The sequence below is a fragment of the Pelophylax lessonae genome, assembly GCF_965119305.1.
Source record: "Pelophylax lessonae genome assembly, chromosome: 5".
Classification (NCBI taxonomy): domain Eukaryota; kingdom Metazoa; phylum Chordata; class Amphibia; order Anura; family Ranidae; genus Pelophylax; species Pelophylax lessonae.
In genome coordinates, this window is record NC_138772.1 from 322,541,427 (window position 1) to 322,685,605 (window position 144,179).

The 144,179-nt window shown below is 45.7% G+C and overlaps 1 protein-coding gene across 1 annotated transcript; it reads right to left on the bottom strand.

Annotated features, from left to right (window-relative positions):
• Positions 1–15,738: 15,738 nt before the first annotated feature.
• LOC309556934 (uncharacterized protein) lies at positions 15,739–103,499 on the bottom strand. The gene is made up of 6 exons (XM_082259506.1): positions 102,353–103,499; positions 101,008–101,104; positions 93,537–93,788; positions 61,064–61,197; positions 43,669–43,792; positions 15,739–16,314 (listed from the first exon to the last, which is right to left on the bottom strand). The coding sequence occupies exons 1-6, from the start codon at positions 103,476–103,478 to the stop codon at positions 16,149–16,151; spliced, it is 1,899 nt and encodes a 632-aa protein (XP_082115632.1). The 5' UTR covers positions 103,479–103,499; the 3' UTR covers positions 15,739–16,148.
• Between the last annotated feature and the right edge of the window lie 40,680 nt (positions 103,500–144,179).

Consider the following 144,179-nt stretch of genomic DNA (forward strand, 5'->3'; position numbering starts at 1 on the left):
TTCAGAGGAGGCCTTGAAAGGCTTCGAGCCCTTGTTAGTCGACCCCGATGAATGATAAAACCTCTTATGAGTGGAAAAGGAAGGCCCACGTCTATGAAGAGGTTCCTTGCCTTTAGTAGCCTGTGGAAGAAAGGTACTCTTCCCCCCCGTGAGACCCTTTATGATTTCATCCAGGGTAGCTCCAAACAGACGACCTCCTTGAAAGGGAAGATCAGTCAAGTCCTTTTTCGAAGTCTGTTCCGCAGACCAACATTTAAGCCAAAAGACACACAGAAGGACCACTGACGACCACTGAAAAAAAAAGAGGGGAGCCACATCCAAAGAGGCATCACAGATAAACTGCAGCCCCTGGACCAGCTGGTCTGCCAGCTCAGCAAAGGCAGGGGGGAGCTGTTCTCTCTCCAGGTCACAACGTAAAAGCCTAGCCCACTCAGTCAAAGTTTGCGACAGCAGGGCAATGGTGAATACCGGCCTCAGTGCCTAACAAGCCTGAGTGTACATATTGCAGGCCAAAGCCTCCACCTTCCTGTCATCCGGATCTTTAAAGGCTAGGGACTCTTCAATCAGAATTATGGTTGCCTTTTTCAATCTGGAAACCAAAGGGTCCACCACCGGTGGAACAGTCCACTTCTTAAGAGGGGACTCCTCATAAGTGTATTGCCTAGTAAAGCACTTCGGTACCCCAAGGGGACACTTTGGTCATCCCCACTCTTTAGCGACAATTCTCTCAAAATAGGTGGAGAAAGGAAAAACCTTTGCCGATCTGGATGGCTTGTGAGTGCCAAAGGCAACCCGCGCCTCCTTCACAGCTGCATCCTCCATCTTTAAGGTCTCATGCACAGATACAGTGCTTCCACCAGCACCTTTTAGTGCTCAGTTGCAGACATGGAGGAATCATTCTCACTATCAGAGGATTCCGGGCATGTGGTTGCGGATCCAGCAGGGTGACCCACGTCCTTGGCGGCCGAATCAGATTCAGGATCTGACAAGACAAATGAGGCAAGGGAAGGCTGGGGGCACCTTTAGCTAGCCCGTCGCCCAAAGACCACCTCAACCCAGGACACAAAGGACTCCAGGACCTTCGTCAGTGCACTGATGGATGGTTGGGACCCGGAGGGCCCCGCAGCCGCAGAGAGGGGATCAGGTGGGGAGATGTGCTCCAAAGACTTCATGAGTCACCAGGGGGACCCCACAAAAAATGCAAAACACTGCAAGGGACAACCCACTGCACTGGCAGCACCACCCGGTCGCCAGGCACAAGCATCAAGCGATCCTCAGTAGAGAGGGAGAGAACCCCACCAGATTCACCACGCAGCAGAAACTGGCACCTGTAGCCACCAGGATAATCTGCATTCCACATGCAGCGATCAGGAAGTAAAAGGATCCAGGAGTTAGCACCAAGGGTAGGGGCTTCCCCCTGCCAAAATAGCTGCCCCTGCTATTTTCAATGGCAAACCACTGCAAAATGGCCACCGGACTACACAAACATGGCCGCCATGTATAGAAACACACAGACTACAAAAAATGGCAGCACCACGAGGCTTACAGGGATCCAGGAGGGAACCCAGACCTCAAGGGCAGACCCAGGCAGCATGAGGAGCCCTGGCAGGATCCCCCACCTGGTACAATCCCCCCCTGCACAGTCGATCATCCGGGCGCCGGCGGCGCAACCCCCCCTGGACCCAATTGCCAGCATAGTGCCCTGCCCCCACCCCAAGAGGTGAACCAGACCACTCAAACAGCCTCAACATGTGGAGTGGGTAGGATGGGGGACAGATAACAAGGGGGGTGCTCGACTGGAAGGAGGGGAACCCCAGGGTCCGACTGTCCCAAGGAGGGGCCCACGTCCACCCCCAAAACTCTCCAGGGGGAGAGGGGGGGACAGCTACCCACCATACCAGGAACCAGGCAGGCATTGCTCCACACAGAACCCCTCTCCATCGAAATGGAGGGGCTGTCGGCCAGGAGGAATGCTGTAACTCGGACCGAGACTCGGTCATATGCGACCTCGAGAGGCATTTAACCTCGAGAGGCAGGCCAGCGAAGCAACCTAGCGCGGAGCTGAGGTCTGCGCGAGCTCGCTGCCCAGACTGGGGTGACCATTCGATCCACATTATCCAGCCCGTCGCCCAATCCGGCAGTTGATTGTAGATCTCACAGGAAAAATCCATGAGAAAAAAAAATATATATTTCTATCTAAAAAGAAAAAATTGCCAGGACCAAAAAACCCAGCAAGGAACTAGGTCCTTACTACTAACTAGGCAGACAGCCTATAGCAGAAAGAGGGAGTATATCCCCTGGGACTACCCATGGGCGTAGCCAGACTTTTTTCTGCCTAGTGTCCTACTCCTGTAGGGGGCAGTATAACCCAACGGTTTTGAAGATCTAAAGCTGTGTCCGTCAATGAAGGAAAGCAAAACGGAATTTTTGTAAAATCTTACCTGTAAAATTCCTTTCTCTGAGTCCTCCGACAGTCGCCGCCTCTTCATATTCGTCACATATGGGGTATTAGACTTTGCTCCGAAGGAGTAGCTAGGCAACAGAATATGTTAACATTAAAGCTTTTAACATATCCCACCCTCAAGGGGTGGTCCCCTCAGTCAATACCCTCCTACTTCCTGCAACCATATCTCAGTTTTAGTGGAATAGCAGTAGAGTATACAACCAAACCCCAAAAGAGGGGCGGGGGCGGCGACTGTCGGAGGACTCAGAGAAAGGAATTTTACAGGTAAGATTTTACAAAAATTCCGTTTTCTCTTACGTCCTCCGACAGTCGCCGCCTCTTCATATTCGTCACATATGGGGACGTCCCAAAGCAGTGCAAACATGAGGGGAGGGAAACACATCCGCGCCGAAAGGCAACGCAGTCTCCGCATCAAAGAAAGGAACCTTACCAAAGGAAGGAAACCAGCTGGGCTATAGTAAAAAACAATTGCTCAACAGGAGCAACATCCCAGGAGAAGACAAATAACCAGGGGATAAAACTTTATCCCAACAGCCAGAGGTCCCCAACAAGGGACCCTAGGGAATCGCCGCACTAAGAACCTTGCGGCCAAAGGAAGCATCCGCCAATGCCTGAACATCTACTTTGTAGAACTTTGTGAAAGTGTGTACGGTCGACCAGGTCGCCGCCTTACACACCTGGGCTACAGAAGCCCCATGACGACAGGCCCAGGACGTACTCAGAGATCTAGTAGAGTGCGCCTTCACAGGCACAGGGGGAACCTTCCCCTGCAAAGCAAAGGGCTGTTCAATGGTCTGCCTGATCCATTTTGCGATGGTAGAGGCCGAAGCCGCCATGCCCTTCCGAGGACCCTCTGGAAGAACAAACAAGGAGTCCGTCTTTCGAAAAGACTCAGTCGATTTAAGGTAAACCCTTATCGCCCGAACAACATCCAGAGAATGCAATCTCACCTCCTTTGGATGTTTAGGCTTCGCGCACAGCGAAGGTAAGACAATATCCTCATTAAGATGGAAATCCGAAACTCGTTTCGGTAGAAAAGAAGGATTTGGTCGCAAGACCACCTTATCCAAATGAACAACCAGATACGGAGACTTGCAGGACAAAGCTGCTAGCTCCGACACTCTGCGAGCCGAAGTGATCGCCACCAAAAAGGCGACCTTTTTGGACAACATAGACAACGAGATCTCCCTGATCTGTTCAAAAGGAGCACGTTGCAACACAGACAGAACGAGATTCAAGTCCCAAGGGGGCAAAGGATCCCTCCTAGGAGGAACCAGATGCCGCACACCCTGAATAAAAGTGCCAACCAAGGAGTTGGAGGCCACGGGACGTTGAAACAGAACGGCCAGCGCAGATACCTGACCCTTGATCGTAGCCAGCGCCAAACGCTGATCGACACCCGTTTGAAGGAAGGACAGCACTCGGGAAACCGAGTATGTGCGGGGTGAAAACCCCCTGGACTCACACCAGGCAAAATAGGCCTTCCAAGTACGGTAATAAACCTTCCCCGAGGAGGACTTCCTCGCGTTGATCAAAGTATGAACGACCTCTGGGGAGAGACCCCTCTCCTTTAGGACCTCGGTCTCAACAGCCAGGCCGTCAAAGCCAGAGACTGTAAAGCAGGATGGTATATCGGTCCTTGAGACAGTAGATCGTCTCGAAGAGGCAGGCGCCACGGGGCGTCGACCGCCAGATTTACGAGGTCTGCGTACCAGGACCGGCGAGGCCAGTCCGGTGCCACCAGAATCACCGTGCTGCGTTCCGAGTGTAACCTGCGAAGGAACCTGGACAGCAACTGAATCGGTGGAAACGCATACATCAGCCTGTACTGATGCCACGGGGCCACTAACGCGTCCGACGCGTCTGCCCGAGGGTCGCGCGTCCTTGCCACAAACCTTTTCACCTTGTTGTTGAGACGAGACGCGAACAGGTCCACATCTGGAAGACCCCACTTCGCGCACAACATCTGGAAGACAGCCGGGTGGAGAGACCATTCCCCCTGATCCAGGGTCTGGCGACTCAGATAGTCCGCCTGCCAGTTCTCCACTCCCGGAATGTGAACCGCCGTTATCGCCGGGACAGGAGTCTCGGCCCAAGACAGAATGTCGGCCACTTCTCGGGCCGCTCGGGCACTCTTGGTGCCCCCTTGGTGGTTGATGTAGGCCACCGCCGTGGCATTGTCCGTCTGCACCCGAACCGGGCAGCCCTGCAGCCGGTCCGTCCAGCGATGAAGACAGAGACTTATTGCACGCAATTCCAGAATGTTGATCGGAAGGGAAGATTCCCCCTCCGACCAAGTTCCCTGGGCGGACAGAACGCCCAGAACACCACCCCAGCCCGACAGGCTGGCATCCGTGGTGATCACCGTCCACGAGACAGGACGAAACGACTTGCCCCCGGACACCAACGGGGACTGGAGCCACCACAGAAGGTTTCTTCTGGTGCGATGACTCAACGAGATTTGAAGATCCAGAGATTGAGGCCGCCCGTCCCACCTGGACAGGATCTCCGCCTGGAGACCCCGCGTGTGAAACTGGGCGAAGGGAATCGCCTCGAAGGCCGAGACCATCAATCCCAGACATCTCATGCACGTCCGCAGAGACGAGTGCGGAACGTCCCTGAGGGACCTGACTTCCTCCTGAAGAGTTCTGAGTTTGTCTTCCGGCAGGAAAACCTTCGCCTGCACCGAGTCCAGAATCATTCCCAGGTAGGGAATACGAACCGACGGACTCAGTGTCGACTTTGGAAAATTTATCGTCCAACCAAACTCCTGTAGAGTTTGCATCGTGACAGACAGGTCCTTCTCCAGACCCTGGCTGGTCGCAGACCGAACCAGAATGTCGTCCAGATACCCCAGGACAGAAATGCCCTGGGCCCTCAATAATGCCAGAACCGGTGCAAGCACCTTGGTGAAGACCCGCGGAGCCGAGGCGAGACCAAAAGGCAACGCCACGAACTGGTAGTGATCCTCCGCAATGGCAAATCGAAGGAACCTCTGGTGACCCTCGAAAATGGGGATGTGAAGATACGCATCCTTCAAATCGATGGAGGCCATGAATTCCCCCGGAACCAGGGCAGCCACCACCGACCGCAGGGATTCCATGCGGAACTTGCGAACCCGCACAGAGCGGTTCAAAGCCTTCAAGTCCAGAATTGGACGAACCTTGCCCTCCTTTCTGGGCACGGTGAACAGATTGGAATAAAACCCCCGAAATCTGTCCCGATGAGGCACCGGAACCACCACTCCCTGAGCCCTCAGGTCCCGCACCGCCAGGTGCAGGTCCCGCAAGCGCTCTGGAGACAGTTGAAGATTTGAGGGAAAAAATCTGCTCTCCGGCCGAGAGAGAAACTCGATCTTGTACCCAGACCGAACGATTTCCTGAACCCATCTGTCCCGCACACGGGCCAACCAGGGCTGAAGAAAACCGAGCAAGCGTCCCCCCACCCCAAAACTGGGTGAGGGCGCCCCTTCAGGCCGAACTGTTATGGGCCGCAGATCCGGATTGACCGGACTTCTGTTTCCCAGACCAGGGCTTCTTCTGAGAGCCTTGACCTTTGAACGGCTTGCCCTTGTAGTGCGGCCGGAAGGCACGAAAGGACCCCTGAGGGGGCCGAAAATTAGCATGCTTCTTCCCAGAAGCCCCCTTAGCCTTGGGGAAATGGGGCAAGAGAGTGCTCTTACCCCCGGTGATCCCCTTAATCAACACATCCAAGGACTCCCCAAAAAGGCGAGACCCATCATAAGGTAGATTGGCTAAGGTCTACGTGAGGACTGGTCCACCGACCAACATTTTAACCAGACCAGGCGGCGAGACAACACCGCCACGCTGTGCACGCGTGCAGCCAACGGAACCAGGTCCAGGTCCGCATCACACAGATACATGACACCCTGGTGGATTTGATCCACCATATCCAGGGTCGCCGGCGAGGCCGAATCGGCCACTAGAACGCGCCTAAGCATCTGCGTCCAACTTGCGATCGCCTGGGCCGCCATGAGAGAAGCAAACAGAGCTTTAAGCATAGAACCCGTAACAGAATAAGTATGACGGGCAAGAGACTCCAATCTCCTATCCGTGGCATCACGGAACACAGGGGAATCCTCTGCAGGAATCGCAGTGGCTTTGTTTAAAACCGCAATTGCGTGATCCACTGGGGGTGGCACACACCACCTTTCATCAGTGGAAGGGGAGAAAGGATAACGCAGCTTAAATCTACTTGGTACAGCAAAAGGTTTGCGCAGATTGCGCCATTGTTCCTTAACAGCGCGCTGAAAATCATCATTGCAGGGAAAAACCTGCGGCGTCCTGCGTTTTCTCTGCGTCCCATAAGCCGCCAAGGCAGCGGGGGGACACACTTCATCCTGCAAACGCAGCGTTTGCTTTATGGAAGCAATCAACTCATCCATGATTGCAAGCTCTTCAGGCGAGCCAGGGGGAGAATTATCAACCCCCTCAACCTCAGCCTCCACCTCGGACCCCACTAGATCTAGGGAGGAGCGGGACCCCGATAAGGAGGCCCCCGCCATAACAGCCCCATCACCTTCACCCTCAGAATCAGAGGAAAGAACAACTCTGGGCCTTTTAGTAGATTGAGCAGCCACCAGCATCTGCACCTGAGCAGCAAGGCCAGCCACAATAGTGGCTAAATCCCCCCCTGGGGGGGAAACAGCGGTCCCCTGGCTTTCCACCAAGGCGGTAGGAAATTTGCCCTCCTGAGAATCCATTGCCCCTGTAATGCTGTACAATAAAGGGTTAACTGCCCCTTTAAGCAAGCGCGGCAAGCGCAGCCCACCGCACCACACGCAAGCACAATGAGACCCCCACAGGGAATATGCAAACTGAACACAGGCAATGGATAGCAAGAACAGAAGGATAAAACCTGAGGAGACCCTCGCCGCTGCTGCTGCCTCGATCGGTGTTCCTGGAAAGAGGAAGTGATGCTGCTAGGGCGCTCTATGAAAGCCTATGGAGGCTACAAGAAAATGGCCGCCATGCATGTAAAACATGCGGCCGGAGCGAGGGCAGGCAAAATGGCGTCTTTTGGCGCCGAAACCGCCGCTCCACAGTGCAGTAATGCACACATGTCTGTACATAAAAAAACATGTTCGATCGCCGCAGCGATCGCTGTATAGTGCCCAAACATGCCACAAAACATGCCCCACAGCACACAGCTTTTCACACTGACCAGGCTGACACCCACAGTGTCACACAGCTCCCCCCCCCCCCTTGCAGCCCACAGCATGCAGCCGAGAGATAGGGAGACAAACAGTGTGAATAGAGACAGGTTACACAGTCCCAGACTGACACCCCTCCAGACAGACAGGTCCCCACATAAATACACTTACCTCATAGTGGCGTGGGGGACCCGCACAGGCGAACAAGCCGCTGCACATGAGGCAGGGAGAGTCGCATACAAGACGCACCGAACGTGGGTTAAGAAACCGCACAGCGTCCAGTGAGGTAGCCACCTCACCAAGCATCCCTGCACCGAACAGGGATGGGTCGTTCACTGTGCCAGGAGCGTTACCTGGCTGAACGCTCGATGGCGGACTGGAAAGCCACTGACCCACGACCTGCGACCAGGGGGATCAGCCCGAGACCCAGCCCGCATGATCCTCTTCATCCGAAGAACTAACTAATGCTGACAAAAAGAACAGCTAAGTAAAGGTAGAGAGAAAACTCAAATAAAATATCAAAAAAGAAGAAAGAGTCTGGGGCAAAAAGCCCCAGCACAGAGAGAGCCAGCCACTCCTGACAAGCTAGACATTAAAACTGAGATATGGTTGCAGGAAGTAGGAGGGTATTGACTGAGGGGACCACCCCTTGAGGGTGGGATATGTTAAAAGCTTTAATGTTAACATATTCTGTTGCCTAGCTACTCCTTCGGAGCAAAGTCTAATACCCCATATGTGACGAATATGAAGAGGCGGCGACTGTCGGAGGATGTAAGAGAAAAAATGTTTTGCTCTCAGTTCTATTTTAACCACTTGCCGGCCGCCGCACGACTATTTACTGCGGCGGTCAGCCCCGTACAGGCAAAGTGACGTAGTACTACGTCGCTAGACTGAGAGCCTCTAGGGATCTCGGGATCTCCCGGTGGAGAGGGAGAAAGGCAGGCGGCTGATGTAAACAAAGCCGCCTGTCATTCTTCCTGGTGTAACAGCAGAGATCATACGATTCTGCTATGTAGGATCATATGTCTCTGTGGTTACATCACTAGCCACACCCCTTTACAGTTACAAGCACGCCCCTAGGGACACATTTAACCCCTGCATCTCCAATAAAGTTAACCCCTTCCCTGCCAGTGTCCTTTTTACAGTAACAGTGCATATGTATAGCACTGATTACTGTAGTAATTTCACTGGTACCCCCAAAAGTGTCAAAAATGTCAGTCAAGGGTCCGATCTGTCCGTCGCAATGTCGCAGTCACGCAAAAAAAAAAAAAATCGCAGATCGCGCCAAAACAATAAAAATGACGAAAATCTTTCCCTTAGTTAGTAAACGCAATAAGTTTTGCGCAAACCAATCAAAATACGCTTATTGCGATTTTTTTTACCAAAAATATGTAGCAGAAAACAAATTGGCCTAAAATGTTAAAAAAAAAATATTTTTACATTTTTTGGGGGGAATTTCATATAAAAAAAAATGTGAAAAATATTGTTATTTTTTTTAAAATTGTTGCTTTTTTTTTTGTTTATAGCGCAAAAAGTAAAAATCGCACAGGTGATCAAATACCACCAAAAGAAAGCCCTGTTTGTGGGGAAAAAAAGACGTCAATTTAATTTAGGTAGTGTCGAAGCAAAATCCTCCGGGGCTTAAGTGGTTAAAGGAAATGTTTGAGGAGTGTTTAAAACATACATACTTAGCTCTATGCTGCAGCATTGATGTGATGCTGCAGCTCTCCCCCACCTGCTCTAAACCCAAGAACTGAGCAATCACACGAGCCACTGATTACTCAGTTCTCGGTCAGCTCTGAGAACAGACTAGTTACAATATGGTCAGGATCCGTCAAGACATCAGCCAACAGTGAACATTAGTAAGTGCACTCCTGTGACCCAGGTCTGTATGTCTTGAAAAATGTAAAAAAAAAAAAAAGAAAGCAGTAAATCTCTTCAATACATTTACTGCAATTGCAGCAAAATATCAGTTGATCTGCCAAAAACCTAGCGTGCACTTTTTTTTTATTTGAGATGACTACATGCTGCCTTTGCTGTCCTGAAATCCCAAGCAACATTTTAGACCTACGGTATATCAATAGAAACTGATTTCCTAGGAGCTGCCCCTGCAAGAACTTTTCAAGCCTAGGGATGACATCCCAGGGAGTAATACAAGCAGTTTCTAGCTTCTGGAACAAAGTTAAAAAAAAACAATAGGCTGGAATTTGATTTACAGAGGGTTAGAGGAGTTTGGGAATAAATTTAAATCATGCATTTTTTAAAAAAAAAAACCCTTTAAAGGGAACCTGTCGTGAAAAACACACAGATACTGCCACTGCTAAAATCTTTGTAAGTACTAGTTGCCTTGCTGCCTCAGGCTTTAATACTTTCTAAGCTACTGACCTGTAACAAACATGCTGATTAGAGTCAGATTAAAGTCAGAGCACTTGATCTGCATACTTGTTCCAGTTAAGTAACCTAGAAATTATAGAAGCCACTGGAACAGAATAACAGCCAGGAAATTGAAATATTCAAAAGTAACTAATAACAGCCTCCATATTCTTTTGCTACAGGCTTCCTTTAAATGAATCTGCCAAGACATTTTCTGATATTTTTCTGTCTTCTAATAAATATGAGAAAGTGCTTGCTCCATCATTCCAAGATCTTCAAACCTATATGGATTTAGGGTCTATGCTTAAAAAAATATCAGTTCTTTTAACAGAAAAAAAAAAAAAAAACACTCATATACAACGTTTTTAACATTTTTTTTTGGCCAGAAAATTCCTCTCCCAAACATAATCCAGGAGGGTTTTTTTTTCTGCCTCTAAATGTTCTAATGTGCATGGACACAGAATAGCAATGAGCTGCATCTACAAGCACAACTCCTACAGAAGCAGCGTTTTATAAGCCCAGTGTGCATGGACCCTTAATGTTCAAAAGTTAGAGCTTTGGCACTTCACACAGCAATAGGATGTAGATATTTTGCTCAATAATGAAGACCCACCAGACTATAGAATATTGTGAGGGTGCTGGAACACTGATTTGAAGTCAAAGTTTAAGTTTGCACATCAACCATACCCATTTAATAGGGATATAAGGTGCCCAGGAGATTTTAGATAGATAAATAATATAGGCAGATACTACAAGGAAGTTTTCTCAGCTTAAAACTCTCATTATAATGACAGGTCCACTTTATGTACACAGTGACTTGTTTCAGCCTTTTTCTAATAGACAGTGGATACTAATACTATGTGTGTACCATGTCCTGTGTAATAAAACAACATGGAACTCAAAACCAATTTGATATACCAGAGCAAGCACTACCAATGAAACTTTCTCTGGTTCCAAAGGGATAAATGCAGCTAAACATGAAGCCTTTAATTTTAGGCTTTAAGTGAAATGAAAAAAAAAAAAAACAATTTTAAACACGTGTATTTTCCCAAGTTTATGTGCATCATTCCAAATTGAGAATGGATTATTGTGCAGAGGAAAAATGGTGCTTTTCTAAGTAAACTGCACCTTGAGGACCTGAGTCATCTGGAAAGAATTACAAAAATATGTTGCAGTATTTCAGTGCTCAAAAGAAGTTTTACAGTGTCTTAAAGCACGTGTAAAGCAATTTTCTAACATAACATAATTCCCACTCTTCTTCTTCTCACTAGCATACGCAATATTGCATATAAAATTGAGAAAAAATTACACATTATTGACCGATCTAATAAAAAAATGTACTGAAAAACATTGTGTGCTAAAATATGAGCTCGTACCAGCCATCATGAAATGGAGGGCTGTGGTCCAGACTAGGGCCAGGTGATAGCTCTATCTGGAGCACCAGCCAGTCAGTCCCTTCTCTGCATTTATAGGTTGCTATGACTGCCAGCATCCTTACACCCGGTGATGTCCTGTGCATGCTCTGCTCCCATCATCACTGGAGGACTGATTGTGGATCTTCTTCTGTCAAGACCAGCAGTCTGCTTCACCTCACAGCTCTCACCTTCTGGAGGGTAAAATTTATTTGTCATGGGGGCACTGGTAATGGAGACACCTGTTGCAAGAGGCCACTGTGATAGAGATGTCTGGTGTAGAAGGCACTGTGATGGGGGGACACCGGATGTAAGAGAGCAATGTGATTGGGGGAGGCTATTTTTTTTGAGAGTTGGTCAATAACTACATTAGTATGTCATAGCAAAAACATGAGATGTGGACATCCGCTGGATGAAAATGTTACTGACCGGACTTCCTTGAATTTTAATACCCCCTGGTTTATACAATCAAAGAAAAGAAACATTGATGAAATAAGACTTTAAAACCAAAACATCAATACCATATTTGGCAGTCTAAAAAATGTATGCTTTTCAGTTATTGTTGTTGGGATACATATTTACCGTATTTTTCGCCGTATAAGACGCACCGGCAGATAAGACGCACCCAATTTTAAAGGAGGAAAATCTAGAAAAAAAAGATTCTGAACCAAATACTGCAGTAAAATATTTTATATCAACAGGTGATGGTATAGGCATGGGTACAGGCATGGCACAGGTGAGGGTACAGGCATGGCACAGGTGAGGGTATAGGCATGGCACAGGTGAGGGTATAGGCATGGCACAGGTGGTGGTTTAGGCATGGCACAGGTGGTGGTTTAGGCATGGCACAGGTGGTGGTTTAGGCATGGCACAGGTCAGCGGTACAGGCATGGTACAGGTTGGCTCACTTACCTGCTCTCCTGGGCTGCCTGCGAGACATCCACGGCGCTGCTCCTCCCGTCCTCTTCTTCTGACGGCGGCGGGATTCCTGGAACCGTCCACGGCGCTGCTCCTCTCGTCCTCTTCTGTCTTCGTTCTTTGACGGCGGCTCTCTCGGTCCGGCGGGAAGGAGATCGGGCGGTGACGGTGCGTGACTGACGCACGCACCGGCACCGCCCCCATTGGACGTCAGGACTCAGCACAGGCAGCAGGAAAAAAGTTTATTTGCCGTATAAGACGCACCAATTTTTCCCCCCCAGTTTTGGGGAAGAAAAAGTGCGTCTTATACGGCGAAAAATACGGTAGATTGGAATGAATTATGGACAAAAAGTTGGTAAAATTTGGTCCATCAGCCATGGACAATAATCCCATGTCATACAAAGTGAATAATACTGCAGGAAAGCAAGTGTTCATTATATAAATTACTGGACCATAGTTGAAGGTAGACAAGCAATGTTTTAACCACTTGCTGACTATCTCACGTAGGAGTATGGCTGCAGAGTGGCTCTCCGGCACTGGATTATGTATCTAATAAGTGATCCAGCTCTTCCGGGTAGGGGGCGCGCAAGCGCCCACCTCGCCGTCTGCGATTAGTCACAGCACAAGCCGATCGGCGGGTCCCGGCCAATGATTGCCAGCCAGGACCCAATATTTGGCAAAGAGGATGACAGAGCTCTGTCCTGTCAGCGGGGATGTGCCGGTTTTTGTTTCCATGCAAAGCCGGGAATAAAAGTGGCACATCCCTTAGTAAATGCACCAAGCACTGTTGGGCACACAGTTAACCCCTTGATCACCCAGATGTTAAACCCTTCTAATCCACTGTCATTAGTACAGTGACAGTGTTTATTTAAGCACTGATCACTGTATTAGTGTCACTGGTTCCCACAAAATGTCAAGTGTTAGTTGGTGTTGGACTGCCCACCATTCTATTGCAGTCCCGCTATAAGGTCGCTGATCACTGCCATTAATAGTATAAAACGAAAAGAAAAATTCAGGTATATATATATATATATATATATATATATATATATATATATATACACATATATATATATATACACATATATTATATATATATATATATACACACACACACACATATATACACACACCATAGTTTGTAAATGCTATAACTTTTGCGCAAACCAATATATTCTTATTGGGATTGTTTTTTTTCTTTTTTTACCAAAAATAAGTGACAGAATACATATTGGCCTAAATTTATGAAGAAATTCGATTTTTTTTTTGTATGTTTTTATAGCAGAAAGTAAAAAATATTGTTTCTTTTTTCAAAACTTTCGGTCTTTTTTAGTTTATAGCGCAAAAAAAAAAAGACGGTGCTGATCAAATACCACTAAAATAAAGCTCTAGTTGTGTGAACAACTATACAAATTTAGTTTGGGTACAGTGTTGCATGACCAAGTAATTGTCAGTTAAAGTAATGCAGTTTCAAAAAGCAAACAATGGCCTGGTCATGGGGGGAATATTCTAGAGGTCAAGTGGTTAAGAATGTAGTGACCAGGACATTTCATGCTTTAGAATACAATACAACCAAGGACATTTACTGTGACTGTTGAACATACTACTTTTACTGTGAGTGCGGAAAATACTACATTTAGCAATTTTTGAAAAGTACAAATAGGAAGACCAAGCAAATTGACCCCAAAGAGAAAAATCTGCAAACAAATCTCTCTCTAGCTACCTGAGATAGCAGATGGTTGCTAATCCCCATCTTCAGTTGCAAGATACAGTGCATTGCGAAAGTATTCGGCCCCCTTGAACTTTTCAACCTTTTGCCACATTTCAGGCTTCAAACATAAAGATATAAAACTATTTTTTTGTGAAGAATCAACAACAAGTGGGACAAAATCATGAAGTGGAACGAAATTTATTGGATATTTCAAACTTTTTTAACAAATAAAAAACTGAAAAATTGGGCGTGCAAAATTATTCAGCCCCCTTAAGTTAATACTTTGTAGCGCCACCTTTTTCTGCGATTACAGCTGTAAGTCGCTTGGGGTATGTCTCTATCAGTTTTGCACATCGAGAGACTGAAATTTTTGCCCATTTCTCCTTGAAAAACAGCTTGAGCTCAGTGAGGTTGGATGGAGAGCATTTGTGAACAGCAGTTTTCAGTTCTTTCCACAGATTCTCGATTGGATTCAGGTCTGGACTTTGACTTGGCCATTCTAACACCTGGATATGTTTATTTGTGAACCATTCCATTGTAGATTTTGCTTTATGTTTTGGATCATTGTCTTGTTGGAAGACAAATCTCCGTCCCAGTCTCAGGTTTTTTGCAGACTCCATCAGGTTTTCTTCTAGAATGGTCCTGTATTTGGCTCCATCCATCTTCCTATCAATTTTAACCATCTTCCCTGTCCCTGCTGAAGAAAAGCAGGCCCAAACCATGATGCTGCCACCACCATGTTTGACAGTGGGAATGGTGTGTTCAGGGTAATGAGCTGTGTTGCTTTTACGCCAAACATAACGTTTTGCATTGTTGCCAAAAAGTTTGATTTTGGTTTCATCTGACCATAGCACCTTCTTTCACATGTTTGGTGTGTCTCCCAGGTGGCTTGTGGAAAACTTTAAACAACACTTTTTATGGATATCTTTAATAAATGGCTTTCTTCTTGCCACTCTTCCATAAAGGCCAGATTTGTGCAGTATACGACTGATTGTTGTCCTATGGACAGAGTCTCCCACCTCAGTTGTAGATCTCTGCAGTTCATCCAGAGTGATTATGGGCCTCTTGGCTGCATCTCTGATCAGTCTTCTCCTTGTATGAGCTGAAAGTTTAGAGGGACGGCCAGGTCTTCGTAGATTTGCAGTGGTCTGATACTCCTTCCATTTCAATATTAATCGCTTGCACAGTGCTCCTTGGAATGTTTAAAGCTTGGGAAATCTTTTTGTATCCAAATCCGGCTTTAAATTTCTCCACAACAGTATCTCGGACCTGCCTGGTGTGTTCTTTGTTCTTCATGATGCTCTCTGCGCTTTAAACAGACCTCTGAGACTATCACAGTGCAGGTGCATTTATACGGAGACTTGATTACACACATGTGGATTCTATTTATCATCATTAGTCATTTAGGTCAACATTGGATCATTCAGAGGTCCTCACTGAACCTCTGGAGAGAGTTTGCTGCACTGAAAGTAAAGGGGCTGAATAATTTTGCACGCCCAATTTTTCAGTTTTTTATTTAACAAAGTTTGAAATATCCAATACATTTCGTTCCACTTCATGATTGTGTCCGTTGATTCTTCACAAAAAATTACAGTTTTATATCTTTAGGTTTGAAGCCTGAAATGTGGCAAAAGGTCAAAAAGTTCAAGGGGGCCGAATACTTTCGCAATGCATGTGTAACAAAAAGCACATTTTATTTCAGCATTTAACTCAATATAACAAAATAGGAAACATTTGCATGTGCTGTATGTATCTTGAGCCACATCAAAAGCATATTAAACCACTTTCTACAATTGAATGTCAAATTCTTGCATTGCTAAGAAATGTTGGAACTCTAAAGGAGTACACAAATTCATTTAATTATAAAGATTTGTTTGCTTAATTTCTAAAAACAATATGAACAGTCAGTAAGTTGTGGATATCAAGCTCAAACTGAGCAAAAGCAGCCAAAATGCATGATTTTATCCTACAGGAAAAACAAGCAGACTCATTATATAGTGCTGCTCAATCCAGAAGACATATTTATAACCCTGTTGACTATAACGTGTAGTTCAAGTAAGTTCATGTAATGATCATTTGCTGGCCATATGTCATCTTCTAGGGAACGGAGTCGGAAGGCTGTGAATTTTCATTGACATGATGTTTCTTTGTATGCTTATGAAGTAACTGCTTGTCTGGAGAAGAATACTGGCAAAAGCTACACTTGAACATCTCCCTGGTGTGATGGCGACGTATGTGTAAGTCAAGACTTTTCTTCTGAATACTGCAAAAGAAAAATAGTTGAAACTATGCAAAATCAAACATTTGAAGAACAAAACAGGCCCGCCGTGTTTAAAAGGAACAAGTCAGATCTAAACAGAAACCATGAATCCTGACTTCTTTGTCAGGTATAGGCTTAAGGTTTTTCATCCTTCTTGAATCAGTATTTAGTAAATCGCTGACCAAGAACAAGTACATGTACAGCAGATGCTAGGGTACTGGATAGAACATGCTTTTTCTCGTAACTCATTAAAGTAAAACTATAAGCAAAATATTTTATTTATTTTTTTATTCAGTAAGGCTCCGTTCACATGTTAGCGTATGGATCACGGGCAGAACCGCCGCGGTTCCGCCCGCGATCCGGAGATTATTGCAAATCGCGGGATGCCTGTGCGTTGCCCGTTGATTTGCAATAGACCCCCAAACGCTGAGCGATGTTGCTGCGATTTCCGCCTGCCGAATCGCGGTAACATTGCGCAAAAAAAATCGCGGGACGCAATACGATCCAAAGAAGCTCTTGTACTTTTTTGGTCGTAATGCGTCCCGCGATTTTTTTTTGCGCGATGTTACCGCGATTCGGCAGGCGGAAATCGCGGCAAAATCGCTCAGCGTTTGGGGGTCAATTGCAAATCAACGGGCAACGCACAGGCGTCCCACGATTTGCAATAATCTCCGGATCGCGGGCGGAACCGCGGCGGTTCTGCCCGTGATCCATACGCTAACATGTGAACGGAGCCTAAGGGAGGGATTATAACCTCTGTAAGATTTATTTTTGCCCTCTTTGTCCCAAATCGGAGATTTGCCTTCACTTCCTGTCCCATAGCCAAACAGGAAGTAAGAAGAAATCCCTGCAAATTGAGGGAATATCTTGGGGACCTCCAGGTCGCCAGAACTAGTGTCCCCATTGGAAGATTTCCCCTCTATTACTTTTCTGGGGACAACCCAAAATTTGGGATTTTCTTTTACTTTAATGTTCAATCATAATAGTAAAAAGGACATATAGAGAGGTTATGCAAAATGAGGAAATATAGAGAGCTTGAATCTCCCAAAAAGGGACACAGACTGCAATAATAACTGGCAGGTGTCCTATTCCATCTTCACTCCGTTCAAAATTAAAAAAAAAAAAAAAAAGTTTTGCCCTTAGTTATACTTTAAGTAGTCATCCCAAATAAGGGTGTCAGTCTTGGAGCCTGTTCATAGCCTTCATTTTCACATACAATATATAATTCTGACAGCTTTACCTGCCCATTTACACCAGTTTATTTCCCAATAATTATCCACACAGAAAAGCTTATTAAAAGTACAACTAAAGGCAAAACTTTTTTTTTTTTTGTTTGGATAGAGTGGAGAGGGATTATAACACATCTCAGTTGTTATTGTTGTCTGTGCTCCTGTTAGTGCCGGTTCACACTGATGCGGCTGCGGCGATCGCATGTAATGTCGGAGCGCACTGCTCCTTCATTACATGCGATCGGCTGTGCGGTGTGAGTTTAGCCATACACTTTGTATGGCTAAATTTGCACCGCACCCGCAGCAAAGACGCTCAGGACCCTTTTTTGCAGCCGCATCAGGATCGGATCGCACAGCGGTTCACACTTGTGCGATCCGATCCTGTGCGAACTGCAAGATCGCACTGCGATATGCGATCAAACTGGGGGTGTCATTAAGATTACATTGACACCCCCAGCGTATCGCATATGGCAGTGTGAACTGCCAGGGGTGCGTTTGCGATGCGGGAACAGGCTGCAAATTCGCAGCTTTCCCGCATCGCATAAGTGTGAACCGGGGCTTAAGGAGATTCACCCTCTCCGTTTGTCCTGTTTACCATTATCATTGAAAATGAAAGTAAAAGAAAATCCCAAATTTTGGGTTGTCCCCAAAAAAGAAATAGATGGGAAATTTTCCAATCTTCCAATAAGGACACTAGTTCTCGTGACCTGCCCCCCGCCCCTTTCCCCTAGGAGATTTCTTGACCTGCCCCCCCCCCCCCTTTCCCCTAGGAGATTTCTTGAATTTGCAGGGATTTCCTCTCACTTTGGCTATGGGACAGGAAGTAAAATTTCCCTAACGGGACACAGATGGCAAAAATATGGGGTTAGAACCCTCCCTTACTCTATCCAAAATGAAAAAAAAAAGAAAAGTTTTGCTTATAGTTCTTAAACATTCACCAAGATTTCAAAATAGGCACAGTAAACCCCCGCTCCATCGCGGTTCAGTTTTTGCGATCTCAGTATATTGCGTTTTTTTTTGTAATGTTATTTTACTATATAAATCATTAAAAATGAAATATTTTTGTGTTTTCCATAGCTCTTGCCATGTCTCTCAGTATCTTTTATGTGTTTAAATTAGTTTCAATTTTTTTAAAAGTGTGTTTAAAGACCTTAAAATGCTTTTACACGTACAGTGACAGTAAAATAAACATGCCTACAATGCATTTTAATAGGGTTTTTCTATTTCGCAGATTTTCACTTTTCGCGGCTGGGTTCGGAACGTAACCCCCGCAATAGAGGGGGGTTTACTGTACACCCATATTTTAGGGCATGGCGCAGTTAGAGGCATTACTCCGGTACCGTTGTTTAGAGCTGACAGTCGGCTTTCTTGTAATGAGAACAGATGTGGCTGAGCATCCGCTTGACTGTCATTACAAGGAGCGGGAGGGGACGCCCCCCCCCCCCTCCCACCACGGCTCGCCCAGGTCTCCTGTCCCACCTGCTGGCAGAGGACCCGAACAAAGCTCAATTTGGCTCTGATCGGGTCTCCAATGTAAAAACCCAGGAGCAATGTCATGACATCACTTCCGGGTACTGGAGCCTTAAAGGTGCCAGGTTTAAAAAAAAATGACAGCATTTAAAACAGCCACACTTGGCGCTTTGAATGCTTTTAAGAGCAACGGAGGGATTTGGGGTCTTTTAGACCCCAGATCCCTCCATAAAGAGCACCTGTCACTGCCTATTACTGTCACAAAGGATGTTAACATTCCTTGTGACAGCAATAAAAGTGCTAAAAAAATATTTTTAAAGTGAATATTGTAAAAATAAAAAGAAATAAAATAATTAAGAAACAAAAAAATAAAAAACGCCCCATCCCTTCCTGCTTGCACACAGAAGCGAACGCATATGCAAGTCGCGCCCGCATACGTAAACCGTGTTCAAACCACACGTGAGGTATCGCCATGCCGAGCAATGATTCTAGCACAAGTCCGACTCTTTAACTCTAAACAGGTAACCGTTAAAATTTTTTAAAGCGTCATCTATGGAAATTTTTGAATACAGAATTTTTTCGCCATTCCACAATCGTGCGCAAATTTAAAGCATGATATGTTAGGTATCTATTTACTCGGTGTAGCATCATCTTTCACATTATACAAAAATATTGGGCTAACTTTACTGTTTTTTTAATTAAAGTGTATTTCTTCCCCATAAAATTGTATTTTTGACTTACTATAAATCCATTTCTCTGATGTTCATTGACGGACACAGCTCCTGATCTTCATAACCATTGGGTTATACTGCCCCCTACAGGCGTAAGACACTAGGCAGAAAAATTATCTGGCTATGCCTATACGCAGTCCTAGGGGGTATACTCCCTCTCCCTGCTATAGGTACTATAGGTATAGTTTTGTTACAGTGTCAGAAGAATAATAACTCCACAGAGGGGTGGGTGCTGTGTCTGTCAATAAACATCAGAGAAATGGATTTGAGGGTAAGCCAAAAATCCCATTTTCTCTTTCGTTCATTGACAGACGCAGCACCTGATCTTCATAACCATTGGGATGTTCCAAAGCAGCGTTAAACATGTGGGGTGGGAACAGCAAAAAAATTCCCCAGGCTAAACAGTAGCCAACCAGGCAACAGGAGCTCAACCAAAACAACTGGAGCCCACCTGAAAAAAAACAATACACCCTCAAAGAGGATCAAGTCCTCTAAACAGCAGTCTGCAAAACCTAGCGGCCAAAAGAAGCATCCGCAGATGCCAACCCATCCACTTTATAGAACTTTGTGAAAGTGTCCACCAACGACCAGGTGGCCGCCTTGCAAACCTACGTCACTGACTCCTGATGATGGAAGGCCCAGTAGGCACTGAGCGCGGTGAAGTGCGCCTTGACAGGGAAAGGATTAACCTGACCCTTGATAGAATAGGCCTGAAACACAGTCTGTCTGATCCATCTGGAAATGGTCACAGAGTAAGTGGACAACCCTTTCCGAGGCCCATTCGTGAGCACAATTAGTAAGTCTGACTTCCTCAAAGACACTGTAGCTGCCAGGTACACCCTATATGCCCAGACCACACCCAAGGCATGCAAGGCAATTTCCTTTGGATGTTTCAGCCTGGGAAACAGGGAAGGCAACACAATGACTTCATTCAAATGAAAATCAGAGACAACCTTTGGGAGGAATGATGGACAGAGGAGAAGAACCACCTTATCTCTGAATCACCAAGTAAGGTGAACGACAGGATAACGTAGCCAATTCCGACACCCTGCATTTTGAGGTGATAGCCACCGCAAATGCCACCTCCTGAGACAGCGTAAGCAAGGGAATCTCCCGAAGGTTCTCAAAAGGAGGCTTTTGGAGGACCGAAAGCACCAAATTGAGGTTCCAAGGCGGCAACGGGGTCCGCACTAGAGGAACCAAATGTCTGACACCCTGAAGAAAGGTATGCACCAGGGAGTGTGTGGCCAAGGGCGTTGAAAGAACACCGCTAAAGCAGACACCTGGTCCTTGATGGCACTCAAGGCTATTTCTGTTCAACTTCCCGTTGAAGGAAGGTCAAAATTTGAGCCGCCGAGAAGGAGCGAGGATGAACCCCAAGAGACTCACACCACACAATGTACGTCTTCCACATACGGTGATAGATCTTCCTAGAAGTAGATTTCTTAGCTTTTAACAGCTTTGGAATCACTGACTCCATAAACCTCCATGACTCAGATATTCATCAGCACCTGGTGTTCAACAGCCAAGCCGTCAAAGCCAGCAACTATGAAGCAGGATGGAAGATTGGGCCTTGGGACAGCACATCCTCCCTGAGAGGAAGCTTCCAAGGAACGTCGGTGACCAGCCACACCAGATCGGTGTACCAAGCCCTGCGAGGCCAGTCCAGAGCCACTAAGATGATAGGAATCCCTTCTGCCTCGAACCTGCATAGAAGTCTTGGCAGAAGCTTGAGCGGAGGGAAGGTGTAAATCAGATGATACTGACCCCACGGGGCCACCAGCGCATCTGTGGCGTCTGCCAGAGGATCCCGTGACCGAGCCACAAACCTCTGCAGCTTTCTGTTGAGCAGAGACACCAACAGATCCACCTCTAAGCTGCCCCACCGGAGACACAACTGATAAAACCTCTCTGGATGAAGGGACCACTCCCCTTGGTCCAATGCCTGTCGACTGAGGTAATCCGCCTGCCAGTTTTCCACCCCGGGAATGTATACGGCGAAGAGGGCTGGAATGATCTGTTCTTCCCACCTTAGAATGCCAGCTACCTCCTGAGCCACCAGGACACTTTATGGACCCCCTGGGTGATTGACATAAGCCACGGCATTGTCCGATTGAATGCGCATTGGACATCCCTGAAGACGATCCGTCCAATGGTCCAGAGTTCCAAGACATTGATCGGTAGTCTGGACTCTTCCAGTGTCCAGATCCCATGAGCAGACATTTTGCCGAGAACGCCTCCCCAGCCAGACAAGCTGGCATCCGTGGTGACCACAGTCCAATACAAGGGGAGGAAGGATTTGCCCAGCCGAAGCGTCGGAGAATGAAGCCACCATATCAGGGACTCCTTCATTCCCCGACTCCCCGGATTGGATTGTCGAGAGACTGCAGAGTTTTGCCCCATTTGGTCAGAATCTCACTTTGCAGGGACCTCGTATAAAACTGTGCAAACTGAAGCACCTCGCAGGTAGACACCATCAGGCCCAGCACCTGCATGCATGCAATTTCTGAGAGATGACTATCTGCTGGACAGTAGGAGACGAATTGCAGCCTGCAATTTCCGGAGTTTTGTCCAGAGGAAGAAGCACTCTGGCTAAGGGTGAGTCCAGAGTCAGACCCAGATAGTCCAGCCTTGTGGATGGAACCAGAGCAGACTTCTGAAAATTGAGAATCCAGCCAAACTTCTTCAGATTTTGTATGGTGATTTCCAGGTTTTCCACCAGAGCAGTAGGGGACTCCGCTCGCAGAAGGAGGTCATCCAAGTAGCCAAGTACCACGATCACCGCTAGCACCGGGGCTAACACTTTTGTGAAGACCCGAGGAGCAGAGGCAAGACCAAAGGGTAACGCTACAAATGGATAATTCTCCTCTCCCACAGCAAAGCTGAGGAAGCGCTGGTGAGCGGCACATATTGGAATGTGAAAGTAAGCATCCTGGATGTCGATAGAAGCAGCAAGAAAATCCCCCTATACAGGGATGCCACTACCGTGCGATTGGACTCCATTCTGAACTTCTGCACCCGCACAAAGCAGTTCAGTGCCTTGAGGTCCAGGATTGGATGCACCTTGCCTTCCTTCCTGGGAACTGTAAACAGGTTTGAGTAAAAACTATGAAAATGTTCAGAAGTCGGAACCAGGACAATCACTGCTTGAAGTAACAGGTCTTGTACAGCCCCAAACAGACCCTGTAAACGGTCCGGGGACAGGTGCAAGTTGGAAGGAAAGAACCTTGTTGGGGGGACAAGAGTGAAACTCGATCTTGCAGCTGGACCAAACGCCTTTGTGGACCCACTTGTCTTGTACCAGGGAAGTCCACTGGTCCGGAAACCAACGAAGACGTCCCCCTACCCCCGATACGGGTGAGGGCGCACCTTCATGCTAAAGGAGCCTTGTCTGCGGGTCTTGGGAAGCCCGCTCTCAGCTTGCTAGACCAGGTTTGTTTGGATCCTCTAGAAGAGGCCCTGAAAGGCTTTGAGCCCTTGTCAGTCGACCCTGAGGGGCGAAAAAACTTCTTATGAGCCGAGGAGGAGGGCCCACGTCTATGACAAGGATTTCTTGCCCTTAGTAGCCTGCTGAAGAAAAGTACTCTTTCCCCCTGTGAGACCTTTTAATGATGTCATTTAGGGTAGCCCGAAACAGGCAATCCCCTTGAAAGGGGAGATCAGTCAAGGCCTTTTTAGAAGTCTGATCAGCAGACCAGCATTTAAGCCAAAAAACACGCCGAAGGACCACTGCTGAAACAGAGAGCCGAGCCACTAGGAGAGCAGCATCCAAAGATAAACTGCAGCCCTTGGACCTTCAGGTCACAGCGTAAAAGCTTGGCACACTCGGGCAGACTTTGCGACACCAGGGCAATGGTGAATACCGGCCTCAGTGCCAAATCAGCCAGAGTGTACATATTGCAGGCAATAGCCTCCGCCTTCCTGTCAGCCAGATCCTTAAAAGACCCGGGGACTCTTCAACCGGAATCATGGTTGCCTTGTTCAATCCGGAAACCGGAGGGTCCACCACCGGTGGAACAGTCAACTTCTTAAGAAGAGACTCCTCATAGTGGTAACGCCAAGTAAAACACTTTGGGACCCCAAGGGGATGCTTTGGTTGTTCCCACTCTTCAGCGACAATTCTGGCAAAATAGGTGGGGAAAGGAAACACCTTTGCCGCTCTGGATGGCTTGTGAGTGCCAAAGAGAACCTTCACCTCCATTGCAGCTGTGTCCTCTATCTTCAAAATCTCACGCACAGATACAATCAGTGCATCTCCCAGCGCCTTTTCGTGCGTGATTGCAGATATGGAGGAATTATCTTCACTATCCGAGGATTCAGGGTGTATGGTCGCAGACTCAGCAGTGTGAACCATGTTCGCGGCCGGTGAATCAGATTCAGGATCTGATGAGACAGATTTGTCTGGGGAAGGCGGAGGGTGCTTTTTGCTAGCCCGTCGCCCGAAAACCAGCCCCAGTCCTGTGGGATTATGTCGCAGCTGACCTAGTGTGGACCTGAGGTCTGCACACGCTCGCTGGCCCAACTGGGGTGACCACTGGATCTAGATTATCTAGCCCGTCGCCCAGTCTGACAGTTGATTGTAGATCTCACAGGAAAAAAACAGGAGAAAAAATTCTATCTAAAACAAATTTGCCAGGACCAGAGATCCCAGCAGGGAACTAGGTCCTTACTCCTGACTAGGCAGAAAAAAATGGATTTTTGTAAAATCTTACCGTAAAATCCTTTTCTCTTAAGCTCATTGACAGACGTAGTCCTCCTTGATTAATATCAACTCGGGTTATACTGCCCTCTACAGGAGTAGGACTAGACAGGAAAGAAAACGTTCTGGCCACACCTTAGGGGCAGTCCCAGAGGGTATATCCTCTCACTTCCTGCTACAGCAAATCACTTATGTCACAAAGCAGTGTTTAGAGAATTTAACCCAACCCAACTCAAAAACAGAGGAGCGGGTACTACGTCTGTCAATGAGCTTAAGAGAAAAGGATTTTACGGTAAGATTTTACAAAAATCCATTTTTCTCTGTCGCTCATTGACAGACGTAGTCCTCCTTGATTAATATCAACTCGGGACGTCCCAAAGCAGTGCCACAAATGAGGGGTGGGAAAATGGAAATCAAAATCCAATCTAGAAGGCCCAACCGGTGCCAACTAGAAGTTTAAAAGGCTCATCAAACAAAAGACGGAAAAAAACCCTCGAGGTAGACCACCGGTCTCCTCAAATTGTGGTCTGCAAAACCTTGCGGCCAAATGAGGCATCCACCGATGCCATCACATCAACTTTATAAAATTTTGTAAAAGTATGCACCGACTACCAGGTAGCCGCCTTGCACACCTGGACCACTGACGCCTGATGGCGGTAGGCCCCGGAAGTACTGAGCGCTCGAGTGGAGTGCGCCTTAACAAGGAACGGAGGATTCCGACCCTTAATAGAATAAGCCTGTACCACCGACTGTCTAATCCATTTGGAGATAGTCGCGGCAGATGCAGGCAACCCCTTTCTGGGGCCATCCGTGATCACAAAAGTTAATCCGTCTTACGGAACGACTCCGTAGTCTTCAGGTATACCCTGATTGCCCGCACCACATCCAAGGAATGCAACGCACATTCCTGAGGATGACTGGGCTTAGGACACAAGGAAGGTAGCACAATATCTTCATTCAGATGAAAGTCTGAAAACCACCTTAGGAAAAAAGGATGGCTTCGGATAAAGAACTACCTTCTCCCTATGAATCCCCAGATATGGGGAATGACACAATAATGCAGCCAGTTCTGACACCCTGCGTGCAGAAGTGATAGCCACCAAGAAGGCCACCTTCTGGGATAATGTAAGCAAGGGAATCTCCCTGATATTTTCAAAGGGAGGTTTCTGAAGAACCGACAAGCACCAAATTAAGATCCCAGGGTGGTAAGGGCGCGCGCACTGGCGAAGCCAAGTGCTGCACCTCCTGGATGAAATTCCGCACCAAGGAATGAGTAGCCAGAGGCTTCTGGAAGAAGATTGCTAACGCTGAAACCCGACCCTTGATAGTGCTCAAGGATAGTTTCTGCTCAACCCCCTTTTGCAGAAAAAAACAAGATTCGAGTCACCGAATAGGTACGTGGGGGAAAACTCCTACGATTCACACCACGCAATGTAAGCCTTCCATGTGCGATAATAGACTTTGCTGGAAGTCGCTTTTCTTGCTTTAATTAGAGTAGGAATAACTGAAGCTGACAATTCCATGTCCTTCAGTACCTGGGTCTCAATGGCCAGGCCGTTAAAGCCAGCGACTGTAAAGCACGATGGAAGATCGGTCCTTGAGACCGCAGATCCTCCCTGAGAAGAAGTCTCCAAGGAGCGTCCGCGACTAGTCTTGCCCAAGTCGGCGTACCCGGCTTGACGAGGCTAGACCGGAGTTACCGGGATAACTGGAGTTCCCTCCACCTCTATCCTGCGGAGAAATCTCAGCAGTAACTTGAGAAGGGGGAAGACATACAGTAGCTGATACTTCCCCTACGGGGCGCTCAACGCGTCTGCTGCGTCCGCTAGAGGATCGCAGGCGCGAGCCCTGTTGAGCCAACCTGCCAACAGATCCATCTCCGGGGTGCCCCAATGAAGGGACAGCTGGAGAAATACTTCTGGATGAAGAGACTATTCCTCTTGATCCAGAATCTGACGGCTGAAATAATCTGCCTGTCCACCCCCGTGATAACTATCGCGGAGAGAACTGGAACAACTGTTCCCCCAATAGGAATGTTGGCCACTTCTATGGCCGCCAGGGCACTCTTGGTGCCCCCTGGTGATCAACATAAGTCATGACCGAGGCATAGTCCGATTGGATCCGAACCGGGCTGCCCTGGAGCTGCTCGGTCCAGTAAATCAGACAAAGTCTGATCGCTCTCAGTTCCAACACATTTATCGGTGACCTGGAATTTATCAGAAGAAATGACTTCCCCTGGCTGAGCATCGGAGACCGAAGCCACCAGACCAGAGCCTCCCTGGTCCGCTCGCTCAATCGGATCCGATTGTCCAGGGAATCGGAAATTCCGATTCCATATGAGAAGAATCTCCTCTTTGGAGAATTCGGGTATGAGACTGGGCAAACGGCACTGCCTCTCAAGAGGCGACCATCAATCCCAGCCAGTTGACGGACAGTAATATCCGAATCATGACTGAATCTTCTGGAGTTTCTCCGCATGGAAAAACACTCTTGCCAAGGATGTATCCAAAATTAGGCCCAGATAGTTCAGTCTCCTGGTGGGAACCAGGGATGATCTTTGGGAAAAGCAACGAAAACGCTGATGTCCTGCGAAGATGGGGATATGAAGATAGGCACCCTAAATGTCTATGGACGCCAGGAAATCCCCCTGATGCAGGGAGGCCACCACTGTATGGATGGACTCCATCTCTTACAAGACCAGAATTGGACGCACCTAGCCCTTTTTCCTGGGCATTGTGAACAGGTTCGACTAGAACTCCTCCAAGGAATGGGAACTACCACTGCTTGTTGCATCAAGCTGTCCCCCGCAAAGCTTTTTAAGCGACCCGGGGATGTCGAATATTGGAAGGGAAGAATTGCACCGGTGGAAGTGATCGAAACTCGATCTTGTATCCCGACCATATGACCTTGCGAACCCCTTTATCCGGGATTCTGGAAAGCCCTGGATCCGGAAACCGGTGAAGACGTCCCCCCACCCTAGAGATGGGTGAGGTCTATTCTGTCAATCCCACGGGATAACAGTGGCTTTATTTAGTCTGGAAATCGGTGAGTCCACTATTGGTGGTACCGTCCATCTTTGTAATGAGGGATTCCTCAAAATGATAGCGCCTAGCAATGCGTTTGGAAATAGCAGAGGCTCGTTTACGGACGACCCCATTTGAGCAAGGGAAACCCTTCATAATTTTGGTAGGCTTGCTAGTACCAAAGAAGGAATATGAGTCTCCGCTACCTCTGCCCGTGTAACCTCAAGATTTAAGGTTTCCCGGACAGACACAACTGGTGCTTCCACCAACGCTTCTTGTGCTATGGCGGAGGCAGACGCGTCCTCCTCACTGTCTGAGGAGACCGTACCTGAGACAACAACCCCAGAAAAAGGGGCTGCAATGACCAGCTCAGAATCCGTATCTGAAGTATCAGATGACCTAGGGGTAGGCGGGGGTCGCTCTTCTTGACCCCCGTCCCTGACAGGCTACCTCCACCCGGGATACCAAAGACTCCAAAACTGCTGATAATGCATCATCACAAATGGGGTACTGGAGGGTCCTGCAGCCACCCCGAGGGGATCAGGTGGGGATACATGTGTGGCAGGGTTCATGTAACAAGACACTTGCCAGCAAACACAAAAAAATTAATTGCAAAAAAAAAAAAAACATTTTTTTTTTTTTTTTTAACTTAGTCCCCCAGCGCAATAGCACCCCTCAGTCTACCTGCTTGGACCCCTCAGAAAGAGAGAGAGACCCCAAGCTCACCTGATGCACAGAAGTTTCTATCAACTTGCTTCCAGCACTGTCTGTTACAGACAGGAAGTCTTTGGCTTGCTTTCCCTGGGCCAAGGAGGCGGCTCCGCCCCTTTACACGCCTTCCGGCGCCTCCCCATAGCTCCTCGAGGTGTTTGGTCACCTCAAACATGGCCGCCCCCATGCTGGAGACACGAGGCTACGCCAATATGGCGGCCTCGTGCAATCTGCAAAACAATGGCTGCGGCCTGTGTAGGATAGCGGCGGCTAGCAGCGGCCTGCGGGAAGTATGTATTCGGCCTGGTGGCCTGCGGGAGTGCCTCGGCCCCACAAACTTCACCCTGAATGGTGATAAGCCTGGCCGGTGGTATAGGACCCTGGCGGGCCGCATGCGGTCCGTGGGCCGTCGGGAAGCTTGGAAGTGACCGGTTGCTGGAGGAATGGCGATCTGGACTGCAGTAACTCAGGCACCTGTGTACACACTCTGACAGGTAGGATACCTTCTACTTCAATAGTAATACCCTTTCTACTGCCACTGACTTCAGTCACCCTTACAGTCTTACAATGACTTTAGATTGTCAGCTCCCAAACCAAGCCTCCTGGTTACTATTCACAAACAATCACACTCAAATTGGGGGGATCTGTGACCTGTTATAGGATAGAGGGGAGACCCATCCTACCATCCCAGAGAGGGGCCCGCGTCCACCACAAACCCGACAGGGGGGAGAGGGGGAACATTCTACTCACCATACCAGAACCAGGTGGGCGCCAACTCCTGACAGAACCCCTCTCCACCGGGGTGGGGGGGCTGTCGACCAATACGGACGCCGTGACTCTGTTGGTCATTGGCATCCAGGCGAGACGTTTAACTCGCAGGGTCAGTCCCCGTCCAGTGGGACTATGTCGCGGCCGACCCAGCGCGGAGCTATGGCCTGCACGCGCTCGTAGGCTGAACTGGGGTGACCACTGGATCTCAACATCCAGCCCGTCGCCCAGTTCCAGCTTTCTTGCTTGAAGATCTCACAGGAACACTGGAGAAAAAAGCTGTCTAAAAAAAATCTAAGAAAAAAATCCTGCCAGGACCGAAGATCCTAGCAAGGCATCTAGGTCCTTACTCCTAACTAGACAGAAAAAAACTGATTTGCTGTAGCAGGAAGTGAGAGGATATACCCTCTGGGACTGCCCCTAGGGTGTGGCCAGAACGTTTTCTTTCCTGTCTAGTCCTACTCCTGTAGAGGGCAGTATAACCCGAGTTGATATTAATCAAGGAGGACTACGTCTGTCAATGAGCGACAGAGAAAAACTGATTACCTATAGCAGGGAGAGGGATTATACCCCCCTGGGACTGCCCATAGATGTAGCCAGATTCTTTTTCTGCCTAGTGTCCTACTGCTGTTGGGGGCAGAATAACCCAATCATTATGAAGATCAGGAGCTGTGTCAGTCAATGAACGAAAGAGAAAAATTGGATTTTTGTACTTCGAGTTCATCGACGGACACAGCGCTCCATAAATCATAACTAGTATGACTAGGCAGAACAAAAAACACCCGGCTACGCCCATGGGCCGTCCTCAGCTGGTGTATAACCCCCCTCTCTGCTCTAGGTAATCAGTTTAGTAGCAAGCAGTATTACAAGTATCAGAACTCCATAGAGGGGTGGGTGCTGTGTCCGTCGATTAACTCAGAGAAATGGATTTTACGGTAAGTACAAAAATCCAATTTTCTCTTTCGTTCATCGACTGACACAGCGCTCCATGAATCATAACTAGTGGGACGCCCAAAAGCAGTGCCAAAAGGAAATTGAGGGGTGGGGAAAATAACCAAGGGCTAAACATAGGAGCCTTTAACCAGGACACAGGAGCCCCATCTGAAAAATAAAGGTTTAAAGAAAAAATACCCTTCAAGAGGGAACAGTCCCTCTTAAAACAGCAGCCTGCAAAACTTTGCAGCCAAAAGAAGCATTCGCAGATGCCAAAGTATCTACCTTATAGAATTTCGTGCAGGTATGCACAGACGACCAAGTGGCCGCCTTGAAAACTTGGGATATTGAAGCCTGATGAAGGAAGGCCCAAGAAGCACTCAGCGCCTGAGTAGAATGCGCCATGACAGGGAAAGGTGGAACCTGATCTTTAATGGAATAGGCCTCGGTCACCACCTGTCTTATCCAACTGGAGATAGTAGCCGAAGAAGCAACCAGCCCTTTTCCTGGTCCGTCCGTAACCACAAAAAGTGAGTCTGACCTCCGAAAATACTCAGTAGCTGCCAGATACACCCGAATCGCACGAACCACATCCAAGGTATGCAAAGCAGATTCCTTGGGATGAGCTGGCTTGGGACACAAGGAAGACAACACAATGTTCTCATTCAAATGGAAGTCAGAGACAACTTTAGGAAGGAATGAAGTACAGAGAGACCACTTTAACCACTTTATCCCTATGGACCACTAAATAGGGACTGCGACAGGATAATGCTGCCAATTCCGATACCCTGCGGGCCGAGGTAATAGCCACCAAGAATATCACCTTCTGGAATAATGTAGACAAGGGAATATCCCAAATATTCTCAAATGGAGGTTTCTAGAGAACCGAAAGTACTAAATTTAAATCCTGTGGCGGCACAAGAGATCGTACAGATAGAGCCACATGTTGAACCCCCTGAATGAAGGTACAAACTAAAGAGTGCGTGGCTAGGGGTCGCTGAAATAAGACTGCCAAGGGCAGACACCTGGCCCTTGATGGTACTCAAGGCCAACTGCTGATCAACGCCCTGTTGAAGAAAGGTTAAGATCCGAGCCACAGCAAAGGATCGAGGATGAGCTTCAATCGACTCACACCAAGAAATGTATGCTTTCTATGTACGATGGTATATCTTGCTGGAAGAAGACTTCCTCGCCTTCACCATAGTGGGGATCACTGATCCAGACAGACCTCTATCCCTGGCTTTCAATAGCCAAGCCATTAAAACCAGCATGGTAGATCAGCCCTTGGGACAACTGGTCTTCTCTAAGAGGAAGCCCCCCAAGGAACGTTTACTGCCACCAGGATGACTGGAAGATCTTCTCTCTTGATTCCCCGCAGGAACTGCGGAAGTTGCCTTAGTCGAGGATGATACTGGCCTTACCGTGGCCCTTGGATGCCTGTGGCATCTGTCAGAGGACCCCGTGACCTTCGGTATCCTCCTGTGGAGCCGAACCCGCTAAAGGAGCTGCATGTAGGACTGTGCAAACAGAACTATCTTGAAGGTGGATACCACCAAACTCAGAACCTGTATGTAAAGAGAACTGTCTGTGTGACAGCAGCCAGTGAATCACGGCCTGTGGTTCCTGAAATTTGTCCAGAGGAAGAACCACCCTGGTCAGAATTAAAATCGGATGGGGATTCCTCTACTGGAAACAGGAGGGTCCACCACTTTTTTAAAAGCGGCTCCTGACAAGGGTAATGTATAGCAAAATGTTTGGGGACCACAAAGGGTAATTTTGGTTGTTCCCATTCCTTACAGGAAAACCTGTAAAAAAAATAAGGCACATAAGGAAACACCTTTGGAGTACGATGCGACTCATGCGTACTAAACAACACAGCCACATCCATGAATACATCAGCCGCATCCTCCACACACTGCAGTGATAAATGCGTTTACCAGCGTTTTTTCATTTGCTGCTGCGATCATGGAGGAATCATCTTTACTACCAAATGGATCAGGGGGTGTGATATTAAATCCCCCTGGACAGGCTGTGTCCACGGCGGCATCAGGCTCAGAATCAGATGAGACAACCTGAGCAGGGGACACTTCCTCCTGGGCCTTTGCCCACACGCCACTTCCACAAGGGACACTAAGGGCTGCAGGACTGCCGTCAGTGCAACAATGGGAAGCTGGGGTTCTGAGAGACGTGCCGCCTCCATGAGGGGGTCTGTGGGGGAGAGGTGACCGTGAGGCTCCATAAGGAAAGGAAGACCTTGCAGTAAAAAAACAATCTTTTGGCACCACTAAAGGATCCCCTCAAGGCTCAGGGTACCTATCAGCAGAGAGAGAGAGATAACAGGGACCCCCAAAGACTCACCCTACCAACCAAAGGAGTGCTGAGAATTCGAACCCAGCATCATCATGGACGCTATCCCTGTTCATATGTCCCAGGCACAGGAAGAGGAAAATAATGAGGAAGTGGAAACTAATGAGGAAGAGGAGGAGCTTCGGCACACAAGGCTTCAATTGTCTCCAGCATCTCCCAGACTAAAAGGAAAATGGCCCCCGTGACATCATCCGACTACACAAACATGGCCACCAATCGGAGACCAGCTAGACTAAAGGTAAAATGGCCACCATCACCTACAAACACTGAAGCATGCTGCCAGGATCTTTCCTGCACCCTCTGCAATGGGACCCCCCTGAAGGTAGGACACACACATTTAGGGGAGACTCTGCTGTGCACTCTGCACCGGTCTCTGCACTATACCCACACTGTAAATAGCAGGGCATGCACCTAGGAGTCTCCTACACTGAGACCCCTCCAGACTACCAGGACGGGACACATACTATCCCAGAACCCTTACAGAGTGGGGATAGCTGGGGAGACCCAAGGGGCCTCTGCTGCATTATCTGCCCTGAGACCCCCCACCAGACTCTAGGTCCAGATAGGGGGGGAATGGGAGTGGAGGAAGCCCAGCTCAGTGAGGGATTTAAGGATGGGAGGAGGGAACCTGTGCCCAACCCAAAGAAAACCACCAAAATGGGGGGAGAGGAGACTGTACTTACCCTTCCATGGTGCGGTTATTGCTCCAGACAGAACTCCTCACCACCGAAGTAGGGGAGCTGTCGGCCAAGGGATCGATGTGACTCAGACCTAAGCCCGGTCATATGCGACCCTGCGAGATGTTTAACTCGCGGGCCAGCCTCTGTCCGTGAGGCTATGTCATGGCCAACCTAGTACGTAGCTGCCGTCTGAATGCGCTCGCTGGCTTGGCTGGGGGGGGGGGGGGGGGGGGGAAATCACTGGATCTAGATTATCCAGCCTGTTGCCCAACCCGGCAGTTGATTGTAGATCTCCCGAGAGAAAACAAAAAAGATGTAAGGAAGGAGAAAATTGCTAGGACCAGAGATCCCAGCCGGGAGCCTAAGTCCTTACTCCTTACTAGACTGGTTAAAACGGATTACCTAGAGCAGAAAGGGGGGTTAAATACCAGCAGAGGATGGCCCATCGGGGTAGCCGGGTGTTTTCGTTCTGCCTAGTCCTACTCCTGGAGGAGGCAATATATCCCACTAGTTATGGATTTATGGAGCGCTGTGCCCATCGAACTCAGAGAAATGGATTTTACGGTAAGTACAAAAATCCAATTATTCTCTTTCGTTCATTGACGGACACAGCTCTTGATCTTCATACCCATTGGGTTATACTGCCCCCTACAGGAGTAGGACACTAGGCAGAAAAAGAATCTGGCCACACCCATGGGCAGTCCCAGGAGGTATACTCCCTCTCGCAGCTATTGCCACTCGTTTTTTTTTTCTGCCTAGTCAGGAGTAAGGACCTAGTTCCTTGCTGGGATGTCTGGCCCCGGAAATTTTTTTCTCCTGGTTTTTTCCTGTGAGATCTACAATTAACTGCCCGACTGGGCGACAGGCTGGATAATCTAGATCCAGTGATCACCCCAGTTGGGCCAGCGAGCGCGTGCAGACCCCAGGTCGTGCTAGGTTGGCCGTGACATAGTCCCACTGGGCGGGGCTGGCCTGCAAGTTAACGCCTTGCGAGGTCGCATATGACCAGGTCTCGGCCTGAGTCGCGGTGTTCCTCCTGGCTGAAAGCCCCCTATTTCAATGGCGGGGGGGGGGGGTTCTGTTTGGAGCGGTGCCCATCTGGTTCCTGGTATGGTGAGTAGCTGTCCCACCTCTCCCCTGGAGGGTTTTGGGCTGGACGTGGGCCCCTCCTTGGGACGGTCGGACCCCCGGGTTCCCCTCCTTCCTGTCAGGCACTCCCCTTTCATCTGTTCCCCATCCCCTCAACTCATGAAGGGGCTGTGTGGGTGGTCTGGTCCACCTCCTGAGCTGGCAATGGAAATTGCATTTGAAAGACCGCTGCGCAAATACCATGTGACATAAAATATTGCAACAATCGCCATTTTGATCTCTAGGGTCTCTGTTAGAACCCCCAAACATTTTTATATATATATTTTTAAGTAATTTTCTAGCAAAAAAAATGGATTTTTGTAAAATCTTACCGTAAAATCCTTTTCTCTTAGCTCATTGACAGACGTAGTCCTCGGTGATACACCACCTTCGGGTTATGTTGCCTCCACAGGAGCAGGACTAGACAGGAAATTAAAAAGCTCTGGCCACACCCTAGGGGCAGTCCCAGAGGGTATATCCTCTCTCTCTCTGCCTCAGCAAATCAGTTATGTGAAAAAGCAGTCTTTAGAGATTTTAACCCAACTCAAAAAACAGAGGGGCGGGGACTACGTCTGTCAATGAGCTAAGAGAAAAGGATTTTACGGTAAGATTTTACAAAAATCCATTTTTCTCTAGCGCTCATTGACAGACGTAGTCCTCGGTGATACACCACCTTCGGGACGTCCCAGAGCAGTATCACAACTGAGGGGTGGGAAAATGAAATCAAATCCCAATCTAGAAGGCCCAACCGGTGCCAACTAGAAGTTTACAATGCTCATCCTTAATGATGAGACTCAACAAAAGAAGAGAAAAATTTTTTTTTTTTTTTTTTCAAACAGAAAAAAACCCTCGAGGTAGACCACCGGTCTCCTCAAATTGCGGCCTGCAAAACCTTGCGGCCAAATGAGGCATCCGCCGATGCCGTCACATCAATTTTATAGAATTTTGTAAAGGTATGTACCGACGACCAGGTGGCCGCCTTACATACCTGGACCACTGACGCCTGATGGCGAAAGGCCCAGGAAGTACTGAGCGCTCGAGTGGAGTGCGCCCTAACAGGGAACGGAGGACTCTGACCCTTAATAGAATAAGCCTGTACCACCGTTTGTCTAATCCATTTGGCAATGGTCGCGGCAGATGCAGGCAAACCCTTTCTGGGGCCATCCGTGATCACAAAAAGTGAATCCGTCTTACGGAAAGATTCCGTAGCTTTCAGGTATACCCTGATTGCCCGAACCACATCTAAGGAATGCAACGCATGTTCCCGATGATGCTTGGGCTGAGGACACAAGGAAGGTAGTACAATATCTTCATTCAGATGAAAATCTGAAACCACCTTAGGAAGAAAAGATGGCTTAGGATGAAGTACTACCTTATCCCTATGAATCACTAGGTATGGGGACTGGCATGATAATGCAGCCAGTTCTGACACCCTGCGAGCAAAAGTAATAGCCACCAAGAAGGCCACCTTCTGGGATAAAGTAAGCAAGGGAATCTCCCTGAGGTTTTCAAAGGGAGGTTTCTGTAGAACCGACAAAACCAAATTAAGATCCCAGGGCGGTAAGGGCGCGCGGACTGGAGGAGCCAGGTGCCGCATCCCCTGGATGAAATTCCGCACCAAGGATTTGGTAGCTAAAGGCTTCTGAAAGAAGATTGCTAATGCTGAAACTTGACCCTTGATGGTGCTCAAGGCTAGCTTCTGCTCAACCCCTTGTTGCAAAAAGGCCAATATTCGAGTCACCGAATAGGTACGTGGAGGAAATCCTAAAGATTCGCACCACGCAATATAAGTCTTCCATGTGTGATAATAGACTTTGCTGGAAGTCGCTTTCCTTGCTTTAATAAAGGTAGGAATGACTGAAGTAGACAAACCTCTGTCCTTCAGTACTTGGGTCTCAATGGCCAGGCAATTAAACCCAGCGACTGTAAAGCATGATGGTAAATTGGTCCTTGAGACCACAGACACTCCCTGAGACGAAGTTCCCACGGAACGTCTACGACTAACATGTCCAAGTCGGCCAGGCCGGCTTGAGGAGGCCAGCCTAGAATTTCTAGGACCACTGGCGCTGATAGAATCTGAACCAGGCGTCCCTAGAGGTATCTGGCCCCGACCATCCGAGAAAGTCTGGTCGTTTTCTGTTCCCACACATTTATCAGATACCTGATAGTTATCAGGAAAGGTGATCTTTTCTGGTTGAACCTCAGGGACCGAAGTCACCCGACTAGAGGCTACTTGGCCTATCTGGTCAACCAGATCCGATTCCTGTGAGGTATCGGGACTAATCTTAGGAAAAGGTAAAGGAAAAGATTTATTCAGGGAACGGTAACTACCGCTTCCTGTAGTACTTAAATGTTGGAAGGGAAGAATCGCACCGGTAGTAGTGGTTGATGCTCGATCTAATGTCCTGAATACCGGTGAAAACGTCCCCCCACCCTGAAACCGGGTGGGGGCGCACCTTCAGGCTGTGTACTCCTTTGCTTCGGGTTTGGCTGGGTTGGTCCTTTGCTTGTCCGACCAGCCCTTCTTGAACCCTCCTGGAGGAGTCTTGCCTTTCCCGCTAGTACCAGCCGGGCGCCCTTTATGGGCGGTAAAGAAAGGTCCTCGCTTGTTGCGAGGTCCCTTAGCTTTAGCAGCCTGTGGCAAAAAAGTGCTCTTGCCCCCAGTGGCATCCTTAATGATTTCATCTAGGTTGGCCCCAAATAGACGATTCCCCTGAAAAGGGAGATTAGTCAAGGTCTTTTTGGAACCTAGGTCAGCTGACCAGCATTTTAACCACAGCACACGTCTGAGGATCACCGCTGACTTAGATGCATGCCCTAATAAGGGAGTAGTGTCCAAGGCTGCGTCACAGATAAACTGTAGCCCTTGTATAATCTGTTCCATCAAATCAGATGTCTCCTGGGGAATATCTTTTCCCCTAAGATCTTGGCGTACCATTTTCGCCCATTCCGTAAGTGTCTGGGAAACTAGACCAATAACAATTACTGGTCTAAATGCTGACCCTATCAGAGAGAAGATGGTGCGGGACTCTGCTTCCATCTTTCGATCCACCGGATCCTTAAAGGACGAAGTGTCCTCCACTGGAATAACCGTGGCTTTATTCAGCCTGGAAATAGGTGGATCCACTACTGGTGGTACCGTCCATCTCTTAATGATGGATTCCTCAAACGGATAGCGTCTAGCAATACGCTTGGAAATAGTAAAGGTACGTTAGAATGCTCCCATTCTCCTTTAATCTGATTACCGAAACATTTAGGTACAGGAAAAACCTTCACCGTTTTGATGGGCTTATTAGTACCAAAAGGAATCTCTGTTTCAGTTGCCTCTGCCGGTAAAGCCTCAAGTTTTAAGGTTTCCTGCACTGCCACAACTAGTGCGTCCACCAATGCTTCTTCCTGAATTATAGCAGGAGAAGAAGCGTCCTCCTCACTGTCTGAGGGGGCTTTACCTGGGATAACAGCCCTTGCAGAGGAACCTGCAACTGCAGTGACCATCTCTGAATCAAAATCAGAGGTGTCAGATAGTATAGGGGTAGGCGGGGGTCGCTTCCTTGACCCCCGTCCCTGACAGGCCGCCTCCACCCGAGCCACCATAGACTCCAAAATTGCTGTAAATGACTCTATACTCTGTGCACCGGCGGGTCCCGTGGCCCCCTCGAGGGAAACAGGTGGGGGAATATGTGTGGCAGGGTCCATGATAATTCCAGTCACTTCCTGGATAATATAATTCAAAAATAAAAAACTTTTTTTTTTTTTTTTTTTTCAGACCCCCAGCGCCACAAAAGACCCTTAGTGTTACCTGCTAGGGATCCCTATCGATCGAGAGAGAGAGAGAGATAGACCCCCAGGCTCACCACTTGATGCTCAGAGTTTAACTGCAACAGGTTACAGCGCTGTCTTAACAAACAGGTAGTCTTTTGGCTGGCTGCCCAGGAAGAAAGGAGGCGGCTCCGCCCCTCTGCACGCCTTCCGGCGCCTCCCCCAAGCTCCACGAGGTGTTTGGATCACCTCAAACATGGCCGCCCCCATGCTGGAGACACGAGGCTACGCCAAAATGGCGGCTCGTGCAATCCAGCAAAAAAAAAAATGGCGGCGGCCTGTACTGAATAGCGGTGTGCTGCAGGGCACACAACACTCTCTCTGCATGGGGATATGGCGTGGTTGGCGGTACCGGCCCTGGCGGACCGCATGGCCATTCGGGAGGCCTGCTAATAGCTGGAGATCTGATTAGGAAGGCAGTCTACATGTCCGTGGCTTCTGACTGGTAGGTAGCTTATTCTTAACACCGTAAGATTCCCAGAATGCCACAGATTACATCTTTTTAACATGTATACAATTAGATTGTTAGCTCCCAAACCAAGCCTCCTGGCTTTTTGCACATAAAATCACACTCAAAGTAGGAGGATCTGTGTCATGTTATAGGATAGAGAGGGACTCTATCTTACCATACAGAGAGGGGCCCGCGTTCACCACAAGACCCGTCAGGGGAAAAGGGGGAACATACTACTCACCATACCGGAACCAGGCGGGCACCAACTCCTGACAGTACCCCTCTCCACCGGGGCGGGAGGGCTGTCGACCGATACGGACGCCGTGACTCATGGTCTTTGGCGTTTCAGCGAGACGTTTAACTCGCGTGGACAGTCCTTTAATGGGTCTTTGTCGCGGCCGACCCAGCGCGGAGCTATGGCTTGCACGCGCTCGTAGGCTGAACTGGGGTGACCACCGGATCTCAACATCCAGCCCGTCGCCCAGTTCAGCTTTCTTGCTTGAAGATCTCACAGGAACACTGGAGAAAAAAAGCTGTCTAAAAAATCCTTTAAGAAAAAATTCTTGCCAGGACCTAAGATCCCAGCAAGGTATCTAGGTCCTTACTCCTAACTAGACAGAAAATAACTGATTTGCTGAGGCAGAGAGAGAGAGGATATACCCTCTGGGACTGCCCCTAGGGTGTGGCCAGAGCTTTTTAATTTCCTGTCTAGTCCTGCTCCTGTGGAGGCAACATAACCCGAAGGTGGTGTATCACCGAGGACTACGTCTGTCAATGAGCGCTAGAGAAATACAGATTTTAACTTATAAGCAACATATTTAAAAAAAAGGCTTAGGCTTAATAAGCTATAGGGTATAACACTAGGCACACAGAGGTCTTTTGGCTTCTTTAAAATTGAACACTTGGGTCATTTATACCTGCAGGTTTATGCACAAAAATGACAACATTTCTCTGATGTTCATTGACTGACACAGCTCCTGATTCTTCTTAACCCTTGGGTTATACTACTCCATACAGGAGCTGCACCGGTTGTTTTTACTACAAGACCGACCGACAGCTCTAGAAAACAGTACTGGGATGATGCTAGGCATTACCCTGGTACAACCACTTCAACAAAATGACGTACAGGTACGTGATTTTGCGGGAAGTGGTTAATGTACAGAATCAGGCAACAAGTAAATGAGACTGATACGCCGCAGTTGCAAAGGGTCCTGCAGGACAGTTCCAGGATTTTGTACACTGTGGCAGCAGGGCCGATCACACTGACTGAACAGTGAATGAAGAAGCAGCACAACGATGAACTCATCTCACGGTTACTCTGCTCTCATCCTATTAGCATGTTTGCAGCCCACTTGACTGGATTATTCTTCTGCTTTCACCTCCCCTTCTCTGAGCTCTGCTGTACAAACTGTACAAAAGGCTGATACTAAGTCAAATGCAGGCACTTACACTGATTCCAATTAATATACAACTGCATTTAGTAATACAATAATAAATTTAGAGCTACATTCAGTGGTCTTTTATATCTGTCTGAAATTTACGAACAAGAGGGTTTATTTTACTCCCACTGACACCAATGATAGGGCTTATTTTACTTGCACTGACACCAATGATAAGGCTTATTTTACTTGCACTGACACCAGTGATGGGACTTATTTTACTCCCAGTGACACCAACTGTAGGACTTGCTGTATTTACACTGACACCAATGATGGGATTGTTTTGCTCACATTCTCTTCAGTGTTACTCCAATCTTTGTTTTGCCCACAACATAGCAAAGCAAAGGTGCATTACCTCCAGATACAAGCCGTAAATCACATCCATTTTATTGGCCATGCATACATCTGGTTGATGGGCACAGTACTTTTTTCTCCTCAATAACGTCAAGGTGTCTCTCCTGATTATTTTAAAATGTTGTCACAAAGCCTAGGTTTACACTGTTACAGATGTTTGGGGGGGGGGGGGGGGGAGGAGCAAGTAAATCGCACCTACAACGGCACCTGCAGCCATAACACGCTGCTCTTTGCAGAAGTGAGGGCATCCCATTCATTCTTAAAGTGGAACTATACAAAATCTGAGAAAAACAAACCAAAAATTCTATGAAATTCATTTTTAACATTCATAGTAAATTCACCCCTTCATCCATGTCACCATGCTTTATTTTGTCGCAATATTGTTTTGAAAAACACCCCTTGGCATTTCTGACAATGGCCATCTTGAAAATGATTCATGTAGCATTTACTTCCTGGAATCTATCTGCCATTAGCTCAGGCATTGGCTGAGCTGAGTACGCTCCCTCCCCTCCTGAAGACTCCTGGGTTGTATGACATAATTTGCCTAGGCATGAAAACCAGGAACTAAAAAAAAAAAAAAAAAAATTTAAAAAAATTCAAAACAAGTTGCTATAATATACTTTCCTATTTATTTACTAATGCTTCCAGCATAAGGATTAAAAAATAGTCAATGTTGATTAGGAGAGTGAAGTTTCGCTTTAATAGCACCGCCATGCATCTAAAAATGCAGCACATTTCTAGGTTCATGCTTTTGCACCATGCGATATCCCTGTGACTTTGTGTTTTGCAGGGACCTTTTTCCTGCATTTTCTGCAGTCTACAGAAGCCCATTCAAATGAAGGGGCTGCTATGTCAATGCCAACGTGAGCTGCAGCAAACACATAGGTGTGAATCTTGCATAACTGGTTTGCCTCTGTATAGCTTCCTTCTTTCAACAAAAACATCCAATGTTTTTGGGCTTCCGTTCTTTATAAACTGTTACTCACGATCAGTGGAAATTAGGCCACTAAGAGTTGCAGGGAAAGCTTTACAAACATGGACTATAGAAACATAGGTCTTAGCAATCCAGTGAATACTTTTCCGATGGAACACCTTAAGGCTAGTTTCACACTTGTGTGATGCGGGAACCACAGCGATTCCTGTACAGGTTCCCGCACCGCATCGGCATCGCAAACACTTCACACTGCGCTCTGCGAACGGCTGTGGGTGTCAATATACAATTAATAACACTCCCAAATTGGTTCGAATAACGTGATTTGTGGAATCAGATGGAATCTGATCGTATAGGTCTGAACACCCATGCAATCCGATTCCAGTGTGGACCATAAAAGGGTCCTGCACCATTATAGTGTGAATGTGATGCGATTTCAGGCATACAAACTGGCTGAATTCGCCCTGCACAGACATTGCATTTGATGTGCACAGGAATGTGGTGCGAATCACATGCGACGTCTGCAATCGCATTAGTGTGAGCCCAGCCTTTAACAACGTGAAACGTGTGGGGCATGTCCTGACTGCTGCTAAAGATGGCCGCTCGGCTGTGAAGCTCCTCCGATACTCGGCTCTCCACAACGGCTCACGGCATTCCAGCTACCAGTGACAACAATCAAACGGGAGATTCCCCACACGCAGACATACTCGGGATATGTCCCGAAAAAAAAATAAAAATAAAGCACCCAGACCTCATTGCCTAACAGACTACTTCATGCTCTCAGGAGGGCAGACCCAGCAAAGATGGCGCCAAGGAGAGCAGCCATTCTCCTCACACGCTACCCACAGACCCTGGAGAAACTCTCCAGCAAGCCTCCTCACCTCCATCAGCTGAATGGGGTAAGAGAGCAGCACTTTCCCCTGCACACTCCCCTCACAAGAGCTGCATATGGCAGCCACAGCAGATGCATAGGCAGACATGCAGACAGGACACTTAACTCCTCTAGCAGCATTCCCTGCATCTGATGCCCCTCTGCATCTGAGAACACACTTGAAAGCAATGCTACTGTCCCTACAAACAGGCCTGCAAAAGGAGCTACGCTCCTCTATATCCCACCTCCGCAGCAGAATTGATGACATTGAGGACCGCACTGAACACCTAGAAAATCAATTCACTGTAATGGTGAAAGCACATGATGAAATGGTTGACGCACATGACAAACAGGTCGAACAGATCTGTAAACTCCAATTAAAAAGGTAGCAGACCGAGGATCACTCACGGTGAAATAACCTCAAAATCAGGGGGGTCCCTGATGCGGTCAAACCAGCCGACCTTATCCCATACTTGCAGCAACTGTTCCTGAAATAAATACCAGACCTGACACCCAGACACCTACTGATGGACAGGGATCATAGGATGCCAAAACATGCCTACCCACCGGAGACAACACCCAGAGATGTCCTGACAAGGATTCATTTTTATCATATTAAAGCGGTAGTATCCCGTGTAAAAAAAACAAAAAAGAAAAACCCTGCAGGACAATGGCATAATGTGCTAGTATGCATCGCATACCCTGTTCTGGGTTAGGGTCAAAACCGCAATATGGAACATCACGGGCATCCGCAGCACGCTCACGCCCCAACAAGCATTAGTTCTAGCCCTGGACGCTTGGCCTCCCCCATTCCACTCCATCCTCACACACATCTTCATTGCAGCTAGGATCCTGAAACTGGAACAGTAATACCATACCATCACTCCTTCAACTTCACTCCACAATCAATCAACACATGCAACTGGAACTGATGTACGCAAAGGCATATCTATCAATGCCCAAATTCGAAGACCGTTGGGCCCCATGGACCAAGTACTCTGCCAGCATTACCAACCCCTGAAATATAGCAGACACTACGCAAATGTAAAACATTGGCATACCATGCAAACGTGTTTTATATAAGTTTTTATACAAGTATCACTCTTTGATTGCTACTCTCGTATATTCCCTGTCCCTACTATGCTATGAGATATCAACCTTTCCCCCTCCTCTCCCTTACCGCTATCATTAGTACCTGTACCTAATTCAATAATTCAATTACAAAGCTACTTTGACTTACTTAAGTTAAGCTGCTATATGTCTAGCATTGTTAAATAAGTAAACCGGGTCATATATATATCACTTTTTAAAGACCCAGACTTTGTTCTTTTTCTTATGTACTGTTTTGTAACTTAAAATCTTTTCAATAAAACTTAAAGTAAAAAAAAAAAAAAATGTGAACATAAAGCCTATGTGCTATCTACTTCTTATCTTGGCACTGGCAGTCATGAAAGTTTGGGAGTTGGAGATGGGACAGATCAGAATCATTTGACAAAAGGCTACACTCTCATTCAGAAACACTGTGGATAGCTTTGCTGAGTCAAGAAGTGCAATGAATTACATAGAATTAACCATACAGTAAATTAAGTGGACCTTTTGATTATATCACATATACAGTATCTCTTCGATGGCACTAGCAGTTCACTGATTGCTTTTTCTTTTGTCCAGCATTTCTCATTAAAAGGTAATGGATTTTTCATTGATCAGAGAAAGGATAGATGAAGAGAAATAAATGTAAAAAAAAATTACGCACCAGCTATAAGAACAGAGCGGGCACGTGTAAGGCTTCTCGTGTGTGTGAGTCCTGATGTGTCTACGCAGAGAACTGCAATCTATTGAGGCATAAGTACATAACTCGCATTTAAAAGGCTTTTCACCTACAAGAAAAATAAAACAGAAATTAAGCAACAGAAAAGATCACATGTGCTTTTCAAAAGCAGCCATAAATCTAATTTCGATAACATTGATTTCTTGTAACATACTATTTACCAAAGATTTCTAAAGTAAACATTCAAACCATCTGAAAATATGCTCATAATAAACAGCGGTAGGAAATGGTTACGGCATGGTGCATAGCTTACAGCTGCCAACGTTTGGAGAGAATCCCACAGACATACTTGCTGTGCAGAAAATAAAATTCAATAACACAAAAACTAAGCAGCAAACAACGTGTTGGGTTTCTAAAAACCTAAGAAGTTAAAGCGGAGCTTTAGTAGTTTTTGTGTATATTAACAACAAAAAGTGTACCTGCTTACTTTTAATAAACTGCCACTCACTTGTCCCAGGATCCAGCCACGTAGTCACCTTAACAGTTGCTTCTCTCCCTTTCCTCTCCCTGGCGCCAGCATTTCAAGCTGTGGACACCCGGCTGTGACAGCTTGCAGTTTTCACAGCTGGGTGTGCACTGCGCATGCACGAGTCGCGCTACGCATGCTGAATGGTCCGGCAGTCTTCTGGCCTAGTCTATGAATCCAAACAGAATCTAGCGAGCAGCCCTTTACCAAATATATAAAGCAGCCCTCAAATTTTCCACTCGCCTACTCGCATTTTGCGAGTGGAAAATTATGTCAGGCGAGCTACTGTCAGGGGAAGAGAGGAGAGGAAAGCCGCCGAACGATTGGATAATGTCAGCGGCGGATCATCCCGCTCAGCTTTAATTGTAATTGCCGCTCGCCGACATACACAGTCCCGCCTCCTAGCCCGGCTTCTTTGACAGACAGAACACCCGGCCAACCAGGATGTGTTCTGTCTATCAAAGAAGCCGGGCTAGGAGGCGGGACTGTGTATGTCGGCGAGCGGCAATTACAATTAAAGCTGAGCGGGATGATCCGCCGCTGACATTATCCGGCCAGCAGGACTGATGGAGGGGGTAAGCCGATCATCTCACCCAGAGCCGGTACAAGGGAGGGTGGGATGGATGGAAGGATGGCTGCCCTGGGCGTCTGTGTCATGGGAGGTGGAGGGGCGCTGCCAGGAGTGTTTGTGACAGGAGAGAGCGGGATGTGCTCTCTCTGTCTTCTCGCCGGGCTTCACACACTGCTGTCAGATCGGTACTTCTCCCCTTAAAGAGTCAGAGTGGAGGTGGAGCGGAGGAGAAGACAATTAGTTCCTAATGCTTTGCACGGACAGCTGATGGGAGAGATGCGGCTGCAGAAGGGGAAGAAGATTGCGGCTCAGGAAGGACACTGGATGTCAGATCGGGACTATACAGAGTTTGTTATCCCCTCTCCTCCGAGTCAAAGTAAGCAATGTGGAAAGGGGGCGGGTAACAAACTCTGTATAGTCCCGATCTGACATCCAGTGTCCTTCCTGAGCCGTAATATTCTTCCCCTTCTGCTTCTGCAGCCGCATCTCTTCCACCAGCTGTCCGTGCAAAGCAATAGGAATAGGAATCGGCTTCTCCTCCGCTCCTCCTCCGCTCTGACATATGAAGAAGAGGATCACAGCGATGTGCCGCGCTGTATCTGAGGTCTGCATGCTGGAGGAAAGGGAGAACTACACTGACTGGGGTACAAAGCTTATCCTGTCACCTCCCAAATTCCCATCTCAGCACAATCCCCCCACCCTCCTAGCACAATCCCTCCCATCTCAGCACAACCCCCCCCCCTCCTAGTTCAACCCCCCATCTCAGCACAGTCCCCCCCTCTTAGCACAATCCCCCCCTCCCTCCTAGCACAACCCCCCCTCCTAGCACAACCCCCCCCATCTCAGCACAATCCCCCCTCCTAGCAAAACCCCCCCATCTCAGCACAATCCCCCCTCCTAGCACAACCCCCCCCATCTCAGCACAATCCCCCCTCCTAGCAAAACCCCCCCATCTCAGCACAATCCCCCCTCCTAGCACAACCCCCCCATCTCAGCACAATCCCCCCTCCTAGCAAACCCCCCCATCTCAGCACAATCCCCCCTCCTAGCAAAACCCCCCCATCTCAGCACAATCCCCCCTCCTAGCACAACCCCCCCATCTCAGCACAATCCCCCCTCCTAGCAAAACCCCCCCATCTCAGCACAATCCCCCCTCCTAGCACAACCCCCCATCTCGGCACAATCCCCCCTCCTAGCAAAACCCCCTTATCTCAGCACAGTCCCCCATCTCAGCACAACCCCCCCTCCTAGCACAACCCCCCCATCTCAGCACAGTCCCTCCCCCTCCTAGCACAATCCCCCCATCTCAGCACAATCCCCCCATCTCAGCACAGCCCCCCCATTTCAGCACAGCCCCCCCCTCCTAGCACAATCCCCCATCTCAGCACAGTCCCTCCCCTCCTAGCACAACCCCCCCATCTCAGCACAATCCCCCCTCCTAGCAAAACCCCCTTATCTCAGCACAGTCCCCCCCATCTCAGCACAATCCCCCCCCTCCTAGCACAACCCCCCCATCTCAGCACAGTCCCTTCCCCTCCTAGCACAACTCCCCATCTCAGCACAATCCCCCCATCTCAGCACAGCCCCCCCCCTCCTAGCACAATCCCACCATCTCAGCACAGTCCCCCCCCTCCTAGCACAACCCCCCCATCTCAGCACAGTCCCCCCCCCCCTTAGCACAACCCCCCTCCCATATTGATCCCACCTAGAAGTAATCATCTTCCAGAACAGGAAGTCTTGGGGCTGTTAAAAAGGGGGTATTGGGGGGGGGGGGGTTGTGCCAGTAGGAATAATGGGGTTTTTTGTGCTAGGGGGAAGGTTTTGATGGGGGGAGGATTTGACGGGTAGGATTTGGGGGGGGTACTAGGATGGTGATTTGGGGGTTCCAGACCCTTGATGGGCACTGAAAACGTTGTTATTAATATTTATTTTTGTAACTTCTGCATTAATGCAAAAACATTTAACAGTGTAATTTTATGAGATAATTTGAGGGCGTGTTTAGGGGCGGAATTAGGGGCGGGGCAGGGTAGGAGTTGGGTGGGGCAACTGGTGGCGAGTAACCCTTAAGGCCTGGCTAGTAGCTCAGGACTTTAAATTTTGAGCCCTGATATAAAGTGTATTAAAATATCAGTTGCAGGCACTCATCACATTCCTATACAATGTGTCAAGATTATCCAAACAACCAATGATCCATGCTACTAATTGCCTCCAATCCAGCACGTGTATTCCAAACAAATACAAAGTGGTATAACAATCCAAAAAAATCCTAAACCTATTTGAAACATGGCATGTATCAATTTACAACATGCGTCTTTGTGAGAGATAGAGTTTATACGTGCAGTCTTTATAGTGGTTCAAGACAAAAAGGAAAAAGAAAAAAAGAAATGTCTCCCTGAGGAAGCTATGTGATCCCTGTGGCGTAATGCGTAGGGGAGGGGTGAGAGGACGGCATGCCAGCTGTTCCCAGAGGTAGAACTTTTACTCTGCAGACGAGTGCTGTGTCACAGAAACAAATACTGGTGGATTTTAAGCGATGTCACTTTGGTGCACTTGAAGCACCCAGCATATGCAAGTAATCATTTGACTACACTACAATAAATATCACCCAGTTTTTAAGATATAAGCACTATTGGATTTTCTTATTCTTTATATACACATGAGCATGGAGACTACGGGATAGGAGACAGCGTTAATAAGGAGGAAGCGCAAGTAGACTTGAACACCCTTATTAGAGTCCAGATGGGACTAAAAAGTGCTATCTGACCCAACATAACAGTGAGGTCACTGGTATACAGGTGAGAATACACCCAAAAAGGAGCACAAGTGGGGTGTCATTACCATTCAAGAAATATTAAGTGGAGATCACTACAATCAATAACTGGACTTTTTTTCCTTTTTATCTTGAACCACTATAAAGACTGCATGTATAAATTGTATCTCTCACAAGGACATATATTGTAAATTGATACATGCTATGTTTCAAATAGGTTTAGGATTGTTATATTACTTTGTATTTGTTTGGAATACATATGCTGGATTAGAGGCAATTAGTAGCGTGGCACATTGGTTTATTGGATAGTCTTCTAGGAGCTGTTACAAAAGACTGCTCGGAGGGAGAGGGAGAGAAGAACTTTCGCTCGGATCGCCTAGACGATCCGAGCAAAGTGGGAGCAGATGCCCGTCAAAATCTAGGTAGCAGCCAACCCACCCCCCACCCAAAAAAAAAAAAACATGCCAAATGTGGCATAGGAGGGTTGAAAACGCAACTTCCCCTTTTGGGTGGAGCTCCAACCTTAAAGATGAACTTCAGGTAGATATAACAGACTAATGAATGCAGCTATAAAATCATTGATATTTTTTTTTGTGCCCTAATTTGACCTAATCAACTGTACAGCAGAGCTCAGAGGTGGGTGAGGGAATGGGGGTGGAACCAGCAGCCAATAAACTGTGTTGCGGTGCTAGGAGCATTTTGATAGGAGGCGAGAGTAAAACAAGAGATGTGCTCATTAGTCTGCTGCTGCTTCTTTCATTTTGCAGTCACAAGCTTGGGATTGGATCAGTTTTTGCGATCAATGACTGGACTACTTACAAATCATAAAACATCTAGCAACTTAGCTTGCTTGTTTGTGGTCAGCATTTTTTATTCCTCAAGTTATGTAAATGGAGTGTATGTATGGGCCGAATATCAGGCAGAAACCGGCTGACATTCGGCCCGGTGGAATGCAGCCATTCCGACAGAAACCGCCCACTTGGCTGACTTCTGTCGAAGGGACATGACCGAAAAGGGTCTGCCAATCAGCACCCAGTCAGAGCTCTCAGCTTGACCGTTGTGTTCTGGCGGGGAGCCATCCCCCTATCAGAACACAATAGCACAGCAGGGGAGATCTCTGTAACCCGCTGAACGAAAAAGAAAAACACGCGCTCAGGAGGAGCCGCTGTACTGACAAATCCAGTGTTTCTACAGAGATCCCTCCTGCTCCCGAGTTGAAGAGCTGTAACGTGTTATGGACGGACCAGCCCCCGAACCCCCCCCCCCCCCCATCTGACAGCAGGGATCTTCTCCCCCCTTCCCAGCTAGCTGTCACAATTTAGAAAAAACATGCCTGAGAAAGGCTCCACCCACCTGGCAGTGTCACTCATTCAGTGTTCTGTGAAAGGAAAACTGCAAGGTCTAGCTGCCTTTGCGGCTGTTGGCTTGTAGTTTTCAATGAACTACCACGGCCCTGTGGAATGCTATGGTGGTTCATCCTCTCTTCCTATACAGGCACACAGATGCACTGACAGATCTGCAGGAGACCTGCATGGCACCAGTGATCTGCTGATCGCTGGTGCCATGCTTTAGAAGCTCCAGAACCAAAAAATAATGAATGCACATTTTACCTGCAAAAAAAAAATGTGCATTATTTTTTGTTAAAAGGTGAGCGTATCTTTTAATTTAACATTTTAGTAAAACATATTGTACACATTTATTGTAATTTTACAATCATTTCAAACAATAGTATAGCAAATAGTGTGTTTAACCTTCTGGGTTCGAATCTGTAACCCAAGGGCAACATGGACCTCTTTGGTGTATGTTGGGGCCCTTGTACCCCAGATTTCTGGGGTGGAAGTAGGAGTATTGCTTTGTAAAGGGGTCATAGCAGTGATCCATCTCTTCTAGCCTCGTCTAACAGCTCCCCAATTTTTTGAAGCATATCCAGCCTTCAACCACACCTATAGCATATCCTTGGTCTCTGAAATTTCTCTCTAGCAACAGAGAAAATTATAAACATTGATGTCAGGGGCTGCAGGCTCCTTATACCTTGTAATTTGACAACTACTGGTTTAATCAGGCCATTCCTTAAAAGTTTAAAAAGGTAAAACTTTTTTTTTTTCAGTTTTGGATAGAGTGGAGAGGGATTAGACCCCCTGAAAGTTTTTATTGCTCTTGTTGCAGCTATTAGGGAGATTCACCCTCTCTATTTGTCCTGTTTACTATCATTGAAAGTGAAAGAAAATCCCACTTTTTGGGTGGTCCCCAGAAAAGTAATAGAAAGGAAATCTTCCAATGGGGACACCAGTTCTGGTGACCTGGGAGTCCCCAGGGAATTCCCTTAATTTGTAGGGGTTTCCTCTCACTTCCTGTTTGGGGGAACAGGAAGTGAGGAAAAATCTCCTTAATGGGACACAGATGGCAGAAAAAAAAAAAAATCGGACAGGAGTTATAAACCCTACCTTGCTCTATCCAAAATGAAAAAAAAAAAAAAAAATGTGATTTTTGACTGCAAAATCCATTTCTCTGATGTTCATTGATGGACACTCCTGATATTCATAACCATTGGGTTATACTGCCCCCCACAGCAGTAGGACACTAGGCAGAAAAGAGTTCTGGCAACACCCAAAGGCAGTCCCAGGAAGTATACTCCCTCTCTGTTCTAGCCACTCAGTTTTGTTACAAGCAGTGTCAGGAGAATAACAACTACACAGAGGGGCGGGTACTGTGTCCGTCAATGAACCAGTGAAATGGATTTTACGGTAAGTCAAAAATCCCATTTTCTCTTTCGTTCATTGACGGACACAGCTCCTGCTACTCATAACCATTGGGACGTCCCAAAGCAGTTAAACATGAGGGCTGGGAACAACCAAAAAAATGTCAAAGGCTAAACATTAGCCAATCAGACAACAGGAGCTCAAACAACTGGAGCCCACCTGAAAAAATAATACACCCTCAAAGAGGATCAGGTCCTCTTAAACAGCAGCCTGCAAAACCTTGCGGCCAAAGGAAGCATCCGTAGATGCCAACACATCCACTTTATGAAACTTTGAAAATCACTGACGCCTGATGACGAAAGGCCCAGGAGGCACTAAGTGCCCTAGTAGAGTGCGCCTTGACAGGGAAAGGAGGAACCAGACCCCTGATGGAATAGGCCTGAACCACCATCTGTCTGAGCCATCTGGAAATGGTTGCAGAGGAAGCAGACAACCCTTTGAGGCCCGTCCGTGAGCACAAATAGAGAGTCTGACTTCCTGAAAGACTCTGTAGCTGCCAGGTACACCCTAATTGCCCGGACCACATCCAAGGCATGCAAGGCAATGTCCTTCGGATATTTAGGCCTGGGACACAGGGAAGGCAACACAATGTCTTCATTCAAATGAAAATCAGAGACAACCTTTGGAAGGAAAGACGGGCAGGGGCGAAGAACCATCTTATCCCTGTGAATCACCAGATAGGGTGAATGACAGGATAATGCCGCCAGTTCCGACACCCTGCACGCAGAGGTGATAGCCACCATAAAGGCCACCTTCTGGGACAGCGCAAGCAGGGGACTATATCGAATATTTTCAAAGGGAGGCTTCTGTAGAGCTGAAAGCACCAAATTGAGATCCCAAGGTGGCAACGCAGCCCGCACTGGAGGGACCAAATGTCGGGCACCCTGAAGAAAGGTACGCACCAGTGTGTGGCCAAACATCGTTGGAAGAAGACTGCCAAAGCCAACACCTGGCCCTTGATGGTACTAAAGGCCAAATTATGTTTAACCCTAACCCCCCCCCCCCTATTGAAGGAAGATTAAGATCCAAGCCACCGGGGAGCAAGGGTAAACCCCAAGCAACTCACACCACGCAATGTATGTCTTCCTTCCACGTACAATGGTAGATCTTCCTAGAAGTAGATTTCCTAGCCTCCAACAGTGTAGGAATCATTGATTCAGATAAACCCCTATCCTTCAGGACCTGGCGTTCAACAGCCAAGCCGTCAAAGCCAGCGACTGTAAAGCAGGATGGAAGATCAGACCTTGGAACAGCAGATCCTCTGAGAGGAAGCTTCCAAGGAACTTCGGTTACCAGCCGCACCAGATCGGCGTACCAAGCCCGACGAGGCCAGTCTGGAGCCATTAAGATGACCAGAATCCCTTCTGCCTCAGTCCTGCATAGAAATCTGGGCAGAAACTTGAAAGGCAGGAAGGTGTAAATCAGCTGATACTGACCCCATGGAGCGACGAGTGCATCTGTGGCAACCGCCAGAGGATACCTTGACTGAGCCACAAACCTCTGCACCTTTCTGTTGAGCCGAGACACCAAAAGATCCACCTCGGGGGTGCCCCACTGGAGACGCAGCCGATGAAACACCTCCGGATGAAGGGACCACTCCCCTTGGTCCAACGCCTGCTGACTGAGGTAATCCGCCTGCCGATTTTCCACCCCGTGAATGTGTACGGCGCTGAAACGAACCTTTCTGCCCACCTTAGAATGCCAGCTACCTCCAGAGCCACCAGGACACTTCTTGTGCCTCCTTGGCGATTGACATAAGCCACTGCCGTGGCATTGTCCGATTGAATGCGCACTGGACAACCCTGAAGACGATCTGCTCGATGATCAAGACAGTCCGATTGCTCGGAGTTCCAAGACATTGATTGGCAGTCTGGACTTTTCCAGCATCCAGGTCCCCTGAGCAGAATGTTTGCTGAAGACGCCACCCCAGCCAGACAGGCTGGCATCCGTGGTGACCACTGTCCAATACAAGGGGAGGAAGGATTTTCAAAGCCGAAGTGCCAGAGAATGAAGCCACTAAATCAGGGACTCACTCGCTCCCCGACTCAGCCGTATCTGATTTTCCAGAGACTGCGGAGTCTTGTCCCATTTGGCCAGAATCTACCTTTGCAGGGACCTCGTATGAAACTGTGGAATTGAAATTGCCTCAAAAAGGTAGACACCATCAAGCCCAGCACCCGCATGCAAGTCCAGAGGGACGAATATCTGTTGGACAACAGGAGGCGAATCGCAGCCTGCAATTTCTGGAGTTTGTCCAGAGGAAGGAGCACTTTGGCTAAGACAGAGTCCAGTTTCAGGCCCAGATAGTCCACCCTCATGGACCGAGCCAGAGCAGACTTCTGAAAATTCAGAATCCAGCCGAACTCCCGCAGAATTTGTATTGTGTTCTCCAGGTTTTCCACCAGAGCAGAGGGAAACTCCGCTCGCAGAAGGCGATCGTCTAAGTAGCCCAGTACCACTATCCTGCATTGGCGTAGCAAAGCTAGCACCAGGGCAAACACTTTTGTGAAGACCCGAGGAGCAGAGGCGAGACCAAAGGGTAACGCCAACTGATAATGCTCCTTTCCCATAGCAAAGCAGAGAAAATGCTGGCGATTGGCACATATTGGAATGTGAAGGTAGGCATCCTTGATATCGACAGAGGCGAGGAAATCTCCCTGACGCAGGGATGCCACCACCATTCAAATGGATTCCATTCTGAACTTCTGTACCCACACAAAGCAGTTGAGCGCCTTGAGTTCCAGGATTGGACGCACTTTGCCTTCCTTCCTGGGGACTGTGAACAGGTTTGAGTAAAAACCCTTAAAACGTTCCAAAGTCCGATTCAGGACAATCACCCCTTGAAGGAACAGATATTGTACCGCCCCAAACAGGCCCTGTAAGCGGTCTGGGGACAGGGACAAGAGTGAAACTCGATCTTGTAGCTGGACCGAATGACTTCGTGAACCCACTTGTCTTGCACCAGGGAAGTCCACTAATCAGGAAACCAGCAAAGACGCCCCCCCACCCCCGATACGGGGGAGAGCGCACCTTCATGCAGAAGGAGCCTTATCCATGGGTCTGGGAAAAGCCTGCTCTCGGCTTACCAGACCAGGTTCATTTGAATCCTCCTGAAGAGGCCCTGAAAGGCTTTGAGCCCTTGTCAGTCGATCCTAAGGGACAAAAAAAAAAAAAAACTTATGAGCTGAGAAGAAAGGCCCATGTCTACGACGAGGTTCCTTGCCCTTAGTAGCCTGTGAAAGAAACTCTTTCCCCCTGTAAGAACTTTAATGATGTAATCAAGGGTAGCTCCAAACAGGCGGTCTCCTTGCAAATCTAGGCCTTTTTTGAAGTCTGATCCACAGACCAGCACTTGAGCCAAAAAAGACACGCTGAAGGACCACTGCCAAAACAGGGAGGCAAGCCATCAGGGCAGCCACATCCAAAGAGGCATCACAGATAAACTGCAGCCCCTGGACCAGCTGGTCCGCCAGCTCGGCAAAGGCAGGGAGAAGCTGTTCCCCCTTCAGGTCACAGCATAAGAGCTTGGTAGACTTGGTCAGAGTATGCGACACTAGGGCAATGGTGAATACCGGCCTCATTGCCGAACCAGCCAGAGTACACATATTGCAGGCAACAGCCTCTGATTTCCAGTCAGCCGGATCCTTATAGACCGTGGAAACTCTTCAACCGGAATCATGTTGTTTGGCACAGTCCATTTACTAAGAAGGGACTCCTCATTGGGTTAACACCTGGTAAAGCGCTTAGGAACCCCACGGGGAGGCTTTGGTCATCCCCACCCTTTAGTGACAATTCTCTCAAAATAGGCAGGGAAAGGAAACACCTTTACCGCTCTGGATGGCTTGTGAGTGCCAGAGGGTACCTCTGTGCCTCCGTCTCAGCTTCAGCTGCATCCATCTTTAGAGTCAGAAAGCACCAAGCTATCCTCAGCAGAGAGGACCCCACCTGCAGAAACAAGCGCTTGCAGCCACCAGGATAATGCACTACACACGCGGCCATCAGGAAGCAACATCATCCAGGGGCCAGCACCAGGGGATAAGGAGATGCTCCCACCACCGAAATCCCCACCCACAGGGCTCCACTGTTATGGCCGCTGCAATTTTCAATGGCAAACCACAGCAATATGGCCGCCGGACTACACAAACCTGACCAAGTATAGAAATACACAGATTACCACGAGGCATACAGGGACCCAGGAGGGAGACCAGGTCTCAGGGAAGGATCTAGGCAGGATGGGGGGCCCTGGCAGGAGCCCCCACAAGGTACAACCCCCCCCCCCAGCACAGTTGATCGTCTGGTCGCTGGCAGTGCACCCCCCCGGCCCCCATCCCAAGTAAGTGCCCTGCCCCAGGAAAAGTGGACAGACCACCCAAACAGCCCCCGCGTATGTGGAGGGGAGGCAGGGCAAGTGAGGGACTCGGCAAGAGGGGGTGCCTGCGGGAAGGAAGGGAACCTGGGGGTCTGATCATCCCAAGGAGGGGCCCACGTCCACCCCAAAACCCTCCAACGAGAGAGGGGGGACAGCAAATCACCATACCAGGAACCAGGAGGGGACTTCTTCAGACAGAACCCCTTCTCCATCGAAATGGGGGGCTGTCGGCCAAGAGGAACGCTGGGACTCGGGCCGAGACCCAGTCGTATGCGACCTTGTGAGGCGTTTAACTCGCAGCCCCTATCCAGTGGGGCTATGTCACGGCCGACCTAGCGCGGAGGTATTCGCAAGCTCGCTGGCCAGACAGGAGTGACCACTGGATCTAGATTATCCAGTCCGTCCCCCAGTCCGACAGTTGATTGTAGACCTCACTGGAAAATTCCAGGTGAAAAAATTTCTATCTAAAAAGAAAAAAATTTGCCAGGACCAAAGATCCCAACAAGGAACTAGGTCCTGACTAGGCTGAGTGGCTATAACAGAGAGAGGGAGTATACCCCCTGCGACTGCCCATGGGTGCAGCCAGAATTATTTTCTGCCTCTCGTGTTCTGCTCCTGTAGGGGGCAGTATAACTCAATGATTATGAATACCAGGAGGTGTGTCTGTCAATGAACAGAAGAGAAAAAAAGTTTTGCCTATATTTCTACTTTAACATACAATCAATGGAATGAAAGACAAGATATTAACATAGGTTGCTTGTGTTCTGCAGGGTACAATGGTACTTTAGATAGATTTTATGGGATAACTATATTATTGTCACCTTTAAAACACATGTGTATTCTGATTCCTTGTAGTATTTATTCTAAGGATAAAATACATTTATATAAAAAATGTGCTTGTAAACCCCATGCAAAGAATACAAATCCACCAGGTTTTCCTTTGGTATCTTAAAATAGAATGCTGAACGGCCCTAGACTACAACAAAAATGATAGGTCCACAAAAAAGGCAAAACCTCATATACCACTATGAAATTGTGTAGTGCCTGCTCATGGTTATTACAAGAAACTGTGCAAAGCAGCAGTATGAAAAGTGGAATTTTTACATATGTATATTACTCAGCAAACAGAAAGAGAAGAAGCCTGTTATTAGGGGCTACAATAAGGCTAGCCATAAAGTAACCGCAGGAATCCCATCTGCAAATACACATACCGCATTAAAAGAAACCTGCCATGAGAGAAGCAAGTTTTCAGGCCATCATGATGGCTTTCTGGATATGATACTTTGCGAGTCACAAGCCCAGAACATACAGTTGAAAGAAAAAGTATGTGAACCCTTTGTAAGGATATGGATTTCTGCACAAATTGGTCATAAAATGTGATCTGATCATCATCTAAGTCACAATAGACAATCACAGTCCGCTTAAACTAATAACACACAAAGAATGAAATGTTGCCATGTTTTTATTGAACACACCATGTGAACATTCACAATGCAGGTGGAAAAAGTATGTGAACCCCTCAACAAATGACATCTCCAAGAGCTAATTGGAGTGAGATGTCAGCCAACTGGAGTCCAATCAATGAGATGAGATTGGAGGTGTTGGTTACAGCTGCCCTGCCCTATAAAACACACACACCAGTTCTGGGTTTGCTTTTCACAAGAAGCATTGCCTGATGTGAATGATGCCTCGCACAAAAGAGCTCTCAGAAGACCTACGATTAAGCATTGTTAATTTCTTTGCATAAAGCTGGAAAGGGTTATAAAAGTATCTCCAAAAGCCTTGCTGTTCATCAGTCCACGGTAAGACAAATTGTCTATAAAAATGGAGAAAGTTCAGCACTGCTGCTACTCTCCCTAGGAGTAGCCGTCCTGTAAAGAAGGTGAAGAAGAATCCTAGAGTGTCAGCTAAAGACTTACAAAAGTCACTGGCAAATGCTAACATCCCTGTTTGCGAATCTACAATACGTAAAACACTAAACAAGAATGGATTTCATGCGAGGATACCACAGAGGAAGCCACTGCTGTCCGAACAAAACATTGTTGAATGTTTACAGTTTGCACAAGAGCACCTGGATGTTCCATAGCAGTACTGGCAAAATATTCTGTGGACAGATGAAACCTAAGTTAAGTTGTTTGGAAGAAAAACACACAGAAAAAGAGGCAGAGCACACCGACATCAAAACCTCATCCCAACTGTGAAGTATGGTGGTGGGGGCATCATGGCTTGGGGCTGCTTTGCTGCGTCAGGGCCTGGACGGATTGCTATCAAAGGAAAAATGAATTCTCAAGTATATCAAGACATTTTGCAGGAAAACTTAAGGCCATCTGTCTACCAGCTGAAGCTCAACAGAAGATTGGTGTTGCCACAGGACAATGACCCAAAGCATAGAAGTAAATCAACAACAGAATGGCTTAAACAGAAGAAAATATGCCTTCTGAATTGAGATGCTGTGGCATGACCTCAAGAAAGCGATTCACACCAGACATCCCAAGAATATTGCTGAAATGAAACAGTTCTGTAAAGAGGAATGGTCAAGAATTACTCCTGACCGTTGTGCACGTCTAATCTGCAACTACAGGAAACGTTTGGTTGAAGTTATTGCTGCCAAAGGAGGTTCAACCAGTAATTAAATCCAAGGGTTCACATACTTTTTCCACCTGCACTGTGAATGTGTACATGGTGTGTTCAATAAAAACATGGCAACATTTCATTCTTTGTGTGTTATTAGTTTAGTTAAACCCTCCCTCCTCTGTACCTATAGGTAAGCCTACGATAAGGCTTACCTATAGGTACTGTAAATATCTCCTAAACATGTACCGTTTAGGAGATATTTACCTTAGATGCATCCAGTGACGTCACTGGCGCATGCGCTCTGAAGGAACGGCCGCTGGTGCCGTTCCTTCAGAGCCCCGTGCCGTGACCGTTGGCTCGCGCGCGCGTGCGTGCGTGCGTGGGAGTGATGTCACCGCAGTTCCGGCCAATCAGATGGCCGGATGCCGCGATCCCGGAAGACGGGGGACTGGACATGTCGCCCGTCATACAGCTAAGCAGGCGGCACGGCGGGGGCTCGTTCTAAGGTAAGTATTTCACAATGAGCTAGTATGCGACGCATACTAGCTCATTATGTGTTTGTCTTTCAGGGTGAAAAAGAAAGAAAAAAAAGGCTAACAACCTCTTAAGCAGACTGTGATTGTCTATCGTTGCGACTTAGATGATGATGATCAGATCACATTTTATGACCAATTTGTGCAGAAATCCATATCATTCCAAAAGGTTCACATACTTTTTCTTGCAGGGTTTCTATTCCTTTCCTAATTCTACCCAAACTAAAAAAAAAAAAAAAAAAAAAAAAAAGGTTGTGATGACAGATTAACCTTTGATAGGTAATCAGACAAACCTATTGCAGACAAAATAGATATATATGTGTGTGTTCACATGAAAATTTGTGCGTTAAAAAGGGGAAAAAAAAAAAAAAATCAACCCTCTAGGGCGGCTTTATACTGCCTCCCTGCACTTTTGCTAAAGGGCAGCTAACCCTCAGTTTTTGTGCGGGTAAGCTGTGCTTTCCCATAGACTTCTATGAGGTCCTGTGGTTTTAGAAAAGGCACCAAAATTCCTGCATGCTGCATCTTTGGTGCGCTTTCTGAAACTGCACCAAAACTGCGGAATATCATAGAAGTCTATGGGAAAGCGCAGCTTTGCCCAAAAGGGCAGTAGGAGGCAGTATGAAGTTGCAACTCCCCACAGAAGATGAAGGTTCGTTACATCTAGGGGAAAGTGAAAAAGGCTGAAAATGTTGACTTACTCCCATTCCAGGGCTCCGTGCTGTAGGCGATCCTCACGTACAATGCAGGACTATTAACCCTGCATTGTATGTGGATGAGGCACTAGTGCAACCACGCGTGGGAGTACCTTATGGCGCTTTTCCACTGCATGGAACCGAACGGTTCGGCTTGCTTTTGTGCTTTTCCACTGCTGGTACCGCATGGTATGGTGTAGGAACGGTTTGGTACGGTACGGTACGGCGGTGCTTTTCCACTGCATGGAACTGAACGGTACAGCTCTCAAAAACAGTACCACCTCGATTGTGGTTCCAAGAGGTACCATACCCGGTACCATATCCCACAATCCTTTGCATGCAGTCACTACTAGCCACTGATTGGTCAGAGAATCGTTGTTATCCCACCCACTTAACTTTAGTACTACTTTAGTGGAAAAGCAAACCATACCGTACCGTACCGAACCGTTCCAACACCGTACCATGCGGTACCAGCAGTGGAAAAGCAAACCGGGCCAAGCAGGGCCGAGTAGAGCCGAGCCGGTACTTGCAGTGGTAAAGTGCCATTAGAGAAGAGACTTTGTGTGACCAGTCGAACCACTGAGGGGGCCCTGCTGGAGTGAGAAATAAGGCAAGTATTATACCTTATTCCTCTACCCCTAGACAAAAACAAGCATTTAACCCTTGCAGTGTGAGAGTGCCTCCCTGTAAGGGTAGTTTTTCTTAATTGTGTCCTGAGTTGCGCTTTAAGTTGTAGGAAGACACAGTAAAATTGTAGTCCTCTGGTGTATAATATGCTGACAGTAACATATTTCAGTACAGTGGTGGGCTAAAGTTGGGATGGGGATGTCAGTCCAGGCTACTGGCCCTTAGTCATAAAGGGGTAAGAGAAGGTTGGTGGGGTTCAGATTGGTGTCCAGGTGAAGTTAGATATCTATTCTATAAATAATCTGCTGCTCAACACCACCCAAAACAAAATGTAGAAAATGATAATGGTGATTATACTGAAGTATTTTTATCTTACGAGTGCATTCACACTTGCAAATAATATATGAGAACCCGAGCGGGGGTTCCTGCGATTAGCTGTAATATTTCATGCAGCAATCACATACGAGAGATAGACCCAGGGCACAGGCAGTCTGGGCTCAGGGCCACTCGCATGTGGTCACTGCATGAGTGAATACTTGCGAGTGGGTGCAATTAGCTCTGGAAGTCAGCAACCTCTAATGGCTTTCAATGCGGCTGCCTCTCACAGCTAATCACAGGAATCTCTGTGAATGCTCCATGTGAATGCACCGTTAAAGCAGTATTAAAGTGATACTAAACAGAGAAGTGTTCATTGCCAAAATGTATTCACATAAATCATATCCATCATGCCACTGTATTTTGTTTTTTGAATTCCTCCAAGTACCTTATTCCTGCAGCGCTGTTGTGTTATCACATGATCACTCCCTGTTCTTTGGCATCTACAGGGAAAGATCTTTGGGAGTTTCTATTACTTTCACAGATAAGAGCTGAAGATCCCAGGAGCCGTATATCAAAACATCCCCATGTGTAAGCTCCATTGGACAGAGTGAAACGCGTTGGCGGCATAGCTTGGCCGGGGTCCATGTTGAGACTGTCACCTGTCAATACACAGCAGGACTTGTTCTGATGTGCTGCTCCCGGGATCTTCTTGTCTGGAGCCTGGATAGGCTCCTTCGTAGCAAGCACAGGACTACCCTCTCTGGGCCCCGCAGCCTCAGGGAGGGGATAATTTCCCCCTTCGCATCACAGAATCGGTTTACAGCAGTGTCCTCAATCCCTCTTCACATCAGAGTTCCACCACCCCCTTTGCATGACAGTGCTCCCTTCACATCACACCACCCCCCCCCCCTTTCCTCCTCACCTTATATTATCACAGTCCTCTTCACATCATAGCCTGATCCCTTCGCATCACAGTCCCATCCTTACAGCACAGTCCACTTCACACAACCCCACCCTACCCAAGTACATCACAGTCCCTCTTCCCATCAAAATCTTCCTCCTTCACTATCCTACCTTGCACAGCATAGTTTTTTGGGGGGGGGAGGTGCAGCAGCTCTGAATAGACAGTGAGAGCTGCCGTACTTTTCAGATTAACAGGTGAGTACCTGGCTGCTAGGAAGCCCCCTCGTGTCCTAACAACCAATCACTCGCTTGTTAACCTGAAATATTCGGCAGCTCCTGCCCTCTGTCCAAACCTGCCGCGGCTCCTGCCCTCTGCCCTGCTGTGATGTTGACAGCTGCTGCAGGAAGCGGGGACAACCAAGTTATGAAGTGGTGGGGCTGCTGTCCAGGTAGGACTAGGTAGAATAACAAAACTATCATCTCATCAAGAAATAAGATGGATACATGAATGCCCAATATTGCAATTATACTTGTACTATGACTGCAGTAGTGATAACAGAATATAGACAGTAGAATGACTAACACTACAAGCATCCAGTTCCAATGTTGTTTATCGTGTACAGCACTGGATAACATTTTATTGTATAAGCTTTACCATATTTGCAGCATGCTGTGAATAGTAAAACGTGTATTGTTAATTGCATAGTTATACAGCTATGTGTTTACTAGTCTCACCCGTGTGAATTCTCATGTGCTGCGTCAGGGAAGCTTTCAGCCTGGTTTTATATTCACAGTGTTGGCATTGAAATGGTTTTTCTCCAGCATGCACTCCCATGTGTCGTTGCAGAGCCAATTTAGATGAACACATCCTGCAGAGAGGAGAAAAACTTTGTCACAACTCAAACACAATAAGCTCATTTAACTGAACCAAATGAAATCATGCAGCATTGCATCAGCTGAGGGTGGCAACAAAAATACATTACAGAAAAGCACAGAGTGAAATAAAAAGTAATTTTAACTCTAGCTGTTTTTTTTTTCCAGTGGCCAATCCCATCCCAAATCAATTTACTATACAAGTTCATCCAGAACAAAAAAATCAATAATGGGTGGCAGCACATTGAGGCTGCTTATGAATTTGTAGTAAAAACCTCTATAGCTCACAAGCGCACATAAATTGCTTACAGGTCTGCCCCAGCAATCTTTGTCATTGGTGTCACAGCAGTGGTGCGTGATTGAGCCCTGTCTACAATGTGTAAACCAGCTAAATGTTGTACGTGTTAAGATCCTATCTTTCTCATTGTTACTTACAGCCCCGAAAACCCTTAAAATCCCTGGTATTTCTGTTTATGGTACACACACCTGCCTGCATCCCACAACGTAATGATTGATGCCTGAACATCCAATGGCCAGGCTTGAGTGCTGCAAGGTGCAACAAATGGCAAGCCCTATGCAAAAAGGCATTTAGGAATTCAACATTTCTAAAGAACTTTTGAAGAACTAACGCAATACATTTGGATTGTGGGTAGTGCTAAAAAATACAGGAACAAGAATCTTATGGTATCTTCTAGGCCTACTGCTTCACAGATGTCTATTCAGACGAAACGTACGTCAGGCAAGGCAAGGAAATAGCGTTGACGTTGTGCCGCCCATGGAGGGTGTGGCATGATTGTATGTTTTTCCAATGCCTTGATGAAGACGTCAATCGACGAAACGTACGTAGAGCGTCATCACGCCACATCCGCCCAAGTGGAACGCACATCCGGACCGTGGCTCGCACGGCGTCCCGGAAGTCCGCAACAATTATTGTTTTTACCTGCCTATTCACTCATCACGTTTGTAAGTACCCATTTTTGATTTAATAAAAATGGATTTTTGTAAGATCTTACCGTAAAATCCTTTTCTCTTAAGCTCATTGACAGACGTAGTCTTCTTGATTCTCAAGAGCTGGGTTATGTTGTCTCCGCAGGAGTAGGACTAGGCAGAAAGACAAAACGTTCTGGCTCCACCTTAGGGGCAGTCCCTGAGGGTATATCCTCCCTCTCTCTGCTACAGGGAATCAGTTCTGTTTTAAAGCAGTACAGAGAATTTAACCCAACCCAACTCAATGATAGAGGGGCGGGTACTACGTCTGTCAATGAGCTTAAGAGAAAAGGATTTTACGGTAAGATCTTACAAAAATCCATTTTTCTCTATCGCTCATTGACAGACGTAGTCTTCTTGATTCTCAAGAGCTGGGACATCCAGAAGCAGTGCCACAAAATGAGGGGTGGGATTGACAGAATCAAAATCCAATCTAGAAGGCCCAACCGGAGCCAACCAGAAGTATCAAAGGACTCATCGAGTAAACAGATGAGACCTACCCCACAAATCCTCGAGGTAGACCAACAGTCTCCTCAAACAGTGGCCTGCAGGAACCTTGCAGCCAGAAGAGGCATCTGACGATGCCATCACATAAACCTTATACAATATTGTAAAGGTATGAACCGACTACTAAACAGTCGCCTTGAAAACCTGAACCACTGACGCCTGATGGCGGAAGGTCCAGGAAACTCTAAGCGCCCGAGTAGAATGCGCCTTAACAGGGAACGGGGGATCCTGACCCTTAGATAAAATAAGCCTATACCACCGTCTGTCTGATCCATCTAAAGATGGTCGCAGCAGAACAGGCAACCCCTTCTTAGGGCCATCCGTGATCACAAACAGTGAATCCGTCTTACAAATTGAATCCGTAGTATTCAAGTATATCCTGATCGCCCGAACTACATCCAAGGAATGCCATGCAAATTCTCGAGGATGATTGGGCTAAGGACATAGGAAGGACAATACACTGTCCTTATTCAATGAAACTTTGAAACCACCTTAGAAGGAAGGATGGATTCGGATGAAGAACAACCTTATCCCTATGAACCACCAGATCTGGGGAACAACAGGATAATGCGGCCAGTTCTGACACCCTGCGTGCAGAAGTGATAGCCACCAAGAAGACCACCTTCTGGGATAAAGTAGGCAAGGGAATCTCCCTGATATTTTCAAAGGGAGGTGTCTGAAGAACCGACAGCACCAAATTAAGATCCCAGGATGGTAACGGCGCGTGCACTGGCAGAGCCAGGTGTCGCACCCCCTGGATGAAATTCCGCACCAAGGAATGAGTAGACAAAAGCTTCTGAAAGAAGATAGCAAATGCTGAAACCAGACCCTTGATAACACTCAAGGCCAGCTTCTGCTCAACTCCCTGTTGCAGAAAGCCAATATTCGGACTACCGAATAAAGATGTAGATGGAACCCAAGGGATTCACATCACACAATATAAGACTTCCATGTACGATGATAATCTTTCTGGAAGTCGCTTTCCTTGTTTTAACTAGAGTAGGAATAACTGAAGCGGACAATCCCTTGTCCTTCAGCACCTGGGTCTCAATAACAAGGCCGTTTAAAACCAGCGATCGTAAAGCAGGATGGAAGATCGGTCCCTGAGACAGTAGATCCTCCCTGAGAGGAAGTCTCCACGGGACGTCCGCCATCAGTCTGACCAAGTCGGCGTAACAAGCTCGACGAGGCCAGTCCGGAGCTGCCAGGATTACTGGAATTCCTTCCTCCTCTATCTTGCGAAGAAGTCTTGGCAGTAACCCAAGAGGAGGGAAGGCATACATTAGCTGGTATTGCCCCCACGGGGCGATCAGTGCGTCTGCGGTTTCTGCTAGAGGATCGCGGGAGCGAGCCACGAATCTCTGAACTTTCCTGTTGAATCGAGATGCCAACAGATCCATATCCGGGGTGCCCCATCGTAGGCACAACTGGTGGAAAACGTCTGGATGGAGGGACCATTCCCCCTGATCCAGAGTCTGACGGCTGAGATAATCTGCCTGCCAATTCTCCACCCCCGGAATGAACACCGCAGAGATTGCTGGAACAAATCGTTCCGCCCAGCGAAGAATGCAAGCCACTTCTTTGGCCGCTCGGACACTCTTGGTGCCCCCCTGGTGATTGACATAAGCCACGGCCGTGGCGTTGTCCGACTGGATCCGAACCGGGCTGCCCTGGAGCTGCTCGGTCCAGTGAATCAGACAAAGTCTGATCGCTCTCAGTTCCAATACATTTATCGGTAACCTGGATTCTTCCGGGGACCAAAGTCCCTGGACAGATAACTGACCGAGAATTCCTCCCCATCCGGATAGACTGGCATCCGTGGTCACTGTCGTCCAATATATTGGCAGAAATGACTTTCCCTGGCTGAGCATCGGAGACCGAAGCCACCAGACCAGAGACTCTCTGGTCTGTTTGCTCAATCGGATCTGATTGTCCAGGGATTCCGGATTCCGATTCCATCTGAGAGGAATCTCTTGCTGAAGAATTCGGGTATGGGACTGGGCAAATGGGACTGCTTCGAAGGAAGCCACCATCAACCCCAGACCCCTCATGCAAGTCCGAAGGGAAGACCAGCTGTTGGTGGACTGCTGATTGAATCTTTCGGAGTTTCCCTACCGGAAGAAAAAACTCTTGTCCTGACTGTGTCTAGAATTAGACCCAGATATTCGAGCCTCTGGGTGGGAACCAGAAATGACTTTTGCTGGTTCACCAGCCACCCGAATTCCTGTAAAGAAATCATAGTAATTTCTATGTTTTGTAGCAAGGTCTGAGGAGACTCTGCATGAAGCAGAAGATCGTCTAGGTAACCTAGAATCGATATGCCTCTTTGGCGCAGAAGTGCCAACATTGGGGCCAACACCTTCGTGAAGACCCGCGGAGCCGTGGCGAGACCGAGAGGTAACGCCACAAACTGATAGTGGTTCTCTTCTACGGAAAACGTAGAAACCGCTGATGTCCTGCGAAAATGGGAATGTGAAGATATGCGTCCTAGATGTCTATGGACGCTAGGACATCCCCTGGATGCAGAAAGGCTGCTACTGTGCGAATGGACTCCATTCTGAATCTTCTTATGTAGACAAAAGAATTGAGTGCCCTTAAGTCCAGAATTGGACGCACTTTGCCCTCTTTCCTGAGTATTGTAAATAGGTTTGAATAAAAACCCCTGAAAGCGTTCTGTCCAAGGAACGTGGACTACCACTCCTTGTTGTAGTAAATCTGTGACTGCTCTCCACAGATCGTCTAAACGATCCAGGGATAGTCGGCTATTGGAAGGGAAGAATCGCGCCGGTGGGAGAGATCGAAGCTCGATCTTGTACCCTGACCTTATGACTTCGCAAACCCATCTGTCCGGGATTCTGGAAAGCCATGGATCCGGGAACCGGCGAAGACGTCCCCCCACCCCAGTTATGGGTGGGGGGCACACCTTCAGGCTTTGGACGGTTTATCTTCAGGTCTAGAGGGGGCGGGCTTTTGCTTGCCCGACCAACGACCCCTGACGCCTCCTGCAGGAGCTTTGGAGGACTTAATTTTTTCACCCGCGGGACGAAAAAAACCTCTTGTGAGCAGAAAAAGAAGGCCCTCGTCTTTGACGAGTTCCTTTACCTTTAAAATTTTGCGGTAAAAAGGTGCTCTTTCCACCCGTGAGATCCTTAATGATCTCATCTAAGTTGGCTCCAAATAGACGCTCTCCTAAAAAGGGGAAATTAGCCAATGCTTTTTTGGAACCTTGGTCGGCTAACCAACCTTTTAGCCACAGTGTACGCTTGAGAACCACCGCTGAGACAGATGCTCGCGCCAATAATGAAGTGGCGTCTAACGCCGCATCACACACAAACTGTAACCCCTGTATCATCTGTTCCAACGAATCTGATACCGCCTGAGGGACCTCTTCTAGGTCCCGGCGTAACCACTTGGTCCATACAGTTACAGCCTGCGAAACCAGACCAATAGCAATTATTGGTCTGAAAGCTGATCCAATCAAGGTAAACATGGTGCGAGACATAGCTTCTATCTTGCGATCCACTGGATCTTTAAAAGACGGAGCGTCTTCTAGAGGAATAACCGTGGCTTTATTCAATCTAGCAATTGGTGAATCCACCACAGGTGGTTCTGTCCATTTCTTAATGAGGGTTTCCTCAAACGGATAACGCCTGTTAATGCGTTTAGAAATAGTAGAAATGCGTTTTGGCAGACTCCATTCTTCTTTGATTGGATTGCCAAAACATTTGGGCAATGGAAAAAACCTTCGCCACTAGATGCGTTTTTAGTCCCAAAAGGGATTTCAGTTTCAGCTATTTCTGACGGAATACCCTGTAATCTTAAGGTCTCTTGAACAGATACCATGAGTGCGTTTACCAACGCTTCCTCTCTGGCTATGGCTGATGCCGAAACATCCTCCTCACTGTCTGAAAAGACAGTACACGAGACACCAATACCAGATGAAGTACCTGCAACTGCAGAAATAGGCTCAGAGTCTGAATCCGAGGTTTCAGATAATAAGGGGTTAGGCGGGGGTCGCTTACTTGCGCCCTGTCCCTGACAAGCCACTTCCACCCGGGACACAAGCTTCCATAATAGCGGACAATGATTTAATCGTCAGTGGGGTGCTGGAGGATCCCGCAGACCCCTCGAGGGGATCTGGAGGAGATACATGAGTGGCAGGGTCCATGATAATTCAGGACACCTTTGCCAGAAAACACAAAAAAACTTTTTTTTTTTTTTTTTTAAATAAAAAATACCTCTTTTTTTTTTTTTTTAATTTTTTTTTTTTTTATGTGTCTCCCCCTAGCGCAATAGCGCCCCTCAGAGTACCTGCTTCTCGATCCCACAGAGAGAGAGAGGGACCCCCAAGGCTCACCAACCGATGCAGTGAAGTTTCCAACCAACTGCAGTCAGCGTCTGTCTTTACAGACTGGAAGGAGCTGTTGCTTTTTCCCGGGTAGAAGGACGTGGCTCCGCCCCCTGTGTACGCCTTCCGGCGTTCCCAGCTCTCCACGAGGTAGCTGGGCTCATGAAACATGGCCGCCCCCATATAGGAGACATTAGACTCCAAAAACATGGCGGCCGGCGTGACCTGAGGACATGCATGCACCTGGTCTACGGCAAAATGGCGGCGGACCGCCGAACACGTTTTTCCCAGCACATCCACCTGCATCTCTGCTGAGTGGCGATTGATAGATCTACAGGAGATACACTACAAATAAGGTAGGATTATACCTCCTATGTCTGCTGTAATGCTACAGTCTGCTGGGTAGAGTGTTAGCTCTCAAACCAAGTCCACTTCCCACAAACACATACTGTATTTACAAGAGGGACTTTTAGTGTCAGATATATACTGACCATGTATGGAGGGGCCCATAATTCATACTGCCTCATAACGAGGAAAGAAAAAAGGGAACGTTTACTCACCATACCGAACCGACAGGCACCCTCTCTTCACAATACCCTCTCCACCGGGGTGGGGGTTTGTGGACCACTCCGGACGCCTCGACTCTCTGGTTCCTGGCGTCCAAGCGAGACTTTTAACTCGCAAGGTCAGTCCCTCCACTGGGACTCCGTCGCGGCCGACCCAGCGCGGAGCTCTGGTCTGCACGCGCTCGTAGGCAGAAACCGGGGTGACCACTGGATCTCAACATCCAGCCCGTCGCCCGGCCCCGCATACTTACTTGAATGTGTCGCGGCCGACCAAGCGCAATGCAATGGTCTGCGCGCGCTCGTAGGCCGGCTGGGGTGACCACTAGTGTCGCCCAGTCCGGCGTTTTTTGCTTGAAGATCTCACAGGAAAAACACTGGAGAAAAAACTACCTAAAAAATATTTCTTCTAAAGAAAAAATCTTGCCAGGACCAAAAAGATCCCAGCAAGGAGCTTAGGTCCTTACTCCTGACTAGACAGAAAAAAACTGATTCCCTGTAGCAGAGAGAGGGAGGATATACCCTCAGGGACTGCCCCTAAGGTGGAGCCAGAACGTTTTGTCTTTCTGCCTAGTCCTACTCCTGCGGAGACAACATAACCCAGCTCTTGAGAATCAAGAAGACTACGTCTGTCAATGAGCGATAGAGAAAGCCTTTTTACAAAAACGGTACTACTCTATGTGAAGCCTTCTTCCCCCACATATATACCCGTGGATCCTAATTGCAAGGACCCCGATACGTAGGACTCGGGCAGGACATTGGACCATACTAGCGATACAGTAATAAGGGGACCCCCAGGATTATTTATCCAAGGCTTGATACCCCTGCAGGGGTGATCAAATCTGGTGAGTGCGGTCCAAGGGGTGCAGGGAGCACTGAATGGTCACCGGCATTCGAGCATCACCATAATTGCTGCCAGAGCACCTGCACCAGTCACTTTTTGCACCCCTAATCTAGGGAGTGTTTCACCATAGTGGGACTCACCTTTCCTCTAGGACTTTTAGCCATTACGGACTTACCAGTACCTGTAGTTCTGAGGTTACATCTTTAGCGTCTTATTTATATACCTGCGTTTTAACATTTGATGCTTCCTATTGTAGAGCTTGCACTTTTTAAGGATTTCACTTTTTAAAAATTTCACAGTTCACGTATGTAATAATATATGATTTTAGGTTGATTCAATATATTTTTACCAATCCTTTCTAGGTTGGCTTACTTATTTTTAAGGTTCACTCACCTAGGAACTAATTTATTTATTTATACTTGGAGCTTGCACCAGTAAAATTGTACATTTTTCACAGAATTGTATCACCTATTTCTTGCACTTAACCCCAGATTTTTTTCATTAGTATGAAGCACCTGACACTTTATTTCATATTCAATATTTATTTATGAAGCACAAGACACTTTATTAATTCTATATTTAACATTTATTTTAGCATCATTAGAAAGCAAACGGATTAGCAGGTATATACTGGCAGCGCCATCAACCTGTTCTTGCATTTTTTAATCCCTTTGTGCCTGATAATAAAACTTTTAAAATACTGCACTTAGGAGGTGCCTTTCTTTCCTTTTATGATCATCTAGAGCAGGTATGGGGAACCTTTTTTCTGTCAAGGGCCATATAGGTATTTATAAAAGCATTCGGGGGCCGTACAAAATTATCAACTTAAAAATGTGGCTGTTATATTTGGTTTAAACATTTAATTAACTCACCCCTAATGTGATTGCTGCAACTGCTTCTTTGGTGAGGTGTGTGATGTTAGCTGGTATTGATGATGTTGCTACTGGCAACTGGTTTTCCAGGTTTGCGTCGGTCAGTCTGGAGCGCAGTCGACTCTTTGTGGTGGTAAGTTTTGAAAAGAACTGCTAGCGGGTACTGCTGGTGGGTATAGCTGGCTGGTACTGCTGGTGGGTATAGCTGGCTGGTACTGCTGGTGGATATAGCTGGCTGGTACTGCTGGTGGGTACAGCTGGCTGAGGCTGGTTCTGCTGGCTTGTACTGTGCTGTGGGTACTGCTGGCTGGTACTGCTGTGGGTACTGCTGGCTGGTACTGCTGTGGGTACTGCTGGCTGGTACTGCTGTGGGTACTGCTGGCTCAGGCTGGTACTGTGCTTTAGGTATTGCTGGCTGGTACTGCTGTGGGTACTGCTGGCTCAGGCTGGTACTGCTGGCTGGTAGTGTGCTGTGGGTACTGCTGGTTCTGGCTGGTACTGCTGGTTCTGACTGGTACTGCTGTGAGTACTGCTGGTTCTGGCTGGTACTGCTGGCTCTGGCTGGTACTGCTGGCTCTGGCTTGTACTGCTGGTTCTAGCTGGTACTGCTGTGTGTGCTGCTGGCGCAAAATGCTGGTTAGCAGCGATGCTGCGCTGGAGGAAGAGGTGATGTTTCCTGTATTGGTCACAGGCAGAGTGCATTTAATATCACTCCGCCTGTGACTCACTCAGACTGTCAGAATGGAGCCGGAACTATACAGGAAGCATCGGCTCAGTTCTGACAGATCAGCTGAGAGACACAGACTCAGCTGCATGGGGGGCCGGACCAAATTACTTTGAGGGCCGCATACGGCCCCCGGGCCATAGGTTCCCCACCCCTGATCTAGAGCAAGAGTATTTAAACTATGGCCCTCCGGCTGTTCAGGAACTACAATTCCCATCATGCCTAGTCATGTCTGTGAATGTCAGAGTTTTACAATGCCTCATGGGATGTGTACTTCTGCAACAGCTGGAGGGCTGTAGTTGTAGTCAACGTACATCGCTTCACGAGACCACTAGTGGGGTCGCACGCACGTCGATTGGCCACAGGGGGAGATAATCAGCAGTTTCAGCCGCCGCGATTGCCGCCGGGCACCCGCAAACGTTTCCTGTGGAAAAAGAATGGCGGTCTGCCATTGTAAACACGGCAGACAGCTGTTCTGTCAGTAATGAACACCGGGATCCTGTGGTTCCTCTTATTTAGGAACACAGGTCTCTGTGATCATTCAGCAAGCCCACCCTCTACACAGTTAAAAAGCACCCCCTAGGGACACATTAAACCCTTTGATCACCCCTGGTGTTAACCCCTTCCCTGCCAGTTTTATTAGTACTGTAACAGTGCATATTATTAGCACTGATTACTATAGTAATGTCACTGGTCTCCCGAAAAGTGTCCGATTTGTCTGCAGCAAAGTCGCAATCATGCTAAAAATCGCTGATTGCCGCCAACACTAGTAAAAAAAAAAAAAAAAAATTATATATATTACATAAATCTTTCCCCTCGTTTGTAGATGCGATAACTTTTGCGCAAATCAATTAATATACACTTATGGGGATTTTTTTTTTTTCTTTTACCAAAAATATGTAGCAGAATACATATTGGCCTAAAATGATGAAAACATTTTATGATTTTAATTTTTTTTATTAGGAATGTTATAACGGAAAGTAAAAAATATTGTTTTTTTTTTTCAGAATTGTCGTTTTTTTATCTGTTTATATCATTTTTGGCCCATTTGTATTTTGCCACATATTTTTGGTTAAAAAAAATCCCAATAAGTGTATTTTAATTGGTTGCAAAAGTTATCACGTCCACAAACTAGGGGAAAGATTTTTGTCATTTTTTCTTTTTTTCTTTTCACTAGTAATGGCGGCGATCTGCGATTTTTAGCGGGACTGCGACATTGCGGTGGACAGATCGGACCCCTAACTTACATTTTTGACACTTTTGGGGGGACCAGTGAAATTACTACAGTAATCAGTGCTATAAATATGCACTGTTACTGTAATAATGACACTGGTAGGGCAGGGGTTAACACTGTTAGTGATCAAGGGGTTAAATGTATGCCTCATACTTACTGACGTGTGTGGGGGAGGGGGGTTTTGTGACACAGACAGAGATTTCAGGTTCAGCTATGCTGAATCCTGTGATCTCTCCCTGTCTGTCACAGAGAAGATCTGCCTGCTTTGTGTACACAAGCGGGTGGATCTTCTCACACTTTCCCCGACAATCGGGGAAGAGAGGCAGCAATCGCCGCCTCTCCTCCTCCGGCCCGCCTCCCGCTGTGTCTAAACACAGCGGGAGCGAGCCTTCGGCGGCGCGACCGCGCCACCGAGACCACTAGGAGACATAGCAGAGCCGCAGTAACAGCACAGAGATAATAGCAGAGACATAGCAGAGCCGCAGTAGCAGCACAGTGAGCGGTCTTAAAGTGGTTAAAAAGCAATTTGTAAACAAACCATTGCACTCCCCCAACCCGTGTGCATTGAAATGCGTTGAGTTGAAGTTTGGAGTGCTAACGTCAGGCCGCCACATGGCCTCTGTGTAGCGGCCACATTGGTAAGTGCTACTGATTTTTTGTTTGTTTTTACTGTATGCAGATATTTTAAATAAATACTACACTATGAAAGTTATATCTGGCTTAGTTTAGTAAGCACCTTTCCCATACAGCCACACTATATTCATGCACCCTGAACCGTGAAGATCTGGTCATAGGGTCCATTTGGGATCGCTTCCATGGGAGAACTGTTGTCTGCATGATTACAAAGAGTGCTGTTGCTGCTTTTGACTTTTAGCAGCCCCATGTTCTGGTGAGTGCTGAGTGTTGGTGGTAGTTTTGGCACAGTGGATCTTCACTGTTATTCACGCACCTTGAATGGAGTTCAGGAGGAATTTATGCACCATATGTTCAGGAATTGGTGGACCTATTATATACATTGGTATATGTACTATTGATTTGTCTCTTATTTGTGTAATATTTTTTCACATTTATGTCTCTTCTTGTGAATTTTATTCTTATTTTTATTTTCCATTAAAGTCTTTTCACAGAAAAATTGTATACATTTTTAGATGTTAAAAATTGTTTAGCGCTGCACCCATATACAGTATCTTTACATACACCGAGGGTAATTTGGTTTATTATTCTCTGGTGTTAGCTGCTCCCTTTGTCCACTACGTGCTGACTTACCATTTTTATTTATTTTTTTCCAAGAAAGCATTTTTATTGAATGCTGGCTGGTTTTCCATAGAAGCTTTGCTTTAATCAGTTTTACCTATTCTGTATTTGTTTTACTGCTCAAGCCTGTATGGCTATATTTGAAATGTGTACTTCTAGTTCTGCAATCAGTTCTACTGTATGCCGTATGCTGGGGGACAATCGACAGAAGGGAGGGGCCAGGAGTGCCGGCGGGGGACCTGAGAAGACAAGGATCCAGGCTGCTCTGTGCAAAACAATTGCACAAAGCAGGTAAGTAAACCATGTTTGTTATTTAAAAAGGAAAATAAAACCAAGCCTTTAATATCACTTTAGGCTTCTTTCACACAGTCCGCCTCCGCAGGCGGATCCGTGTTGCTCAGCGGGGATCGATCCGCGATCCCCGCTGAGCCGGGCGGATGACAGCTCCGTCTCCGCTTGCAGAGCGGAGAGGGAGGTGTCTCAGCACCCGCTGCCCTCTATGGGGGATCGGATGAGAGCGGACCGCTTGTCCGCTCTCATCAGATCCGCTCCGCTTCGATTACTGAACGGATGGAAAAATAGGGTTTCCATCCGTCCAGATTTCAGCACAGGATCGGATGCGGATGGCAGCGGGTGTCAGCGGAGGTGACCTCCGCTGACACCCGCTGCCCCATAGAGCTGCATGGAGGATCCGATCAGATCCGCCTAAAAAACTGACAGGCGGATCTGATCGGACCGCCCGTGTGAAAGAGCCCTTAAGTGGGGAAAGAATGATTACAGAGATCAACTTAAGAATTGACATGTACAGAAATGTGCTTCTAATATCCAATCATGTACTACCATTCGAATGGACATGTAGAGCACTGGCTCGAGAGCGAGCCTGGTTGGTTGCCCCCACAGCAAGCTGCTTGCTGTGGGGGCAGAAGAAGGAAGAAACTTGGCAGAAGAAAGAGGCCTAAGCGCTAGCGGGGGACCCAAGAAGAGGAGGATCCAGGCTGCTCTGTGCAAGACAATTGCACAGAGGAGGTAAGTATACTGTAACAGGTTTGATATTTAAAAAAAAGAAATAAATAAAACCAAGCATTTAATATCACTTTAAATGGGGAAAGAATGATTACAGATATCAACATAAGCATTGACATATACAGAAATGTGCTTCTAATATCCAATCCTGAGTCAAATAACATCTGTACTCAAAATATGAAAATACAATCATTTCCTTCACCATTTCCCTTTTTTAAAAAAATATTCACATTCCTTATAAAGAAAATTGCAGCCTTTATATTTCTATCCTAACAGGTTCAGTTTAATTACCAGATTTTGACCTCCTGTTCTGTCAAATGTAACTGGTTTAATATACTTTCATCAAAATTTAAAGTTCAATTTTATCTTTATTGCGATTTCTGCTGTTAACATATATCTGTGGGTTTTGTATTTTGTCAATAATGTTTAATTGCTTTGTGATTGATCACATATTACCAAGCTCACATCAGCCCCAGGAGAGAAGCGGAGAGGTCTGAAGACCTTTATTTATCCATGTGCATTACCCAAGAATTCAGATACAGGTCATAAGAAACTCAAAATGACAAATGTCTGATGTCGAAAGTATACACAAATTTGTTTAACTCCGCTTTCACAAAAGTACAAAACCAATCCAGTTCAAAGTAAACAAAGAATCATTTTTGTGTTGCCGAGTCCAGCTTTGTCCCCAATTCCAATTCTTACATCATCTTGGTTCTTTAAGCCATTCACTATGGTTTTGTTTTTGCTTCGCTTCACCACTTAAACTACTCTTGAAAAGCAGCACACCCTGGGGCTTTAGTTTTCCTTGAAAAAGAAACTAATAAACCTCTGTAATTTTACAGATGTTAACCCATACTTCCTCTCTATGCCAAATGCATTAGATAAAAGCAACCAATGTATTGCTAGCTTGTGTTATAGCCCAGGTTCACACTGCTCCGACATCAAAGTCACAAGACTTCCGATCTGACTTTGCCCTGCAATTTGAGTCCGACTTCATGTGACTTTTTACACATACACAAAAGATATAAATTGTGCTCAAATCCCAATAGCTTGTACACGTAATTAAACTATCAGGTGCTAAAGCGGTGTGACCACATATTATCACTACAAATTCTGGATGGTGCCTCTGGACATTGCTATATGCACACAGTTTCCAGCAAACTATTCAATGAAAAACCGGGATCTTTAGTTTACACATAGTGCAATACATGCTTAAGCTGTCCAACTGCATCAAAGTAATCCCTCTTATGGCCAATCCTACACTGCTTTGCCACTGCAAATGCTACGATGGACACCATGCCAACCTGAACAACATGTAACATATTCCAGCTATTTAATTTTGATTGTATATTCCAGCTCCTGTCGCCTTTCCCCCGATCCCCCCTCAGTGTGACAACAGGCAGGGGATCTTCTACCCACAGCCGCTGTCACAATTCAAAAACAATAGGACCGTGAGGGACTGCGCCTATGTCATTCATTCATTTAGTTTGTGAATGAATTAACTGCAAGTACCGTCAGCCACTGTTGCAGAAAGCTTGTCTGCCAGAAGTTGATGATCACACTTGTAGTTCATTCACAAGCCCTGCAGCTTTCAAAAGACAACCAGTATACAAGTAAAGGCAGAATGCTGCAGAGCTTGTCTGCAGAAGCCTAACATTGCACCTCTAATCCACTGATCATGGGTGCATTGCTTTGCTGGCTCCTAGAGGAAAAAAAAAAAACAAATGCATATTTTATTCAGCAAAATATGTGCATTTATTATTTTTCTAAAAAGGTGAAATTATCCTTTAAAGTGGAAACCCAGTCAAATCCTATCTAACCTTAAACATGCTCCCAACCCCATTCTAAGGCCTATTCTAACTGTCCTGTAAAGGAAAGATGTGTATACTTACCTATTTTGAGGGCACTCCAGTCACACGATCCCCCCAGTGGCCGGCTTCAGTGAAAAGGAGAGATCACCGACTTACTATAGGGCATCCGTTGTCACCAATCTCTCCTCTTCATTGAGGCCGGCGCTGGAAGATGATCATGTGACCAGACTGGAGGGTCCTCAGAAAAGGTAAGTATACACATCTATTCCTCTAGTCTACAGGGTAGTTAGTATAGGGCTTGGCAGACATGGGAGTAAGTCACACATGTGCAAGTCACAAGCAAGTCTCAAGCCTTGACCTTCAAGTCTCAAGCAAGTCCCCCTCCCCCCTTCATCAGAGCCCTGATGAATCAGAGGATGCCCAGTGGAGACCCTTGGTGGTCCCTTATTGCTTACACTTGCCCGTGTATCACAATTGTCTTGTGAGTATAATTTGTATGTATGTTCACAATAAATTGTTTTAAAGATAATGCGCTAGGCTGGTGCACCCTCAGTCTATTCCTTTTCTAGAATCGGTTTGGGTTACCACGGCCCGTTGAGAGTGGCAGCACAGCCGGAACAACTTCAATTAAACCTGAATCGCATTTTTAGGATACTAGCCGCAAGGCCACCCCCAAGCGCAGGAGTCATTTGCTTTTTGTAGCCTGGATTTACACTTGACTAGATTTATGCAACGTTTGAATGTTTGTTCTTGTGCATTTTTTTTGCCAATGGTAAGCTAGTTACTAGGAAAAGAAGACAATTGTTAGACAGGAAATTGTGAGTTTTCAAGCACTCCCAATTAGGTCTATTGGGACTAAAAATGCATGATCATGCCCCAAAGAAGCTTCTGTACTTTTCTGAGCATTAACCCCTTAATGACCAGGCCATTTTTTGTGATACGGCACTGTGTTACTTTAACTGACAATTGCGCAGTCGTGCAACGCTGTTCCGAAATAAAATTGATGTCCTTTTTCCCCACAAATAGAGCTTTCTTTTTGGTGGTATTTGATCACATCAACAGTTTTTATTTTTTGCACTATAAACAAAAAAACCTTCCGGAAAAAAAAATAACAATATTTTTTACTTTCAGCTATAAAACATTACCAAGAAAAAAATAAAAAAATCTATTTTTTTTCATCATTTTAGGCCAATATGTATTCTGTTACAAATTTTTGGTAAAAAAAAATCCTAATAAGTGTATATTGATTGGTTTGCCAAAAAGTTATTGTGTCTACAAAGTAGGGGATATATTTATTCCGCGATTTTTAGGGGAACTGCGACATTGTGGCAGACAGATCGGACACCTCACTGAAATTTTCTGAGGGGACCAGTGACACTAATATAGTAATCAGTGCTAAAAATATGCACTGTTACTGTACTGACACTGGCAGGGAAGGGGTTAACACCAGGGACGATCAAAGGGTTAAGTGTGCTCCTAGGGAGTGCTTTCTAACTGTACGGGGTTGTACTCACTGGATGAACACAGAGATCTGTGTTCCTAAATAGGAGGAACAAAGGATCCCTGTGTTCATCTCTGATAGAACAGTTTACATAGGCAGACCGCTGTTCTGTCTCCATGGGGAGTGATTGTGGGTGGCCGGCAGAGATCGCGTCTGCCAGACCTGCTGATTGGCTCTCCCCATAGCCAATTGCCACGTGTGTGCTCCTCCAGTGGCGTGCGCACGCCCCCACTGTCTTTTACACTAAGCGATGTTTCGCTTAATAAAGCCAACCTGCCACAGTAAAACTACGGCGGCTGGTCGGCAAGTGGTTAACCGCTTGCCGACCGCCGCACGACTATTTACTGCGGCGGTCAGCCCCTCACAGGCAGAGCGACGTAGTACTACGTCGCTAGCCTGTGAGGGTCTAGGGAGCGAGCGAGCGCTCGCCCCCGCGCGGTCACGTGACCCCCCCGCGCATGTGACCGGCGGACCCGATGTCCGCCGGTCACTCGGCAATCGTCGTTGCAGAGGGAGAAAGGCAGGCGGCTGATGTAAACAAGCCGCCTGTCATTCTCCCCTGTGTAGGAATAGTGATTATACGGTTCTACTATGTAGGACCGTTGATCACTGTTCCTACACCTCAAGCCACAGCCAATCACAGTTAGAATCACGCCCCTAGGGACACACATAACCCCTCCCTCTCAAAAAGAAAAAAAAAAAAAAAAAAGTTAACCCCTTCACTGCCAGTGTAATTTTACAGTAACAGTCCATATGTATAGCACTGATTACTGCAGAAATGTCACTGGTAACCCCAAAAGTGTCAAAAATGTCAGTCAATGGTCTGATCTGTCCGCTGCAATGTCGCAGTACCGCAAAAAAAAAAAAAAAAAAAAAAAAAAAAAAAAAAAAAAAAAAATCGCAGATTGCCGCCATTACGCATTAAAAAAAAAAAAACAACAAAAATGACAAAACTCTTTCCCTTTGTTAGTAAACGCGATAACTTTTGCGCAAACCAATCAAAATACGCTTTTTGCGATTTTTTCTACCGAATATATGTAGCATAAAACAAATTGGCCGAAAATGTTAAAAAATTTTGATTTTTACATTTTTGGGGGGAATTTCATATATAAAAAATGTGAAAAATATTGTTATTTTTGTAAAATTGACGCTCTTTTTTTGTTTATAACGCATGATCAAAAAATCACACAGGTGATCAAATGCCACCAAAAGAAAGCTCTGATTGTGGGAAAAAAAAAAGGACATCAAATTTGTTTGGGTACAGCGCCGCACGACCGCGCAATTGTCCGTTAAAGTCACGCAGTGCCGAATCGCAAAATAGGCCCTGGTCAGGAAGGGGGTAAAATCTTCCGGGGCTTAAGTGGTAAGCAACAGCATATTTCCCAGATATGGACAGGCACAATAGAATGACATGGAAATCTGGTGTCAAGCCTTGAAGAGCTTCTGGAAACGTGCTTCAAATTCCTCAGGAGTGATTTAGGGTATACTATTTACTCAAAACGTATGACAGATGTCTGCACATCCAGCGAGTAAATAGGCACAATATAATTACATCTGCGTTCATTTACAGAAAAAACTCTCACAAAATGTCAGCAAAACAGCTACATTCACAATTTAATGGCTTATTATTAGGGAGGCTCACAGCTTCACGCTGAAATGCCAGATGTGTTTTTATTAATATACAGTCTTACATTTCAAGAAAATGATGGGAAAATATTAAATGAAACCCATACATATACATAAAAACTAGAACATAAAACATACAAGACAATGAAATAAATAAAAAAATGTGACCAAAAGAACCAAAAAAACTAGAGCAAAAACAGACATGGATTGCTGAAGCTGTTTTGTGTACCAATAAATCCCATTTTCTCTTTCAGATACATCATGTATTCTTTGACTAATACACGGTTGCGTTAGGTTTAGACGGAATAAGAGAATACTCTCAGCACTTCCCCCTGCTGGCACCTTCCTTTCTAATACAGCTTAGCTGTACTCGTGGCTACACAAGAGGGATGGTAGGAGAAGGAGCCAAATATGATCTCATTAGGGGTGGCCAACCATGTAATCTGACTCAATGCATGATAACAATATTCTCAGACAGGAGTTAAAGCTGCAGCCTAATTTATTAGCAAAAGGGGTGTGGATTTTACTTTTTCTGCAACCATATTTTAATAAAAGCTAAATAATGCCAGAACCGAAGAACATGTAAGATGTAGGTACACTATTCAGGTTGGTTGTGAATAACCAATATATTAATAACAAATACCCATCCTGAACAACCTAAACTAGCATTGAGTCCATAGCAGAACTATAAGCAAAATGTTTTCTTTCATTTTGTATAGAGCAAAGTTAGGTTATAAGCCCTGTCTATATATATATATATATATATATATATATATATATATATATATATATATATATATATATATATATATATATATATATATATATATATATATATATATATATATATATATATATATATATATATATATATATATATATATATATATATATATATATATTTTTTTTTCACCATCTGTGTCCCAATTTGGAGATTTGCCTTCACTTCCTGTCCCATAGCCAAACAGGAAGTGAAAGGAAATCCCTGCAAATTAAGTAAATCCCTTGGGGACCCCCAGGCAACCAGAACTAGTGTCCCTATTGGAAGATGTCCCCTCTATTACTTTTCTGGGGACAACACAAAATTTAGGATTTTCTTTACTTTCACTTTCAATGGAAAACAGGTCAAACAGAGAGGATTAATCTCCTTAATGGGAGCACAAACCGTAATAAAAACTGACAAGGTTTCTTATACCTCTCCTTTCTTTTCAAAACAAAAAAGGGGTTTTGCCTTTAGTTACACTTTAACTCACTGAATACAATAAAAAAAAAAAAAATTTTTACACTAAACAATGTTAAAATTCTTACCCCAGTGCTTGCAGTTTACAACTTTCAATGCTGCGGGCTCCTGCTATCTCAGTGCTGCTTCCCTGAACTTCCAATGTTCACAGTAAAGAGTTAACAGAGGACAGTGCAGTCTCCAGCCAGTCCAGTAGCTTAGAGAAGGGAGGGGGAGAAGTAGGAGGAGGAAGGAAGGAAGGAGCATGGGAGTGCCCTACTATCCTAGGCTACTGGGCTGTGTATTTCTGTTGATGCACACAGTGACAAAACTGTAGTCCCGTCGGGGGTGGTTTTTTAGAGATATAAAAACTGAGATGGATTTGTTGCCATCATCCCTGTGATAATTCGAAAAAGAAGTTTGGTTCCTCAGGCCAAAAAGGAGAAAGTGGGATTTTATAGGCAAGTTTAAATATTATTCATTTTATTAAGAAAGGATTACATATCAAGGTAAAAAAACAGTCTGGGGGAGACTGGTACAAAATCCTATTACAACGAGAAATGCGGTGGATCCAACGTCTGCATGCCACCTCCTTCCCAGGATTAAATGAGAATGAGAGCTACCGGGCATTCCTGGAAGGCTTCTCATCAGGAAAAACCGACTAAAAACCTCCATTATTCCATATATACCATATATATTTTTTTTCATCTTTATCATTTTTTATTCATCTTTATATCATTATTTCTCATATTTTCTATTTTTATTTTTATTTTCATTTTTTTACTTATTTTTTTACTTATTTTATTTATTTTATTTTTTCTACTTTCATCCTCTATTTTTGATTGATCTTTTTCCCGCATTTTACACATTGCGGGGAACCATAACCCATTCCTTTCATTTGGGTCAAATCCATCCCCATGCTGCCCCGAACCTATATTTTCTTCCCCCACTGCCTCTCGGTACATGATTGCCCCTTACTATTCAGGAGTTATTCTCCTGCACTCTTGCCTAAATTGCTTTGTTGACCTTATAATAAAGAATTTAATGCTTTTTAAATACATGTATATATGCTCAAATGTTATTGTGTCCTAGATCCTCGATAATTCTTAGACCCATGTTTGTGGGGGGAGGATCGGGTCCTCACTGCCCATCCAACCCCTTGTACCCGGCACGGTAAGCCCCCCCTGGTTCCCTCCAGGGGGGGCACACTCTGGGAGCCAAAACAAGATCTGATGCTTTCGCATCCACCCAGCACATGCTGGGACAGCTCGGCTCCAACCCCCGTGTCGGCGGCCTCTTAATATGCATCTACCGCGTCATTTCACTGACAGGCTGCGCGCGCAGCCTGTGGCACGCACACAGTACGTGCGGCCGCAGTCAATGACTCAACATCGGCGTCGCCCGGCGCTTCATTGCGCATGCGCGACTCACATATAAAGACGGCCGGGGATCCACAGGACTTCACTCCGCTCCAACCAGCGAGGAGTGAACGTCAGAAGCCAGCGGTCTGCACCTGCCTAGACTCTTCAGCCTCCCACTGCTCCCTCAGGATACCAAGTAAGCTACATCACAGCGCCATCTGTTGGCCACTCTTAAATATATTTTTTTACATACCAAAACTAGTTATCCCTTTCTTTCCCTCTGTCAGACAGAGTTCCATATATCTGTGGCAGAGGACAAGCATCTACAAAGTAAGTTGCCAAACTGTGGCACAGCGCCACCTGCTGGCCAATCCCAAATACTACCCATATTATATTAAAATGATGTATTCTTTCTGCCAGACAGAAATTCAGTGACCCTGCATCCTCGGTAAGAGGGTCAGTTCCTTCTACTGATCTCGGAATCTGTCAAACCCAAGGACCTCTCCTTCAAAACTTCCAGTAAGCCTTATTACATCATTATTTCGGCAATCCCCTTTCCCCTTTCCCTTATTATATATTATTATTTTTCACATAGGATCATATGCTTACACCTCTGGGACCAATCGGAGGACACCAGTGTCTTTTATCCCCTTTTTCTAAACGTAAGTGTTGCTTCATACCCACTGTACCTCTAGGCCTCTTTTATGTACACGCCTTATATACCGAAATTTTATCCACTCTCCCAGGGAAACCAGGAGTACCCGTGGTTACACATAGAAGCCTGGGTTTTCCCACATACCCCAGGACCCTACTCATCCCCAAGAGGAATTAATCGTGTACTTGAGGTAATTTTGGATATCCAAATTTATTAGCTTAAACATGGCACTAAATGACTCATGCCTGTATAAAACCAACCTACCCCCCTTTTTCAGACCAATAGGCTCAAGGATCCAGTAACAAGCTTGGGGGGCATAGGACCTGAACCTCTCTTTCCCCCCCACTTCCCCATGGGCACAGATGTTCCTGAAGTCTAGGTACACAAAAAGAAAAGACGATGTTTATTTGTTTTGCTTTGATATATTTCTCACAACAAGTCACTAATTTTCTGTATTTTTCACTTTTTCACTTTATAGCAAATGGTGATGTTTTTTCCTTGACAAAGGCAATATATGCCGAAACGCGTCGGAACCCTAGTTCTACAACCAGGAATCACCATTTAATAAGTAAAATGGTTCATAAATTACCTACTGTGTAATACCTATTACCTATGCAACCAATGTTATTCTTTTGTTGTTTTTTACCTTTATATGTAATCCTTTCTTAATAAAATGAATAATATTTAAACTTGCCTATAAAATCCCACTTTCTCCTTTTTGGCCTGAGGAACCAAACTTCTTTTTCGAAAACTGTAGTCCCTGCATGCAAGAATGACTTCATAAAATGCTTCAGGAAAAAGGAGCCACCCTGAAACAGGAGACCTGGGGAAACTGTCATGGCACCAGCTTTAACTGGAACATAGTAAAGGATTAAAAGATAAAGTAGCTGCACGCCCAGTAGGTGATTAACCACTTAAGCCCCGGAAGATTTTACCCCCTTACTGACCAGGGCCTATTTTGCAATTCGGCACTGCGTGACTTTAACAGACAATTGCGCGGTTGTGCGATGCTGTACCTAAACTAATTTGACAATCTTTTTTTCCCCACAAACAGAGCTTTCTTTTGGTGGTATTTGATCACCTGTGCGATTTTTTGATCATGCGCTATAAACAAAAAAAGAGCGTCGATTTTGCAAAAATAACAATATTTTTCTCATTTTTTTATATGAAATTCCCCCAAAAAAATGTAAAAATCTAAATTTTTTAACATTTTAGGCCAATTTGTTTTATGCTACATATGTTTGGTAAAAAAAAGAAAAATCGCAAAAAGCGTATTTCGATTGGTTTGCCCAAAGGTTATTGCGTTTACTAACTAAGGGAAAGATTTTTGTCATTTTTGTTGTTTTTTTTTTTTTAACGAGTAATGTCGGCGATCTGCGATATTTTTTGCGGGAATGCGACATTGGGGCGGACAGATCGGACACTTGACTGACATTTTTGACACTTTTGGGGTTATCAGTGACATTACTAAAGTAATCAGTGCTATACATATGCACTGTTTAGGGATGCACCGAAATTTCGGCCACCAAAATTTTCGGCTGAAAATGGGCCTATCCACACATATCTTCAAGAGGTGCTGAGCTGCACCCGGCGAGAATTTGTCAAGCTGTACTTTTTTTTTTCCCCATCAGCTAAGCAGATTTTTTTTTTTCCCCCCTTTGTCAGGGACATGCCTACTTCTCCATGTAACTCACCTCATACCTACCCCAATGAGCACTGACCCCCACTACTGGCTCAGCTGCCAGCACCAGCCTTTCCAAAAAATACATTTTTGCAAAAGCGCAGGAAATTGAAGCAATCTTAAACACAATCAACAATCTGCTTTGTTGTCAAAGCTCTCTTTAGAGACTATAATGAGCGTTTCATCAGAACTGGGCTGCAAAGCCAGTAAAGCAAAAAGGAATCCTAGCAGTCATGTTTCCAAGCTTAAACAGGCATGGGACTTATTATGGCACAGATCGACGAATAGGGGGCGCTGAGGTGAGGTTAATTACCAATTGTATTTGTATTATGCAGCATGAGGGGGTTAATGTATTGCCACTGGTCCCTGATGCATTAGTGACTGACCGGTGGCAGTTAATTAACCCCTTTGTGCTGCATTAGTGCAACCAGTATCAGTGCAGCCAGTGTCGATTAACACTGACACTGGTGCCACTAATGCAGCACAAAGGGGTTAATTAACTGCCACCGGTCGGTCACTAATGCATCAGTGACAATACATTAACCCCCTCATGCTGCTTAATACAAATACCATTGGCAATTAAATTAACCAGGAAGTCTTTTTCGGTTTTCGGCCAAGGGCATCCTGAATTTTCGTTTTCGGTCCAGAATTTTCATTTCGGTGCATCCCTAGCACTGTTACTGTAAAAATGACACTGGCAGGGAAGGAGTTAACTTTATTTGAGAAGGAGGGGTTAAATGTGTCCTTAGGGGCGTGCTTCTAACTGTGATTGGATGTGGCTTGTTGAGGTGTAAGAACGGAGATCAACGGTCCTACATAATGGGAATTTGATATTCGCGCGGAATTCTCTCTTTATTAACGGTCCTACATAGCAGAACCGTATGATCTCAATTCTTACACAGGGGAGAATAGCCTTTCTCCCGCTGTAACGGATAATCGCGAGTGCCCGGCGGACATCGGGTCCGCCGGGCGCAAGCGCGGGGGGGGGGGGTCCGTGAGCGAGCAGCGCGCTCGCTCCCTAGAGCCTCACAGGCTAGCGATGTAGACTCTTTTGCCTGTGAGGGGCTGACTGCCGACGTAAATCGTCGTTAGGCAGTCGGCTAATGGTTAAATCAGGTGCCTAAAAACTAACGTTTAAATGTCCCTTTAATGGAAATGGTCATATAAACGGGTGCTAATGTTTTAAAGACACTTGATTGTATGACTAGTATGTTATGAGAAATAGTTTTGGCTTGATAAGTTAAACATCAGATTATATATTTAATTCAGATATGTATTAATTCATACTTAAATATATTTAAAACAAGGAGTAAATACCTATTCTTTTTACCTGATATCAGCATTTTGCAATCTATACAGCAGAGCTCGGAAAGAGAGAGGGAGAAGTATCACAAGCAGCCAATCAGTTGTGTTTTCAGTGCTCATGTGCAAGCAAAAAACATGCTGCAGCAATTATTTTTTTTTTTTTTAAAGCGGAGTTTCACCCCAGAAATTTTTTTCTAGATAAAAATCCCCCCCGGGACAGTCAGGGCTAGTGCATTTAGGCAACGATAGCCTCGGAACTGTATCCTGTTTTACTTACCTTTTAGAAGAAATATTTACCTTGAAAATGTCTTGTCCAGCACTGCCATCTCAGGTGTGGGCAGCTGATGCCAGAGCGTCCTCTTCGGGGTCCTCTTCGGTGATGTCGGGAGTCCCAAAATGCCCTGCTCGTCACTTCCGGTGCAGGCACGTCATCCAGAAGCTGTTCAGCAGGGAATGACGCGTCTAAACCGGAAGTGACGAGCAGGGCCAGTGCAGGCACAATGACTCCTGCGATCAATGTCGCTCATCTCCCTGGAGTCAATGCAAGGAGGAAGTGACAGCACGGGCCGCGGCCACAGAGGGAGGAAGAGGAAGGAAGGCAAGTATATTTTCATTAAAAAGAAGGTAAGTGAAACAAAAAAAAAATGTAAATTATCCAATTCTTTTTCAGGTAAATTAAAGCAAGCGGAAGGTGAAAAAATAATTTTTTAGGGCGGAACTCCGCTTTAAGTGGTTGTAAACCTCAGACATGAAATCTGAACAAAGCATCCCTCTATAGCAGGCTTCGTCAACCTTTTAAACCAAGAAAAGCCCCAAAAATAATTATTTGGAGACTTAAAATGTTTTACAGAAACCAGGGCTATATGATAATGTTCAACCCTCTCCATGACTGATTATCCCAAAAGGGCTATTTCAAGGCAAGTGTTCAAGTGATTCAATTACTTTGGGACAGAAGGAGCTTCTAGCCCCTGTGCCTCCAATCGGGGGCTTTGGTGTGCCAGAACGCACAGGTACAATGTCCAGCCCCACTACCCGCAGCCTGATAAAGTCTTTGGCTGGCTTAAATGGGCTGCAGCAGGACAGGGCTGAACGCTGTACTTGCGTTTAGGGCACTATGTGTTCAGGCACAAATGACTGGAAAGCAGAACACCTGCCCTGTGATTTGAGGCACAGAGCCTAGAAACAAAATTATGAAATTCTGAGAAAAAATTGCGTGCAGCAGCTCACTTTCAAGCTAGGTTCACACGTCTGGTGTGAATTTCACTGCAATTTTCACAGCAAATTTCCAAAGCAGCTGTTTAGCGGTTGAGATGCAATTTAGATGAGCTTCAGATCAAAATTTTTGGAGCCGGCGGCCACCAGCCTCTGACATTAGCTGGTTGTTAAGGAACAGGCCAGGAAGCCGGCCACCTTGTCCTTAACAACAGATGATGACTCCTCAGCTGTCAGTGGGGTTCAGCTGAATGTAAAAAAAACACTGCGGGCAATAAAAGATTGTGAAAAAAAAAAAAAAGACGTGGGGTCCCCCCCCAATCCTTACCAGGCCCTTTTGGATCTGGTATGGATTTTATGTGGAACCCCACGCCCCCCTTTCCTGGCGTGCCACGCTGCATGCTTGGATAAGGGCCTGGTATGAATTTTGGGAGGGGGACGACATTTTATTTTTCATTTTGGCGTGGAGTTCCTCTTAAAATCTTTACCAGACCTCTAAGGGCCTGGTAAGGTTTTGGGGGGGGGCACTTTTTTTTAGATCAAACTTGTGTTCAAAACTGATCAGGTGTGCGATTCAGATGTGTTCCCATAGAAGGCAATGAGCCTGGAATTCGTATCTGAACCAACCACACCACAGTGCTCAGAATATGCACAGGACTCTTTTTATATTCGTAGTGAATACGCACTGCCGCTGCACTGCATTTATGTGAACCGGCTCCATAGAAACCATAGCATGTTGCTATAACATAGCATGCCATGCTAATTGGATGCAGTTCAAAACGCATCCAATTCGCATATATGTGAACGGAGCCTTACACATTATCCCGTTAGATAAATTATAGTAGTGGTTTTCTTTAAAAATAACTTGGGAATCCTGTAAAATATGCTGTTGGAGTCTTTCAAGGGCTAGCAGTGCTTTTGCACTGAATGCTGTCAGAATGACAGCTTGTGCAAGCAAATTAGATTACTCACAACAAAGCTGTTGAACTGAAACCCACACATATTCATTAACGATTATGTTCAACAAATGAATTGCAGTATCTAAAAAGCAAGCTTATTCATTGACAGGAAAGGGGCTTGTGCATTTGTATAGTTAGATAAAAAAAATAACTGCAAAGAATAGTATCCCTTGGCAGCCCAAACCACCTTCTATCAGTCATTATACACTAGACCGTTCCAAGCTAAAGTCATTTATTATCGTGATTATTTAAATGTGATTAAAAAACACTTGTTTTGAACAATCAATGTGAAATGAACAAGAAGTTGATGCATGTGAAATAAAAGAATGACGAGGAAACATAATAAAACCTATGAGTACATACAGTATCTCAAAAAAGTGAGTGCACCCCTCACATTTTTATTAAATATTTTATTATATCTTTTCATGTGACAACACAGAAGAAATGACACTTTGCTACAATGTAAAGTAGTGAGTGTACAGCTTGTATAACAGTGTAAATTTGCTGTCCCCTCAAAATAACTCAACACACAGTCATTAATGTCTAAACCACTGACAACAAAAGTGAGTACACCCCTAAGTGAAAATTTCTAATTGGGCCCAATTAGCCATTTTCCCTCCCCGATGTCATTTGACTCGTTAGTGTTACAAGGTTTCAGGTGTGAATGGAGAGCAGGTGTGTTAAATTTGGTGTTATTGCTCACACTCTCTCATACTGGTCACTGGAAGTTTACCTTGGCACCTCATGGCAAAGAACTCCCTGAGGATCTGGAAAAAAAAGAAATGTTGCTCTACATAAAGATGGCTTAGGCCAGTGATGGCAAACCTTGGCACTCCAGATATTTTGGTACTACATTTCCCATGATGGTCATGAACTCTGCAGTGTAGTTGAGCATCATGGGAAATGCAGTTCCCAAACATGTGGGGTGCCAAAGTTCACCATCACTGGCCTAGGCTATAGGAAGATTGCCAAGATCCTGAAACTGAGCTGCAGCACGGTTACCAAGACCATACAGTGGTTTAACAGGACAGGTTCCACTGAGAACAGGCCTCGCCATGGTCGACCAAAGGAGTTGAGTGCACGTGCTCAGAGTCATATCCAAAGGTTGTCTTTGGGAAATAGACGTATGAGTGCTGCCAGCATTGCTGCAGAGGTTGAAGGGTGGGGAGTCAGCCTGTCAGTGCTCAGACCATACGCCGCACACTGCATCAAATTGGTCTGCATGGCTGTCGTCCCAGAAGGAAGCCTCTTCTAAAGATGATGCACAATAAAGTCCACAAACAGTTTGCTGAAGACAAGCAGACTAAGGACAAGGATTACTGGAAACGTATTTGGTTCAAATGGTATCAAGCGTGTGTGGCGGGAACCAGGTGAGGAGTACAAAGACAAGTGTCTTACCTACAGCCAAGCATGGTGGTGGGAGTGTCATGGTCTGGGGCTGCATGAGTGCTGCCGACACTGGGGAGCTACAGTTCATTGAGGGAACCATGAATGCCAACCTGTACTGTGACATACTGAAGCAGAGCATGATCCCTTCCCTTCAGAGACTGGGCCCCAGGGCAGTATTCCAACATGATAACGACCCCCAAACACACCCCCAAGACGATCTACTTCCTTTGCTAAAGAAGCAGAGGGTAAAGGTGATGGACTGGCCAAGCATGTCTCCAGACCTAAACCCTATTGAGCATCTGTGGGGCATCCTCAAACAGAAGGTGTAGGAGCGTAAGGTCTCTAACATCCACCAGCTCCGTGATATCATCATGGAGAAATGGAAGAGGACTCCAGTGGCAACCTGTGAAGCTCTGGTGAACTCTATGCCCAACAGGGTTAAGGCAGTCCTGGAAAATAATGGTGGCCAAACAAAATATTGACCCTTTAAGCCCAATTTGGACATTTGCACTTAGTGGTATACTCACTTTTGTTTAGACATTAATGGCTGTGTGTTGAGTTATTTTGAGGGGACAGCAAATTTACACTGTTATACAAGCTGTACACTCACTACTTTACATTGTAGCAAAGTGTCATTTATTCAGCATTGTCACATGAAAAGATATGATACAATATTTACAAAAAAGGAAGGGGTGTACTCACTTTTGTGAGATACTGTAAAGTAGAATTATAGGCAAAATGTTTTTTTTTCTCATCATTTTGGATACAGTAAGGGGGGGGGGGGGGTTATAACCCCAGTCACATCTTTTTTTCCAATGCAGTCCCACCATATAGAAGAAAAACAATTCCTGGAATTTTTCTTGAAGCAATAAACAGGCTGTGATACTACATCAGAGGATCACAGCAGGACAACGCTGGATCCAATGGGCAGGTGAATATCCTTTCTGATGGGAGTCCGCCATTACAGGTGAGGGGGAATGAGTGTGGGAGAGCAGGGGAGGAGTGAAGTTTTTCTTTACAGGTCTGCATGAAACATTTCTGACATGTTACTAATACAGCAGCAGTATCATTTTTCAAAAAAGTGATACTTTTTATAATATGCAGTCCTTTAGCTGCAATCAATAGTGATGATGTCATCAGTGTGCTGCAGGCAATAGGAAGTACTTCCCCAGTCTTTTCTCTTCCAGTGATAAGACTGCAACATTGTAATGTCACAAGATGAGAGGTTGCAGCAGTGGGATAATCTGTGTTAAAGGTTTGTGAACATGGCCAAAACTACACAGGCACAAGGTATAGGGTTGCCACCTCATCCCTTTAAAAACCAAACACACAATAATTACATAGGTTCTGTGGCTGATTAAGGTGGTACCTAAACTCACTAAGTGCCCCATCTGCATTCATTTAGCCCCAGAACCTGTGTAATTAACCACTTGCCGACTGCCTAACGACGATTTACGTTGGCAGTCAGCCCCTCATAGGCAAAGTGACGTAGGTCTACGTCGCTAGCCTGTGAGGGTCTAGGGAGCGAGCGTGCGCCGCTGAAGACGCGCTCCCGCTCGCTCACAGACCCCCCCCCCCGCACGAGTGACCGGCGGACCCGATGTCCGCCGCTCACTCGCGATCGTCAGTTACAGAGGGAGAAAGGCAGGCGGCTAATGGAAACAAAGCCGTCTGTCATTCTCCCCTGTGTAACAGCACAGATTATACGGTCCTGCTATGTAGGACCGTTGATCTGTGCCGTTACACCACTAGCCACATCCAATCACAGTAAGAAACACGCCCCTAGGGACACACATAGCCCCTCCCTCTCAAATAAAGTTAACCCCTTCACTGCCAGTGTAATTTTTACAGTAACAGTGCATATGTATAGCACTGATTACTGTAGTAATGTCACTGGTAACCCCAAAAGTGTCAAAAATGTCAGTCAAGGGTCCGATCTGTCCGCCGCAATGTCGCAGTCCTGCAGAAAAAAAAAAAAAAATTGCAGATCGCCGCCATTACTCGTTAAAAAAAAAAAAACAATAAAAATGACAAAAATCTTTAACTTAGTTAGTAAACGCAATAACTTTTGCGCAAACCAATCAAAATACGCTTTTTGCGATTTTTTTTACCAAACATATGTAGCAGAAAACAAAAACAAAACTAAAATGTTAAAAAAATTTAGATTTTTACATTTTTTTGGGGGGGAATTTCATATAAAAAAAATGTGAAAAATATTGTTATTTTTGCAAAATCGTCGCTCTTTTTTTGTTTATAGCGCATGATCAAAAAATCGAACTTGTTATCAAATACCACCAAAAGAAAGCTCTGTTTGTAGGAAAAAAAGGACGTCAATTTCATTTGGGTACAGCGTCGCACGACTGCGCAAATGTCAGTTAAAATCACGCAGTACCGAATCGCAAAATAGGCCCTGGTCAAGGTCTCTTTGCTGACCCTGGATGATGCCTGAAAAAAATGGCCCTGTCCATCTGGAGAGAAGAGCAGATGAAGGCATTTACACGGGGAGCACCAAGATTTGTGAGAGAGGTAAAAAATACCTAGATGTGTAGCACACATTACTTAGAATCTTTGCACTTAAAGTGGTATTAAACCCAAAAGCAAACATTATATTGCAGCATACTAATTCCTAGATGTGAAGCCTTCATTCATTTTTTTTTTTAGGCTCTTTTTTTTTATTTTCACCTGGCCAGGAAGTTTTTTGTAGAACAAGCTACCCTGCAGATGTAGCAGTTATAGGGTTAAGAAAAAACATTGAGAGAGGTGATTAGGCTACGTTCACATCTTGGCGTTGCTATTACAGGCGTTTTTATGGGCGTTTTTTCAGGCGTTTTTGCAGGTGTTTTTTGTGCAGGCCTTTTTAGATTGACTAGAGACCAATGGAAAACGCCTGTAAACGCCTGTAAAAAAAAAAGAATAAAATACAAGAACATTCCAGAGATTCCATACATAAAAGAAATGCGAAGACCATAGATCTTAAAGCAGTGTAAAAATGTATTATGAGGGGTCTTCCAAAAGTTTCCGCACTTTATTATATTTAAGAGTTAAAAGAAAGTGTGGAGACTTTTTGAAGAACCCTCATATATTGCAGCTCACCAAACATTAGATGTGGTGGCTGCAACAGTTTTCTTTTCTTTGGCTTTTTTCACATGGTGATCTGGCCAGTAACGTACTTCCTGTAGTAAGGAGACATTTCTGGAGGAATGAGCACAGGAGGCACAGCAGACCACTGCATCCTCAGTAGGGGGGGGGGGGGGTGAATTAGTGTTAAATGTATTTGCAGATTCAGATACACTGACAAGTTAAAGCGAAAATCCAGCTCACGCTTTATAATCAGTTACATCAGGCATGTCCAACCTGAGGCCCGAAACCTCAGGCAATGCGGCCCACTGCCCCCTGACAATTTTTTTTTGCTGGGGAGGAAGAAAGTCAGGTCGGGGGCACGGCCACAGCAGCTTCCAACTAACAGTAGGCAGAGGCTGCCTCAGAGGGGGGAGGGGAGGATGTGCAGTGTTTCTGACTCCTACCACCATGACCACTTCAAATACCTGAAGTGGTCATGGTGGTTAGAGTGTTCCTTTATTGTCGCTCAGAAGAAGTAAACCTCTGTATACTGATTCCATTTAATTTGATCATCCTCTAGTTGTGTTAAAATTAGTGCGGGGGGCGCTGCAGCGTGGGAAGGGCGCGGCGGCATTTTATTACTTATATACCTTAACTATAGTATATATTTAATATGCGGCCCGAGAAAATCTCTCTACACTCAATGTGGCCCAAAGAAGCCAAAAGGTTGGACACCCATGAGTTACAGCATACAGTTATTTTCCTACTGGGTTTTGCATGGATAAATAAAACTGATCATTAAAAATCACCCCTGTAAGTGGTAGGTGGTTAGACTCATCCATGTAAACTGATATTCTGATGAAAGCTTGAGCTTGTGAAACACAACAGACTTGCTGGCTGAATCACCAGATGAAAACAGAAGAAAAAGCCTAAAAAAGGAAAATAATACAGCTATCACATCTGCTTTTGGGTTTAATACTGCTATTAGAGCTGCGCGATTAATCGTAACAGAATCGAGATCGATTCACTCCCCCTGACGATCTTAACATGACACTTGCTCGATTCTTTACATAGCTCTGAGGGAGCAGCTGTCAAAAAAAAAAAAAAAAGGGCGTTCCATATGTCCGTTTTTCATCCCATCCGTTTGCGGATGAAAAACGGACATAATGTATCTCTATGTAAATACGGATGTCATCGGATGATCATCCTCTGACATTCGTTTTTTGTCAGTTCAGTTTTTTTGAACGGAGGAGAACCCTATTTTTTCTTCCTTTCAAAAAACGGAACTGAAGCAAAAACTGATGTCAGTGGTGTCATCCGCAGACATCCGTATTTACATAGACATGCATTATGTCAGTTTTTCATCCGCAAACGGATGGGATGAAAAACGGACATACGGACCGGATGACACAAGTGTCATCCGTGTCCGTTACAAAAAAAAAAAAAAAAGGACCTGATCGGGCAAAAAAAAAAAGGAACGCCGGTGTGAAAGAGCCCTTAGTCTCCCACTGAACTGTAAATACAAATGATTACATTGTATCTTTTCTTTCCCTCTGCCGGAGGAAGGAAGTTTAACCTCTTAAAGACTAAACCTTTTTCCTACACTTGTTGCTTGCAAGTTAAATCAGTTTATTTTTCCTAGAAAAGTAGTTAGAACCCCCAAACATTTATATATTTTTTTTTTAGCAGAGACCCTGCAGAATAAAATGGTGATTGTTGTAAATTTTTATGTCGCACTGTATTTGCGCAGCAGTCTTTCAAACGCAATTAATACACTTTAATGAATAAAAAAATAAAACAAAACCGTAAAGAGTTATCCCAATTTTTTTTATAATGTAAAAGATGTTACACAGAGAATCGTGATCTTTATTCCAAGCAAAAAAAAAAAAAAAAAAAAAAATCGGGATTCTCATTTTGGCCAGAATCGTGCAGCTCTAACTGCTATATGAAGTTCTATACTTTTACACATTTCAGTTACACTTTAAAGTACCTACAAAATAAATAGTGTCAACGGAGATCACCATTGCTGAATCAGTAATGACACTTTTCTCATTTGCACAGAAATGTACTGCCCCAGTCACTGCAAACCTTAGTGCATATAAAATGTGTCCATGTCATGGCTGGTGGCACTTCATAAAACCATATGAAAAGTGTCAGACAGGACAGTGTGCACATGATTAGAAAAGAGAAGAACACCTACCTTGTGCAGATGTCACAAGCAAATTCTCGTTTGGGAATTATTTGTGGATTGACTGATTTTTCTGGAACAAAGGTGCTGTTGTGGCTTCCTGAATTCACCATCCCACTGTTACAATCTCCATTACTTTGTTTGTGATGAAACCATTTCTTGTGTCTGCTCATTTGACGAGTGCTCTTGAATCTTTGGTCACATAACGGACAATGAAAAAGTCTAGGCTTTCTGTGCTTCGAGGAGTGGGCCTTCAGCTGCACTCTACAACAGATTGTTTTAAAACTTGTCAGCTGGCATGTCATGTGTGCAATATAAAAGAGACAACTAATGTAATGAAGAGAACATAGCTGGAAACACTGAGCATCTACAGCAGGGGTCTCCAAACTTTCTAAAGAAAGGGCCAGTTTATGGTCCTTGAGACTTTAGGGGGGCCAGACTGTGCCCAGTGGGGAGTAAACAATGCCTGATCTTTGGTATTAGGGGGAAAAATAGTTGGTGTCAGGGGAAGGAATAGTGTCCCTTTTTTATTGTCAGTGGAAGAAATTATGCCCCATCGTTGGTGTCGGTGAATAATGCCTCAAGGGCCAGTTAAAGGTCTGCAAAGGGCCACATCCAGCCCCAGGGCCACAGTTTGGAGACAACTGCTCTACAGCAATCCTTCCTTTTAAGATTCATCTTATGCAGAAAGCTGGAGAGCTGGCGTCATTCATTTTGTCAAGGTTTTAGAGCCTATTCTAGTACTAAAATGGTTCATAAAATCTTCAATATAATCTGATATTTCCCAAAAGTGAGTCTGTACTTTGAAAGTAGTAGAAACGGTCATATGTATATGAGCAGCACAACAAATTAGAATATTATACAAAACAGTTTAAACAGTCAGCCTATCCAAAACGTTTCATTTTATTTTTATGTGGAATTTGGTTAGCTCAGTCACTCACTGGCTTCTGTCTCATATACAGTCAGGCCCATAAATATTGGGACATCGACACAATTCTAATCTTATCTTCATCTGGTTCTTGGTCAGCTCCCTGACTAAAGCCCCTCTCTCTCGATTTGCTCAATTTGGCCGTGTGGCCCGCTCTATAAAGAGTCTAGGCACTCTAAGCACCAGGAAAATGCAAATGTTTTTATATTTAATGTCTAACTGGCTCTTTTAAAAAATAAAGCACTATGTCCAGCTTTCTCTCTTTAGGATTTGGGCACATGGAGATAAGTGTAAGAGAAGAAGGATTCTAAGGCTCCATTCACACCTGAGCGTATCGTTTTCAGGTGTTTTTCAGTCATTTTTTGCAGGTGTTTGGAGGCAGGCATTGACGTCTAACAAAAACGCTGGTAATCTGTCAAAAAAAGAAGCTCATGTACTTTTTTGAACTTCAGGCATTTTGCTTCAGGCGACAAAACATGTGAACAGGAGCCATTGAAATTAATGAGATTTTGCTTGTTGGGCATTTTGAGACTTCAGAGATGAGCGTTTTACGAACTGAAAACACTCAGGTGTGAACAGGGCCTTAAAGTGGAGTTCCATCCTATTTTTATACTTACCTCCATCTTCTCGTTCCGGGTCACCTGAAAAAGAAATGGATAATCGCATTTTTTTTTTTTTTTTTACTTACCTCGTAGCGAAGAAAAAATACTTACCTTACTTCCTTCTTCCTCCTTCCTCGGCCGCGGCCCGTCGTCACTTCCTGGCTCTGCAATGATTCCTGGGAGCTGCACGTCATAGCTCCCAGGAATCATTGCGCCTGCACCGGCCCCGACGTCAGTTCCGGGTCGCGCGCGTCATCCCCTTCTAAACAGCTTCTGGGCATGCCCAGAAGCTGTAGAGGGATGACGCGCGCGACCCGGAAGTGACGTCGGGGCCGGCGCAGAGCATCGTGGGACCAAAGAAGGCGGAAGAAGACGCCGAAGAGGATCTCGCTGGCTTCAAGCTGCCCACATCTGAGATGGCAGCGCTGGACAAGACGTTTGCAAGGTAAGTATTTGTCCTAACAGGTAAGTGCAACCCGGGACAGATCAGAGGCTAGCCATTGTGGAATGCACTAGCCCTGACTGTCCCGGGGGTATTAAAAAAAAAAAATAAAAAATCCAGGGTGGAACTCCGCTTTAACTCAAGAATGCCACCAAAGGAGTGAAACAGCATAAAACAAATCCTCAGAAAGGGCCAAAAGTGCATATAGACCATTGATTGGTCTTATCCCCAGATGAGGGCACATTGGATGAGGGGATCACCACTATGTGCTCCAATCATCCACATACATTAGTGATAAACACTAATTAGGGAAACAGTCGTTTGGATATATGTTACACAAGCCTGTTTTTTTATGAAAGATTGAGATTAATAAATAAAAATGTGACGATTGGTGTTGGCGCTACCTTTATAAGTACCCCAGATAACGTGAGTGGGGATAAAAGGGTGTGAAGACCCACAAATAGTGAAATGTGCCAAATAGTATTGTAAAATGATAGTCAGGAATGCAAATCAGTGTGTTTATTTACATGAAGATCAAATTAAATCTCAAACAGTGCAATAAACAAATACCGTGAGTGTGATAAACCCACTACCACAAATTGTGTAAAATGACTTGGTGATAAGTAAATAAACGTGCCACACAAAGTGTGATAATAAACTGAAAAAGACTTTGTGTGTAAAGTCCGTAGTGGCCACTAGGTGGCGTTTTGCAAATACAACCTGTATGATGATGAGGGGTTCCCCTTCGAAATATGATGCAATCAATAGCCGATGGCAGAAGGCCTAGATGCTCACAGAAGAAGAAACCCCATAGTGAATAGTAAAATCATACATAGCATAAAGCAAGGCGTAGATAACTCAATCGTGAGATGATCAAGATCAGAATACAGTGTGCGCCGGGATGCTTCCGCGTTCCACAGCCGACAACCGGAAGTGACGTATGACGTCGGAGACTCCGCCCTACGCGTTTCATCACAATGACGTCAACTGGAGCGGCGTCAACTAAGCGCACTCCCGGACTTCTTATAGCCGCCCGTATCCTAGCAACGGAGGGGACGGAACAACACCGCCATCTTGCTACTCCCGCTCCGGAAGCCATATTGCTCCACTACTAGCTTCTTACTATGGATGTGCAGGGGAACGGCCATACTTCATCATATCTGATCAAACGAGTGTGTATACGAGCCTTACGTATTTGAACCAATCATTTGTATCAATCATTAATACACATATTCTCTATTTAATTATTTATTGCCTCTGTTCTGTTGTGGCTATTATGCAGAAGTTTCCGGATAAGTTCATTCCCTTTTTTTACCATCCAGACATCCGGCTTCAATAACATATCCACCTGTCCGTTAAACAGTTTTTTAAACAAAAAAATTTTTTAATTTCACCTTTTTATTATTTTTTCATTTTTTATTTTTTCATTTTTCTTTTTTCATCTTTTAACTGGCCTTTTTTTTACGAGTTTTTTAATGTTAATAATAAAGAAATGGTTCAAATACGTAAGGCTCGTATACACACTCGTTTGATCAGATATGATGAAGTATGGCCGTTCCCCTGCACATCCATAGTAAGAAGCTAGTAGTGGAGCAATATGGCTTCCGGAGCGGGAGTAGCAAGATGGCGGTGTTGTTTCGTCCCCTCCGTTGCTAGGATACGGGCGGCTATAAGAAGTCCGGGAGTACGCTTAGTTGATGCCGCTCCAGTTGACGTCATTGTGACAAAACGCGTAGGGCGGAGTCTCCGACGTCATACGTCACTTCCGGTTGTCGGCCGTGGAACGCGGAAGCATCCCGGCGCACACTGTATTCTGATCTTGATCATCTCACGAGTGAGTTATCTAGGCCTTGCTTTATGCTATGTATGATTTTACTATTCACTATGGGGTTTCTTCTTCTTCTGTGAGCATCTAGGCCTTCCGCCATCGGCTATTGATTGCATCATATTTCGAAGGGGAACCCCTCATCATCATACAGGTTGTATTTGCAAAACGCCACCTAGTGGCCACTACGGACTTTACACACAAAGTCTTTTTCAGTTTATTATCACACTTTGTGTGGCACGTTTATTTACTTATCACCAAGTCATTTTACACAATTTGTGGTAGTGGGTTTATCACACTCACGGTATTTGTTTATTGCACTGTTTGAGATTTAATTTGATCTTCATGTAAATAAACACTCTGATTTGCATTCCTGACTATCATTTTACAATACTATTTGGCACATTTCACTATTTGTGGGTCTTCACACCCTTTTATCCCCACTCACGTTATCTGGGGTACTTATAAAGGTAGCGCCAACACCAATCGTCACATTTTTATTTATCACTTTCACCTTCATCTAAGGTTTGATTGGGGCAGCTTACACCTTATTATTCTATTATTTTGTTTGTGTGTTTTTCCACCCCCCTTTTTTCATATTTTGAAATCCGTAGCGCTGGTCACCTCTCTTTATGATTGAGATTAATGCAAGCGTTTTCATACCAAAGGACACTTTATGGACTGATGCATTTTTCGTTTTGTTAATGTTATACATGGTTTGATATGACATGCGGACTCTAAAAATTGCTATGCAAACAGATTTAAAGGGATACTAGCACATTAGCATCTCGGAGTGCGGCACCACTTTTGAATATAATTTTATCAGCCCAATACACACTTTGTTTAACATTACCAAGGCGTGATCCACTATACCACATGCGTCAAACACAAGGACCACGGGCTGAATCCAGGTAGCCAGGCCATTTAATGTGGTCCTTGAACCTCTCCTGCAGCTGAAGCACCCACCTACCCTCCGCCTCCCCTGGTCTCTGGATTCACCAGACTCCAGCAGCTGACCCCCAGCCCTTCTCTGGTCCTCCACCAGGCCCTGCATGTTCAGCTTTCCACCTCCACCCCTTGCTTATTTCCGCTAGCACAAGGTTTGGGGAGGTACACTGTGACATAGGGGAGGGTGGGGGTCTCGAGTCTCGACATCTGAAGCAAGGGGGGGATGGGGTGCTCTGTACATCTAGTCTTACAGATGCAACTGGCCCCCATTGAGGGAAATCATAATAATGATGCAGCCCACAATAAAAATTTAGTTTGACACCCCTGAATCTATTTCACAAAAGTCTCTGTTTTTCAATGCTACACTTACAGTATGCATATATGGTTCATTTCAGATTACATCATACTTTCTGGTGTTAAATTCTAAATATTGCACATTCCATAATTGTGATAATAATCCTTCTTTTTTGGTCTATATTTAATAAACTTAGGTGTTTTATTTAAAATTGTATGTGTCATCTTCATTTCTTTTGCTAATACTAGTGCTGGCATCACTTCTACCCCCAGTGGCCATGGGCACTTCCAGGCTCTATACACATGATGCATCAAGTGACTGCATCTTTATTTAAACTTTAAGGAGACACATAGTCACTGCTCTAGCATAATGTCAAACACTTCTACAAAGCTGTGTCAATACAGCCTTTACTTGCGTCTGCAATCCAACCATTGCTGCACGCGGTTGTCTCGACTACATCATGCTTTGTCTCTGTTGCACCAGCAGTCCAAACAGACAAAGTCTCTGCTGCACCCCAGCCTGGTCTCTCCTGAACTGGCACCCCCTGCTACTGCTGATACATGCAGCAGAAGCCTCTGCTGCACCCCAGTCTGGTTTCCTCTGCACCCAAAGCCTTGATTAGTTCTCAGCTGTCCCGCAATGTTCGCAGCAGCCAGTACCTGTGAAGGGTCCAAGGGTGGCCAGCAGCTAAGCCCAAACTCCTGTGGGGGGGGGGGGGGGGGTGGTTGGATTCAACATTACACAGTATCAGCAGCATCCACAGTCTCAGACTCAGCCTTGCCATTTCTGCACTTGTAGTCTCCCCTGCATCCACAGTCTAACCCCCTGCAAAGCCTCCAGGCTTTTTCTTGCCTCCAGCTATCTTGGTTTGAGTGCCTCTCTTGCTTCAGTTCGTCATCACCAACCCAGCTCCACATCTGCAAGTACCTCTAGAGTGACATGGGGGTAGCCCAAACTCACATAAGGCAGTACCTGGCAGAAAACCAGCTACCCCATTATAGCTTTATTTTTGGATCATCTTTCCTATCTGTACTTGACCATGTATTTACGCTCAATATCCTACACCACTTTTAGACCAGTCAATATTAAATACTTCTCATAATATGATTATGTGTGATTTGTAGCCTTGATAAAGGGGGATCCTTGGAAGCCCTTTTTTTAAATGATAGAAAATTAAACCAGGACTGTATACATTCTGCTTTTGGCACTTTACTCTTTCAACACCTAGTTTTAACTTAAGATGGCTGTCTGTGATATCATGTAGCAAGTAATATGGACGAAATAGACATACAAGTCCTGCCAAGTATTATTTTGCAACAAATTCTAAAAATACTGTCATGTCTAATTACCATTCATGCTTCTCCCTTGGCAAAAACTATACCCAAGTCCCCACAGGGCCAGGATTAGATATAATTATTGTTGTTTGGATTGTGTTGTAGAGTTCTTATGTTTATTTAAAGTAACGCACATTGTTCTGACCAACTACCTGCTAGAAGATCAGGTAACAGTACGCTAAAATATATATGTAGAGCAGTGGTCTCCAAACTGCGGCCCATGGGCCAGATGCACCCCCTTGCTTTCCTTTACCCAGCCCTTGGGCACGTTTCCTCTCACTGATGCAAGACACTATTCTTCCCACTGATGGCAACAATGGGGCATAATTCCTGTTACTCTTTTTTTATTGTTTACTTTGATACATACGGTAATTCCTGTTACTGACATCAACAAAAGTACACTATTTCTCCCAATTACACCAAAAATGGTTCACTATTCCTTCCACTGACGCCAATGATGGGGGCATTATTCTTCCCACTGAAACCAACAATGGAGCACTAGTCTAAAGGACAGTAAACTGGCCCTTTGTTTAGAAAGTTTGGAGACCCCTGATTTAGAGCAAATTACTCACAGAATTAAGCATACCACCTAACTCTGGAAAAAAAAAAGTCAGGGCAGGTATCACAAATAGGAGAGAAAATGTAAGAAAATAAAGTATAACTGTATTTTAATCCAATTTATTTTGTTTGTTACTGAAACCAGAGCCCTGGCAACATATTGAAGATGGTGAGTGCATATTATGCATCGCTGGGAGGAGAGCAGATTTGGATATACTGTATGATGTACATACTTGCACATTTTTACCACTATGGCAGATTCAGTACAGCTTTAACAGAAGGTAGGCAGTATACTGCAAGGATCTCCAAACTACGGCCCTCCAGCTGTTGCGGGACTACACGTCCCATGATGCACTGTAAAACTCTGACATTCACAGACATGACTAGGCATGATGGGAATTGTAGTTCTTGAACAGGAGGGCCATAGTTTGGAGACCCCTGGTATACTGTATATAGAAGTTCAAACCCTGGATGAGTTGAAAAGACCTTCAAAAAGGTACACAATATTCCAATAACCTGTGAAGAAACTTTTTTTAATTTTTAATACTAACTCTTTAAAGAATCTTTGGTTGCACGTGCTACATATGAAGGGCTTCAATGTGTCATCATGATTAACCAAATGTTCATAGACCTTCTTCCATTCAGGCTCTGTTTAATGAATATAAAAGAAAAAAAAGATATGAGTTATTAGTAATGACAAACACTAATCTCCAGAAGAACAGCTATTTTTTAATTTTATCCTTAGTACTCTGACTGCCTGGAAAATACGAATTTCTTATGTATTATAACATTTCTTCTAAACCGTGAAAGTCCTCAGGGATGCTGCGGCAACAGCCCAATCTGAGCAATCATCTGTTAGCTCCTGTGCTACAGGAGGGAGACAGCACTGTTAATTCCTGTGCACAGAGGAGGCAGAGAGTTCAGCCCACACCGCACTGTACTCTTTCCAGCAAAAAGGGAAGCGCAGCTGGCGCCCAACTGCGTCCTACCAACTAATGCCAGCAAGAGAACAGAGTTAACAGAGGATCGCTCAGATCCAAAATGTACAGTACCTCCTTCTGGCCCTCTCCCCCTCTCTGTTGCTGTCACTACTGTAGAGACAGAATTTGTGCTAGAAAGAGGGATGAATTGGGGGAGGGGGGGTTGTGCTAGGTTGGGGATCTGGGAGTGGGTGGAGAAGTTGTGCTAGGACGGGGAATTCTGGAAGGGTTGTGTTGGGTGGGGGGTTGCTAGGAGGGGAGATTTGGAGGGGCTTTGAGCCGAGAGAGTGATTTGAGTGGGGGATTATGCTAAGAGGGGGGATTTGGAGTGGGTTGTCCTATGACGGGGGATTCGGGAGAGTTTGTGCTAGGAGGTGGGATTGGGGGGTTTAGAACATACAGACCATGGAACTCTCCCTAACAGAGTACATATAGGGCTCGTTCACACCAGGTACAGTGCGCTAACAGGATGTGAAATCGCGTGTGTTCCTGTACCGCATAAAAAAAAAATGTGATGCCTCTTGCAGACGAGCATGGGTGCCATTAATTCTTAATGACACCCCCACGCATCTAGCAAATGCACGTATGTGTTTGCCTGCTAAAATGCACGGTACTGTAGTACCATGTGTTTGGATGCTACGCAATTTTAAAAATCGTGCAGGCACCATTTTGCGTATTTCACACTCATGGAGCAGCTCATTAAAAAAATGCAACATGTGGGAACATGCAAAAGAGCATGTGCATTTGGATGTGCCTCCTGGTGTAAACGAGCCCTCAGACTGGTGTGCCCTGGAATTGTGCGCGATCCTAAAGGGTGCCTTGACTGAAAGAAGGTTGATAAACACTATTATACTCTTCGAAACAATGTCAATTTTAAAATAATCAGCAGCTAAGCCACATGAATAATGACACATACCCACTAGTCCACAATGGCAACACTTGAAGACGTCATCATGATGGCAAGCGACATGCAAGTTTCGGACATTGTCACTGTCAAATGATAAAGGACATTTGGTGCACAGGAACACTTCACTCTTCTTGTCATGTCCTTTCATGTGACTTTTCCATGCACTCTGCGTCATAAACCTTTTCTCACAAACCTGACACTGATAGCTCTTTCTTACTAGATGGTGGCTTTGGATGTGTTTGTCCATCAGACTCCATTCTGTCATGAGGCAGCCACAATGTACACACTTGAAGCCACCGCCAGGTTTGTGGCACTGCATGTGTATTTTGTAGGTGTCTTTTGTTTCCAATTGAAGATGACAAGAAGAACATACATAGTTTGGTTTCTTAGCCTCATCCTCACTGATCTGCCCGCCAATCTGCGATGGTAGATCTGCTTCTTTCATATGTATACTCTCTGTCCCGATGCATTCATCAGCTGTGCTACTTTTGCAAACCTTTACCTCTGCCGATGAAGGAATGGGCCGAATGCTAGATATCCGATAAAGCCCAAGAGATAAGAGGTGCTCACACTGTGCATCATCTTCATCTTTGCTTTTGGGTGAATTTGCACTGCTTGATGGAGGAACAGAGTCACTGGGAACAGACTCGTCTAGCTGGAAATCTGACTGTTCTTCTTCAAATAATGAATTGACTTCACTTGCACTGGCTATATTTGTATTAGCACTTTGCCCCCCAAGGCTCATATCACATGATGCAGGGCTCATCGTGTTTAGCATCCTATACAGGAAAGGCATTTTTTCAAGGTTTTCTTCATTTTCTTTGTTTTCCTGTGCCATTTCCTCCCCAATGCTATAGGAATCATTTTCTTCTTGGTCTGTGTTCTCCGGGATAAGAGGTGTTTGATCTAACTGGTGAACATCCAACACATGATGGCAGATTTTGGTTTTTAGGCTGCTAGTAAACTGGCATAATTTACACCTGTAAATCTCCAACAGAAATACTTCCACCAGATTGGCTATCCTGGCATCAAAGCTCTCAGTGCTGGATGCGTAAAAGCAAGAAGTTGCAATCTCTGCACTAATATGCAACGTTACAGGAGTTATATGCTTGAATTTCAACTTGATTTCATCCATTTCTAAAAAGAGAAGCAGCACTGAACCTATGAAAAAACAAATAAAAACCATTACGTGCAGTCTAACAAAGTGAGGAGCTATACACATTTATATACTTCTCAATCTCACAAATAAAAGGGTTTTAAAGTGCATTTTCACAATCAGTGCCCATAGTACTGCCAGTCAGTGTCCATCAGTGCCACCCGTCAGTGCCACCCGTCAGTGCCCATCGGTGCCACCTATCAGTGCCACCCATCAGTGCGGCATATTAGTACCTTCTCATCAGTGCCCATCAGTGCCACCTCATCAGTGCCCATCAGTGCAGCCTATCAGTGCCCATCAGTGCAGCCTATCAGTGCCCATCAGTGCCGCCTCATCAGCGCACATCAGTGAAGGAGAAAAATGTATTTATTTTCAAAATTTACTCACAGAAAATAAGAAAACTTTTTTTTTCAAAATTTTCTGTCTTTGGGGTTTTTATTTCTTACAAAAAAGAAAAAAGAAAAGAGGTGATAAAAAAATACCACCAAAAGAAAGCTCTATTTGTGTGAAAAAAATGATAAAAATTTCATATGGGTACAGTGTAGCATGACTGCGCAATTGTCATTCAAACTGTGACAGCGCTGAAAGCTGAAAATTGGCCTGGGCAGGAAGGGGGTGAAAGTGCACTGTAGACAAGTGGTTAAACACACCTGCTCCCCCTTCACAGCCAGCTGAGACCTTGTAACACTAACGAGTCACATGACACTGGGGAGGGAAAATGGCTAATTGGGCCCAATTTGGACATTTTCACTTAGGGGTGTACTCACTTTTGTTGCCAGCGGTTTAGACATGAATGGCTGTGTGTTGAGTTATTTTGAGGGGACAGCAAATGTACACTGTTTTACAAGCTGTACACTCACTATTTTACAATGTAGCAAAGTGTCATTTCTTCAGTGTTGTCACAAGAAAAGATAATCTATATAATAAAATATTTACAAAAAGGTGAGGGGTGTACTCACTTTGTTAGATACTGTATATATATATATATATATATATATATATATATATATATATATATATATATATATATATATATAAATAGCACGCTTCACAGGTGAGGCAAATGGCACTATGGTGCTCTTCCCGTGCATGCAATCAGGCCCTCCCAAAGGCCATATGTAGAGACTAGTCCAAGGATTGCTGCACTTAAAAAATGTATTGAATAATATTCACATACAAGTTGCTAATTGTTCCACACAATGGTTTCAGGCTATAAGGCTTGGGCCCTTCTTCAGGTGGGAACAAACAAGAAGTTACAATACTTTTACATCCTTTTATATTAATACATTTTACACCAGGAATCAATTTGGTACCAATTAAACAAAACAAAGAAATTTAAATCATTCCATCCTAAGCCCTCGTTCACATCAGGCCGATTTGACATGTCAAACTGCATGCCAAATTGCAGCCTTTTGCCGGCAATGGCACTGTCCGAAATCGGTGCGACTCCGACTTTGCGGCTCCGCACCGATTCCCAAAAGTAGTACCTGCACTACTTTTGGCGACTTTAGGGGTGATTTCAAAAGACATCTTTGCATGAATCCGCAGACATTTCTCTCAAATCACCCTCGAAGTCGGATTGAAATGCCGCTTTGAAGTTCATCTGAACTCGCACGATTTTAAACCCGCATTCAGTGTGATCCTAGGCTAAATCATAGAGACACAGCTAAATGAGATGCAATCACTCTCCAACAGCCCACAGAAAGTATTCCGGTAGCAACCTATTACCAAAAGATAGACATATTGATAATTAATGAATAGAAGCAAAAAGATATTGTTTATACAAAGTTCAATACATACATATTTCTGATCGAGATATATTTCCACGGGTGTTAAAAAACCAAAATATATACACAGATATGCTCTATAGATTATCTACAAAACAATTCATTCAAAAATAGAATGCTCCTAAATTTTTTTTTCAATATTAAAAAAAATTAGTTCATTATAAACGTATAAGTGAAGATCAAAGTCAGAATTTAAGCCCCTAGGTTGTATCCACCTCCTCTATTTTAAGGGACTGCATCAATTACCATATATTTAAGTTGTGAGACTGAATGTCCCATTTCCACAAAATGTCTAGCAAGTGGCAGTTTAGTAAGTTTATCCCTTAGGCCACTTTCACACATGTCCGATCCTGTCCGTTCCAATTTCTGCTCAGCGGGGGATCAGCGGTTACTGACAATTCTATTAACCCTTGTTAGCTGGCTTTTTGGGATAGATTTAAATACCCCAGGGGGGTGAAAACTTTCATAAACTTTCATAATGTAATAGGTGGTTAGGATCAGTTTTGTGTATAGATCACTTAGGCTACATTCACACCTGAGCGTAGCGTTTTTCGCGCGTTTTTTACCGCGATTTTACCGCGATTTTTGCGGCGTTTTTTACCGCGATTTTACCGCGATTTTTACCGCGATTTTTGTGCAGGCGTTTTTAGATTGAATAGAGATCAATGGAAAACGCCTGTAATCTGCCCAAAAAGAAGCTCATGTACTTTTTTGAGCGTTGGGCGTTTTGTAAACAGCGTCAAAACGCTCAGATGTGAACAGGGGCCATTGAAATGAATAGGATTTGTCTTGTTGGGCGTTTTGAGAGCTGATCCTAGAGCAGAAAAACGCCCCAAAAACGCCCCAAAACGCCTAGATGTGAACGGAGCCTAAAGAGTCTACCGTTTTTATCATTATACATGGGTCATTCTCCTACACAGAGGAAGATGTATCCCAAATTTATACAGGTACTATTGGATCATGAGACTTCTTAACACAAACCTCATCAGTACAGCTTACACACAAGCTTAAAAGGTTGTTACAAAAGATTGATAACAATGGAGTTACATGAGGTTACTTTGGCGGAATATTTAAAAATTGCAACCTATCCCAAGGGGTCTACGTGTTTGTTTGGTACCTACCTTGTTTGCGCAAGATACTGATTTCAAAACCAAGTTTGCCCAAATTGTCAAGAAATGTTCATTTGACATTTTGACTTTACCTGTACAATTTCTAGAAAAGGAACGAATATCCCTGGCCAAACAAATATCGGACATTAAGGCACAGTTGGATACTGCTGTAGGCCAGGAAGAGGTAACAAAAACAAATAAAGTATGTATGGATAAGTTGGAAACTTTCAGAAGGAATGTGAAGAATCAAAAGAGAGCCAAATTGGAGAGAGATTGGGATGACTATGCACATGAGAGAGTCTATAATTGGACTGATCCAAATTATTATTGGATTTAAATCTTGGAATCAAGGACATCAGCATAAACAACTATCCACATCTGCATTTTCAAAAGCTTAAACAGGATCAGTTGTGAATGTATCTAATCCTACTTTTTTGGAGGCAGCTTCCACAAATTCCCCCGGAGAAGGAGGGGAGGCAAGCGGCATAGGAAATGCATTGGGAGGAAGAGTGAAAACAGGAAGAATGAACAGAGACTCCAATAGAAAATGCAGTATGTAATATTTCTTACATTTCAAAAAAAGTAGAACTATGGGCAAAACTTTTCTTTTCCCATTTTTGGATAAAGCAAGGGAGGGTTATAACCCCTGTCAGATTTTTGTTTTGTCATCTGTGTCCCATTGCGGCCATATGCCTTTACTTCCTGTCCCATAGCCAAACAGGAAGTTAGAGCAAATCCCTGCAAATTAAGGGAATTCCATGGGGACACCAAGGTCACCAGAACTAGTGTGTTTAGACTGGTCTGGGTGTTAAGTGGGGTCCCCCAAGGCTCAGTCCTAGGACCAACTTTGTTCAATTTATTCATAAACAGCATTGAGGACGGGATCATTAGCTCGATCTCAGTTTTTGCAGATCACACAAAATTGGGCAGGGCAATAACTTCACATCATGAGGAAGAAATCTTACAGAATGACCTGAACAAAATAACAGAGTGGGCAACTACATGGTAAATTAGGTTTAATGTGGAGAAGTGTAAGGTTTTGCACTTGGGGACTAAAAACTTAAAAGTACAATACAATTTAGGGGGGGGGGGCCTTTGGGGGAATCAAAATGGAGAAAGATCTGGGAGTCTTAGTAGAAGATAGACTTAGCAATACCATGCAATGTCAAGCTGCAGCTGCCAAAGCGGGCAGAATATTAGCATGCATAAGGAATGGGATGTATTCCAGAGAAAACTATAATCCTACCACTTTATAAAACTCTGGTCCGAACGCATCTGGAGTATGCTGTCCAGTTCTGGTCGCCAGTCCTCAGAAGGGATGTGTTTGAACTGGAGAGAGTCCAGAGAAGGGCAACTAAACGAATTAGGGGATTGGAGGACGTTAAATATGAAGAGCGTTTACAAGCGTTTTATTTATTCTCCCTGGAAAACGCCTGAGAGGGGAAATTATAGAAATTTACAAATACCTCACCGGTGATCTCAGCATAGAAAAAAAAAAACGATTCAGTTGCAAGGATTGCATGAAGACACAAAGCCATACAATGCGATTAGAGGAGAAGCGTTTTAACCTCAGGCAACACAGGGGGTTCTTTACTGTTAGGGCTACACGACTGTGGAATTCTCTACCACTAAAGGTAGTTACTGCGGGAAGTATGGCTACTTTCAAAGGACTCTTGGACGTACATCTCAAGGATCAGAACATTTGGGGGTATGGGAAAGGATTTTGGCCATACACACCTACACAGGTTGAACTGGAAGGACTATAGTCTTTATTCAACCTCAACTACTATGTAACTTGCTCTGGTACTAAAAAGAGATGAGTTTAGAGACTTAATGGAACAGGAAACAAGACAGGTGAGGCCGGGAATAGCCGAAATTACACGAGCGTCGGCGGCGCGTGCGCGGTGACATGTATGCGACGGACGGGCGGCGCCATTTTTAAAGCTTAAGCCCGTCGGAGCGGACAAGGAATTTTTTTTTTTTTTTCCTTGACTCGAGTATAAGCCAAGGGGGACGTTTTCAGCACAAAAAAATGTGCTGAAAAACTCGGCTTATACTCGAGTATATACGGTATATCCCGTTATTAAACGAGATTAAAACAGAATTTAAAAAAGATTGTGAATAGACCGCTCTCCTGGATCGGACGAATAAGTATCATAAAGATGGTGATAATACCAAAGATTTTGTATAAATTTTAGATGTTGTCAATATCAATACCCCAGATATACTTTAGAACAATAAAGTCAATGGATGTTAAAGTTCACTTGGCAGAACAAGAAACCAAGAATACAATATTCAGTATTAACTAAAAGGTAAAACACAAGGGGGGCTAGCAGCACCAGATATTAAAAAGATATTACGATGCAGTCGCATTAACACGAATGATTGAATGGTCAAAGGTAAAAGGTGGGTGGAGATTTAAAATACACTGAGTAAGACATTATTGAAAAAGAATATATGGATTCCACATGGATATAAAACATTGGATGTAAATATACACAAATTGACTAAAAATGTATTTAGGATATGGAATAAAATCCATAAAGCGGAGTTCCGGCCTCGGGGGTCAATTTGAGCTAAAAAATACCCCCGGGAGAGTCAGGGCTAGTACATTCCATAATGGATAGCCTCTGAACTGTCCCGGGTCGCACTTATCTGCAAGAAGAAATACTTACCTAGAAAATTTATTTTCCAGCGCTGCCATCTCAGGTATGGGCAGCTGAAGCCGCAGCGCCCCTCTTCGGTGTCCTCTTCCATGACGTTGGAGTCCCACAATGCACTGCACCGGCCCCGCTCGTCACTTCCGGTGCAGGCGCGGCATCCCTGCACAGCTTCTGGGCATGCCCAGAAGCGGTTTAGCAGTGAATGTCGCGCCTGCACCGGAAGTGACGAGCGGGGCCGGTGCAGGCGCATTGATTCCTGGGAGCGATGACGTTCAGCTCCCAGGAATCCTCACAAACCGGAAGTGACGGCGCGGGCCGCGGCCGCAGAGGGAGGAAGTGGAAGGAAGGCGAGTATATTTTCTTCTATAATAAGGTAAGTGACCAAAAAAAAAAATCGCCAGTATCCATTTCTTTTTCAGGTTCCCCTTAGCAAGTGGATGGCCCAAAATCGATTTTATCTATTTTGAGGCCGGAACTGCGCTTTAAGCAAATAAAATGGGAATATAATTCACCATTAATTGCACTATCAGGAACAATTTTTTTTCTACCGGCTAATGAGACCCAATCTGGTGAATGGTTTAAAAATGCACAGTTGAAAGATATCATTAAAAAAAAGGGAAAATTTGTTCATATCAGGAATAAAAACACAAGGGTGATTTGATGAAGTTAAATGAATGGAGGTATTTTCAGCTAAAGAACTTTGTATTAGCATTGCCACAACCAATGCCCCCCGAGCAAACAGCTTGCAATGGTGGCATTCAAGCAGGTCTGCTCCCAAGCTGCTGCTCTGCGTGTCCATTCACACACAGAGCCGTAGCTCGGCGATGATCCCTCTCTCCTCATTGGCTCACTAGGTGTGATTAACAGCAGAGGGAGCAGATGGCTGCTCTCTCAGTCAATGAGGAGGGAGAGTCCCTGGAGAGCTGAGGCTCTTGTGCACATTGCTGGATCAAGATGGGGCTTAGGTAAGTAATAGGAGTGGCTGGGGGCACTGCTGCACGTAGAAGGTTTTTTACCTTTATGCATACAATGAGAGCTGTACAATAATGTGTCTGCAGGCAACAGTGAAGCCTGGTGGAGGTTCCTTGCAACTTTGGAAGTGTAGTCTTGCAAATAGAGTTGGAGAATTATTCAGTATCAATGGTGTCCTCAATGCTAAGGAATACAGGCAGATACTTATCCATCATGCCATACCATCAGGGAGGCCTGTGTTGGCCCCAAATTGATACTGACGCAGGACAACGACCCTGAACATACAGCCAATGTAATTAGGAACTATCTTCAGTGTAAAGAACAACAAGGAGTCCTGGAAGTAATTTGGCCTCCACAGGGCCCTGATCTCAATATCATAGAGTCTGTCTGGGATTACATGAAGAGAGCGAAGGATCTGAGGCAGCCCACATCCACAGAAAGTCTGTGGTTTGTTCTCCAAGAGGTTTGGAACAACCTACCTGCCAAGTTCCTTCAAAAACTGCGTGCAAATGTACCTAGAAGCTGTTTTGAAGGCAAAGGGTGGTCACTCCCAAATATTGATTTGATTTGGATTTTTCTTCTGTTCATTTACTTTCCATTTGGTTAATTGATAAAAAGAAAAAAATGAAACTACTAAAACTTATATTTCTGAAAGCATTCTTAATTTAAAGAATTTCAAACCTGCCTAAAACTTTTGCACGGTAGTGTGTATATATTTATACATACATAAATGTAATTATTTTAGATATTTGTGTGAATGGGAACTTTAGAAGAAGAGGAAGAAAATAATTTTGCGTTAAATGATGATTGTGGGGTTTGTATAACTGAGCGGTAATTACCGCATTTTTTTCAAGCAGTATCTCCTCGCATTGAGTTGGAGCGGGCCAGGAATCTGGCTGCCGCGTCCTTAACCACGAATGACTCATAAGCTGTCAGCAATTAAAAATTATGAAAAACAGTCTGGGGTCCCTCCCAAAATCCATACCAGACCCTTATCCGAGCAAGCAGTCCGGAAGGTCAGAAAAGGGGGAGGGGGGCAAGCGAGCCCCACCCTCCTGAACCATTTCAGGCCACATGCCCTCAACATGGGGTGGGTGCTTTGGGGCCACCACCCAGCGACAACACCTGGTGGCACCAGCCCTTGTGACATCACCAACCCAGCATGCACAGGTCAGTGATGTCACAAGGGGGTGGTGCCACCAGGTGATGTAGCCGGGTAGCCCCGCCCCTTACCTACTTAAGAAATGTCACATGGCGGAGCAGACCACAGGTGTGTTTGTCGGGAGCAGAGCTTTTTTTCTTCTCTTTTCGGGTCTGGCAGTGACGGCAGACATCATGATTGACCATGGACCTACATGGGGGGGGCATTGTTTTTAATAAAGGAATTTGATACTGTCTTTATACACTGTACTGTCTTTAACCACTCTGGAAGGATTTGCCCCTTAATGACCAGGCATTTTTTTGCGATTCGGCACTGCGTTACTTTAACAAACAATTGCCTTTTTTTCCCACAAATAGTGCTTTCTTTTGAAGGTATTTGATCACCTCTGAGATTTTTATTTTTTGCGCTATAAACAAAAAAATAGCGACAATTCTGAAAAAAATATATATATTTTTCACATTCTGCTATAGGACATTCCCAAAAAAAAATTAAAAATCAAAATTTTTTAACATTTCAGGCCAATTTGTTTTCTGCTACATATTTTTGGGAAAAAAATTGCAATAAGCGTATTTTGATTGGTTTGCGCAAAAGTTGTTGCGTCTACTAACTACGGGAAAGATTTGTCATTGCTATTGTTTTTTTTTACTAGTAATGGCAGCGATCTGTGATTTTTAGTGGGACCGTAACATTGCAAGGGACAGATCGGACCCCTAACTGACATTTTTGACACTTTTGGGGGGACCAGTGACATTACAGTAATCAGTGCTAAAAATATGCACTGTTACTGTAATAATGACACTGACAGGGAAGGGGTTAACACAGTGGGTGATCAAGGGGTTAAATGTAAGCCTAGGGGAGTGTTTCTAACTGTGGGGGGGAGGGGATGGGCTTTTGAAATGATCACAGAGACCGGTGATCCTATATAGAAGGATCACAGGTGCTCTGTGATCATTCCAGAGAGAAGAACGGTCAGCTGTGTTTACAACAGCTGACGGTTCTTCTCTCTCAGCGTGGAGCGATAGCGGGTGGCCGGCAGGAATCGGAGCCGCCGGCCCCGTGCATCGGAGTCCCCGCTGCCGAGTGGGGGCAGGAGTGTGCCAACTACGGCACGCGACCCCTAGCAAAACTGCGGCGGGCAGTCCTTAAGTGGTACACTTTTTTGGTAGGGGTACTATATACCGCATATTCATTCACATGGGGGAAGGCAGGATTCTTATAACCTTCCTCCCTGCCCGCAAACCCCCACAACAACAGCCCAGGGTTGTGGGGAAGAGGACCTTGTCCCCATGTTGAGGACATGTGGCCTGGTATGGTTCAGGAGGGGGGCGCTCGCTCATCACCTCCCTACCCCTTTCCTGGCCTGCCCGGGGGGGGGAGCACAACGTTTTTTTTTTTCTTTTAACATGAAGTTCCCCTAAAATCCATAAAAGACCCAAAAGTAATTGCTGATAAGTCTCCTGGACACAGGGGAAGGTTTCCTTAACTCCTTAACAACCACCTATTGAGGGGGGGATCCCCAGGCTGTTTCTGACACATAGAAACTTGCCTCAAGAACTTACCGCATGGTTTTTTTATTATATTTACGGGCACATTTTTCAATTTGTGGTAAATTTGTAGTAAATTCCGCATAAGAGTTTTGTTTTTTGTGAATTGGACTTTATTTACCGCATGCAATAATTTATGCAAAGGAGTCATGTGACCAAGTTATTGCATGCGGTATTTGTGAATTGACTACTAGATGTTGCACCATCATGACACAACCACGTGCATTGCAGCCCCCATTCGCTTGAATAGACGTTCAGCGGCATGCCATTACATTTTTGCCACGTTCATGAAGCAAGCCATCACAGCAGCAGCACCCTGAGCGGCTGCATGCCCTTTTTCAGGTTGTTGGTCAGGTGGCAGTGAAATCAGTGCCCGATTTGTCCCCTGGCCACTTGGACCCTTACAAAAATGTGTGGAATTTATGGCTAGCGTCAAATTTAGCTGGTTATTTATATTTTTTCTACTTTTTTTTCCCAAGCATATTTGTGTTTATACGAGTGGTACAGTAGCTATGGGCAGAAGAAACAAAAACACACACATCTAATTTTTCTCTGGAAAAAAAGGAAACATATGTATGATTACTCACGAACGTAGTGCAATGTCATCAAGAAATATACACATCACTGTGCCTTTTAAAAGGAAGCCTCTTCTAGGACAAATATGTACGCTGCCACTACTGATCACCTTCTGAACATGCTAGTTACCTGGCTGTCTCTGGCATCAGAACATTGAGTTACTAAACCAGAAAAAAACATGAAGCAATTAATGGCAGAATTTTTCAGGTAGCGACTGCAGCATTGGGAAAAGGTTACATATTCCACTCCAAAATCAGGAAGAACATGTAACATGTTCCCAAAGGTAAACTTATCCTTTGTAGTGGAGTTTTTTTCATCTTCATTCATTTTGAGTGCAGCAGCCCCCCCCCCAATACTTAGCTGAGCCCCATCTCAATCAAACAACGTGCACAAGAGACTCGGCTGTCTGGGACTCTCCCTCGTGATTGGCTGAGACACAGCAGCAGGCACCATTGGCTCCCGTTGCTGTCAATCAAAGTCATTGAGCCAATGACAAGAGGGAGTGGGGGGCGGGGCCAAACTGCAGCTTCATGTCTGAATGGAAATACAGAACGGGTGCCTCCATAACTATTTGCTTGCTGTGGGGGCACTCAGCAGGAGGGAGGGGCCAGAAGGGCTGACGGGGGACCCGAGAAGAGGAGAATCAGGACTGCTCTGTGCAAAACCAACTGCACAGAGGGAGGTAAGTATAACATGTTTGTTAGTTTTAAACAAAAAAAAAAAAAAAAAGACTTTAATATTACTTAAATGACCTTTGGGAAAAGTAAAAAAATGCTGTTCAGACATTTCTTTAACCACTTAAGCCCCGGAGGATTTGGCTGCTAAACGACCAGGGGGTATTTTGCGATTCGGCACTGCGTGAATTTAACGGACAATTGCGCAGTCGTGCGACGCTGTATCTAAACGAATTTGGCGTCCTTTTTTTCCCACAAACAGAGCTTTCTTTTGGTGGTATTTGATCACCTGTGCGATTTTTTGATCATGCGCTATAAACAAAAAAAGAGCGTCAATTTTGCAAAAATAACAATATTTTTTAAATTTTTTTATATGAAATTCCCCCCCCCCCAAAAAAATGTAAAAATCTAAATTTTTTAACATTTTGGCCAATTTGTTTTATGCTACATATGTTTGGTAAAAAAAAAAAAAAAAAAAAAAAAAAAAAAAAAATCGCAAAAAGCGTATTTTGATTGGTTTGCGCAAAAGTTATCGCGTTTTTTTTTATGCGTAATGGCGGCGATCTGCGATTTTTTTTGCGGTACTGCGACATTGCGGCGGACAGATCGGACCCTTGAATGACATTTTTGACACTTTTGGGGTTACCAGTGACATTTCTACAGTAATCAGTGCTATAAATATGCACTGTTATTGTAAAAATACACTGGCAGTGAAGGGGTTAACTTTTTTTGAAAGGGAGGGGCTATGTGTGTCCCTAGGGGTGTGCTTTCTACTGAGATTGGCTGTGGCTTCAGATGTATGAAGAGTGATCAACGGTTCTACATAGTAGACAGGCAGCTTGTTTACAATAGCCGCCTGACTTTCTCCCTCTCCCCCGCCGATCGCAGAGTGACCGGCGGACATCGGGTCCGCCGGTCACACGCGCGGGGGGGGTCCGTGACCACGCGGGGGCGCGCGCGCTCCCTCCCTAGACCCTCACAAGCTAGTGACATAGCCCTACGTCACTTTGCCTGTGAGGGGCTGACTGTCAACGTAGATCGGCGTTAGGCAGTCGGCAAGTGGTTAAGGCTCCATTCACCCATTCACACTTGTTCAATTTGTCATGCGACTTTGGACATGAAAGTCGCACCCATTCTTTTCATTGGCACCCATTCAAACTGGTGCGGCTTAAAGTCGTATCAACTTTGAAAAAGGTGCCTGCACTACTTTGGTGTGACTTTATGCGACTTAGATCCACAGAGTGTAAAGTTGGATCAAAGTCGCACCAAAAGACACAAAGGAAATCGTGCGACTTAGGAGACAGGCTAATGTGAATGGAGCCTTAAGGCTTAAAATAGGCAGGAGGCAACATATTGCCTCTCATTTGTCCTCTGAAGACGAATCCACTATAGATTGCTTTTCAGAGGGGTAGTAAGGGCTACCACAAATGAAAACAATCCTTAACAATAAAAAATAAATAAAAAATACATGGAGTTCCAATTTAAAGCTGGTTTTTACTACTACTATTTTTTTTTTAAGTTGTGTAATGGTGTGTAACCCAATACCTGCAGGTGGCTGCTCCTAGTAAAAATCCTTTCTGCTGTGCCTCCATCGAAAACCATAGGATACTGCCCTGAGCAACTGTCTTCTGGCACTGTAAGAGTTAAGGCCCGTACACACGTACCGATCGTCGGCATACAAACGTCGGTGGACGAAGGATCTGCCGATTGTACGCGTGTTAGTATGGTGCCTCCGACAGATGTCTGCGCACAATCCGCGGACAAAAGTCTTTCTTGCAAACATGAAAATATTTGTATGCCGACACCAGAACGGACGATTGTTCGCCTGTCAGTACACAATTCGGCCGACAGACCGCAGATTTGCAAGACTGGGCATGCTCAGAAAATAGAAAACACAGGGAAAGTTAACCATTACATGACATCACTTCTGCAGTCAGCGGACAAAATTCTTGTGCTGTCCTTGTGCTGTCTTTGCACTTTTCAGCAGACACCGACATCCCGGGGAGAAAAGAGGAACATTTGTAAGCCGACCATCGGTACGTGTGTACGGGGCTTTAACTGCAGCCACTGCTACTGAGAAAAGTTGCACTGCTTGCCTTCCCTTTTTGCCATTCACAGAACTTTTAACTGCTTCCATACCGGGTGATGCATCATTCAGATATATCCACTGAAAGCCCAGGACCTCATGACGTTCAGCAGTATGGAAGTGGTAATGTCCCACAATGCCTCGCATTCTGTGAATTGCCAGTGGAGATCCTGTCACTTAACTGCTCCTCCTCCATTCACAGATCGTGCTTTTGTGTGACAATAATAGCAGGAGTTGTGTGAATAGCAAAATGTGCAGAAGGAGGTGGTTGGGCGGTGCAACTTTTCTCAGCAGCAGTGACTGCAGTCAAAGTGTAACTAAAGGCAAAACGTTTTGTTTAGTGGAGAGGGATTAGAAAACCTCTCAGTTTTTATTGCGGTCTGTGCACTTATTAGGGAGATTTTTCCTATTTGTCCCGTTTACTAATATCACTGAAAGAAAAACAAAGAAAATCCAAAATTTTGGTTTATTCCCACAACAGTGATAAAGGGTAAATCTTCCATAGGGGCACTAGTTCTGGTGACAACCTGAGATTCCCTTACTTTGGAGGGATTTCCTCTTACTTTCTGTTTTGGCTTTGGAACAGGAAGTGAAATTAAATAGGAAATCTCCCCAATGGGACACACATGGCAAAAAAAAAAAAAAAAAACGTACAACCCTCCCCTATTATATCCAAAATTACAAAAAGAAAAAATAATTGCCCATAGTTCTACTTTAACTCTCAAAGCAAGGGTCAGAAGGCAGCCTCTCAGGACAATATCTGGTGGCTCTGAGAAGGCACAGCAGGGAGGATTTAGGTAATGGGATAGATACACACCATTACACATTACTAATGTAGGCAGTGCTGTATTACAAAATAATTAATACATTTCAACTTTAAGAAATATCTTAGGTAGTACTTAACCATTTCAGCTCTGGAAGGTTTTACCCCCTTCTTCATGACCAGGCCATTTTTGCTCATCGCCACTGCGTTACTTTAACTGGCCCAAACAAAATTTATATAATCTTTTTCACTCAAATAAAGATTTATTTTGGTGGCTTTTGATCACTGTTGGGTTTTTATATATTTTTTTGTGATATAAACGAAAAAAGACCAAAAGCAATATTTTTTACTTTCTGCTACAAAACATATTAAAAAAAATCTAAGATTTCTTCATAAATTTTTCCTAAAATGTGTTCTGAAACATTTTTACTAAAAAATGTTCACACTATCTGCAGTGCGGCACACAGCAGGGGGCCAACACAGAGCTCTGGGCTGTGATCGTACACAGCCAATCAGCAGGTCCCAGACATGAATCATTGGCCGCAACTTGCTGTCAGGTTCCCGCTGTGTACAATCACAGCAGGTGCTGGCCAGAGGCGTGCACCCGGAAATAGGCAACAATTAAAAGTACATCACTTTGCCTACAGCGCCTGCCTGTGTGCGCTAAATTGCGAATGGGTGTAATCACTTAAGCTCCGGAAGGTTTTACCCCCTTCATGACCAAGGAATTTTATGCTATTCAGCACTGCGCTACTTTAATCGGCAATTGTGTGGTCATGCAGTACTGTACGCAAATTACATTTTTATCATTTGTTTTTCTTTTGGTTGTATTTGATCACCACTGGGTTTATTTTTTGCAAGAGTGAAAAAAGATTCACACTTGAAAAAAGAGCGCGCATGCCTGCTGGGGAGTGATTCTAACTGTGGGGGGGGCGCACCCCCCCCCCCACAGTTAGAATCACTCCCCTAGGCTTACATTTAACCCCTTGCTCACCCATAGTGTTAACCCCTCCCCTGCCAGTGTCATTATTACAGTAACAGTGAATATTTTTAGCACCGATTACTGTAGTAATGTCACTGGTACCCCCAAAAGTGTCAAAAATGTCAATTAGGGTTCCGATCTGTCCGCCGCAATGTTGCAGTCCCGCAGAAAAAAAAAAAAAAAACACAATAAAAATGACATAAATCTTTTCCGTAGTTAGTAGACGCAATAACTTTTGCCCAAACCAATCAAAATACGCTTGAGATTTTTTTTACCAAAAATATGTAGCAGAAAACAAATTGGCCTAAAATGTTAAAAAAATTTGATTTTTATTTATTTATTTATTTTGGGAATGTTATATAGCAAAATGTGAAAAATATTGTTTTTTTTTTTTTTTCAAAATTGTCGCTCTTTTTTTGTTTATAGCGCAAAAAATAAAAATTGTACAGGTGATCAAATGCCACCAAAAGAAAGCTCTATTTGTGGGGAAAAAAAGGACGACTTTTATTTGGGTACAGTGTCGCACGTATGCGCAATTGTCCGTTAAAGTAACGCAGTGCCGAATCGCAAAATAGGCCTGGTCATTAAGCAGGAAAATCTTCCGGTCCAGAAGTGGTTAAAGTAAAGTCTTTTTTTTTTTTTTTTAAATACCAAACATGTTATACTTTCCTCTCTGTGCAGTTGGTTTTGCACAGAGCAGCCCAGATCCTCCTCTTCTCTGGCCCCTCGTTCCTGCTCCTGGCCCCTCCCTCCTATCGAGTGCCCCCACAGCAAGCAGCTTGGGGGCACCTGAGCCAAGCTGCAGTTCTGAGTGTCCATTCAGACACGGATCTGCTATTCGGCCCTGCCCCCTCTCTCTCCTGATTAGCTCAATAACTTTGATTGACAGCCACGGGAGCCAATGGCGCCACGGATGTATCTCCGCCAATCAGAAGGGAGAGTCCCAGGACTGCCGAGGGACTCAGGTAAGTTTTAGTGGATGCTGGGGAGGCTGCTACATACAGAAGGCTTTTATCTTAATGCAAAGAAGGCATTAGGATAAAAAAAAAAAAAAAACGTTCCTGACTTTACAACTCCTTTAAAGCGTAACTATATCCATCAATTTAACAATTTTAAAAAACAGTTACATTTCCGGAATGTATCCATTACATTTGCTTGTGCTTTCAACCAAACTGTCAAACCATCCAATGCCTGGAGTTGTAACTGATCACTGGGGAAGGGGGGGGGGGGGAGGAGTACCTGCTTCAACTCAACCCTGGATCGCCTAGGTCAGTGATGGTGAACCTTGGTACCCCCAGATGTTTTTGGAACTACATTTCCCATGATGCTCATGCACTTTGAAGTGTAGTTGAGCATCATGGGAAATCTAGTTCCTAAACATCTGGGGTGCCAAGGTTCACCATCACTGGCTTAGGTGATCTGAACAGAAGTTCAGTCCCACCCCCTTTACCCGTGGCACATCACAGGTCCCAGGAAGCTGGAAGACCATTTACACAGCTTGGCTCATGTATGTGCAGTGTGAAGCCGCAGGGAGTCACACCCCCCTTCCTTTAGTAAACATGTTGGTGTCGGGGACCTGAAAACCGATAAAGAAACTGGCCCGTGTGAGGGCAGCACTAGATCTGCTGGCACGTGGGGTGAAGCACTACAAATTTGTGTTACCCATCACGGGTGTACTTCCCCTGCCTGCTGTGCAATGGTTTATTTACATACTGCACCATGACGCTCTTATTTGGTCACACTTATGGCACTTTTCCACTGCAAGTACCGGCTCGGCTCTACTCGGCCCTGCTTGGCCCGGTTTGCTTTTCCACTGCTGGTACCGCATGGTACGCTGTTGGAACGGTTCGGTACAGTATGGTTTGCTTTTCCACTAAAGTAGTACTAAAGTTAAGGGGGTGGGATAACAATGATTCTCTGACCAATCAGTGGCTAGTAGTGACTGCATGCAAAGGATTGTGGGATATGGTACCGGTATGGTACCTCTTGGAACCACAATCGAGGTGGTACTGTTTTAGAGAGCCGTACCGTTCGGTTCCATGTAGTGGAAAAGCGCCGCCGTACCGTACCGAACCGTTCCTACACCATACCATGCGGTACCAGCAGTGGAAAAGCACAAAAGCGAGCTGAACCGTTCGGTTCCATGCAGTGGAAAAGCGCCATTACTTTCATGTATGGCTTTGCGGAAGGAACACTCATGAACTTTGACAGGCCCATCCCCCCCCCCCCCCTTTTCAGGAGAGTTGTACAGGAACTTTCAATGAACTAAAGCGATTTGTCTTTTGATCACCTGGGATGTCCGGATGAGTGACTTTCTTCATTTCAAGGACAAAGGAATTATTGCCGGATTTTACGGATTCATGCTAGGGTTCATTATCTGGTTATGAAGGATCTTATTTATTTTTTTTTAGAGTTTATTAGTGCTGCAATCTAATATTATTGTTGAAGTGAGAGGAAAGTGTATCCTTTTATTGCTAGCAGCTTTGTATTAATCTGCGCTGATCTTGAATTATTATTTATGACAGCGCAATTGTCAAAGTGTGACAGCACTGTAAGCTGAAAATTGGCCTGTACAGGAAGGGGGGTAAAAGTGCCCGGTAGGCAAGTGGTTAAAAGTCATTAGTTATAATATTTGTAGCTGCTGACATTTAATATTTTCTCTTTAACTATAATAAGAGACTGTAAGAGTAGCTGGTGAAAAGAGCTCAGCAAGTGACGAGGAATGACAATAAAATGGCTTTCTTTACCTTCCATTTGTAAAGTGGATTGCAGAAAGTGCGAAGTAAATTGCAATGTATCCAAGGGTTAATCCAGTCCCCTGATTGCAGAAGTAGAAGCATGCAAATTGCCAGCTCAGTCCCGCACTTGTCACATCAGGACCTGCAGCCCCCCAAAGCAAGCTAAAAGCTAGGACTGAGCAGAGCAGACCCCCCCCATGAACTGTACTCACCCCCCTTTTCAGCTCCAAGTTATCCCCTTATACCGAGCCAGCTGTCATCCCACATTTCTCTACATCAGGAGCGAGCTTCCGGCAGCACACCTCCTTCCTCGCTGCCTGTTGCTCTCTCCAGTCTGTGCACGCCCACACTACCTTTTTTTTTTTCTTCTTTTTTTTTTTTTAAACAAACTTTATTAGCACTAGGTGCATTCTCCGCACAGTAGAGGAGACCATCGCTATGAATTCAGCCTACGTGATTGGAATGGAGTTTCAGCCTTTATAAGCTGTCAGAATTTTCTTCCTAGTGCATTTCAACTTCTACTGCACAGAGAGAGACCTGAAATAGGAGGAGGGTGCAGGCACAGATCCAAACTATTGGAGTTTTTATTCTGCTGTTCTTTTTTTATGGATTTTATTTCGATCAAAGAGATGATCATAAATCATCATTCGCTTCTCTGTTTCCGCCATGTAATCCCTAAATCCAATTGAAATATGATCGTATTCCTGGACAAAGTATGCTGGTGTTGTCAATCGATACAAAAGGATAGACAATTTTCTGCCCTGACTGATTGACTCAAGTTTGATCGATTTCGTGACATCAGTGGTGTACCTAGAGCAGTGATGGCAAACCTTGGCACCCCAGATGTTTTGGAACTACATTTCCCATGATGCTCAACCACACTGCAGAGTACATGAGCATCATGGGAAATGTAGTTCCAAAACATCTGGGGTGCCACCCATATGGAAGAAACATATTTCCAATATATTTAGGGAAAACAGTTTTAGAAATATATTGAATATGGCCAAAATTGTAGCATTTCAAATATATTTCCAATATATTTAGGGGAAAAAAATTTAGAAATATATTGAATATGGCCAAAATTGTAGCATTTCGAATATATTTCTAATATATTTGGGGAAAATATATATATTTTTTTAAATATATTTTAAATATATTTTTCTTCCATGTGGGCAAGGTTCACCATCACTGACCTAGAGCATTTGTCACCCGGGGCGGATCCTATATCTGGCACCCAACCCCACACCCTCACCCCAAACTTTAAATTTGTAATGTTTTCAAGAATATTTATTGCACAAATTTCACAGCCCCCCATCACAGTGCCCCTTGCAGTCTCTCTAATCACAGTGCCCCCTTTTACGCTCCTTGCCTCCTCTGCACAGTCCTACCTTCAGCATAAACAGATAGCTAATACTATTAGCAATGTGTTTAAGTTTGAGTAAGAGATTGGAGACATGCTAGAGGAGATGGTCAGAGACTGCGGACATGAAATAGTAGATAGTCAGAGACCACAGACATGATACAGGAGATGGTCAGAGACTGCAGCCATGATACAAGAGATGGTCAGAGACTGAGGACATGATACAAGAGATGGTCAGAGACTGCAGACACGATACAAGAGATGGTCAGAGACTGCAGACATGATAAAAGAGATAGTCAGAGACTACAGACATTATACAGGAGATGGTCAGAGACTGCAGACATGAAACAAGAGATGGTCAGAGACTGCAGACATGATACCACAGATGATCAGAGACTGTGGACATGATACAGTAGATGGTCAGACACTGCGGACATGATACAAGAGATGGTTAGAGACTACGGACATGATACAAGAGATGGTCAGAGACTGCAGACGTGATACAAGAGATGGTCAGAGACTGCAGACATGATACAGGAGATGTTTAGAGACTGCGGACATGATACAAGAGATGGTCAGAGACTACGGACATGATACGAGAGATGGTCAGAGACTGCGGACATGATACAAGAGATGGTCAGAGACTGCATACATGATACAGGAGATGTTTAGAGACTGCAGACATGATACAAGAGATGGTCAGAGACTGCAGACATGATACCAGAGATGGTCAGAGACTGCAGACATGATACAATAGATAATCAGAGACTGCGGACATGATACAGTAGATGGTTAGACACTACGGACATGATACAAGAGATGGTCAAAGACTACAAACGTGATACAAGAGATGGTCAGAGACTGCAGACATGATACAAGAGATGGTCAGACTTCAGACATGATACAGGAGATGTTTAGAGACTGCGGACATGATACAAGAGATGGTCAGAGACTACGGACATGATACGAGAGATGGTCTGAGACTGCAGACGTGATACGAGACACGGTCAGAGACTGCAGACAAATTACAAGAGATGGTCAGAGACTGCAGACATGATACAGGAGATAGTCAGAGACAACAGACATGAAACGGGAGATGGTCAGAAACCGCAGACATGATGCAAGAGATGGTCAGAGACCACAGACGTGATACAAGAGATGTTCAGAGACTGCAGACGTGATACAAGAGATAGTCAGGGACTGCAGACATGTTACAGGAGATGGTCGGAGACTGCGGACATGATACAAGAGATGGTTAGAGACTGCAGACATGATACAGGAGATAGTCAGAGACTGCAGACATGATGCAAGAGATGGTCAGAGACTGCGGACATAATACAAGAGATGTTTAGAGACTGCGGACATGATACAAGAGATGGTCAGAGACTGTAGACATGATACAGGAGGTGGTCAGAGACTGCAAACATGATACAGAAGATGATCAGAGACTGCAGACATGATACAAGAGATGGTCAAAGACTGTGGACGTGATACAAGAGATGGTCAGAGACTGCGGACGTGATACAAGAGATGGTCAGAGACTGCATACATGATACAGAAGATGTTTAGAGACTGCAGACATGATACAATAGATAATCAGAGACTGCGGACATGATACAGTAGATGGTTAGACACTACGGACATGATACAAGAGATGGTCAAAGACTACAAATGTGATACAAGAGATGGTCAGAGACTGCAGACATAATACAAGAGATGGTCAGACTTCAGACATGATACAGGAGATGTTTAGAGACTGCGGACATGATACAAGAGATGGTCAGAGACTACGGACATGATACAAGAGATGGTCTGAGACTGCAGACGTGATACGAGACACGGTCAGAGACTGCAGACAAATTACAAGAGATGGTCAGAGGCTGCAGACATGATACAGGAGATAGTCAGAGACAACAGACATGAAACGGGAGATGGTAAGAGACTGGGGACATGATACAGTAGATGGTCAGAAACCGCGGACATGATGCAAGAGATGGTCAGAGACCACGGCCGTGATACAAGAGATGTTCAGAGACTGCAGACGTGATACAAGAGATAGTCAGGGACTGCAGACATGTTACAGGAGATGGTCGGAGACTGCGGACATGATACAAGAGATGGTTAGAGACTGCAGACATGATACAGGAGATAGTCAGAGACTGCAGACATGATGCAGGAGATGGTCAGAGACTGCGGACATAATACAAGAGATGTTTAGAGACTGCGGACATGATACAAGAGATGGTCAGAGACTGTAGACATGATACAGGAGGTGATCAGAGACTGCAAACATGATACAGAAGATGATCAGAGACTGCGGACATGATACAAGAGATGGTTAGAGACTGCAGACATGATACAGGAGATAGTCAGAGACTGCAGACATGATGCAGGAGATGGTCAGAGACTACGGACATAATACAAGAGATGTTTAGAGACTGCAGACATGATACAAGAGATGGTCAAAGACTGTGGACGTGATACAAGAGATGGTCAGAGACTGCGGACGTGATACAAGAGATGGTCAGAGACCTCGGACATGATACAGTAGATGGTCAGACACAGCGGACATGATACAAGAGATGATCAAAGACTGTGGACGTGATACAAGAGATGGTAAGAGACTGCAGACGTTATACAAGAGATGGTCAGAGACCTCGAACATGATACAAGAGATGGTCAGAGACTGCAGACATGATAGAAGAGCACTAGGGGGGCCAGAGTGCACAGGGGAAGGAGAGAGCACTGGAGGAGCCAAAGGGCACGGGGGGGGGGGGGACTGGAAAGCATGGGGGGGACTGGAGAGAATTAAGGAGGGGGGTTTGGAAAGCATTTCAGGGGGGTTGGAGATCGTGGGGGGTGGAAAGCACTGGGGGGGGCAGAAAGAACTGGGGGGGGGGACCACAGGGACGGAGAGCATGGGGGGGGCAGGGAAAACCAGGGGGATGGACTGCACGGGGGAAAGGGGGGACTGGAGAGCACGGGGGGAACTGGAGATCACTGAGTGGGGGAGCCAGGGAGTACTGGGGGAGCCAGAGAGCATGGGGGGGAGCTGAAAGGCACTGTGGGGAGCTGAAGAGCACTGGGGGGGCTAAAGAGCACTGGGGGGGGCTGGAGAGGGGGGGCTAAGGAGCACTAGGGGGGCTGGACAGCACTGGGGGGCACCAAAAGTAGCTGGATAGGAGGAGCGGTGGGGCAGCTGCATATAGAGGAAATTATCTTTCCATATTCCTCCTGCAGCCGCTGAATGCCTGCAGGAGGGAGATGAGGAGAATCAGGCTCTGCCCCGACGCTCCCCATTCCAACCTGATGGAGCTTTAGAGGTCCTGCAAAGAAGAATGGGAGAAACTGTCAAAAATAGATGTGCCAAGCTTGTAGTATCATACTCATAAAATACTTGAGGTTGTAATTGGTGCCAAAGGTGCTTCAACAAAGTATTGAGAAAAGGCTGTGAATACTTAGCCCCGGTTCACACTACTGCGTGTGCGGGGTTCGCATGTCATGTCGGAGCGCACTGCTCCGACATGACATGCGGTCAGCTGTGCGGTGCGAGTTTAGCCATACAGTTTGTATGGCTAAATTCGCATCGCACCCGCAGCAAACACGCACAGGAGGCATTTTTGCTGCCGCATCAGGATCGGATCGCACAGCGGTTCTCACTTGTGCGATCTGATCCTGTGCGAACTGCACGATCGCACTGCGATATGCGATCAAACTGGGGGTGTCGTTAAGATTACATTGACACCCCCATCGGATCGCATATGGCAGTGTGAACTGCCGGGGGTGCGTGTGCGATGCGGGAACAGGCTGCGAATTCGCAGCCTTCCCGCATCGCATCAGTGTGAACCGAGCCTTACAGTATATACGTGTGATTTTTTTCGTGTTTTGCAAATAAATTTGCAAAGATTTCAAAAAACTTCTTTCATATTGTCATTATGGAGTATTGTTTGTAGAATTTTGCCAAAAATAATGAATTTAGTCAATTTTGAAATAAGGCTGTAACATAACAAAATGTAGAAAAAGTGTAGTGCTGTGAATATTTTCTGGATGCACTGTAAAGCCATCTTTAGATTATTTGCATAGTCAATCATTTTGATCAAGGCTAAATCGTTTGCAAGGGAAGTTATGGCTATAATGGTGAAAATTTTTTTTTCCAGTGTGCCCCTGTGTCTTTAAGGAGGGGTGGGCTACCTCCGGCTCACCTGCCCTCTTTCTAGCCAATTTAATGCATGTGCCTCTACTGTGAAGGCTCTCAAAAGTTAGGACTGCAGAAATATTGGGGTGCCTTGGAGTGGCTCTGCAGCTTACACATGTATTTGCAAATGTGTGCTAACTGAACCTCTGTTTTGCAGACGGGCCTGGCCACGGACCACCCCCCCCCGGTCACTTAAGAGTCCAGTCCACACCATATCCTCCTCCGGGCGCCAGTTCACTTACCTTTTTCCTCCGGATGGCTTCCCCTTCAGTCTCCTCCATGTCCCCTCTCAGCGGCCGTCTCCTCCTCCGCCAATAGGATGCCTTCTCCTTTGGCCAATTGGGAAACAGGTCTCAGGACCTGCTTCCTGATTGGCTGGGAGGAGAATCAGTTTGGCAATAGCAAATATTCATTTGCTATTGTCACACAACTGGGCGAGCTCACTGCGCCCCGAGCCCACCATTTTTTAAAGCCTATTAGAGCCTCGGGCTCTATTCACGTGCTTCAAAAAAAAAAAACCCTTATTGGAATCCATGCATCCAGCACCCTGCATGTAGATTAGGGGCCCGGATGCATGCATGCGGGCAGCCACTGATGCAAACTGTTAGACAGGATAATTTGATTATTTGTAGACTGGCTGGCGAGTTGAGCTGGGAATTTTCTTTGGTTTTATTTTATAATGGTGGCCATACCTGCTTCACTAAATGAACAGTTTCGTTTCTGATCAGAATAATTGTTCTCTAGTCAACAACCTATTTGATCAATATGCCACATGCAGGCAAGTGGATTTCGGTCAATAAGATGCGATCAGAATTTACGATCGGAATGGTGCAAAGATAAAAAGATAAGGGATCAGTTGCTTTTTTGATCAATTTTTTCCAACTGGAGGAATTTGATCTATAGCTGACAACCTAGTCACCTAAAGGGCCACTCGTGGGAAAATGGGTGTCCATTGATAGCTAATGTGTGATTGTAGCTTCCAATCATAAATCAATTACATCTCTATTTCAACTATGTAATCTAATAATCTGATCGATCAAAATACAATCATTATAATGACTGATTGATGCAAAACATTCGATAATTGACTGCATTTGATCAAATCTGATACAAATGAATTCTAAGGCTGGGTTCACATTTGTGCGATGCTGGAACCAGCGCAATTCCAGTGCGGGTTCCTGTAATGCAGGGATCCTCAAACTACGGCCCTCCAGCTGTTGCAGAACTACACATCCCATGAGGCATTGTAAAACTCTGACATTCACAGACATGACTAGGCATGATGGGAATTCTAGTTCCTGAAAAACTGGAGGGCCGTAGTTTGAAGACCCTTGCTGTAATGCATGTCATTTGCATGCAGTTCACACTGCCCTCTGCCAACAGCTACAGGTGTCAATGTAAAGGTAATGACATCCCCCAGATCAGTTTCGCAGATCGCTGTGCAAACTGTGATGATCGCATGGGTCCAGCGCAGACCATAAGAATTCAGCCATACAAACTGTATGGCTGAATTTGCATCGCACAGATATCGCATGTGATCTGCACAGCAATGCAGTGTGAATCACATGCAATGTCTTTGTTCGCACCAGTGTGAACTCAGCCTAAATCAATGGAAAGTGAAGGTTTGGCTATTTGATTGTTTGCAAAAATCTGTTGTTTTGGTTGAATTACAGAACAATTGGATAAATAAAAAAAAAAAAAAATCAAAGCGTGCATGGCCACCATTCGATTATTTACAGATTTAATAGTTTTGATCGAATTGTACATCGATCAGATAAATAAATCGCTGCGTGTGTGGCTACCATTAGAGTCACCACATACAAGTTACAATCTGATCACACGATCTATGTGCAATCAACTTTAGATTTACCAAAACTATATAATGTAATGATTTACCTAACTATCCAATTAATTTGTACCCAAACAAGCAGACCCTTGTACTACATAGTTGATCTGGAGGAAATTGTACAATCAGATTGTAATGTGACCTTTACACAGGTTTTAGATCTACTGTATATAGTTGGGCCTCCTTCACACCATGTCCTTTAAGCTGCATTGATCTATATAAAATTACACTGGCTCTACACAAGGGCACATAAAAAAACAATTGCTTTAGACCTGCCCAGTTCACACCATATGTAGCATTTCTGGATTTTTACGCAGCACAGTTAGCTTTGCAATGCACTGCAGTGTATATGGTTAAACAAAGTGTCATTTTTTGCACAACATAAATCCTCTTCTCCCTCATTTACATTCTTCTTCCTCCTCCACACCTGCACCCTCTTCTCTCTCCTCCACAAATGTACCCTCTTCTTTCTCCTTCGTTCCTGTACCTTCTTCTTTCCTCTCACCTATATCCTCTTCTCCCTCCTCCACACCTGCACCCTCTTCTCTCTCCTCCACAAATGTACCCTCTTCTTTCTCCTTCGTTCCTGTACCTTCGTCTTTCCTCTCATCAATATCCTCTTCTCCCTCCTCCACACCTGGACCCTCTTCTTCCTCCTCCACAATTGTACCCTCTTGTTTCTCCTTCTTTCCTGTACCTTCTTCTTTCCTCTCCCCTATATCCTCTTCTCCCTCCTCCACACCTGTACCCTCTTTGTCACGGGGTAACGTGGCAGAGCCTGACGTAAGAGGAGTGGCTTACTGGGTAACTGGCGTGGCACAGGTTCACCAGAGGCGCGGAGTCTAAGAGCCGGTTCACACTGGGGCGACTTGTCAGGCAATTTATTGGGGGCAATGCTGTGCACTCTGCAATTTATTGGGGGCATTGCTGTGGCACTCTGCAATTTATTGGGGGCAATGCTGTGCACTCTGCATTTATTGGAGGCATTGCTGTGCACTCTGCAATTTATTGGGGGCATTGCTGTGGCACTCTGCAATTTATTGGGGGCATTGCTGTGGCACTCTGCAATTTATTGGGGGCATTGCTGTGCACTCTGCAATTTATTGGGGGCAATGCTGTGCACTCTGCAATTTATTGGGGGCATTGCTGTGGCACTCTGCAATTTATTGGGGGCATTGCTGTGGCACTCTGCATTTATTGGGGGCATTGCTGTGCACTCTGCAATTTATTCGGGGCAATGCTGTGCACTCTGCAATTTATTGGGGGCATTGCTGTGCACTCTGCAATTTATTGGGGGCAATGCTGTGCACTCTGCAATTTATTGGGGGCATTGCTGTGCACTCTGCAGTTTATTGGGGGCAATGCTGTGCACTCTGCAATTTATTGGGGGCATTGCTGTGCACTCTGCAATTTATTGGGGGCAATGCTGTGCACTCTGCAATTTATTGGGGGCATTGCTGTGGGCACTCACAATTTATTGGGGGCATTGCTGTGCATTCTGCAATTTATTGGGGGCATTGCTGTAGGCACTCTTCAATTTTTTGGGGGCATTGCTGTGGGCACTCTACAATTGATTGGGGGCATTGCTGTGGCACTCTGCAATTGATTGGGGGCATTGCTGTGGCACTCTGCAATTGATTGGGGGCACGCTGGTCACTCTGCATTGACGTCCCCCCCCCCCCCCCCCATTGCTCAGTCTAAAGGTTTGCGCTCAGAAATTTTTTTATTTGCTCAGCACAGTAAAAAATTAGAGGGAACATTGCCTGTACTACTTTGGGGCGACCTGGAGTGACCTGCATTGACTTCAGTGATATGAAATCCGTGCATGTCGCTCCGAGGTCGCAGTGTGCGCTGTGCACCGCGACTTCACAGGTCGCCCCGGCAAGTCGGATCGCCTCAGTGTGAACCGGCTCTTAGTGTAAGCCGGTTTTCACCAGGGCCCCAGATGGTGGGGATGGATTTGGCTGCTTGCTAACACCAGGTCGCGGCCCCCCGGATTCCCTGGGAGAGCCAGGAACAGGTCCAGGACCAATAGCCGGTAGCAGGTAAACAGATCAGGACGAGACAGGAGGATAGTCAGGACAAGCCAAGGTCAGGGCGGGCAGCAGGTAATCAGAATCCAAAGACAAGCCGGGTCAGGTAAACAGAAACAGCAGATATAACAGGCACAGGATACAGGAGAGTTGAAGACAACACAGCAAAATGCAGTGCTGCTGAGCTGTTTAAATAAGGCAGCCTGTTTGCCAATTATTGCAATTAGTCTGCTCTAGGTTAACCCCTTAGGTTGCAGACTCATGACAGTACATAAGTGTGCTCAGGAAGCGTTCCTAACAGCGACTGCGCAGGGTATTGAGTCCCTGACATTGCCCCCCCCCCCCCTTAAGGCAACCTCCGGGTGCCCAAAAGGTTCCTTTTGTGGGGATGGCTGTGGAAGAAATTCCGGATTAAGTCCTGGGCATGGAAATTCTGTACCGGTTCCCAGGAATTTTCTTCGGGGCCGTAGCCCCTCCACTTAATCAGGTATTGTAGCTGGTTCCTCCGCCTTCTGCAGTCTAGGATGGCCTCCACCTCAAATTCTTCGTCCCCATTGATGGTGACAGGAGCAGGTGGTTCCGAACTTCTACCAGGAAAGGAATCAGGTACTGCAGGTTTCAAGAGTGAAACGTGGAAGACTGGATCGATCTTGAGGGAATCGGGAAGCGTCAATTCGTAAGATACCTCATTTAATTATCTCCTCACAGGGAACAGGCCAATAAACTTGGGTGCCAGTTTTTTGGAAGGGCATGCCAATCGGAGATTGGTGGTGGCTAACCATACCAGGTTGCCAGGCTGGAGAACCAACTCACCTCTCCTTCTTTTGTCAAAGAACTCTTTATTGGAGGTCTGAGCCTTGGTCATGGCATCCTGTAAGATTTTGTTGTTCTCCTTAAGGAACTCCAATATATCCCGGACTGCTGGCACTGTAGGTTCAGGAATAAAGCAGGGCAAGAAAGATGGGTGAAACCCGTAGTTAGCATAGAATGGGGACTGACCTGTAGCCGAGTGTTTGGCGTTATTGTATGCGAACTCTGCTGATGGTAGTAGCGAGACCCAGTCATCTTGAACAAAGGTGGTGAAGCATCGGATATATTGCTCGAGGGTCTGGTTGGTCCTCTCAGCCTGCCCGTTAGTCTGGGGATGGTATGCGGAGGACATTGACAGCTTGATTTTCAGTGAATCACATAAAGCTCTCCAGAAGCGAGAAGTAAATTGGATACCTCTATCCGACACAATGTTCATTGGGACCCCGTGAAGTCTTACAATTTTTCTGATGAAGACCTGCGCCGTGTACCTCTTAGTGGTATGAAGTGAGCCATTTTCGACAGACGGTCTACTACCACGAAGATTGCAGAATAACCGTCTGATGGAGGAAGTTCAACGATGAAATCCATGACAATCATCTTCCATGGTCTGTCAGGGACTGGTAGTGGTCTGAGCAGGCCCCATGCCTTATTACGGGTTGCCTTGCTTCGTGTGCAAACAGTACAGGAGGAAACATATTGTTTACAACACTTCTCCAAGTCGGGCCACCAGAACGTGCGCTGCACAAGATCCAGGGTCTTATGGATCCCGAAATGACCAGCCATCGGGTGGTCATGACACAGTCCTAGGATGGACACACGAGCACTTTCTGGAACGAAAATTTGATCCCCTCTCCATAGCAGTCCATTTCTGGATACCAGTATAGTTCCAGCAGGATGGGGAGCATTTACTGTGGCTTGTCTCAGAGCGGTAAGAAGGTCAGACTGTAATAGTAGAAAGTTACCTTGGGTTAAGATGGTGTCAGGTACAATGATTTCTTTAGAACTGCCGTACATTCGAGAGAGAGCATCTGGTTTCGTAGTCTTGGAACCCGGTCGGTACGTTATATGGAACATAAATCTGGGGAAAAAAAGTGCCCACCTTGCTTGGCGAGGTCTCAGGCGTTTGGCCGTCCTCAAATACTCCAGGTTCTTATGATCCGTGAAAATGAGTATGGGATGTGCCGCCCCTTCCAATAGATACCTCCACTCCTCCAGGGCGGTCTTGATGGCAAGGAGCTCCCGATCCCCTACATCATAGTTCCTCTCCGCAGGAGAAAGCTTACGGGAGAAGAAAGCTACCGGATGAATCAGGTCCTTGAGACCTTGACGCTGGGAGATGACTGCTGTTACTGCGATTTCCGAGGCGTCAACTTTGAGGATGTAAGGCAGGGCGGGATCCGGGTGGCTGAGGATAGGAGCAGAAGTAAACAGCTCCTTTAGGGCTGTAAATGCGACTTGCGCCTCGGGAGACCAGTGGAAGCGGGTACCTTGTCTGGTGAGCAGGGTAATAGGGGCGATGATGGAAGAGAACCCCTTGATAAATTTCCTGTAGAAATTTGCGAATCCTATGAAACGCTGAATCCCCTTTTTATCCACCGGTGCGGGCCAATCCAGGATGGCGGAGACCTTCTAAAGGGTCCATTTTGACCCCTTCAGAGGAGATTATTAACCTGAGGAATTGGATACTCTGCTGTTCAAATTCGCATTTCTCGGGTTTTGCGTAGAGCCTGTGTAACCGGAGTCGGTGGAGTACCTTTTTAACGTGTTCTCGGTGCTGGGCCAGGGAGGAAGAGAAGACCAAGATATCATCCAGGTAGACAATTACAAAGATGTCCAGATAGTCTCTGAAGATGTCGTTGGCAAAGTGCTGGAAGGTGGCCGGGGCATTGCAGAGCCCAAAAGGCATCACCAAATATTCATAATGCCCGAATCGGGTGCAGAATGCTGTCTTCCATTCATCCCCTCCCTAATACGGACCAAATTGTAGGTTCCCCGTAGGTCCAGTTTGGTGAATACAGAGGCGATCCTTAGTCTCTGGAAGAGTTCAGGAATCAAGGGTAGGGAGTACCGGTTTTTGACCGTAATTTTATTTAACTCACGGTAGTCCACACATGGCCGAAGTGAATGGTCTTTTTTCTCCACAAAAAAGATCCAAGCTCCTGCCGGAGAAGTAGAGGGTCGGATGAATCCCTTCTCTAGATTCTCCGTCACATAGTCTTTAAGGGTACCCAATTCTCGTTCCGATAAAGGAAAGATACGTCCGAAAGGGATCTCGGCCCCCGGAAGCAATTCAATTGGACAATCATAGGGGCGGTGGGGGGGTAAGGTCTCAGCCCCCTGTTTACTGAAGACATCCAAGTATTCGTGATAAGATACTGGGACAGAGGAATGTATCTCCTTATCAGCGTCCATACAGAGTAGGGTGCTAGGAGCACTATGGTGTACTGGCAGGCAATGATTCTGGCAGTAAGGGGACTGGAACTTGACGTCTCCAGAATTCCAATTAATCTGCGGGTTGTGCGCCTGAAACCAGGGTAACCACAGAATAACGGGAAACAAGGGAGAAGAGATGGCATCCAGGCACAACAACTCCTTGTGCCCTTCGAGAGTGGCCACAGGCAATGGAGGGGTTTCTTGGGTAACTGGCCCAGACTTGATGTGGGACCCATCCGCTAGGAAGATGGAGAGTCTCTGCGACTTGGGTCGAAGTGGGATGCGTTGATGGGCAGCAAAGGTAAGGTCAATAAAGCAGCTGCATGCCCCGGAATCAATAATAGCGGTGACCGGGATCGGGCCTTCTGGGAGCTGGAATGAGATAGAGAGAGCCAGGTGAGTGGTATTGTTGACAGAAACTGGATAACTTGAGGGGGCTATAGAAAGACACTTACGCATCTTTGCTGGGCATGAGCGTACAAAGTGTCCGGCCTCTCCGCAGTACAGACACAGGTTGTTCTGACGTGTCGTGAGCGTTCTTCTTGTGATAAGGAAGGACGCATAAGCCCAAGTTGCATCGGCTCTGACATATCCGATTCGGAAGTAACCGGAGCATTGTTGCTGGAACGGGAACCGGAGGAGAAGGTGTGGACGGGATTAGGAACCCGTGGCAACATCCAGACTGGGCAGGTCTGCTGCGTGGACCTCTCTGCTCTACGCTCACGGAGCCGGTGGTCTATCTGTATGGACAGGGTGATTAATGCCTCCAAGGTCTCGGGTATACCCACTCGGGCCAGTTCATCTTTCAAGTTTTCTGAAAGACCCAGGCGGAACTGATGTCGCAAGGCTGCGTCGTTCCAGTGAGTGTCCGTACTCCAACGCCTGAAATCAGTAACTTAATCCTCTACGGCTCTACGGCCCTGTTGAAGTGATGTGAGCGCGGTTTCTGCGGTAGCAGTGCGCTGCGGGTCTTCGTATAACTGCGCCATTGCATTAAAGAAAGCCGTCATGGAGTCCAGCTGGTCACTGCGCTCTTCAAGCAGGCAGTGAGCCCAGGACTGAGGTTCACCTTGAAGCAGGGATATGATGAACCCCACTTTGGTTGCTTCCAAGGAGAAGGTTCGGGTTGCAGGGAGAAGTACAGCTCACAGGCATTGCGGAAGGGTCTAAACTTGCTCCGATCCCCAGAAAACCTTTCCGGCGTAGGGACCCTTGGCTCAGGAGGCAGCATCACCACCGTCGGACCGGAGGGATTCCCGGAGGGAGCCATGGAAGCAGCAGAAACTGTAGGGTCCGTTGAGGGGGTTAGGGACTGAACACGCCCCTCCAGCTGGGTATAGCCCTCTTGCAGGGACTTAACGGCTTGGGTAAGGGCCGCAAGATGCTGGCAGATGTTGTCCATAGGAGAGGCTCCTCTAGCAGGCTCAGTCATGGCTGTGTTGTACTGTCACGGGGTAACGTGGCAGAGCCTGACGTAAGAGGAGTGGCTTACCGGGTAACTGGCGTGGCACAGGTTCACCAGAGGTGCGGAGTCTAAGTGTAAGCCGGTTTTCACCAGGGCCCCAGATGGTGGGGATGGATTTGGCTGCTTGCTAACACCAGGTCGCGGCCCCCCGGATTCCCTGGGAGAGCCAGGAACAGGTCCAGGACCAATAGCCGGTAGCCAATAGCCGGTAGCAGGTAAACAGATCAGGACGCGACAGGAGGATAGTCAGGACAAGCCAAGGTCAGGGCGGGCAGCAGGTAATCAGAATCCAAAGACAAGCCGGGTCAGGTAAACAGGAACAGCAGATATAAGAGGCACAGGAAACAGGAGAGCTGAAGACAACACAGCAAAGTGCAGTGCTGCTGAGCTGTTTAAATAAGGCAGCCTGTTTGCCAATTATTGCAATTAGTCTGCTCTAGGTTAACCCCTTAGGTTGCAGACTCATAACAGCACATCAGTGTGCTCAGGAAGCGTTCCTAACAGCGCCTGCGCAGGGTATTGAGTCCCTGACACGCTTCTTCCTCCTCCATAATTGTACCCTCTTATTTCTCCTTCTTTCCTGTACCTTCTTCTTTCCTCTCCCCTATATCCTCTTCTCCCTCCTCCACACCTGTACCCTCTTCTTCCTCCTCCATAATTGTACCCTCTTCTTTCTTCTTCTTTCCTGTACCTTCTTCTTTCCTCTCACCTATATCCTCTTCTACCTCCTCCACACCTGTACCCTCTTCTTCCTCCTCCACAATTGTACCCTCTTCTTTCTCCTTCTTTCCTGTACCTTCTTCTTTCCTCTCACCTATATCCTCTTCTCCCTCCTCCACACCTTCTAATTCTTCTTCCTTTTCCACATCTGTACCCTCTTCTCTCTCCTCCACACCTGCCACTTTCTCCTCCTCCTCAACACCTGTAACCTCTTCTCCCTCCTCCATACCTTTATATACTTCTTCCTCTTCCACTCCTGCACCCTCTACCTCCTCCTCCACACCTGAACCCTCTTATTTCTCCTTCTTTCCTGTACCTTCTTCTTTCCTCTCACCTATATCCTCTTCTCCCTCCTCCACACCTGTACCCTCTTCTTCCTCCTCCATAATTGTACCCTCTTCTTTCTCCTTCTTTCCTGTACCTTCTTCTTTCCTCTCACCTATATCCTCTTCTCCCTCCTCCACACCTGTACCCTCTTCTTCCTCCTCCATAATTGTACCCTCTTCTTTCTCCTTCTTTCCTGTACCTTCTTCTTTCCTCTCACCTATATCCTCTTCTCCCTCCTCCACACCTTCTAATTCTTCTTCCTTTTCCACATCTGTACCCTCTTCTCTCTCCTCCACACCTGCCACTTTCTCTTCCTCCTCAACACCTGTAACCTCTTCTCCCTCCTCCATACCTTTATATACTTCTTCCTCTTCCACTCCTGCACCCTCTACCTCCTCCTCCACACCTGTACCCTCTTCTCGCTCCTCCACACCTGTCTCCTTTTCTTCCTCCTCCACACTTGTACCCTCTTCTTCTTCCTCTACACCTGTACCCTCTTCTCGCTCCTCCACACCTGTCTCCTTTTCTTTCTCCTCAACACTTGTACCCTCTTCTTCTTCCTCTACACCTGTACCGTCTTCTTCATCCTTCTCCTTTCACCCCCACACCTGCACCTACCTAAGCAGCTGTCCTTGCCAGAAAACACAGTGAATATAGCTAGTGGCTTTAGCCGCTGACAATATTCACATGGTAGCAATCCGACATGCTGGTTGTACCCAAGTGGATCGATGGATCGACTTGGGTACAATCAGCCTACCCATAGATGGATAAAATCTTGGCTGGTCCCTGCTGACCTGACCAAGATGCGATCCATCTATGACCAGTTTTAGACTATATTTAACCATGTGCCTTTTTGCAACTCCAAATATCCAGTGCAATTTAGCCACACCCACGTTTTTCCTATCAAGGTGCCTTTCTTTCTCAAGTTGTGATGTCGGGATATATGGTACACTTTATGTTTGTTGAATAGAGGTTGTCTTATTTATCCCTTGGGTGTATTGTAACTAGTTAACGTTTTAGCCAACGCTTCTGTGACAATGAGATTATTGTCATTGCTCTTCAATGATAGTTGTGCTTTGTGTACTGCTATGTATTCATGTTTGTCCTGAGAAAGTATCATGTGCTTTGAAAATGATGCTGCCTACATAGCTTGTCTATTATCAGATTAAAAATAAAATACATGTGACAGTGCAACCTTGAACTTAGTTACCACAAACCGAAGTATATAGACACATAGTTGGATTATTAATATTTTATTCTCTGGTATAAAAAAAAGGATGTTGAAATGGAAACTGCTTCACTTACTCCAGTTTTCATAACACAGAAGTATGATTTATTACCTGTAAAAAAAGCAAATAAGTTCCAGCACATTCTGGCATCATTTGATAACCTGTCATCATATATGTGACAAGGCCTTGACCTGTGACTTTGCATGGAAATTCTCTGGCTTGGTTCACTTACTCTGAAGGCCATATGCACGCAGGGCATCAAAAACGCTGCTTTTAAGGGAGTTTGATGTTTTTTTTCTGCCTCTAAATGCCTCTACTTGTTACCCTATGTGTCCATGCATGCCTAGGCCTTTACAGGCGTTTAGGGACAGGAGCATCTAGAGGCAGAAAAAATAAAACCATCACTTGCACGTTCAGCAGAGGAGCATTTCGGCAGAAAAAAAAGCCAGACGCACGTAAAAGTTAGGCACATTTAGCACTTTAGTGTTCACTCATTTCAATGGCAAGAATGAATTAATATTCTGTCCAATGGAATAAACGCACATGGCTGTAGGCTTGTTTTTTAATGCTGCTTTTCTCCTGCCAGGAGAAAAGGCATTCAGAAGAGCTGGGCAAACACCCAGTGTGCATTAGGCTGAATTCTAAAGTGATTATGTACATGGCCACCTCCGCATAGACATCATCAAGACGTGTTGGGATTTCAATATTTATTTATTAGGAAGGGTGAAGAAACCAAACAGATTCAACAAGACAACTTGCTCTGAAAAGGCTGCTAACCTAAAACAAGGTTCTCTTCCTTTGAGCATGATGTAGCCACATAGTGCAGTCATGTTACAAGTTTATATGTGCATGTTACTACTATTGCCTTGCAAAAAAAAAAAATTGCATGGTAATTTATATGTGCTAAAAATACCCCCAGGTCCCCTCAGCTCCAATGTCATAGATCCCGACTATCCCTCCCTTGGAAACAAAGAGTCAGTTTACTGTCCTTCAAACTTTGGGGGGGGCAGTCTGTGGCCATCGGGAGTAGAACATGTCCTGGTGTCAGTGGAAGTAAAGAATGCCCCATCATTGGTATTAGGGGGAGGAATAGTGTCCCATCAATGGTGTCAGTGAGAGGAATAGTGCCCCATCATTGGTGTCAGTGGGAAGAATAGTGCCCCATTGTCAGTGTCAGTAACTATGCCTCACTGTTGCTTATGGTGGGGGTAAAATGCCCCAAGAGCCAGATAATAGCAAGCAAAGGGCCACATCCAGCTCCCTTGCCACAGTTTGCAGACCACTGCTCTATTTGGATTGATGGATAGACCTCTTTAAAAAAAAATGTAGTATTTAACTACTGAATGTATTATACTACATGAAAGCTTTTATCCAACCTCTAAATTCTTACATTTGTTATTTTGAAAAGCCAGTATGAGGCTAAGTTCACACTGGCAATAAAAGCAGGCATTTGAGAGGCATTAAAAAGCCCCTCAAACACCTACTATATACAAATGATACAATGGACAGCACACAGTGCTGTGCACACTATCAAAACATGAAGTGTTAGCATCGCGTTGCTTCAAAATGGAAGCCTCATGTCAATTCAGGAGGTGTTTGAAGCCTTTCAACACCTCCTATTCAAGTCTATGGTATTGCTTGGCAAATGCTCTGGCAGGCGGTTGGGGCGTTAAGATTTGTCTATTTCCTATAATGGAATAGGTGTTTGTGGAGCGGTTTTAGCGCTCATTACGCTCTTTAACCACTTCTGGATCGGAAAGGATTTGCCCCCTTAATGGCCAGGCCATATTTTGCGATTCGGCACTGCGTTACTTTACCTGACAATTGCACGGTTGTGCGACGCTGTACCTAAATAAAATGTAGGTCCCTTTTTTCCCACAAATAGAGCTTACTTTTGGTGGTATTTGATAACCTGTGCGATTTTTATTTTTTGCGCTATAAACAAAACAAGAGCAATAATTCTGAAAAAAAAACAATATTTTTCAAATTTTGCTATATACATTCCCCCAAAAAAAAAAAAAAAGTAAAAATCAAAATTTTTTAACAATTTAGGCCAATTTGTTTTCTGCTACATATTTTTGGTAAAAAAAAAATCGCAATAAGCATATTTTGATTGGTTTGCACAAAAGTTATTGCATCTTCTAACTACGAGAAAGATTTATGTCATTTTTTTTGTTTTTTTTTTTTTACTAGTAATAGCGACGATCTGTGAATTTTTGCGGGACTGCAACATTGCGGCGGACAGATCGGACCCCTGACTGACATTTTTGACGCTTTTGGGGGGACATTACTAAAGTAATCAGTGCTATAAATATGCACTGTTACTGTAATTATGACACTGGCAGGGAAGGGGTTAACACTGTGGGTGATCAAGGGGTTAAATGTGTACCTAGGGGCGTGTTTCTAACTGTGGGGGGGTGTGGCTTGTGAAATGATCACAGAGACCTGTGTTCCTAAATAGAAGGATCCAGGGCCGTCTTTAATATTTGCAAATTAAGTCGCGCTAATCATATGATCATGGAGAAGTAAAGTCCATAAAGTCCAAACAATGAATGGAGATGTAATCAAAGAACAGGTCCCCTTAAGGGTGTATGCTTACCACATAGAGGTAAGATATAGGCAAAACTCTGTGCAAGTCTTGTCACCTTGATAGTAGATCCAGGCTCACATGAATGATAGACTCAGTAGTCATTGGATCATGGAAGTAAAATAAAGAACGCAATAGCGTAAAACCCAACAAACTGAATGGATTAAACACCACAGTGTTCCATAACATATGGATTAAGTGTGAAAGTATAGGCCACCACCAATAAATTATTCACTAGTAATAGTGAATACTAAGAGGTAAACCATGCATTAAAAAAGTTATTAAAGTAATAGGTACCCCTTACCAATAAAAGATAAAGGTCAACACCAAAATATATTTAAGTCGTGTTCTGGCTAGAGTCGCCTCTTACCGGACATCGATACAATAGTGACCAAAGTGAAGAAAGCAAGAGTGCTGAACCACCACCAGCCAGATTAGCCTTTTACCATGTGAAGATAAAAGTATAGCAAAATGTGCAGATCACAATCCAGTGTAACACACGGAGCCAATATCAAGACACACCAGTAGGGGTCGCCTCTTACCAGATGGAGAAAACAATCAAGCCTGTATAGTATTCAAACATCCAGGGACCAACACTTGGCTGAAAGTACAGCTTCTCAGATGTCTCCAAAATAGTGCCAATATTCACCAACATAGAGGAAAAAAGGCTCCCATAGTGTAAAACCATTAAAAATGTATTTATTTAAAAAGCAAAATAACTCACAAGGGACCAGGAATGTAGGAGCAATGTGTGGAACCGCTGGCCGGACGGCTTCGCTCGCCCGCACTCTCCGGTTGCAATCCGATGACGTCAGTACGCCGTGACCTGACGACGTTTCGTCACAGATGACGTTTTCATCATCTGCGACGGAAAACGTCATCTGTGACGAAACGTCGTCAGGTCACGGCGTACTGAAGTCATCGGATTGCGACCGGAGAGTGCGGGCGAGCGAAGCCGTCCGGCCGGCGGTTCCACACATTGCTCCTACATTCCTGGTCCCTTGTGAGTTATTTTGCTTTTTAAATAAATACATTTTAAATGGTTTTACACTATGGGAGCCTTTTTTCCTCTATGTTGGTGAATATTGGCACTATTTTGGAGACATCTGAGAAGCCGTACTTTCAGCCAAGTGTTGGTCCCTGGATGTTTGAATACTATACAGGCTTGATTGTTTTCTCCATATGGTAAGAGGCGACCCCTACTGGTGTGTCTTGATATTGGCTCCGTGTGTTACACTGGATTGTGATCTGCACATTTTGCTATACTTTTATCTTCACATGGTAAGAGGCTAATCTGGCTGGTGGTGGTTCAGCACTCTTGCTTTCTTCACTTTGGTCACTATTGTATCGATGTCCGGTAAGAGGCGACTCTAGCTAGAACACGACTTAAATATATTTTGGTGTTGACCCTTATCTTTTATTGGTAAGGGGTACCTATTACTTTAATAACTTTTTTAATGCATGGTTTACCTCTTAGTATTCACTATTACTAGTGAATAATTTATTGGTGGTGGCCTATACTTTCACACTTAATCCATATGTTATGGAACACTGTGGTGTTTAATCCATTCAGTTTGTTGGGTTTTACGCTATTGCGTTCTTTATTTTACTTCCATGATCCAATGACTACTGAGTCTATCATTCATGTGAGCCTGGATCTACTATCAAGGTGACAAGACTTGCACAGAGAGTTTTGCCTATATCTTACCTCTATGTGGTAAGCATACACCCTTAAGGGGACCTGTTCTTTGATTACATCTCCATTCATTGTTTGGACTTTATGGACTTTACTTCTCCATGATCATATGATTAGCGCGACTTAATTTGCAAATGTTCGTTGGGGTGTGGTCACACTAGAAGTTGCTGCTGTTGAGTTTTTTTTCCCTTTAGCGCGGTTATTTTCCTTTATATTTGTCGTCTTTAATATTGATTGGACCCTGGGCAAACATTTTCTTGGACCCTCCCGAATCCACGTAGCAACTGGTTGCAGACAATGAGGGCTCAAAGGACATCTGCTTTGGGCCCCACAACAAAGACTGGGCCCCGGGCAGCTGCCCCTTTTGCCCTGCGTTAAAGACAGCCCTGTAAGGATCACAGGAGCTCTGTGATCATTGCAGGGAGAAGAACGGTCAGCTGTGTTTACAACAACTGACCGTTCTCTCTCAGCGGAGAACAATCGCGGGTGTCAGGCGGCAATCGGAGCCGTCTGCCCCGTGCATCGGCTTCCCGGGTGATGAGTGGGGGCGGGAGCATGCCGGGGGCGGGAGCGCGCTGGCGGCGGGGTGCGCTCACTTCCTAGCTGCCTGCATGCGACCGACGTATACCTACCTGCTGCAGTATAACTGTGGCGGGCGGTCGTTAAGCAGTTAAACCCTTTAAAACTGCCCATAGGGGGTTTGGAGAGCATTTTTAACTTGTCATTAAGGCTTGTAAAATGCCAGTCTAACGTCCATACTAAAGCTCATTTAACGCGAGTCCAACGCCCATACTAACACCATAGGAGCATTTGTTAAGCGTTAGAAATTTAGTCAAGTGATGAACAAGCCCTAACAGAAAGATAGTGGCAAAAAAGCACATTGAAGGGTTCAACCAATAATTGTTTCCTTTTCATGGTCTGTATAGCTGGGGGTTTGGCAGCGGTGTGCTCTGCCTACATACTTTGCTCCAAAAAGTTTCCCTCTTTCCCATCCTAGAAACATGGGAGGTATGTCCAGTGTACTGGACAGCTGGTCACTGCTGTATCTCATCTCAGATCAATATAGTTTATCTCAAAGACATGATGTGACTTTGCAGTTCAGATCCCAGCTTCTAAGTATACTTTAGACCACTACAGTGTGCAAAATCAAGGTAAAAAAAGGAAGAATTGGCTTTCCCGCGCACTTCAGAACATTTTGGTAAAAAAATTTTAAAATATATAGCGGGAACATCTAGAAGCTGAGAAAAACAGGCGATTTTCATTTAGCCAGTTGAAAGAATTAACCTTTTAACAACTGTGAGTCTCCTAGCAAAATTTCATATGTGCCTTTCATACAAAAAAAACAGCGAGATAGTGTTTTAACCCATGGACAAACATTTTTTGTCAAATTTCCCCATCTTGTGGGGGCGTGGCCGGGATGTGAGACTGCACGGACGCTCTGGGCTCTAGCTCCGCTCCTGCCTTCATCCTTTCTACACCATCGACATCCATCCCTTGCATTTAAACCCCCACAAAACTCACCCTGGGGACCAGGAAGAAGGGTGGCACGCCGCGGATTCCTCCGTTTTCACCGGGGAAGCTGCGGTCCGCCAAGTCGTCCCGGAGCTCCTCTCGGCCTTCGGGTCCCGCGGCGGCCATCTTGGACACGAGGTCTCCTCCGGCGAAGATGTCTGCTAGTGCTCAGCCCGCTCGGGACCCCGGCGGCCCCCCGGATCCTTCCCCGGCTGACATCCTGGAGGCGATAAAGGCGTGCAAAGACACCCTTACCGCAAAAATGGACTACCTTGCTACGGACATTAGCTTGATCCGTCATGACCTGGATAAGTTCCGCTCCCGCGTGACGGAGGCGGAGGAGAGGATCTCTCACCTGGAGGACTCCACTCGGGCCGACTCTACGGAACTCCGTGCCCTTCAGATCCAGGTTAGGGCTCTGCAGGACAAAGCGGTGGATACGGAGAACCGCCTCCGTCGCAACAATGTCCGCATCTTGGGCCTTCCAGAGCGGGCGGAGGGTGCTAAACCGGCGGAATTTGCTGAATCGTTCCTGCCTTCACTGCTGGGCCTTCCCGCCATGCCGCCGACGTTCGTGGTGGAGCGGGCGCACAGGGTCCCCCCGACTCCCCCAGTGCCGGGCGCCCCTCCGAGGCCTTTCCTCCTCCGCCTCCTCAATTACAGACACCGGGACCAGATCCTGGCTGCAGCCAGGGCCAAGCAGGAGGTCTGCTACGAGAATGCCAAGCTGATGTTCTTCCCTGACTACTCGCCCGAGGTCCAGAGCAAACGGCGCCAGTTCACCGACATCAGGAAGAGACTCCGGGACAAGGGCCTGAAGTACAGCCTCCTCTACCCCAGTCGCCTGCGAGTCATTGATGGAGACCGCGCTCGGTTTTTTGATTCTCCTGAGGCGGCTTCTGCCTGGCTGGATGTTCGTTGATCTGGATGATCGCTCGGCTGCCCGTGGACCTCCTGAACTGTCGCAAGTATTGTACTTCCCTGTCCCCCCTGCAGCCGGGCGCCTCTCCTGTGCTCCCCCCCCCCCCTTGTTGTCTTCCTTTTTCTTTGCATGGACCGCTCTATTGCTGACTTTGCCTCCTCGGACTGGCCTGTTTGTTTGGTCCCCATCTTACCACCGTGTTGCCCTTCCCCCCCTGCTCTCTCCACACCTGGATGGATGTCCCTATCTACTGGAGTTATCCCTCTCCTAGTGCTGCTGATTTCCTTTTACCTGCTAAGTTTTTCTCTGTGCTGGTTGGACTGAGATTTCCTGGCCCAGAAGGGAGTCTGGGTCTCCTCACTTTCTGTTCTCTCCCCGCATTGCTAAGACTGCTCGGCAGGCTGCACCGTTAGCGGCCTGCGAAAATGTTTTTTCTGTTTGGTTCTTGGGTCAAGATCGTCCCCCTGCCTCCCCTGCGTTTTATGGGGT

Coding starts and splice junctions, on each gene's coding strand:
- LOC309556934 (XM_082259506.1), bottom strand. CDS start 103,478: ATGGATGAAATCAAGTTGAAATTCAAGCATATAACTCCTGTAACGTTG. Junction 43,793..61,063: donor GCACATGAGAATTCACACGG/GTGAGACTAGTA, acceptor TTTTTCTTGTAG/GTGAAAAGCCTTTTAAATGC. Junction 16,315..43,668: donor CCGCTCTGTTCTTATAGCTG/GTGCGTAATTTT, acceptor TTTCTTTTGCAG/TATTCAGAAGAAAAGTCTTG.